Raw genomic sequence first — 114427 nt, 5'->3', positions numbered from 1 at the left:
CAGCTCACAGAGAGAAGGGGAGAGAAGTCCAGCCTTGCCGTCACAAAATTCTCCTCTCGGGGTTAATGTCTCCTCCTCTCCCCCTCAGCTGATTGCCCAGAATTACCATATAGATTGGCAAAGCCAGGCCTGTGATTGCACAAGAGCTTCTGCCAGGCTCCTTCAAACATCCTGAGCCCCTCATCCTGCCTCTCACCTGCAGCCTGCTCTGGCCTCTGCCTGATGAGAGGAGCAGCTGATGTTTGAAAGCAAAGCCAGGCAAGGCAGCAACATACACCAGCATCTTCCTGTTCCTCATCCCTGAACTATCATCCCCTTCTCTGCTAAGTCCATTCCCCCTAAACCTGAAAAATATCACTTGGAGGGCAGCAGCCCCCTGCCCAAGCTATCCACCCAGACAGGCTCCTGCAGCCCCGCTGGGAAAGGAGCAGCAGGCACTGCCACTGCATGGCTCCTGCAGCAACCGCAGCCACCACCTGCACGCTTAATTCCTGCCTGCCCCAGGCCTGCGTAATAAAATGTGCTTGATTTTGTGACTGCACAGAGGACAGTGCCCTTTTCCCAGCCTCAGAGCATCCTTTCTAGTCCAGACAGATACAAGCAGGGCAGCACGATTCCCAGCCTGGTTTTGAGAGGTGAAAGCCAGCCTAGGATGCCGAGCCCTGGACACAGGGTGAGGTTTCCCCTTGCACCTCTCTGGCATTTACCTCCGAGCAGAGATGGACCACAGACCTTTCTCCCAAACACACACTGACCCATCTGCCCTGCCCTTGCCTGAGTTCTCGGAGAAGGCTGCCAGCTGCTGTGCCTTCTCTCTCAGGTGCAGCCTCCAATTTCCATTTAAATTGAGATTTTTACATTCCTTCTCCCTTAGTCCCAATGTGCCAAGGTTTACTGAGTGGCTTTGGACACTTGAATTGCACCTGATGGGACCTGGACACCTCTCCCTGGTTAATGATGTCTTCTTTCACATAACCAGGCACCAAATGAGATAATGTTGGGGCCCTGGTACCTCCACAGCAGCTGCTGCAGCAGCAAATTGGGGCATTCAGAGTACTGAAGTCACCAGTTTGTTACTTTATTCCACAATCCAGCTTGCACTAGACTAGAGCACCTATCTATTCATTTTACTCCTACCTAGACTGTTCAGCAATGACAGCCAAGCTCATCCTGACAGCCCCAAAAACACCCATTTCACAACCTGTCTGCAGGGCGAGCCAGCTCTGCGGCTCTCATCTCACCCATGGCAAAACCGGAGCTCCAAAAACCCAAATGACTTACCTGGGATTACAGGGCAGGACGGGAGCAGTGCTTACAACAGCACGCAGAAGTCCTGACCCCCAGTTCCTGCTCCAGGACCAGCCCCAGGTCGGAATTCATTTCACTCACCTCTGAAATAGAGCCAGGGATGTAGCAGCAGGCTGCACAACCTCAGGATGGAAGGAGGAGGACGCTTCCAGCGAAACTGTGGGGCAAAATTCAGAGAAGCAGAAAGCAATCAGTGGAGAACCAAACAGGTCTGGGCCTTCCAAGGACTGTCGGAGACGCTAAATAAGAAGCACTTCCCACCTCACCTGAAAGGGCTGTGTTCCAGGCCAGCAGATGACGTGACAGCAAGCAAGGTGATGACACACTGGGAATAATTCAGGCTAGTGGTCTGGCTTCCTTCTCTGCGAATGAGCCTTAGCTCACGTTGCCTTCACCCCCTTCTGCCTCGGTGCCTCCCTTCCCCGTGTCACTGGACCGCGGTGCTTTTTCCCTCTTTTTCCCCACGATCTGCAGCATCTCCTCTTTCCTCACTCCTGTCCCTCACAGCACTGCACTTCGCTCCTGGTGCTAGCAAACCTCGGGAGCTGGGAAACAGCACTGCAAGGCACAGCCCTGGCGGTGTGCAGCAATGAAAGGCTGAGTGATTGCAGAGGAAGAAGAGTTTCTGGAACAGGAGATGCCCATTTGCCCTCACCCAGACTACACATTTTGTCAGGTGCGAGGCAGCACCAAAACCTGTGTTATCCCAGCTGACCTGAGACCCTGCACGAGCCGGGTTTCCTAAGGCTGTGGTTGAGGTGTCAGAGGATGAGAAGCATCTGCTCTCTGCCACATCTCCATAGCAGCAAAATAAAGAAACCCCTTCTGAAGCAAAGTTAAACAAGGCATGTTTTGGCCAGACAAACAAAGCCCAAGTCACACACCTTTTTGGAGCTGTTACCCATTTCCCCCACGTGCAGAGGCCTGTTCCGCAGCCTGTAAGCTTTTGGTTTAGCTCAGTGTCACCACCTTGGATCTTCTGCTGCAGAAGCCAGGAAGGAAACAGCCCTGGCACGTAGCAGGTCCAGCCAGAGGGAGCTGGGGCACTGCATCCTTGGTAGGAGAGGGCCCCAGCCGGCTGGAGCAGGGGATTGAGAGGTGGAGAGGAACAAGGGATCCCCTGCAGCACTCCCCAACTCCACACAAGTTAAAAGCAGGCAGTAACCTTACAAAAAAGAAGACCCACCTCTATCAGAGGTACACGTCACCATCTCCGTTGTGTGTCTTCTGCAGGTTTACCCTGCAGCTCATCGTAGATACCAGTGGTATATTGAAATACTAGGTTTTCTCCAGTCTCTTTATATAGAGTCATGGATTAAGGCACCTTGCTACAAGATGAGTATTACTAAATTGTTCCGAAGCAGGGAGACCAGGACAGTACCTTCACTGCCTGGGTATTATATATAGTCCCAAGTAAAGCACAACACACATGCTACAACTCAGCTTTTGGTGGAAAAATCACTGTATGTACCGCAATAACGTCCACATGAAATCATTCACGTTGGGCCTCCTATAAAATGCTAGGCAGCAATCCTCACCTGAGAACAATTCCTTCTGTAAGTTAGGCTGTCCTGTCCTCTCAGAGCTGAAAAGCCCCGAGACTGTCTCAGGTTTAACAACTACCTTCGCTGCTGTGCGGGGAGCCGTCTACAAATGAAGTTGAGGCTCATCAGCACTTCCACAGAAAAATCCAAGCATCGACCTTGGAAGTATGGCAAGCTCTGCTCGCCTCCCATGCCGATTATGCTAAAACTTGACTATAATTGGGCTCTATTTAATAATTACCGTTACTCTATAATTATCACTTGCTGATTTTTCTCTTTGTTAATGTTTGCTGGGGGGGGGGGGGGGGGGGGGGGGAGGCTCTTCTGCTGTGCCAGGGAGCTAAAGATGTCTCGGATTCGAGGCGACACGGATGTGCTGCTCGCTGCCGCAGTGTTTAAGCGAGCACCGATCAAAACACGTTTCTGAAGTCACTCGTGTCACAGTCGACAGTGAAATGCTGGGGCTGTTCGCTTGCCATTTCTACCCCGAGCAAGCCAGACACAAGCTCCAATGTGCACAGGAGAGGCTAATTAAAGAGTACAGGTGAGCAAGGAGTGCTTCTGAAGAAGCCATTATTATTGAAATGAGACAGCGAGGGAGGCAGCGCAGGAGGGATCCTTAATGAAATGGGGGAGGAAGGGAATTAAGAGGGAGAACAAAGTAAAAGGGGAAAGAAGCAGACTGTGAAAAGGAGGGGGGCATGGCTGATGGAAGATGTGGCACAGGCACTGAAACCAAAACTGCAGTGTTCTTGCTCCAAGTTTATCCTCTTGAGGCTGAAGGGCTCAGATACCTTCGTTACCAAAGGCCCCCAGCAAACGGTCCAGTGTCCCAGGGCTAAAACATGCTCCTTGTTCATCCCAGACTGCCCTCAGCTGTGCGTGTCCTAGCTGAGAGAGGCTGGCCCTGCTTCAGGGGCCAGAGCAGACCTTTAGCAGGCAGAATCCTTTGCTAATGAGCAAATGCCCTGCAGTATGCTCCAAACAAGCTGCTGCCAAGCACAGCCCCAGGGCTCCGGGAAAGGTGGCTGCTCGCTTGTCTGGCCTGCAGGATAACCTGCCTGAACAACAGAGAGGCAGTCAGAGGTGAGCCGAATCATCTCCCAGACAAATTTATCCCCGCAAGGCCACTACCACCTTCCTGTGCAGCCCCCCAGAAAAGTGTTTTTCCCGCCTATGCAGCTCAGCACTGTTCCACCAAGCACAAGGCAGCACTATGGAGCGTTGAATTTAGCTTGTGCCCATGGAGCAGCCTTGGGCTGATGGCTTTCTGGACACAGGCAGTGGCAAAACCAGCCCCTCTCCCAAGCACTGCTGCGATTTTAATTCGTGGACTGAGTAGGAGAGGCTCAGCAGACCACATCAGCCTCTGCTTCGTCAGCTGAAGTCACAACAAAAGTGGAATTCAAGCCCTTGCATTTTTGTCTTTTGCAGAAAGCATTTTCCCGTGGGCCAGTTGGAAAGCGCAGCCGCACAGATTTCTCCTGGCCACCTGGGCTGAATCTGAAACGGCGAGTTACAAAAATAAATAAATAAATATATATTTAAATTTATATATATATATATAACATATATATGAACTCCTTAAGCCATCTGGAAAATCACTCTGGCTATTCCCCACTTTTTAATGCAAACTCCTGCCCAGTATCCATGTTATCCTCAAATTCCTCATAAAATAGGCAATAGCTGTTCCACCTGAGACCATGTTTCATCTGAGACCCTGTTCCATCTGAGACCATTGCACCACCCTGCTCCCAACCCGGTCTCAGTCCATTGCTTTGCTGGTGAAAGGTGTAATCTTCTCCAGCGAGACGGCCATTTCATACTCCACGTGTATCACCGCAGGTAAGGCACCCACAGGGCTGTGAGAGGAGACCTGAGAGACCTTGTCGCAGGACACCTCGTTGTTTTCCACCTGCGGGGCAGCATGGGGGAGAAGCTGGGGGTAGCTAAGGGTCGCCGCTTCCCTGTGGTAGGTGGTGTCGTGGTGGTAGGAGACCAGCTCGTTGCTGAAGTTCACCGTCTCCACCGCATTGCTGGGGCAAAGGTAGCCACAGCCCAAGATGGTTGCAAAGGCTCTCCGAAAGTCTGCGTTGAAGGCATAGATGATAGGATTGAGCGAAGAGTTGGCCCAGCCGAACCAGACAAAGATGCTGAAGACGGTCTCGCTGACGCAAGGCAGCTCTCCTGGCTCGTGGAGGTCGAGATCACAAAAGGGCACCATGCAGTTGAGCACAAAAAAAGGCAGCCAGCAGAAGACAAAGACACCCATGATGACGGAGAGGGTCTTGAGGACCTTGGTCTCCTTCTTGAAGGAGTTCTTCAGGGAGGCTTCGTGAGGGCAGTCGCTGCTGCGGCAGCTTTGGGCATGTTCCACCGCTCTCTCCAGCGAGGAGATCCTGCGGATCTGCCGCCGGGCAATGCGGAAGATGCGGGTGTACGTCACAATCATGATGGCAACAGGGATGTAGAAGCTAACGAGAGAAGATGAGATGGCGTAAATCCTGCTGAGGCTGGAATCACAGTTCTCCTCCACGGTGACGTTTAAATCTGGCTCCTGCTGCCTGAGGAGCTCACGGTCCTTGTGCCACTTCAGCTGCACAGGGACGAAGGAAATCAAGAGGGAGAGCAGCCAAGCCACCGCGATCATGATGAAAGCCACGCGCTGCGTCATTCTCCTCTCGTAACGGAAGGGGCTGGAGATGGCCCAGTAGCGGTCCACGCTGATGATGCACAAATGGAGGATGGAGGCTGTGGAGCACATGATATCGAAAGCCACCCAAACATCACAGAAAGCCCCAAAGGGCCAGAACCCCGCCACCTCGGTGGCGGCCTTCCAAGGCATCACCAGGACAGCCACGAAGAGGTCAGACACAGCCAAGGAGATAACAAAGAAGTTGGTGACCTTCGAGCGCAAGTGTCTGAACCTGATGACAGCCACGCACACCAGGGTGTTGCCCAGGAGCGTGGAGAGGATGAGAAGGAAAAGTAAGGCAGCTGTCACCCCACGGAAGGACAACGTGGAGTTGCCTTCCTCTGCCCAGCTCTTCCTACTCCTGGTGTCGTTGATCACAGCCTGCCTTTCCGTGGAGGAATAAAAACCATCCATGGGTTTCCTGTTGTTCCAGTCCTTTGAGGGATTTCACAGCTGTTCAAGTCCCCATCAGCATCCCAAATGCTGTTTCTCCTGCTCCGCTGACGGCTCAGAAGCACCAACTGCAATCCTCCCAGCTCTCACACCCGGCCAGACGACCCAGCACAAGGAAAAGCACTTGAAGCTCTCGCTCTTTTCCAAGTCTCCTGCTGACAGCGCGGCATTTAGTTTTTAATCTTGCCTCCCACCCCTCTTTCCTTCCTTTGCAGCCCACCGTTCACAAAGAGCTGGCACTCACCTCTGGCGTTTGAGCAAGCTGGGAGGGCTTTGCTGCAAAGCCCTTCTCCCTCTCCTCTCTCAGAAGCTCTTCATCTGTTGATGATCTGTTGCCTGCTACAGAATCCCAGTCAATCCCTTCTGTACTGGCCAGGCTGGGACTTGCTGCCAGACACAAGAGGGAGTTGGGCTCTCGCTGCTCTTGCAGACGGATGTTCTCTGCTATAAAACAGGCTGCTCTGCTCTCTGCTCTTCCCTCTCCTGCTGATTGCCTCTGGATTCCACACAGGTGAGATCTGGCTCTGCCCACACAGCGGGTCCCCTGCTCACCAGGTCAGTCCTCTGCAAGCTAAGAACATGGCATTGGGATCCCTCAGCAGGCAGGGTAAGCTGTTCTTTTACCCCTAATCCCCAAGCAAACATTCAAGTGGGATTTGAGGGTCTTCGCTGCAAATCGGGATGGAAATTTATGTGCGAGAATCTCTTGGCATGATCTCTGAATAAAAGACACCTAAATTCACTGCAGAGACACAGTCACAGCTCAGGTGTATGACCCTAAATCAGTTACTCCCCCCTGTCCCAAGCTGCCCAGCTGCAAGTGATGCAAAACTGGCATCTACTTTCCACTGAAAAATTCCTTCAAGTCCTCAGGAGAAAAAGAAAACAACAAATAAAACAGAACAAAACAAAATGCCTGTATAAACCTATTTTTTTTTTCCTTCTGAAAGTAGCAGACAAAGCAGTTTTCAGACAGTCTTCTGGTAGAGGTTCCTTCCAGGATCAAAGAGGGTACTGAACATTGCTTTTTTTACATCCTGAATAAATTAGAAGTTTTGCATCCTGACTAAATGAGAATACTTTCAGAAAAAGTGATATAAGGTAGCTTCTCCTTCAAGTTCAGCATTCTTTCTTTAAATTTAATTCCTAAATAGTCCCATGTTAGCTATCACTTCAACAATCGACTGTCAGCTGAAAACATTAACCTGAAAATCACGATGCCTTTCCAGCACAGCAGCTAACCCTGTCAGCAAATAGTGGTCATCCCCAAGAGGTCTGCTCGCCAGTGTTGAGGGGAGAAATGTCGTGGTATTCCGACCTACTAATAAACAATTTAGTCTTGGAAGCAAGCAGACCCCATCCCTCGCTTTATAACTAAAAGTGCTCTAACCTACAGGGCTCCCCTGATAAAGAAACCTCAGAAAACTCCTTCAGGAGGCAAGTTTCCTCGAGAGCCAGCTATGGAACAGCTGCTTAAATGGGGCCTGCTTTTGAGAAACGCTTTGCTAGTAAGCTGGCCAAGACACAAAAGGGCAGCAAAAGCTTTCCAAATCAAACTGAAAAAAATAAAACAACTTAGGCAGCTCAGCGTTAATTCATTCCTTGCATCGATAGTTGTGGCAGTGTATCACAAGGACCTCTGCCATCGCCCGTCAGATACACCACTTCAGAAGAAAGCAGCAGCCAATCTACGCAGCTTCAGCCCAGCTGCACCGAGATTTAATTAACCTGACCCTGTAACCCAGGCTTTGCCTAATCCCTGGCAGAGCAGGAACTGCCCAAGAACAACTTTGAAACAAGAGCGCAATTATTCTCTGGAAGATGCAGCACCGAGAAGCTTACTCCTAAAGTAAACAGCACGCTTGCTCTGTGACAGGTTAAAGAAACTCGCTGCCTACATGTCACAGCATTTACTTCTGAAAGCTTTGTTTAATTAAGCCTCATTAGTTCCACCGTCTTCCAGCAGGCTCCTGCCAAGTGCCTATGCCAAGAAGAGCAGCTAGATGGCACCAAGAGCCGGCTCGCGGCTCAGCCTCGCTCGGGTCTTTTGTGTCAGGCCAGCTCCCTGCCTCCTGGCCAGAATTTCATCAGAGGAAAAGGAGAGCCATCTAATTGCCCAGCCACCGCAGGGCTCTGGCTTGGTCCCTGTCAGACTTAAGCCACGCATGCAGATGCACCGCCACCTGCGCCCCAAAGGGCATTTATTTTTCTCACATTCCCCACACAGGACACGAAGATTGTGGATACCTAGGCTCCAAGATGCAGACAGCGGGATGCTTTCACTGCTCCCGAAGGCAGTGATGGCAGGGGATCTGTCGTACAGCGTTCAGTCGCAGCAGAGGTTGGACACAGCTCACAGCTCACTTAGGTCACACATGCTAAGCCAGACGGCATTCCAGGAAACTATTCCTTGAGATACAAGGAAGGCTTCCTCCTCCTCTTCCTCCTCCTCCTCAGGAGCTCAAAACCATTTAAAGAAAGTGCAAGTTGTGTGCAAGGGTGAGATTCTGAAACAGGCATTCAAAGCTGAGCTGGCAAGGGGAAGATGGGATGGGAAGGGATCCAAAACATTACCCAATTTCCGCGCATCTCAGAATATACCTACGGGGGAAAGGACTGTTAACTCTTCTGTCAGAGGCAAACAAAACACAGGCAGTTAGTCTTGTTCACGGATCACCTCCTCCCGCCTGCTAGATGCAATCTTCTCTACAAGGAAAACTGTTCTGCTGCTCTATGTTCTTAAACAGCAGCTACATTTCCTCGCATGAGCAGCTGCTTTTTTTTTTTTTTCTGAGAATCGAGTTAAGCACTATTTTATACAGCACTCCAGGGTGATAAGATTCCAGCTCAGCGGCAATTCAGCTTTAGGATTTTATATTTAATTTCCTCACCCAGCAAGAAGTTGCCCTCTATTTCCCTCCCCTGCCGTCTCACCAAAATATATTTCAAATTCTCTATTCAGCCATCTTGATTACATCCCCCACTCTGCATCAAAGGGAGAAAATTACAAGCCACTTCAAATAAAGCAGCAGCTGCTTGGGTGTTAACTCTTCAACGCCTCTTCTCAGAATTACAGGAGGCTGCTTATGCCTCCAGGAGTCTCTGCACTTTCCTTCCCAAGGTACAAGTTTTGATAGGAGAGATCCGAGCCTTCCCAGAGTTGCGCTGTAGGCAGCACGCGATAAGCACAGGAGCAAGAAACTTCCTTCCTGCCTCCCCCTGCAAAAAATACGTGCGGCCCTCCAGGGTCGAGCAAGCCAGCTCAGGGCAGACCTCTTGCCAGAGTAAACAGGCTTGACTGCCTGCGAATTCAAAGTTTATTTCACGTCTTAGTATCAGAGGGAAGTAGGAAAAATTTGTTTTGAGTAGCGCCTGCGTGCCAGGTGACTCCGTTTAGATTCATTGTCTTTAGACAAAAGGAAAAAAATAGCATCGACGTGCTCAACTGTGCTGCTTAATTATGATCTGAACAAGGAGTTGGACAAACAACATCCCCTTCCCACAAAAACAAGGGGGCAACCAGAACTGACTCAGCAGTTTCTTACATGGCCACAGCAAGGCAGCTTATGCAAAGGAATGTGTTCTGCGTGTCCTGAAACCGGTCTCCTTGGTGAGATGCACCATAACGAAGAAGTGGAATGATGAAACAAGCTGGAGCAAAGAAGCAAGCCTTCCCAAAATTACTGTCCTAAGATTGAGGCTGTGTAACCCGAAGCCTGGCATAGGCTATTTGGTAAGAACAAACTCCTTTGTTAGACATTTAACTGTTTTAAAGCATATAAGGGGGGTTCAGGGAAGTCAACGTCTTGTACAGGAATTATTCAGTCTGGGTTTTGACACAGAAACCCAGGAGCCTGTCCCTTTTCTTTCAGCAGACAACCTTTATGGACACAGGACAGCGATCTGTGGCACAGGGAAACAGAAGGAGGCACCACAAGAGACTCTGGTTCCTCCTCTCCCCTTTATTACATATAGGCAGAAAACACAGTGGTTTTTCTCCTGTTTACAAAGGAAAGGAATACAGAGCTTCAAGTCATTTCACATAATTCCATGTGCAGCCGGGGTAAACTGCTAGCTGGCCACAGCACACGATCTCTGGCAGTAGTCTGTACTCCTGAACAGAAGTGACAAAGCGCCCCAGTTGACACCAGTAACTTCTTCTGCGGTGCTCTGGGGCTCAAGCTGGTTTGTCGGTAATAAACAGGGCATGGAAACTCCAGCCCAAGTTTTCTGTTCACCCAAGCTGCCGCACACACGGCTCTATCAGTGGAGTTTGGCACAGGATGAAGCCAAGAGCTGAATGGTGACAGGAATACATTCCGAGGCAGGGAGAGGTGCAGAGAAGACTGGTTACAGATCAACACGTTGCTAGTCGCTTCCATGCCACGCACAGACTCTGCGTGCAGAAAGCCCGTGCCCATTTCCCTTCCTTAAGGAATTCGTTTATTCATGTTAGGTACCAGGCTTTCTGCTTTTTTTTTTTTTTTTTTTAAGTGCATACACATAATAAAAAAGTGACCTGCAAAAGATGACGGTTTCACTTCCACTGGGTAAAGACTACCTCTGAAAACATCTTCAGTTGCTGTCCTTGGTGGCTTTTTGTTTTGTTTTTTGCATTAGAAACACGTACAGGGTTGTGTTTTGGGGCTTTCTGGTCACCCGCAACCTTGTGGAATTGCAACATCAAGACTGAAGGCGAAGATGAGACTGTTACATGAAACCGTCCACTCAGAAGGGGGAAAAAAAAACAGGCATCCCTTCCCCACCCACCCCAAATCACTCAACATGAGAGCTCAAAGCAGATCACCCTGCGGCTGTTTTGCGAACAGGGAAGATACAAAAATAGCAAACAGCTCAAACTCCGAGTAAGCAGAAAATTTTTGATCGTAGTGACTGCAAACCTTTGTCACCGATGGCAGCATAAGGAACTCCTTCATTGAAAATCTTTTGCAGGTCTCCCTTTTAAGGCCTTAGTGTCATTACAGAAAGAGGAATTATTTTTGTCTTGTGCTTGCAATTGCTGCCCCCTAGTGCAGCAACAAAATCTCCTACAATTTAACAGTTACAGTGTCTAGTTGTCCACAACCGTGCAAAATACAGACAGGGAGGGATAGAACTACCAACAGGTGCTTAAGCTCGTTGCAGATAAGTACTGTCCTTGACGTAAGTTATGTGCCAAGTGTTTTAAACAACCACACAAACAGCCAAATGTTGAGCAACTGCAATACCGCTGCAACTCAGATTCTCAACATCAGCCACAGCAAAGAAAAAAAAAAAAGAGCACTGTTATGGACATTGAAGAGTTTATCTTCACTGCGTTCCCAGAAGGGAAGACTTGATGCCACGGGTGACTTGGGATAACAAGTCAAATTGAGACCAGTGCAGATGTTGGCACAGAGATGACAAACACCAGCTGGGGCCAGTTCCAGAGTGGATTGTCATGGCAGGAGATCCTGTTGCTTAGCAAAGTGATATTCACGAAGAAGAGGGGACTACTACCCTTCTGTCCCAAAGTTTTAGTCATTAGTTAAGGAACCTTAAGACAACTTCTCAAACTGCAGCAACAGGATGCTGTTGGGTCTTTAGAGATTCAGTCCCAGAGCTGTTTTGGGTTCAGAGGAAGCAGGAGGAGTCTTTTGTGCCAAATCTATAAAGAAAATCGCAAGAGAAAGACGTCAGTTTTCATCAGTAAGAGGGACTGGATCAGTCAAGTCCACAACTAACAAACCATTTCAGAGGTTCTCAGTACTTCCAGCATTTGACTGCATTCCCTTGGAAACCCAGGATTATATTTCACAGAGGATGCTGAGCTGCCTTCTGCTCTGAAATTTGAGAGTATCAGCTGCCCAAAGAGGAAGAAAACCCTATCGACAGTCCTGTGTAATTGCTCGCTAACAGATTGCTGAAAGGAAAATTAAAGTTTGGTTACCCCCACCCTTCCCTGCCCCGTTAAAGACAGGAGTAGGGAAAACTCCATATATGCCTTAAGTCCATAAATTCTGGTCACTCACTTAGTGAATAAAGACCAGTTTAGAGCTTAGTGTAAGCAAACATCATACCTACAACACAAGACACAGTAAGCATTCCAGATACAAACGCGCAACAATGAGAAGAAAACCCCTAACACTGCACAAGCTTAGTTAAACGAAGCCCAAGGACTAGACTCCCGATAGGGCCTTCACCTTTCCCTGTGACTCATGGCAGAATGTCCAGGTACAATTTCTAGCAACGACGGCGACTCTTTCAAGACTGAACCTAGAAGTCAAAGGCAATGTCACTGAGCTCCTGGCAGGGAAACCAGGAGAGCTTGCTTCCAATTGCATAACTGAAAGTGGGAAAGATTCTGGCTCAGACTTCAGTTCTGCTTTCATTTTGCAAGGCTGTCATCGATCCTCGTAACAGCTAGCTAACATAGCCTGCTGACATCCATACCTCCATCACAGAGAGAGAGCTTTTCCAATTCAGCTTCGAGCTCAGCATCCGAAACGGCCGGATTCAGCACCTTCTGTGGAACAGGAGGCAGGTCCACAGGCTCCCTAGTCGAGTCCTGGAGGAGGCTGTCCAGCTCCTTCTCAAGTTCCTCGGTATCCATCTCTGCCAAGTAAAGAAAATGGTCAGTTGCTAGCAAAAGTACGTGCCATCTTCACAGACAGACTGAAGTCCAAGTTTAACAGAGCTGTTACTGTCCATCCCCCCTTCATTGCTCATAGTAATAATAAGGAACTCCCCGGACTTCTTCCAAAGGTAAAAATTCAGTCTTTATCTCAGAGAAAAGCTATTCCTCTAGAAGCCTTTGTGCTGAGGCCTCTAAGGGTAAGAAAACATTTCAGCAGAGACAAACAAGCTGCAGCACCACACACGCCAGAAGAAAAAGAACACCACTTAGAGAAAAAAAAAAGAAAAAACAAAGCAGCAGCCACTCTAAAAACAATTTTATATCAACACTACACAACTCTGAACTGAAATCCTCCCAGTACTTAAAGTCTGCAGGGATTTGGAGGTGCACAAATGCTGATTCTCCCACAACCCACTGTCAGGGACTATAACTCCTTATCAGTCATCATTCCTTCTGACGACACTGGTAGCAACATCCTTGGTATTTTAGTAACAGCCTGTCCTTCCAGGAAGGAGGACTAGTCCTACCCAGGGAGGGAGCAGAGAAGGGATGGCAGCATATAGTAAGTAGCAAGACCACGAGCAGAGAATGAAAGCCCTCAAACATACCTAGACCATTGATTCCTGCTCCAGCCAGAGTCTGGGCTACTTCATCTTGAGTATCACAAAGCTGAGGGGAAGAAACAACACAGTTTGATATAGAATACGAGCTCATCTTCTGTCTTACCGCGGCCAAAAGCAGCAATAGCAACCAACAAATAAATCAGAAGTTGACCTAAAGGCAGCAGGCACTACGTGACCAGTTGTAAAAACAGTAACATGGAAGATGATTCAGTAAGTGCTACAAGACCAAGTGACATGCCTGAGGAAACAAACTTGAAACAGAAAAAAAGTCCTCCTAATTCTAGCTTGTTCACGTAAGCAACATGCTTACATTGAGGCTTATGCTAGCAACGGAAGGAAGCTATAGATCAACTCCTCAGCTATGAAATGTTTAAGTACATGGAAATGAAGTTGCTAAAGAAGTAACCCTTTTCTGTCTTCTACATCAGCTTACGCAGACAGATTCCTTTCTTCATTTCCATTAACTCAGAAAATTTCCATTTTCCTTACTGAATTGCAGAAGATTACAGGTTAGGCGGTTTAAGACCCTGTTTTATGCACGTAGGTGCATTCCAGCTTCCAAAAGCTGGACTTGTATTTCTTTTTAATACATCTCACTAAACATCTTCTAGGAAAGCTGCGTGCTTGCACAACATTGGTTACCAAAGAGCACATAAAGCGCGCAAGTTTAACGTAAGTTGTGACTATTAGCCAGCAGTAAATGCAATTATGTAAAACCGGACACAGCTGGTTATTTGAATACTTCTGCTCGCTGACCTAAAAAAGATCGACTCTGTCTGCTCTGATGACATACAGAACAGAAAGCAAGCAGCACCAGATGCCTCAGCATTAATATCTGGACAAATCTGCTGTGTACAGCTATGCACCGCTTGCTTATTTCTGTGTGCTCTCATCTCAGTACCTCTTGTATTTGATCCACCAGGTTCTCCGCCTTCTCCACGGTAACATCCTTCATAGACAGTTTCAGAGCTCCCACACCAGCCTGATAGGCATTAAATACCTTGAAGGGAGAAAAAGTAGCATACATTAACTAAAATTAACAGGCAGCGTAAACTCCTCGCAAGGCCCACTATCCAAGCAGGACTCGCAGAGAAACCGTCAGCACACACAGAAAGCAGAGCCGCAGGCAGATTTGTTCCAAGCAATACCCAAATATCAGACTTGCTGTCTCCTGGAGCAGAGAACAGAACCTCATCAGCCCTCAAACACGAGCTCTGAAGAGCAGGTGAAGAACAAATGAGAAGCATGAGGCTACGGTGAGAGGCACAAGACAATAGTAACACTACCATCTGGTCAGTCTGGGAAGCGTATATGCGATCCAAGATCCCTTGCACTGCATCCAGCTTGGAATGAAGCTCTTCAATGCGCCTCTCTGTCCTCCGTTTAGACTTCAGACATCTCAGCGCCTGGAGACATTAGATACACAGACCTGGATCACAAACCAGGCAGCAGTCAAAGGCAGCATACAAGAACAATCCCCACGCAACAAGGCACGTGCACAACAGCTGGTTTTAAGAGCTAGGTGTCCCCGTTTCTCTTCAGCACACCACTCTGGTCAAACATATCCGTACCTTCACCTTAAGGAGACCCTTGGCCTCAGAAAATAAGCACACCTAAGATTAACTAGACAACACCAGACCTGGTCATTACCTGTAGTTACGGACCAGCTCTAAGACACTTAACTTGTAGTTCCTCCCGAGTAGAACACTACTTACCAATTGCTTTTTGCCAGCTCTACAAGCACTCCGGGCATCTTCTTTACACCTGTACAGATGCAACAAGGAAAGGAAGATTATTCCTTTGCAAGCAGTAGTGTTTTTTTACAAACCGGCAGCCACCCTCACTACCTTGCTCTGATGACCGAGTACCACTGCCTTTCATATACAGCCACCCTCAAACCACTTTTGCTTTTCTCAAGCAGCCCTTGAAGGCACGCCAGAACTTTGCAAAGCTTGCAACACCCACTCACTACATGTTGTTTTCCTGGTGTCAGGGAACAAAGACTAGGAAACCCGCCCTAGGGCATTACTGAAAATACCGCGTTTACTAAGTGGGAAAGAATGACTTGCACTTGGAGGCGGCAGCTTCATCCTTAACTACGTCACAGGAGCACAAAGTTTTGTATCATACGGAAGTTCTTCCCGCCACCCGTCCCCAAATTACTTTTCTGCTTCCTGGGAAAGGGACTCCACCTTCTGTGACAGCAGCTGTTCGCTCTGCATCAACTGATACACTCCAATGTCCACGTCATTCATCGGGGAGACTTTGGCATGAAGACCTCGGGCAAACTTCACGATCTAAAGAAAAAAACAATACATGCTCAAGTTGCTTTGTCTCCAGAATTTGTGCCTGCACTAGAAATATTTTCATCCTGCTAGAAAGAAAAGATGCTTTTACATCTGGTTTTGTTCAAGCCTTGCAACAGAGTTAAGGAGACACGCCAGTTATCATTTAATTCAATATTAAACCAGACAGGATCGAGCGATGTCAGCATGGAAACAGAAGGCCTCAGTGGAACACCCTGAAGATTTAAAGCTGTCCTAGTGCTTTGAACAGCGTACGGCAACGTCACACTTGTAAATACTTCAGTACTAAACCATACGGCGCAGAACACTACAGGCAAACATGCCGCCTTAGAGACACTGTGTCTGTGTAGTTACTGACAGACGGGAAAACCCTTGCACAAAGGGAATCCTTGCACCACCGATTCCAGTGGCGTGGAACAAGTTCAGTTGGGTAGCTGGGAAAAGTCAACCCGAGAGTAGAAAACTACAATATCTGCCAAGTTGTTAGCTCTCAGATTACATGGACAATATTACAAACGTTTGACGGCGGAAAGCAAGAACCCATCACACATTTATGATGTTGGAGTACATAGAATTGACTTCTCCAAACAAAGAATGCCCACGTTTAGCCAATGAAGTATTCCTTCCAGCCAGATGAAATGCAAGACAGGGATTATACCACCCAAAAGCAGTCACCTTTACCCTGTACCTTCTCTCCATTCTGTTCCAGGATCGTGACCCTCTTTTCCTTTTGCAGCTGGAGCAGCAACAAGTAGAACGTCCTTTCATCCGGACAAACGCTGGCACAGAGGGAACGCAGCTCTGAGAGGGCAACAACAGGATGAGAAGAAAGCGCAGAGTTCTGGTACAGGCGATAGACTTCCTCTGCCTTCTCCTGAAAGGAAACAACAGGACTATCTGTGAGCCTACGCAGGACTTTTCCTTTTCTCATGGCGACTGCCAAGTCCACACCTGCTTCCGCCCACACACTGAAGTTGAAAAGTTAGACGCATCGCATTTGGGGCCAGACGGACTTTCAGGAGAAGTTGTAAGGAATATTCAAAAGCACTTACAATACTCGAAAAACATCACACTTAGCGGAACACAAAGTAAGAGTTTTCCACCACAACCAAAGCTACATCGTACAAGTCGTCTGCGCGAATACTACAGAACAACCTAACGACCACGCCGGAAGCAAGTCTGCCTCCTCGCTTCTTGAAACTCCCCTCCCACCCAGTTTAAACCCCCAACTAACTTCTTTAATCCACACTGCAACTGTACTCAGCGCCATTTTGCATCATTTGCGGAGGAAAGAGAAAAGCTTTCCCCATTCCGAGTGTGAGTTACAGTTCACAGAAGACTACAGAAACGACTCTTCCCATCAATTCCCAAATTCCACGTCGAGGCCTGTGATTTTCCAGACACCTTTTTAAGTTCTGCTCCTCTCCCACGCACGCACCCTCTGAACAGACCGCGGAGTCCCCACCGCAGAGGGCAGGCACTGTATGCTGCCAGAGTAACTACAAATAAAGGAACACATCTAAGGAGTTCTCACATTTCTTCTAGTCTCTGAAGAGGCCACTTGCATGCAACAGCAGCAAGTCCCGGTGCTAATTTTAACAGGCACCAAGAAGCGCCGAGAAAGGGTCCCGAGGTCTCGACCTGTCAGCACAGCACCGCCCCATTTAGACAGCAACAATGAGTCGCGTGAGTTCACAACGCAACCCACGGGTCTACCACTAACAACGGGCCAAAGAAAAGGGTGTTTGAGGGAACGTAACAGCAGCTCTAATCACGTCTGGAAAGGGAAATTGAAAGGAAATGCTCCGAAGCGAAAGCCGCCTTTAGTACCGCGCACGCGAGTTCAGCAGAGACGCGACGCATCGGACTGACAGCCAGTGCCCTCTGTGTCACCCATCCCTCCCTACGGCAGACGGCACTCAGTCTGCAAGTTTCCCTCACGCGCTACACTTGCACTAACTCCACCCTGAGACGTGCAGCGGTCTCACAGCGCGCTGCTTGGCTTCCTAGACCGCACAGCAAGCCTGCGCTCTCATCGCTTGGAAGCCAGCAAGAAGCCTCCACATTCATTTCAACAAACATCTGTAGACAGAAACTATTTCTTATCCACACGTTATCACAGCCATCTCTCTACGTTTGTACTCCTTAGGTGTATAAAAGCCTGAAGGCAGTCTATTCAATCCTGATCCTTCTTTGCCAGCACATGAAGTTCCTCACGGATTTTTCTAGAGATGCATAATCTCGAGGAAACTCTCAGCAACACTCACCTGAAGTAGCTCCACGTAAATCAGAACTTCCTCTTCCTCGGGTACCTTACTGTCGCCCAGCACGCTCGAGAGAGTCCACTTCAGGGGCTTCAGGATGAAGACTCCCACGCCCCAGGAGATCCAGCTGCTGTCCACGCTGGCCATGAAGTCTGACTCCCTCTGCATCTTGCCGCGCCTAGAGAAAAGCCAGAGGCAGAACTGAGTACGGTCAGCCTTAATCCCTTCTGCTGGCAGCAAGGAAAAGTGTCAGCATGGAGAACTACTAATCAAAGCATCGCTCTCCGTGCTGTACTTCCACAGTTCGAGCAGAGTTTCCTAACAGCTTCTAGCTAAAATGTGACCCATCACTGATGTGTACAAAATGCACAAAGGTTCCCTCTCCTCCCAGGCTTTCTCTGAGCACAAGACAATTTATTCCAGTTTCACAAGCCTCTCTCTGTTTTCTTACTTGAAACTGATGAAGCGTGGAAGGCCACTTGCAAGTTTCAAGACTACTTCATCTGTGCACTAAATCGCAAACAAAGAAGTGAAACCTCTAGACGTGACAGCAGTTACGGCGCACACGTGCAGATTCAGCTAACCCCCGCTGGTCTGGAACGTTTTCAGGCCATCAGTCCCAGGCTATGGTTTCACAAGACAAAACACCTCGCTGCAAGCACCAGCCTACAACACTCCTGCACGCCTGTAGGACAGCACATGCCATTTGCTGCCCGCTCTCCACAACGACCGTTTCAGGGAACGTAACCCAACTTAACACAAAGCTCCTTCCTGCGCCCGCGTCTTCCCAGCATGGCATTTCCCTCGGAGCTCCTGCTCTCCCCTACCTCCTGCGAGCCCCAAGGCACGTCCCTTGTGGGGCACAGCCTCGAGCTTGTGACCCCTGACCCTGCTTTACTTCGCTCGGAGCTCCCTCCTGCCCCCTACACAACACAACCCCACGTTCCCTCGCAGCCTCTCTGCGCTCCCCTCTGCTTTGCAAAGCCGTGGCACGGCACAAAGCTTCTTCGTGCTCACCCCTGCAACCAGTGCTCAGCACTTGTGGGCACAAGCAGCACCAAGCCTCGCTTCACGTCTCCCTGTGCCCCGGCATTTATCTGGCATCTTGCTGCACTCTCCCTGCCGTGGATACAGCGGGCAGCTTTCAAGCTCCTCTCATTCCAACACCAACCTCCTGAAGCAGCCCCAGCCCCCCCGGACATCCCCAGCACCCCTCTTTCTACGCACCCCACCACAGGCTCCCCACCACAGTGCTAAGCACTCCTCCAGGTGTGAGACCCCCTTTCTGTGCGCCCCCATCACGCAGGGCTCCCCCCAAAACTATGCACAGAGACCCCCAGACTGCCCTCTAGCCCCTCACTATTCCCTTGAACCCTAACAGAGACAGGCAGGCTGCCCTACAGCCCCCCACTATTCCCTTAAGTCCGATAACAGGAGAGCAGGCTGCCCTACAGCCCCCCACTACTCCCTTGAGCCCTGTAACGTCGGGGCCAGCTGCCCTACAGCCCCCCACTTGTCCCCTAAGCCCCATAACAGCTGCGTGCATGTCCCAGATCCCCCCCCACCCCTTCACAACCCACCTACGCCCCCTCCCCACGCTCCCCGCCCCCCAACCCCTTCACCCCCACCCCCATCTCCCCCCGCCCCGGACCCCTCTGACCCCCCCCTCCCCCCGCGTTACCTGAGCAGCTCCCTCAGCACCGTGCCGAGACCCAGCGGGACGCTGCCTCGCCTCTCGAAGCCGTGCTGCAGCTCCCTCAGGCAGGTGCGCACCGCACCGCGGCGGCGGCCGCGGGCCAGCACCAGCCCGACCCAGAAGGCCATCTTGCTGTCCCACTCGGTGCTGTTCACCTCGCGGCTCTGCTTGAAGGCCGAGAAGAGGAAAGCCATGCGCTCGTCGTCCGTCTCCCACTCCGGGGGCAGGTCCCCGGCCGGGGCCGGCCCAGGGGGCGCCCTCCCCGGGCTGCACATCTACGCGAGCCCCCGGCTCCGCCGCGGCCTCCGCCCGGCCGGGACCCGCCTGGTTGCTAAGGAAACGCCGGGCGCATGCGCGCTGCCGCTCCGCCCCCCCCGCCGCACGACTACTGTCGTACGGTCGTGCGCGTGCGCGGTGCCGCCTGGTGCCCCCCCCCCCCCCCCCACAGGGCCATGGCGGCCATGTTGGGGGGGGGGGTGATGGAGGGAGGGGGTGAGGGAGCGTAGAATCCTAGAGTCGGAATCATGGAATTATTAAGGTTGGGAAGCTCCAAGATTATCTGGTCTAACCGTCACCCTACTACCACTATCACACACTAAACCATGTTCCTAAAGCACCACATACATTTCCTTGAACGCCCCCAGGGATGGTGATGCCACCGCTTCCCTGTGCATCCTGTTCAATGTCTGACCACTTTTCGGGGGATTCATCTCAGCTCCTCCAAATGGCACCTTTGGGGGACTATCACCCATTAAACCATGTCCCTAAGCACCACATCCAACCTTTCCTTGAACATCCCCAGAGACGGTGACATCACCACCTCCCTGCACAACCCATTCCGATGCCTAACTGCTTTTGGGGGGATTCACCTCAGATCCTCCAAATGGCACCTTTGGGGGGCTATCACCCACTAAACCATGTCCCTAAGCACCACGTCCAACCTTTCCTTGAACACCCCCAGAAACAATTACACCACCACCTCCCTACGCAACCCATTCCAATGCCTGTCCACTCTTCGGGGGATTCGCCTCAGCTCCCCCAAATGGCACCCTTGGGGGACTTGGTGTTGTTTTGGGGCTTGCCAGCATGTCCCAAGCCCTCAGTAACAGCCATAAAGGGTTGTGCTGAGGAAGCTGAGGGTTTGGTGCATGGTGGCTGACCCAGCACCTCACAGCATCACCCCTAAACCAAGCTGGAACCCGCAGGGCGCCGTGTTGTTGTAGGCAGCCAGTTGTGTGGTCACTGCTGGAAAATTGTGCTGTATGCGTGTAAACCCCCAAAACCGTGCCGGGCTGTGTCAGTGATGCAGCATGCTGCTGCGGTGAGCACAGCCGTCCCAGCACCTGGCCCCTCCGAACGCACAGCTGGTGGTTGGTGGTGGTTCCCGTGAGGTTTAAATGTACAAACAGCACACACAAAGTGCTCTGAGCACAGCCCTGGCGGATGCTTGTAGCACACCACAGCTACCCCAGCCTGACCTTGCTGGGGCTGGTGAGATGTTTGGTGGCAGCGCCACTTCGCAGGGACTCGGCTTGCATCTAGCATCAACAGAAGTTAGCTTTCCTGTCCTTTCACATATTATTTTTTTCCTCCCTCCTGCTTCTCATGTATGATTTCCATTTTTCCTGGTTGCCCAAGAGCAATAGCCTCGTATCATGCAAATATCAGGATTCAGGAGAAGGGAGGCATGGCTCTCAGGGATTTCTTCATGCAAAGTCTGACGTTTTCAGAGCAAAGCTCGATGTTACTAAAAGAAGGGGAGGCAAGCGCTGTTGCTTAAGCAGCGCTGCCAAGTTCTGGGTATTTCTATATCTTCAAATTCACCGTATGTGCTATTTCTTGCCCACGGAAGAAGGCGACAGCTCCGTTTTTTGGCAGAAGGCTGCTGCTCCCCTTCCTGTGCTGAGCCCAGGTTTCTCAGGCTACAGAGGTTGCTGCTGTTATGGTGTGTCACATCAGGGACCTGGAGCTCCCTCCTGGTGTCGAGGGGCTGCAGAGGACGGGAGCAAGTGGGCTTTGGTGCCTGCAGAGCAGGGGAAAAACCAAGCAGTGTCTGGGAGCTCAGCACTAGGGTGCCCTGTCCCTTGTGGGTGCTGAGTAGCTGAGGGCATAACCAGCCATTTCACGATGGAGACAAAACCAAAACCACCTCCAGTGTGTGCACTTTACAGACATTCCAGGTGTGTTCGGTGTCCTTGAGCGGCACAGAGGGAAGGATTGTTTTGGTTTGTGTGCATGTAATTCCTTCCTCACCAGCTCTGAGTCAGTGGTGGCATGTATGCCTGCAGTCGTCAGCTTAACCCTGTAGCCACTGGGCTGCAGGAGTCACCCTGTGCCCCCAGGGATTATCCAGAAATCAGAGAGAGGTCAGTGCAGGGCTGCGCTCTGCCCTCAGAGGTGCAGGATATGATGCTTGCTTTTCCTCATGTCGCTGCTGGGAGGCCTCTGGAGCTGTACAAAAGTCGTCCAGGCTCACAACCTCTCCTGGTTTTATTTTTGCTGAGGTTGTTCCAAATTCATTAATGCAGCTTTCATTAACGCTGCCTCACAGTGTCCTGGTGAGCAAAGGGCGCTGATGTCAGTAAATAAAAGCCAGCGACGGCCTTTTTGGAGGGTTCTGTTGGCTTTTTCCCCCTGGCCAGACCTAGATGCTATGCTGCAGGGGCAGCAGCAGGTCCCAGAGCAGCCTTTAAACACACCCTGATCCATGTTTTAAATCAGGAGATGACTCAGCAGAGGCAAGAGCCTATTTTTATCTTCTTTCAAGCTTTCTGTGTCAAGCTGAAATTTCACATTAATCCTTTCAGTGCTGGCCACAAAATAGCATTGCCTTGTAAGTGCGAAGCCATTCATACCCAAGAACCTGCGATCTCTGCAAACCTTGCTGCCAAAACCCAGCCCGGCTGTTCCCTGTGAAGGAGGGCACATTTTGGCCACAAGCAAACACCGTGTCCAGGAAACTATACCACGGGATGTGACCACGAGTCCTCTTCACAGGAACCGCACGGGGCTGTGTTTAAACACCTGGGAAAATCGGCCTTGAACCCGTGGTGCCAGCGACTGTTAGACTGGGGCATCATCACATGTTTGGCTGTAAAAAGAGCCAAGTGATGGTCCTAATCCTGCGGGATCCTGCCAGAAACTCCCTCCTGACCTGCAAATTCATCTGTGAGAAAAACTGATACAAACCAGAAATTATATATATATATAATATATATATATTTACTGGAGAATATTTATATATTTACTGGAGAACGTCTGTGTACTGTGAGATATTTGGGAAAGAGATTCAAGGCATCATCAGCATATAGTTAAAAATTTGCAAAGAGGTGTAACCACAGCAGCTTGGTCCCTTCATGGGGTCTCAGGCTTATGGGGTGAACCTGAGGGATGAGCCCGGCCCCCTGCAGTGGGTGGCCACAGGTTTCTGCGGGGCACAGGCACGGTCTGGGGTCTGTGCCACCCTGCCTCCTCCCCATGGAGGTTTACCCTGGGATGGGACTCACTGGGGCTGAGCTGAAAGCTGGATTTTATGCAGGATGGATCATTTCAAACCCCAGACTACTGAGCTCTATGGCAGTTTTGAAGCAGGCAGATGCCTCGGTTGGGATGAGGAGCCTGAGCTGTTGCTCCTCAGGCTTTGAGCCCGCAACGCTGCAACCACTCTGTCCCTGGCCCCCACCCTGCTGGGGCTTTCCCTCATCCCAAAGCTCCTTTTAAGTCCCGTTTCAAGGAGAGGAAAGGGAGGAGAAATGGGGAGGGCAGGGAAGGGGTAGATCTGAGTTCAGACCACAACTGCTGCATAAAATCTCCCTTTGCTTTCAGCCAAAGCTCGGCCGGGAAGGCAAAGTGTTTAACCCTTTCCCCTGCCCCACAGCTGCATGCTCAGAGGCTGGGAAAGACGACAGGAGAGAGGATGGTGAAATCGCCCTGCTCATCCTGAGCATCTCCAAAACCCAAAAGATAAAGCAGGCAAAGGGAGTGGAAGCTGCTGCCACAGAGGGGAAATGAGGCACTGGGGGTCTCGGTGGCTTGTCCAGGGTTTGAAATGTAAAATTTAATGCTGATGAATATAAAAATATATATAATAAAAGAAATATAATATCTAAAAGAAATATAAATGAAATTATAATAAATGATGAATATATTTAAAAAAAAAAAAGAATACATATATGCATACACCCCAGCACCTCCCCGGGGTTTGCCGTGGATCACAGTTAAAGATGTTTTAAAGATAGACGAGGAGCAAACAGATCCTGCATTAGCCAGCACACGAATATTTCAAGGGTCTGAACCGTCAAGCAGCCAGCTTGTGTGAGGTTAACCACTAACCATGGCCAATAAGACCAGACTTCCCCAGACGGCCGTTTATTACACGACATCCTCTGCGGGCAATTAATTCCTGCTTCGGTCTCGCGCTTCCCCGCTCCCTGGAGGCGAGCCGCAGTCCTTCCCCAAATTCTTGCACTCGTTTTGTTTTCCACTTGCAACAGAGCTGAGGAAGAGCATGTGTGTGTGTGTGTGGGGGGGGAAATTTGGTAACCCAGAACCCTGCGGGGTGCCCCCATCTCGATGCACTTAATTTACACCAGTTGTGGGGCAGCCTCCCTGGCTTCTGGAGGGGTTTGGACGGAGCCGATCAGGCTGGTGGTGATAAGGAGTGGGTGCTCGCCAGGAGGCCTGGCCCTGGGTGATAAATGCACACCCTTTTTGCCCCTGCCCTACAGATCAGCCTTAAATAGAAAAAGTCCATGCGCCTGCTCCGTGCACGGCGGTGGAAATTCTTGCTGTGTGGGTGGGTGACGTGTGTGCCACGGCATCCCGGCTCCGAGAGTGTACAAACCCGCACGCCAGGCATAAAGCCGCCTTTGTTCAGAGCTGTGCAAACATTATTTTATAAAGAGGGAGGCTGAGACGGACGGACATGTGGCCGTGGCTTCCTGACAAGTGGTGGAGGGGGAGGCGTCGGGGTCTCGGTGCTGGGGGCTGCCCCCGCTGTGGGATGGGTCTGGGAGCAAGGGGAAAGTGATGGAGCAAGAGGGGAATTGGCAGCAGCACCTGGTTGTGCTCTGAGTCTACACGAGGCAGTCCCATAAACATCATCAGGATGGATTTTTGATCCTTTCCCATCCCACTGAACATGCAAATATTGCAATATTGTGAACCAGCATTTATTCTGACCTAACAGAAAAAAAATTGCTGTCTGTTAAGGCCCTGAGCGGCTTGAACTGATGTCAGTGGTATCCAGGGCAAAGAACACATGATTTTGGTTAAACAAAAGGCCCTGCATACTTTTGGGACTTGTAATGCAAGTACCCACCCAGGAAACAACCAGGAATTCATTTCCTTTAAATCACACTTCAGCTTAATTACTTTCGGCACGGACAGGTCCCGACTTCTGCTGGAGCAGCCCAGATTTCCATTGCGTAGCGTGGCTGCTCGCTGTGCCGCGAGGGTAACTGCCAAAGGGGGATGCTTCCCGAATACCCACATCCTGAGCGGGTTGCCTCCAGCCCTACTGATCCATCCGGACCTGCTGAGCATCGCTGCCTTCCTCCAGGTCCCATCCGATGCCCCGCTCTCACCCGCTTTTCCCAGTTCCCCGAGCTGCTTCCCCGCCGAGCAGCCTTATTCCCGCCCTGCCATCTTCTTCCAAGCTCTCACCTGCACTTGTTGTGCCTTGGGCAATGCTTAAAAAAGGATCAGCCGCTCAAGAGTTACTCATCCACAGCCTGGGTGAGTCATTTCCTAGGGAGAGAGCCTGCCCCAAGCCCTGAGTCCAGTACGCGCTCACAGTATGGGTAAGCCCAGAGTTCAAGGCTGGCAAAAAATTAACAAGTCACCACGTCGCCATCTCAACTCGCTTTTGTTGGGGCAATTTTTCTGCCACCCCATCCACACAGCTGCAGGAGAACCGATTGTGTAATGGCAGAAAGTCCAAAGGTTTTCCGTATATTTGTTTGTTCCCTCCCCGAGGCGATGCGCTGGGATTTCCATGCTCTAACGGAAGGGCCACAGGATGGGAGCAGGCGCATAGAAAGTTCGTGCAGCCTTTTTCTTTTTTTTTCTTTTTTTTTTTTTTTTTCCCCTCGGGAGACAAAACCTGTGCCTTTGCTCGCTTGAGACAGGCGCTATGTGATGGTGAAAAATGCAAACCGAAGGAGCACCAAGGAGAACAGGCTCAGCGAAGCGTTCCCGGCGGCTCCTGCCTGAGCTGGGAGCTTCGAAACCAGAAGTTTGGGCACGAAAAGAAAAAGAAAAACCATGGTAAAAAAATAAAATGCTGTGAAACGTGAGCCCAGCTCAGCTTTCACACCAGGCTGTTGTCAAACATCGTACTGAAACCTGCTGCAGCGGTGGTGGCACGAGTTTGGAAGTGCCAAGGGCCAGCCCTTGTCCTCCTCCTTCCTCCCTTTCCTTCCTCCTCTTCCTCCCACCATTATATGGCCCCGTTCACTGTGCCCAGAGCTCTTGTCCCATCACCTCCACGACGTGCCCGGGGCCAAACCGTGCTGTGCCCGGGGGCCGAGCCCAGCCCACCCCAGTTATCAGGAAAAGGAGGACCAGAGCAAACATCGCTCTGATATTTTATGAGGATGGGCACCTAACAAACAGGGACATAGACAAAGCAGAGATATTTAATGATTTTTTTGCCTCTGTCTTCAATACCAGAGATGGACCCTGGGACTCCAAATGCCCTAAGATGGAGGACCGAGACTGCAGGAATGATAAACCCCAAATTTGTGCACATTTGCTGCTCCACCTGGATGCATACAAGTCCAGGGGGCCTGATGGGATTCATCCCAGGGTACTCAGAGGGATGTCTAATGTCATTGTGGGACCTCTCCCAATTATTTTTCAATAATCTTGGGAATCCCGAGAGGCCCCAGCTGACTGGAAGCTGGCAAATGCGCTCCCAGTTTCCAAGAAGGGCAGGAAGGAAGATCCTGGCAATTCCAGGCCAGTCAGTCTCACTTTGGTGCCTGGTAAAATTGAGAAAATTGTTCTGGGAGTTATTAAAAACCATCTAAGGGACAACGCAGCGATTGGTAACAGCCAATGTGGGTTCAATAGGGGAAGCTCATGTCTAACAAATTTATTTCTTTTCACAAGATCACCCAGCTAGTTGATCAAAGGAAGCCAGTCGATGTAATCTGTCTGGATTTCAGCAAAGCTTTCAATACTGTCTCTCAGAATATCCTTCTGGACAAAACAACCAGAATACAGTTGGATAAAATTATTATAAGATGGGTGAACAGTTAGCTGATGGGTCAAGCCAACAGGGTTCTTGTAATGGGGTTACACCAGCCTGGCAACCTAACATTAGTGGGGTTCCCCAGGGCTCCATTTCAGGGCCAGTCCTCTCAATGTTTGCAGAAATGACTTGAATGAAGGACTCGATGTTTTTTTGATCACCTTTGACACCTCGCCAGCCGGGGTGCCCCCAAAGTGGCACCCGAGCGGGGCCACAGGAACTGCTACCCCATGCTGGGAGCTCCCCGTGCTGCTGCTTTCACCTGTTCTCACCAAGAGTTCACGCAGGCGCAGGTTTTTTTCTGCGCTGTGATCCTCTCCGTGCTTCTTTCATCTCCATGCCAAAGCAGGGGGCTCAAGCGCACCCTGTAGGGTGCCCCCAAGCCCACCAAACACCTCGGTTATCTATGCACAGATGTGCTGCTTGTCGAGCAGGCAGCACAAGCAGCACCAGGCGTGATTTATATCTCTTTTTACGTTTTATTTTTCTCTCTCTTTTTTGCAAGTCCCCTGGCTTGACGCGGTCCCAGCTGCAAGGTCACTTGAGCGTGTTTGCAGTGCCCCTCGCCAGCCTTCCATCCCCACCCTGTCCTCCTCCTCAACAATATTCTGCTTTTAACATTCCTCCCAGCTGGGCGCCGTGGTATAACGGAGATATAAAACTGCCAGCGCCCGAAGGATGGAGAAGGGGCTGGAGATGGGGGGGACGGGTGGGGGGCGCCTGGGGTCCCTGGGTTTCTTCGTCCAGAAGACGAGGAGGAGGAGGAGGAGGAGGCTGAGGGGAGACCTCCTGGAGGTTTACACCTTCCTCCCGAGGGGAGAGGTGCTGAGCTCCCTGGTAAGCAGCGATAGGACCCGAGGGAAGGGGGTGGGTAGCAGGAAAAGGGCCGGCCCCGAGGGCGGGGGCAGCAGAGCAGCGGCGCCCAGCCGCGGAGCACCAGGAGCGCTCGGGTCCCTCTCTGGGACACATGCTCTGATTTTTTTTTTTTTTATTTTTTTTTTTTGGGGTGGTCCTTTGGGGGCCCCGGGAGTCGGCTTCGAGGATTTTTATTTTTTTTTATACATATATATATATTTTTTTTTGAGGGATGTTTGGCGAAGCTGCCCTCCGATGGTTCCTAACCCGCTCCGCTCCGCGCAGGATGCGCTCGGCGCTGCGCCCCTCGTCCCGCCGGGGCTGCCTCCCCCTGCTGCTGGCGGTGTGTGGGGTCTGGGGGGGTCCCGGGGGGGGGGGGGGGGGCTCGGGGGGATTTAAGGGGATTTGGGGGGTGGTCCTGGGCCCCTCGGATCTGCCTCCGTGGCATGCCCGGGCTTGCCGCGCCGTCGAGGGGCACGATCCTACAGGGCTTGGGAATAGGGGAAAAAAGGGCGGGGGGGGGGGGGGGGGGGGGGGGGGAGAGATGGGAGGCGATTGGGGTCGTTTTGGGGGCTGGGGGAGATTGGTTTGTATAGAGGGGGGGCGGTGTGAATGGGGGTTCCCTCGGGTGTAGGGGCTGGGGGCTCCTCTGGGGGTGGGGGTGATGGGGGAAGAGTAAAGGATCGGGGGTTCCCTTTAGCAGGGGGGGGTCGGGGGGGGGTCAGGGGTAGGGGTTCAGCCGGGGCAGAGGCTGTGGGGGGAGTTGGGGTTACTGGGGGTTTACCCGGTCTGGGGGCTGTGGGGGGGGGAGCAGAGGCTATGGGGGGGTCCGCTGGCCAAGGGGCTATGTGGGGAGCAGGGGCTGTGTGGGGGGGGTCCCACAATCTAGGGGTTATGGGGGCTCACCTGGCCCCCATAGGAGGGGAGCAGGAGGATCTGCCACCTCTGGTTTTGGGGTTTGCGGGGAACGGGGGCACGTGGAGCTGAGGCTATGGGGCACAGAGCTGGGATGGGACATGCCAGGGCTGGGGGGCTGCGGGCTGGCGGGCGACTTGGGGCTGGAGGCTTGTCCCATGGGGGAGGGATCCCGATGGCGAGCGCTGCCCGCGCTGGAGGGGATTTCCACAAGCTTCACTTCCAAGCCCTGTGTGCCGTCGGCGTCGGGATCTCGCGATCGCCGGGGGCGTTCAGTAGCATCGGGGTCCACCAGGGACGCTCGGGGCTGACATGCTCAAAGCGTGTCCGAGCCCTCCTTTAGGACAGGAACGCCCAGCTGCGCACATCATATTTCTTGGTGAATTGGGGTGTTGCTCGAGCTCCGAAATACCTAAGGTCTTGCCTCACGTGGTGGCTGTTCACGTGCCACAGTGATCGGCGCTGCCATAACAGCATCCAGGAGCGTCAGCTTTGCCTACATTCCCTTCTCTAGATCATTTACGGGAATTAGGTGGGGCAGGTGATATTTCCCTGCGTCTCCCAGTGCTCAGACTTGCCTGGTAAAGTCGAGCCTTACCAAACCCAGCACCTACGGGCCAGGTTTTAACAGCTTTTTTTTTTTTTTTTTTTCTATTACTTAAAAATAAGTTAAAAAACAAAAAGAGGAGGGGGGACCGATGGGGACGGTAGCCTCACATGATAATCATACGATCCCGCGGCAACGGTTCCTTCCTCTGGTCACCAATGCCTGTTGCATCATGCCTGGACCTGGGCCACGGGTGCCCGAGGAGGAGCGCTCAGGATTTGCAGGAGCTCAAACTCCGCTTGCGTAAAGCCCGGAGGGGAAAACCCCTGGCCACGGCCGCTGGTGCGCGGGGACTTAGGGCCTCCCTTCCCCAGACCGAGAGCTGGCGCACCTATAAGACCTCTTCGGAGGTCTGCTGAGGGTTGGGAGTACAGCACGGGGTCTGTTTTCTGCCGTGATGGCCCATTCCCTTCCTTGGGATCGCTTTTGGGGAAAAACAGAACCCAAGGAAAAGACAAGGACTGGGGCTTCCCAGCGCTTTGCTCCCGACCTCCCCTTTTAGTGGCTATCGGGATTCCTGCCTGGCAGTTCCTCTGCCCTGGGGCAACTTTGCTTTCCCTGGATGTTTACTGGGGGTGAGAACAACCCCTGAACACGTTGCCTCTGGCCCCAGGGGCTTTGCGGGGCCGATGGGTTAGAGACCTGCCCAGTGCGCTGCAGCAGGGCAGCGCTAGGGGAAGGTGCTGGGGGCTGATAGCCTTATCGTGTGCGCGGGCAAGCTCTGGTTCGTGAAAAGCGATGAAATCCTGCGCCTTAGGGGCCTTTCCCAACGGCAGATAGTGTTATGTTGCAGCCTGGCAGAGTTTGAATGGGGAAAGGAGTTTTTTTTTTCCCTGTGAGGACAAGCAGCGGGCCGGGCTGTGCAGTCCCTATCCCTAAAAACTTCCAAGGCTGGGCTGGGTGAAGCCCTGGGGACTGCAGAGGGTGAATCGCTCATGGCTGGAAGGTAGAAGCAAACTTACATGGGATAGGAAAAGACTTCATAAACTTCCAAACCCTCCCAGCTCGAGCAGGCAGCGGTGGAAGATGCGGACCTGTACATGAAGCGTGCTGGAGCCTGTGCTTGTGCTCCCTATAGGGACATTTATCCCCGGGTGCATTTTGCATTTCTCCAATTTCCCATTTTACCACCGGGATCACGGCGTGCCCAGTCTGGGATCCCAGCCCTGTTACTTTTATTCCCTCTGATATTCTTTTCAACCCTCCTCGAGCAGCCGGGGAGGCGGCAAGTTGAAAAGCTCGAGGGCCGGCTCCTCGAAGCCGGGCAGCGCTCAGCCTTTGGAGCAGCACTTTCGGGGGCACCAGGGCTTGGTTCCTCTGGGCCAGGCACGGAGGTGACATGGGGACCCGTCCTCTTGGCCTAGCTGAGCTGTGTCATCCTGCACTGAGCACAGCCGGGCTCACTTGGTGCTCACACAATGCTCACGCCCTTCCTTGCGCCGAGCGAGGAATGCGAGGAGGAAGAGAAGGGGAGAAGGGGGGGGACCGGCTCCTTCGGAGGCGGCAGTGACTCATCACCGTATTGTTTTAGCCTTTCAAGGCTGCTTCTGACTCCTGGAAGAAATATGTGCTTAACAGGCAGGTTTCCAGCTCCGAGGATACGAGGGGAAGGGCAAGGTGCCTCTGGGGGCTGCCCCGGCCACGCGCGCCCCTGTGCCATGAGGGCGCAAGGTGCACCCCCCTGGGGACCTCAAACCCCTGCTGGGGCGAGCGCTGCCCCTGCCAAACATCGTCCCACGGGGCTCAGCAGGCACAGAAGGAGCTGAGCCAGTGGAAAAGTGGCGGTGAGCAGGCAGAGGTGGGGCTGCCAGCTTCCCGACCCGCCGCACAGTAACGGCACGGTGCGGCAACGGTGGAACCGAGCAGCCCGGGCGCACGGCTGCCTTCCCCCCCGCCTCTGCTCTCCCTCTTCTTCTTCCTCCCCGTGTGGCACTGTGCTTTTTTCTCTCATACCGTTGGCTCACGTGCTGAGAAATTGGGGAAGGAAAGGAGGCGTGATGTGATCCTAAGGAAATAATCTCTTGAAGTACTTGCGCCAGAGGGCTCAGCCGCCGGGTCCAGCAGCTCTGGGCCGTCCCAGTGCCGTGCTCCTGCTTTGCACCATGGCCTTGGGGTGGGTTTTAACCTTTTTAAAATTATTTTTTCCTTTAACAGAAGGCTGTTTTGTCAACGGCTGCCGCAGTGGAGGTTAGGAGGGACAGGGTGGATCTCTTGGAGCTAAGCAGGAAAGGGGAAGACTTTTACCAGGTCCAGGACAGCGGTTGGTTTTGCAGGATGTGCCCCGCAGGTAAGATGGCCTCAAACATCCCAAAAAAACATCACGGCACACGACTCTGGCAGCAGAACCAGCTCTTGCTGCAAGGACATCCCCACCCCGTGCTGTACAACCACTGATAAGCCCTTTCTTCCTCCTCCTCTCCCCCCGTCCACCCCTTTTTGCAGGCACCTACGTGGCGGAGCACTGTAAAGAGCAAAACGGCTCCAGCACGTGTTTGCCGTGCGAAGCAGACGGGTACGTCGAATACCCCAGTCGCTTCAGCAGGTGCCTGCGCTGCTGGACGTGTAGGGAAGGTAGGAGCTGGTGTGCAGGAGGACGATGCAGGTCGACAGCATGGCTTTGGCTGACCGCAGAGCTCTGTGTTTAGAGCACAGACCCATCCGCAGCATCCCCGAGGAGAGGCCTCACACTGCGGGTGCTGCAGGAGCAGGCTGCGCCCCGACCCGGCGTGGAGGCTCGTGCCAGCCCTGCGTCTCCGTTCGGTGCGGCATCCCCTCGGTGCAAAGCTGGGATGCGAGGACCATGAGGATCTGGGCTCACGTAGTGCCCGTAGGCTGCTGGCGGGGCTTTTAAAGCATTGCTTTGGCACGTGGGCACGGTGAGGTGCGGGGTGGGGAAGGGTAAAGCAGCGCCCTGGTCTTCCCCGGGTCTGCGCGTCCTTTGCTGCATTAGGGAGCGGGACAGAGAGCCCCAGCAGCAGGGTCGAGCCCTGTGGCTTCTCTCCACAGACCAGGTGGAGCTGAGTCCTTGCAGTGCCACCAGGAACACGCAGTGCATCTGCAAGAACGGCACCTTCTGCTCCCCCGACCACCCCTGCGAGATGTGCCAGAAGTGCCAGTCCCGGTGAGCTGGGGGTCCTTGGGGGGGGTCTCAAGGTGCTGCGGGGAGCCCCAGCCTCTGAGCCTGCTCCCTCTCCCCTTTTCCAGGTGCCCCAGCGGGCAAGTGAAGATAGCTCCGTGCACGCCGCACAGCGACCTCCTTTGCGGCCCCCCCACGGGCTCCTTCTCCGGCTCCTACAGTAAGTTTGGGGCGGCTGGAGGGACGGGGGCGAGGGCTGGAGGTGTGGGAGCTGCTGCCTCAACGTGCCCTGTGTTACCAGTGATCATCATCGTCATCATCGTGGCGGTGGCCGTGGTCCTGCTGCTGGTCTTGCTGTGGAAGTGCTGCTGCAGGCACCCCGCTGCAGGTGAGGGGGGACCCGGGGTGCTGACCCCAAATGGGGGCTCTGGGTGGGAAGAGGGACGTCCCCTGGGGCTGACGGCTCTGCTTTTCCTTCCAGGGGACAGCAGAGACCTGGGCAGAAAGTCTGGCAACGTGGTGGTGAGTCGTGATGGGGGCTCTGCTCCCTCCTTGCTTTGCTTGCAGCCCCCCCCGGGAAGGCTCGGGGAGCGTGCAGGGGGTTGTGGCCAAGCAGAGCGGGGGTCTCCTGCACCCCCCCCGGGGCTGGTATCACCGCCCCGGTTGGGAGCAGGGGTCTCCAGCTCGGCAGCTTTGTGTTTCTCTCCCCCCAGCACTACCTGGTGCTGCAGCTGACCCGGCGCTGGCGGGGTGGGCTGGGGACGCGGGACAACATCCGCAACGAGCACCTCTCCCGGGACCAGGAGCAGGGGCTGCTCCCTGCCGTGGGGGCTCCCAGCGCCCCAGGGCTGGAGGTAGGGCACCGTGCCCCCGTGCTCCCCCCTGCTCAGCCGAGGTCTGAGCCTTTCCTTTACCTTGACCACGCTCATCAGCTCCAGGGCTTCCAGGGCAGGACCAAGGTGTCCGTCTCATCCTCATTCTGTGTCCGAAATCTCCTGTTTTAACACCCGACTCTAAGCAAACCTTTTCATTCCCTGTCCTGGACCCATGAGCCTGCCCTCCCCTGCTTTGGGCTGCTGCGACCCCAATGCTGTGAGGTGATGGGTGTCCTGGGGGTGTGTGGCCATCTCTTGCCCCAAAAGCCCCCCGAAAAAGGGAGAGGGTCCCCAAACCCCCTGTTAATGGGACCTGGGAACGCTTGCTGGGTGCTGTAGGATGTTCTCTTTTCAGGAGGTGGTAGCAAGGACCTCGGATCCCAGTGTGAAAACCCAAAAGATTCTGGTTCCAGTGCCAGGAGAAGACCCCGTTATCCGTAAGTGCTGGGGCCCAGGGGTGTGCTGAGCGTGTGGGCTCTCTGGGATAATCCCTGCTGGCCCCAGCATCCGTGCTCTTCCACGTCCCCTGAGCTTTTCCCCTTCTGGTTCCAGTTCTGCGTCGCTCTTTTCACGTCTTTGCCCGAGACGTGCCCTTCAAGGACTGGAAGAGATACGGCCGAGCCCTCGACCTGCTGGAGAACGACCTCGCTCTGGCGGAGATGAACGACAAATACTCGCAGGAGCCCTTCTTCCAGATGCTCAACATGTGGCAGAACAAGCAAGGGATGAGCGCCTCCGTGAACACGCTGCTGGAGGCCCTGCACCGCATCGACCTGGGGGGCATAGCAGAGGACATCTCCTCCAAGCTGGTGCAGCAGGGCTCCTTCCAGTACCAAGTGAGCTAAGCAGCACCTTCCCACATGGGAACACGAATACCTTGAAGAACAGTTCCTGTTTTTTACCTTTTTATTGTGGCTTACAGCCCTTGAAGCCCTTGTACAGCTGAGCCTGGAGGAGCTGATCCTCCCGTGAAGTTCAAGCCCCGTGGCCTCCTCTGCCAGACCTAGGCTCTCGGTGCTTCCTCATGAAACCCAAGCTGGTGCCTTCATTTCACTCAATCAATGCAATGAGCCAAAAACTATTGCAAGCTGCCTTTGGGATTGTCTCGCGGGGAAGCACTGGTACTCTATGGACCTCGTGAGGCTTGGTGCCAAGCAGCATCTTTGCACGGTGAAGGCATCCTCTTGTTTTTAACTGGATCATCCTTTCCTGGGCTTTTTTTTTTTTCTCTTGTTTTGGTGGGATTCCTGGCATCTGCAACGACTTCTGCTGGCAGAACATCTCAGAGGTGGCCAGCCTGCTTAATGCTGTATGCTTGGTGGGCCAGCAGCAGTTGAGTTCTTGGGTTATTCCTTAAAAGCTTTTTTACTGTGCTGCATTTTTAGGTAGTAGCAGTTCTGCTTGTTGTTAGAAAATCCAACACTGGACTCAAGGGGAGGGCTGGGAGCCATTTGCTGGCTCTGTGATCGCCAGGGAAAAAAAAAAAAAAAGGGTTGATGGAGGGAGCAGGATGGAAAACAGCAAATTATCAGCTTGAGAAACCCTCCTCTCTCCTCCGTGACCGTGGTCAGGGCGCTTGGTTCCCCTTCCCCTGGCTCTTGGGGGTTTGCTGTCCCCATCCACCTCGAGAGGTGACCGCGCTGAGCATCCTCCATCCCTCCCCAGGGACAAACACGTAGCTCAGGGACAATGTGGCTGGAAACCTGCAGGGTTTGAGCTGGCTTAAACGTGCTGCAGCCCAGCCGCCGGGGACCTGCCCGGGCGCAGGGGCAGCGCCAGCTCCTCTGCACCCCCCCCCACTCCGTCCTCCCCCCACACCAATTTGCCAACAACTTTTTAAAAAAAAAAAAACACAAATCCCACCTCAAAAATACAAGCAGAACATTTGTATTTATGTATTTATTAGTAATTGTAAACGTGTTCATATATTAACTTAAAAGCTAATATAAAAATAGTATTGTTTTTTTTTTTTTTAACTATGCATGGTTGTGTGTTTTTGTACAGAGCTCTGGCCCAGCCAGCACATCACTTCCAGTTTTTTACAGGTGTATTTTATGAAGAAGGAATAAACTTTGTTTAAAAAAAAAAAAAAAAAAATCCTCCTGTTTCCTCATCTCTTTTCTTTGCTGCAATGCTGCTGCTGCTCCATTTCGGGTTTCAGCGGGCACCAAAGGAGCAGAGATGCCCTTTGTGGGACCAGGACATCCCGGGGCTCTGCCACGTGGCATCCTGCTGGGAACAGTCCCCATGTCCCCAGCAGCGATGCTGGTGCCACTGGAAGTCCTCAGCAGCAAACCTGGCCTCTGCTTTTCCACCCTGCCCACCGGCAGGAGCAGGAGGCTGAAATTTGGGTCCCCGGCGCAGGCAGGGGCGGCGCGCTGCCGTAGCTGCGGTGCAAATCCATGCGGTGCTGGGCGAGGAGGTGCTGGGTGAGGAAGGGGCTCTGCTCGCCCCAAAAACCAACCCAGAGCTGCCCGCCAGCCTCCAAGTTCCCCGCAAGGCTTTATCCGTGTGCAGGTGGTTTCTCGAGGCAAGTGGCTGAAAGCAGGAGCTGCCGGGATGGGGAAGGGGGCGGCAGCAGGGCGCTTTGCTCCGGGGGTCCCAGCACGGCAGCTCCAGGCCGGGCACCTCCCGCAGGACCCCACGTGCAGGATTGGTGCTGGACAAGCGAGCACCCGCTTTAAAAAGGGAACAAAACTCATCCTACCTGCTGCAAAGCGCGATAGCGCAGAGCGTGCGCCCGCTGCATCCGCTCCCGTGCTCCTATGCCCGGGGCTGGGGACGAGCATCCAAAAGGAGCAGCTACAAAAAAGCCAGCGGGGACGAGAGCAGCACCCAGGGGTGTCACTTCGTCCTCCCTGCTGTCCCCTGCTGGGATGGGAGCAGAGGCTTGGGTCCACCCAAGGGTGCCACCGGGCATCCGCTGTGCAATTTTGGGCACCTACAGCGACGCAGGTGGAGCAGGCGAGGTCAGTCCAATGCGAAGCCCCTGCTCCTCCTGGTTTTGGGGTGTTTGGGTGGGTTTTTTTTTTTTTGATGTTGGATCCTGCGATGCTCCTCCGCCAGCTGCTTCCTCCCAAACACACAGGGACCACGCCGGGCTTTTAAAATACCATTTATTACAATGGAGCCTCCCAGGCTCCGAGCCCAAGCCGAAGGGCCCGGGGGTGGTTTCTGGGGGTGGGTTTTGGTGTTGTGTTTTTTTTTTTTTGCGGTATTTTTTGCTTTAAATTTTCTTTAAAAAATAAAATAGAAGTCTGCTCTCTGCGCTGCTGCGGGCCAAGGTCCCGTGGGGAGATGCGGGGAGGAGAGGGCTCCTTTTCCCCATAGCTCCCCGCACGGGGACAGCCCCCCCATGGGAATGGGGCGGGGGACACCTTGTGGGATCAGCCCAGATGCAGCCCAGAGCGGTTTGGGGATGCTGTGGGATCAGCCCTGGTGCAGCCCAGAGGGGTTTGGGGTCGGGGTCCCACCTCGCCCCACTGCAAGTCCAAGGGGCGGCGAGGCGGCGTACCCCAAAACCACCCCGACCCCGCAGCTTCTGCTTAAAAACTGAAGTGGAACAGGGACGGGTTTCTTCTTCTTCCTCATGCGGTTGATGTTCAAAAGAAAGAAAAAAAATAAAAGAAAAACCCAAGACAACCCTTGTGCTCCTGTAAACGTGGGTTTCTCCTGCTGCTCCGGGCCAGTCCTGCGGCGCTGGCGCTGCGGCGTGGGGGCGCCCCGCTCCGTCTCCCCGGGGTGCCAGCTGGGGGCACCCGCCTGGCGCTGGGGCAGGTCATCCCACCCTTCATCCCCCTCCTCTTCCTCCTCCCCATCCGTCTCCTGGAGCCAGGGCAAGGACGGGCTTTCAAACCACAGCCGAGGAGGAGGAGGAGGAGGAGGAAGAGGAGGCTGTGGCTGCCGACGACGAAGGAGAGGAGGAAGGGGAGGAGGAGGCGTTCCAGAAGAGCCACCGCCTCTTGGGCTGCCGTTTGAGATGGAGGTAGTCTTCCTTCTCCCGCTCCTTCCTCGCCCGCTGGTAGTGATCCTCCTCCTTCAGGTACCACACCGGCGGCCAGCGGTGCTTCTCGAAGTACTCCTGGTTCTCTGCGGGGACACGGTGGTCAGCCCTGTGCCATGGGGGGGGACGGGACGGGGACCCCACGGACCCCACCAACGCTCACCTCCCGACATGGCCTTCATGTCGCGGGGGAACTTGCGGCAGACGTTGTTGTAGTTGGTGCAGATGTGGTGCAGGCACCAGTCGGCGAGCTGGTAGGCGCAGTGGAACTGGAGATGGAGCACGCGTCACCAAAGCGCACGGATTTACCCCGTTCCCCCCCACCTTGGCATTAAGGATCAGCCCCTCTCTGCCGAAGCGGTGCCACCCCGGAGCTGCCACCCGCACCTCTTCCACCACGAGCTCCCGTCCGTGTCACCCTACCTGTGCCAGCTCCAGGAACACGAGCACGTCCCCATCGATGTCCACCATCATCTGCGCCGCCTCCATCAGGCCGGTGACGGTGTACTGCTCTGTGGGACACACGGCGGGGGTCAGAGCACAGCCGTAAACCCCTGGGATGTCCCCGAGCTCCTGGGGGTGACAGCAACTCACCGGTGAGAGCCACCAAGTGGGGCAGGCAGAGGCGGTTGGCCAGGATGATGAGCTTCATGTCGTCGAGGTCGGGGCTGGAGCTGAACTGCCCGGTGTAGAGGTACTCCAGCACGGCCCGCATGCAGCTCTTGCTGGTGTAAGGAAGCGCCACCTGCGAGCCGCACACCGGCCGTCACCCCACGGCTGTCCCCGAGCCTCCCCACACCAGGGGAAATCCTCGGGGCCTTCCTCACCTCGTTGGTGGAGCTCTCCACGAAGGGGCCGCCGAACATCGCGGCCATCCAGTCGCAGCTGGAGATGAGCAGGGGCTTGTGGGCACTGATAGCACCGTCATCCAGCACGAAGGTGACATCTGCCAACAAGGAGAAGGAAAAGTCCCCGTCACCCCCGGCTTGGTCAGCCCCACGGCAAAACACCTCTACCCAGAGGGAACGGGAGGAAAAATAACGAAATTAATCTTGAGGGCAAGGTACAGGATGTGCCAGACCAGGCTTGTTTGTTTTCCAGCATCCTCCGCCAGCTCGGAGGAACTCAGGAAGGGCTCCGGCAGCCGGAGCACCGCGCACGGCTCTGGCCGGGGGTTTTCCCATGATGCGTTTAAAAGTAAAGGGCAAAAATCCTGGCGTTGAATGCTTTGCTGAACTTCTGCAGATTGAGCTCTTGGGAATGCCAGGAAGGACAATGGGGACAGCTGTCCCCTCCTCTGCTCTCCCCTGGGCAAGGGCTTCTCCCCAAGGATCATACATCCCCTCACCGTGATGACTTGACCACAGCAAGGTCCCTCTGCATGAACCCAGCCCGGCCAGAGGGAGGCTGGGATGGTTGCACCCCCAGGATGTTGTTTGCACCCCCGGGATGTCACCTGGAAGCCACCAATGCCACCCTGCAGCATCACGGCACAGCCCAGTGCCACCATGCTGGGTGGAAAGCCGTGGCTGGGGAGACCCTACCAGGGGCACAGTGCTCCTCGTGAATTCAGTGACATGCCAAAAATCTGGGCCCAGGAGGAAAGGAAATCCCAGAAACACCAAGCCTGAAGGTGATTGTATCCCAAAACCCCGGGGAAGGCGAGCACCTGGTGCTCCACAGCACGGGCGTGGGGCAGAGCCCCCCGCGAGGGCGACGGGGTGCGGACGGAGTCGTACCCGAAAAAGTCCCCTTGGCCAGGCATTCCTTCACCCGGTTGGTCCTCCGGACGTGGAAGGCTTTGGTGATCTCCTGGTTCATGAACGCCTCGTTGTTGAGGATGTTGGCCACCATCATTCGGAGGTCGAACACCTCGAGGAGCTCGGCGATGTGCGCGATGTGCATCAGGTCCCGCTCCTTCTCGTCCAGCTCCCCGGTGTACAGGTACTTCAGCACGGCCCGGAAAGGACCCGGCTGGATGGAAGCGTCCATCTTCACCACCACCATCAGCTTGGACTTGTAGGTCAGCGGGTCTTCCGCCATCTCCTCCTGGATGCTGATGAAGGCCCGGCTCCACGAGGAGAGGTCCCGGCCCCGCTTCAGCCCGCGCTCCCCGTTCTCGTAGCGCTTCCCCCGCAGGATCCCGTCACTGGTGGAGGCTCTAAGGCACGGTTTGCGCTGGCTGGAGCCGGCCTCCTCGGCGCTCTCGCAGATATCGAAGCTGGCGGCCCGGAGGAGGAAATCCCGCCCGTGGTGCCTCTCCTCTTGGTGCAGCATCCGTTCGGCCGCTGCGGTGACGGCGACCCCGAAGCCGTGCCCCGCGGCGCTCTGCTGGTCCTCCTCGCTCAGGTCCATGAGGAACAGGTCGTAGAACTTGGAGGAGGAGGTGGAGAGGTAGATCTTGTGTGCGTAGATTTTGATCTTCTCTTGCAGCACCAGGATGACGTCCGCGCACAGGGGGTCCTCCAGGAGGTGGGCCGGGCGCTCCTCGTTGTTGGACGGGGGGTCCGGCACCACGATGATGGGCGGAGGGGGCTTGGGGGGCAGGAAGGGGGCTTGGAGCAGGGGCCGCTGGACGTTGCGGAGGTGGGACTTCCAGAACTGCAGGTGGCGGCGGGAGATGAGGGCGGCGCGGATGGCGTTGTCGAAGACGTCCTTGATGCCGAACTGGGCCACCACGCTCGTCTCGTAGTAGGGGATCCCCAGCTCCTTGGCGACCTCCCTCCCCTTCTCCGGGGGAAGGATCTCGTTGGGTTTGATGGGCCTGGAAAAAAGGGGAAGATAACCGAGAGATCTCTCCAGTTGCGTGGTCATGGAGAAAGCCCTGGGGGCCACGGGCACCGCTGGGGCTGGTGGTCCCACCTGGCCAAGGGGCGCCGTGCCCGGTTGACGGCCTCCAGGTCGGCGTAGCGCAGGTCGAGCTGGCAGCCCACCAGGATGACGGGGGCGCGGGGACAGAAGTGCTTGATCTCCGGGTACCACATGGTCTTCACGTGGTGCAGGGAGTTGGGGTTCGCGATGGAGAAGCACAAAACCACCACGTCGGACCTGCGAGGAGGAGGAGGAGGAGGAGGAGGAGGAGGAGGAGGAGGAGGAGAGGGTCACGGCGGAGCCAGCCCTGGCGCCTTTCACCCTCCTCGCCACGGCTCTGCCCATGCCCTACCTGCCATAGGCGAAGCGCCTGTCTTTGTGGTGGTCACCGAAGGTGTCCCAGAGCCGCAAGGACACGCTAACATCATCTACCACATCCCGCGAGCGCTCCAGCACCTGCAGGAAGAGAAACACCCTGAGCCCTGCAGCGATGCCAAAGCGCTCCGCCGAGAGGACAGCATCCACAGGGGGAGAAAATCCCACCAAAAAAAAAAAAACGCAACAAAACCAAACCCATCCCAACGGGGTCCCCACGCCCTGGGGCAGCCCTCACCTCCTGGCACACGCGGTACTGGTCGATGGCCCACACCGTGGGCACGTGGGTGGCGAGGAGCTGGTACTGGGTGAGCGTGGCGTTGCAGGCGCGGGCACAGATGAGCCGGGTCTTGCCCACCGCGTTGTCCCCGACCACGACGCACTTGATAGTTTCTACGTTTGGCCTCTCATAATCCATGTCAGAATCCATTAATTGGGACCTGCGGGGGGGAACGGGCTCAGCTAATACAGCTGGGATAACGAAGGGGACGAGGCACCGACGGGGGGATGCCGATGCTTGCGGCTGCCAGCCCCTCGCAGCCCCGTGGGAGCTCGGCGAGCGAGCGGAGCCGTGGCGAGCGCCAGCAGGCAGCTGCCCTCCCCTCCCTGCACACGCTCCTGCCCTTCCCCTTTAAAATTTAATGTTCCCGTGGCAGCGTGCGTTGCTCTGCCGCGCGTCAGACACATGCCCTGCGTTGCGTTCGGCCCCCCCCCTCTCCCTCCTCTCCGTCTCTCCGGCCCTGGCTCATGCTTGTTCATGTGAGATGAGGCTTTTTTTTTTTTTTTTTTCCTCCTCTCCCTTCTTCCCTTTTCTCCCTCTCCGGCGTTCGCAAGCGAAGCTTCCAGATGGGAGCACGCACACCAACACCGCCAGCCTCTCCTGCTGCCTCTCAGCACCGGGCTCTGCCCCCAGCACCATCCTGCCCCCCTTTTTTTTCCCCCCAGCTTGCTCCCAGGGGAGCTCTTTGGTCCTGAGCAGCAAAGCACAAGAGACTCCTGACGTCTGCAGGAGCTGGGCAGGCTCCCAGCATCACCGCCCTCCCAGGACCAGGTGCAACCTGAAACCTCCCCGGAGGGAGCTTGGAGCTCTGGGTGCTGCGAAGGAGATGCAAAGCACCCCTACCCTGCGGGCACGCACGGCCAGGAGCAGCACCCTTTGCCCGCCCCGAGCCCCAGGGCAGGCCAGAGTCTAAATTAACCAGAATTAACTCATCACAGCGTTCAAGCTTGGGATCGAGGAGACTTCCAGGTGGGAGATGGAAGGATGGGGAGAGAAAGTAAAAAAACAACACCTAATTGCTCTGAACTTTGCAAAGCAGCGGCTCTCTTCCCCCTTGTCACCCCCTCCTGGCACGGGCCTCCCGAGCTGCTATAATAAACCACGAGCGCAAAGGCTCAGCGAGCTAAAATACCCGGTAACGATGGCAACCGCACCCCACGCGCGGGGACCACGGACGCAGCTCCCAGGGGAGCAGCGTGGCAAGGACTTTCCAATGTTAGCACCTCCCTTCCGCGCGCAAGCTCGGGAGCACACCTGGCCCCACGAGCCCGCGGGACGCGGCACGCGAGGGGGTGCAGCACCGCGCAGGATCGGGCCCCGAGCCCCGCGGGCGAGCGGAGGCGATGGCAGGGTGGCACCGAGCCACATCGCTTTGGGTGCCAGCCCTTAGCCACCGGCCGGTCCCAAGGCAAAAACTTCTCCAAATGCTCGTTGCCACGAGCCACATCCTTTCCACCCTCTGGGGAATGGTGTTGATTTTCTTGCGGTCTGCATGGCATGGCAAAAAGGAGGCAGGGCAGCTCGCCTCCTGCCCCAAAAAGCCCCAGGAGATGTGTTCCCATCTCCTGCACCACAAATCCCTGGTCCCCAGCTCCTCCCGGGCATCGGTTTTTGCTCCTCTGTAGGTTCAGGAGGTCCCAGGGGGTTGTTGGTGCCCGGAGAGCTTTGCAGTGATTATTTTTAGGGCTCATAATTCAGCCGAGCTCGTTCAAGCGGTGGGGGGGGGGGAAGGCACGTGGGGATGACAACTGCGGTTGGCCTCGGAGCTCCAACATTTTGGATACCTGCCCCGTGCGGTGGGCTCAGCCCAGGGGATTCAGGACCCTGCTTGGAAAGCCCGGTGCCCCCAAGGGAATTCAGGGCTAAATCCTGCCCAGATCAGTGCCTGCAGCGAGGAGAAGGGAGGGAGGGAGACGGGGCCAGCAGCCGGCACGAGATGCGGGCTCCGAATAAAGCAGAAGCACGCTGGGGAACTTGGGCAGCCCTGCGGGGGTGGCTCACAGCCCCCCAACCACATTGCCCCGGGAGGGTGCGGAGCCTTTTTGCAGGACCAATGTCAGCAGCAAGATGCCACCACCTCGGGGGCCCCCCCCCCGGCCCCTGCTCGGCCTCTCCGGACAGCAAGAAGGGAGGCTGGATGCCGACACATCAGGGCTGCCTCTAGCAAAAGCCCTTCCCTATAGGGCAGGGATGCTCCGGCCGGGCCCCCCACCCCAAAACGCATCGCCCCCCCCGGGAGGAGAACCCAAAATTGCTCTTTGCAGCCCGCGGTTGCCACGGCAACTGCACCATCACCCCGGGAGCCGTCGCTTAGCAACTCCCAGGCTAAAAATCCTCCATCCTGGCCTCACCAGGGGAGGAGAGCCCCCGGCACGGGGGGGGGGAAGTGCCCCGGAACAGCGGCAGTGCACGGAAATACCCCGGGACCCCCCCGGGGATGGGGGGCGAGCAGGGCCCAGGGGGCCGCACAGGCCATGGCCGGGAGTGGGGGCATTGGGGGAGGTTCTGGGGTGTTGCAAAGGGGCTGGGGGCGCTCGGAGCACCCGGGATGGGGCTTGGGGGGCATTGCAAAAGGGGTCGGGGGGGGGGGGGGGGGCCCGGAGCAGCAGGATGGGGGTGGGGGGTATTGCAAAAAGGGCTGGGGAGCAGGGGTATTGCAAGGGGGCCGGAGGGCACCGGGGGAGGTTTTGGGGCGTTGTAAAGGGGCCGGGGGCGCTCGGAGCACCCGGGGTGGGGGCGCGGGGGCATCGCAAAGGGGCCGTGCCCTCGCTGTGCCCCCCTGTCCGGGGCGGGGGGGGGGGGGGGGCTCGGTACTTACACCAACACAGACGAAGCGGCGGCTCCCAGGGGCCGGGGCCGGGCTCGCCCCTCCGGACATGGTCAGGGCGCAAGTTGCGCGCTTGGGCTGTGCGCGCCCCCGCGCTGCGCCGCGCGCTTTAGGGCCCATGGCGGCACGGCGGCCGCCCGGCTCTCCGCATCCGCGGCCCCGCTGCGCCGCGCACGAGCCCTTGCGCGCAACCCCCGCGCTGCGCCGCGCACGAGCCCTTGCGCGCAACCCCCGCGCTGCGCGGAGCGCTGCGCGCTGCGGTCGGGGCCGCGCCGCCGTTCATTCACAAAAACAAGCCGCCCCGCCGAGGCCACGCCCCCTGCCCCCCCCCTCCGAAGCCTCCCATTGGCTGAGAGGGAGCCGGGAAGGGGGGGGGGGGGGAGGAGGGGGGCCTCGGAGTGGGGTCCCGTCCTGCTGCTGAGCCCCCGCCAGGCAAAGAGCACGTGGGACCCCCACCTGTCAGCCATCCTGCACCTGCTGGGGTCCCATCCTGACCCTAAACCCCCCCCCCTTGGGGCCCCATCCTGCCCCTAAGACCCCCTGTGGGGTCCATCCTGCCCCTAAGCCCCCTTCCATGGGGCCCCATCCTGCCCCAAACACCTCCATGGGGCCCCATCCTGCCCTTAACCCCTCCATGGGGCCCCATCCTGCCCCAACACCCCTCATGGGGCTCCAACCTGCCCCAAACCTCTCCATGGGACCCCATCCTGCCCCTAAGACCCCCTCCATGGGGTCCCATCCTGCCCTTAACCCCTCCATGGGGCCCCATCCTGCCCCAACACCCCTCATGGGGCTCCAACCTGCCCCAAACCTCTCCATGGGGCCCCATCCTGCCCCTAAGTCCCCTTCCATGGGGTCCCAACCTGCCCATAAGCCCCCCCCCCCCCCCCCCACGGGGTCCCATCCTGCCCCCATCATCTCTTGCACCCTCCCCCTGCATCTCCCCTCCATCCTCCCCCTGCTCCTTGCGCCCCCCCCCCAGCACCTCTCCCTGCCCCCCGGGCACACGAGCACCCCTTTCTCTGATCCCCTTTCCCCCTCCCCTTGTTGCACTGGGATCGGGGCACCAGGATTTGGGGAACACACGGGGTCTGCAGAGGGGAGCCCCTCAGCGGCACTGGGGCAGAAGCGCGGTGCCTTGGCACCCCCTAGAGCCCCCCTAGAAACCCCCTGCTCCCCAATTCCAGGCCTCGTCCCACGCCACTGCCTTCCTAACCCCCCCAACGCTTCACCGCCCCCTCTGCGCCCCCAGCCCCCGGGGTGCCCCCAGCCCCAAATCTGCGGGGCGGAATAAAACCAAAACTCCAGAGTCATCTTTGCAGCGGGGCTGCCGGGAAGGCTGGCGGTGCCCTGACCCCGTATATCCGCATCATGTGATGCCTCGCCATCCTCTCCGGAGCCTTTCGGCTGCCTTTTTCCCCCCCCCCCACCCGCCCCCCCAGCCCCGTTATTCCCCTTGCGTTGGGCCAAGGCCGGCCGGGCACCGAAATCCCTGCGCCCACCTCGCACCTTCGCCGCCGTCCCCCCCCCCCCCCAAAACCCAACGGCGTCGCCTCACCCAACTCGCAGCACGGCGGGGAGCTCCCTCTCCATAGCAGAAAGGAGACGGGGTGGCTTTTTGGGGGAAGGGGGGGCCCTTCGCAGTCTTTTTTTCGGGGCATGGGCGAGCCGAGCTCTTTCTGTTCCCCCCCCCCCCCCAACCCCACCCCGGCACGCCGCTCTTCGCCTCCCTTCTCCCTCGAGTGGCTCACGGGGAAGGCGCCCGGCGAGCTCGTTTGCCGCGCCGCCCGAGTTGGTTTATTTGCTCTGTCGGAGCAGGTGCTTTAATTGTGGCAGGAAAAAAAAATAATAAATACATTCTTGGCTTTATGGGCAGCCCCGTTCCCGAAGGAACCCCCCCCCCCCCTTTTTTTTTTCCCTTTTTTTCCCTCCCTCCTTCCCTTTTATGCGAAACAAAAGCACGATTGTGGCTGCCGGGCGAAACAGCCGGCTGCTCGCACAGCCTCCCAGGTCCTGGCCTCTCTCCTGGCAGGAGGCTGCGCTGGGAGGCACCGGGGAAGGGGATGGGGACGGGGGCTCGGAGCCCCCCCCCTCTCCGCTGCGGACCCCCAAGGAGGGCAGGGAGCAGGACCCCGGGGCTAGGGGATGTTTCCCGTGGTGGCTCGGGGATGTTTCCTGTGGCTAGGGGATGGTTTTTTGTGGCTAGGGGATGTTTCTCCTGGCTCACACCGCTCCCAGGTGGGGTGGAAGGACCCCAGCTCGCTGCTCTCGGCACCCCATCGCTGCCCCCATCTGCTCTCCCCCCTCGCTGCTGCTGCAATTAAAACTTCTCCCATTTAAGCCCCTCGAACCTGCCCCAGAGGGCTCCCACCTGCCTGGCTTCCTTATCACCCCCTGCTCCCAAACAACTCCAAACCCCCAGGCTGGGGCTCCCCGGAGCTCAGCCCCCCAGGACAAGCACCAATTTCCCCATTCCCACCCCAAAGCATCCTCCTCCCTCTTCTTCCCCCACCCCAGCAGGGAAGGGAGAAGCTCTCGGGGTGCCGGAGACACCAGCAGACGTTGCTCCAGCCTGCAAGCTCTCCCTGACCGTGGGGTTCACCAACGGGGCCCGTTCCAGCACCCAGCCCCCCCCTGGTGCTCCTGGAGCTGGGGGGCAGCACCCTGGCTCGCACCTTCGCTCCCTGATCTTTCAGGGACCCCAAACCCTCTGCCCTTTGCTCCTCGGAGCAGCCAGCAGATGCTCTGCAACCTCTGCAGCCTCCCCGTGCCCTTCCCCAGCTCCCCACCGCCAGCACGAGGGACACCCGGAGCCGGGGGGACATCGAGGGGACCCCCAGCCCCCGTCCTGAGCCGTGCTGTGAGTTATCCACCCTCGGTGCCCTGGGGCACGGGGACGTCACGGTGCCAAGGCAGCAAGGAGCAAAGTCCCCGGAGGAAAGGAGCGGGGAGAGCGCGGCGCCCGGCCCCGCTGGAGGCCGCGGGTACTTACAGGCTGCGAGCCACGGCGGTCATCTTCCCGGCGGGGCTGCTTTTCCCCTGGGTGGCCATCTCTTCCTCTTGGCGGCCTCTGAAAGGAAGGGGACAGGCTGTGAGGATGCCCCAAAGGTGCCTTCACCCCCTAAAGCCACCCACGTCCTCCTGCCCGCTGTCACCCCCTACCCCGAGGACAGAAACCTGGTGGTGACCTGGAAAGGAGGAGGACGCCGCAGGGGGACGTGGTCTCATCCAAAGCAGCCGTGCCCCATGTCCCTCCATCCCAGTGCCCTCCCCGTGCTGCCACCTTCACCACGCACCCCACCATGGGGGATATCCTCCCCGGCCCCCCTACCCGGCTCAGCGGTGCCCATGCCCGCCAGGCTGGAGCAGGATGTGGCCGCTGAGCGATGCCGTGCCGGCACCACAGCGCTGGAGGCTGGGGCTGAGCCTCCCGCGGAGGCCGGGCAGAGTCCAGGGCAGAGGCGGGGTGATCCTGAGCTCTGCTCCTGGCAAAGGCAGCGGGCACGCGAGGAGCCGGGAACATTGCTCCGGGGCTCCCCGTGCTGCTGGCTCCTTCCCAGCAAGAGCCCAGGGTGGGCACCCCAAGCATCCACGTGGACCCCCCCCCCAGCACCACCAGCACCCAGCTGAGCCCCTCGCTGGCCAAAGAAAGGTCTAAAACAAGCAAAAGGACAGTTTTGCTCCTTTCCTCCCCTGTCCCACCAGCACAAAGGGGCTCATCTCCAAGCCAGGAGACTGGAGGGGCTTGGAAAGCTCGGGGTTCCCTGGAAATTCCCTGTGCCCACCCGCGTGGATCCCATCTGCCAGCCCCAAAATGCTGCGGGTGGTAGCTCATCCTGCCCCAAACCAGGGCTTTATCGCTCGGTTTATAAATATTTAAACCCAGGAGGAGCCACACGCTCCAGGAAAACACAAAGTGACCTACACAAAAAATATCCCCCCTTGCATCTGGGGCTCTCCAGGCACGTTTTTTTGCGACCAGAAACCAAAACCAGGGCAAAATCCAAGATCCCGTGCGGGATTTTTCCATCCCGCAGCCGGGAGGACGCCCGTCCTGCCTGTCCTGCTGCCTCCCCCCACAAATTTCTGGGCTCTCGGGGCATTTTCGGGCCCGGCTCCTCACGCAGCGTTCGCAGCTTCACCCGGCATTAAGCGCTGCCGACGCCTCGTGCAAAAGCTGTGAAGAGCTTCTATTTGGGGAAAGTTCCCCTTGTAACGGCGCATCCTGTGGCTTCTGCTTCCCTTTCCTCCCGGTGCTCTTGCAAAAATAGGCTGGCGACACTGCCAGCGATGCTGGGCTCTTCCTCGGAACAGGAAAATGATCCCCCCCAGCAAGCAGCCCCCAGGAATTAATTCTCCAGACCCATCCGGGGCTGCTTCTGCAGTTTGGGGGGAAGGGGGACAGCGTAAAGGGCCAAAATGTGACCCCCCTGGTCGCGTCCCTGGCTCTGGCTGCAGCAGCACGTGGTTGTTACGCTGTGCCGGACATCCCAGCTGCACCCCGGGCACAGAGCGTGACTTGGGGGCTGCATATCATGGGGAGGGGGCTGCGTAACCCCGCATTAAAAACCATCACAAAATCAAAGAAGAAGGAGCCTGTTTCTAAGCAACTGTCTCCAGTAGGGATGGCGACCATAGGAAGAGGAAAAAGCAACGGGTAGGAAGCATTGGGAAAAACTTCTGGGGTCCCAGAGACCCCCGGCAGGACTGCAGAGAGTGGTGGTACCTAACCCTAACCCTAACCCTAATCCTAACCCTAACCCTATTCCTACCCCTAACCCTATTCCTAACCCTAACCCCAACCTTAACCCTAACCCCAACCTTAACCCTAAACCTGACCCCAACCTTAACCCTAACCCTGACCCTAACCCTAACCCACCCCCATGTTGCAAACCATCCGCGCTCCCCGCAGCCCCCCCAGCCCTTTGCATCCTCCCCAAGAACGGGGAAAAAACCCTCGGCCTGGCCAAACCCCATTGCTGCTATGGGATCCAGCCCTGGCAAAAGCTTAGCAAAGGCAGGACGGACGGACAGCCGGACAGACAGACGGACAGACGGCGGTTACCTGCGGGCGGGCGGGCGCTGGTGGCTGTGCCCCGGCTCTCCCGGCTGCTAGCTGGCCCGGCGCAGGTAGGGACCATTTTTATACTCTCGCCCATGTGATCCGAACAAATGCCCTAGGGATGAGTTTTTGCACTGACACAACGCGAGGGGCCGGGACTAAAAACCTGTTGAGCCACAATCCCGCTCCGCCGACAGGAATTTTCCACTCGGGGCCGCCGCTCCGGGCGCACCGGCGCACGGCACACGCCAGGACCTGTGCTCACCCAGCTCCCTGAGAGCAAACCAGAAAGAAAAGTGCAAAATTTCCCATTTCCCCCACTATTTCCAGAGAGAAAAATGTGCAAATTTTCCCATTTTCCCAACATTTTCCATAAGCTTTCAGGCTCGTTCCTATATTTCCACGTCAGAGCTGGAGTACGCAGGTGGAGAGGTGCATGGAGGGATGGTAAGACCAATTATTAGACCTAAATTCTGCAAACCACATGTTGTTTCTCCAAAGAAAACCCATCCAGGGGGAGAAAGGTGGGGAAATCCTCCTAAAATCTCCCTGCAGCTTCAGGAATGGCACTGGTGTGCGAGTGCAAGGGGACATTTGGGAGCATTGGGGGCCCCACTGGGATGCTCTCGGAGCACATCGGCGGTGCTGGTGGCACGGTGCTGGCCAGAGGGAAGGTGGATACCGGGCTGGGATGAGGCCGAGGGACCAGGATGGGAATGGAAAGGAGAGGGCGAGCTTCAGAGAAGCGCCCGTGAGTCAATGGGAACCCAGGGGCCAGGGAAACGGCCACGGGCCACGGAAAGGAGAGGCGGCGGAGGGGTGACTCAGTGCGCCCAGGCGGTGAGTCAATGGGAAAGCAGGGAGCTGCTGGGCAGCAGGAGGGCTTCAAAAGGGGCAGGAGGCACCTGGGGGGCTTGGGAGCCATCCAGAAGCACTCAGGCTGATCCCCCCGTGGGATCGGAGCTCCTTGCACGGTGACTGCTGTGTGCGGGTGCCGATTTAGGGGGGGGCACGCTGCTGCTCCTCACGTGCACGGCGGTTTTTTTTTTTTGCTGTGCAGGTGTTGCCTCACCTCCTGCTCGAGATGCTGCTGTGCCCCGGGCGCCTCTGCTGCTGTCACCCGGGGCTGGCTCACGCCAGCGCTATGTTCTCACAGGAGGCTCGCTCTGCCTCGTGTTAGCAGCGGGGATTTCATGCCCGATCTTGTGGCCAAAGCTCCGTGACATTGCCGGGTCACTGAGCCCAAAGCAATGCTGCTGCCTCCGTGCAACTCAGGTGCTCTGCAAGCCGTGGGATTAACCCGTGCCCCAGCTGGGAGGCTTGTCCCAGGGGGGTTTAAAGCTTTGCAGGCTGCCCCTGCTCAGCCCCAGGTGCTGTGGGGCTGGCGGAGCTTTGGGGTCAGCCCTGCCAAGGGGCTGGGCAGCGGGGCTGGGGCTCTGCCAGGCTCTGGCCGCTCCGGGAGTGGGGACACGGCGGCGTGGGCGCGAGGAGGGGTAGGTAGGGCCAAAAATAGGGGGCTTGCTGCATGCTGGGGGTGCTGGGCTGCTTTCCCTCTTGCCTAGCAGCCTGTGGGGGTGTAGCTGTAAGGGCTCTGTATCCCCCTGTTAGCATGGGGGGAGCAGTAAATTGGGGTCACCCGGAGGTACCCTGCAAAATAAGGGTGCTGAGCGCCTGGGTGGGTTAACGGCAGCACCCGTCTGGTCCAGGGTGCCCACGGTGAGCTGTCCCAGCACCGCTGGGCTGGGGGCTGCCTGCTCTGAAAGCTCTGGGAGCGAGCCCCTGGGGATTGGGGAGCTGGGAATGGCCTGGGGGGGTTCCCATCATGTGCACATGTGCCCCCAAACTGGGTTTAGGGAGGCTTGGGGCCATCCTGGAGCTGTGATGGGGGCTCAGGGCTCCCCAGGAAAACTCCGTTAGCTGATTAAATCTGTCCGAGCCCCCAGGGGCAGAGCAGTTAAACTTAGCTGGGGAAGGGTTAAGCCAGTTTAGTGTCACTCGATCGTCTGTTGATGCACAGGTTAATCTGCTCTAAGTGCGTCCACACTGGGGATTTGGACCCATTTAAGTAGTTTGTGTCCCCTGTATGTTTGCACGCCTTAAAATTTAAGGTCTGGCCTGTGTTCCCCTTTGTTTTGGGCTGCGGAGATGGGTGAAAGAGGAGAAAAAACGCGAAGGGGAGAGCCACGTGTGGCTGAATCTGAAACGGGGATATTTATAGATGCCCTGCCCAGCTGGCCTCAATCCCATGCAGGTCCCTGGGCATGGGGGGGGGGGGCAGCTGGGTCCCCCCCAGCCCTGGCTCACTCGTGGGGCTGGGATCAGCCCGCCCTGAGTCAGAGCAGAGCCTTCACCTCCCTCAGCCCAGCTCCTCATTAAGCTGCTGCCCCAGGGCTTTCCCACGAGCATCACCCAGCCAGGAGCTCAGGGCAGGGTTTGTTTTGTCGTTGGCATCCCTAAAGGGCTGTAATCACAATTAGGGCCTCCCGTGAGGCGTGGGGCATCCACGCGCCTTCCTGCGAGGGTGCAGTGCCCAGGGGAAGGAGGGCAGAAAGGGGAGAACACCCGGCTGCTGGTGACACCTCCATGGCCCTGGTTCCCACGCAAAGTCCCCGGGGAGCGTGGGTGGCAGCTCCAGAGGAGGCTACACCTGAGGGTTTCTCAACGCTTTTGCTGCTGCCGGCATTTAAAAAGTGATGCTCGGTGGCATCCCCCAGCTCCGGGAGCTGGGAAGGGTCCTTAACCCGGGGAGCTGAGCCTGAAATTCAAGAAAGGGTCCTTAAAATGGAGCCTGAAATTCGAGGGACGAGCAGCCCCCGGGTGGGTCGCAGCACCCCAAGGATGTGGGTGCGAGGTGGTTGCAGGGGGCTGGGGCTCTGCTGGGTGCTCGTCAGCACCCCTGGGACCCGCAGAGCTGCTGGAGCTGCTGCACGGCTCCGCGCCTGCCTTGTGACTGCCGAGTGCGGGCGCTCAATGTAGGTCAAATGCAAAACTCGGCTCCCAAAATAGCCGAGCTGCTCCGGGGAGGGCTGCGGCTCGGGTGCAGTCACAAGGTGCCCGCTGTGGCCGGCGGGGCTGTGCCAGGTGGGTGTGCGGTGCTGCAAACGCACCCGGCGTGCACGCACGGGGCCGCGCGGCTCCAAGGTCACCCCCCTGCGAGCCGGGCATGCCACAGCCACCCCGCCACCCTCCCCCCAAAATGCCCCAGGTGGGGCTGCTGGAAAGGGGTTTTTGGTGGGGTGGGTGCCCAGGTGCTGGGGATGGGGTGCAGAGGGGGGTGGCCCTGTCCCCAAGCCTCGTGTCTCGCAAAACCCGTGGTGAGGGTGCTGCTGGCTCATGTTCCGGGGAAAACATCAATTTTGGGGGTTGGTGCAGGGATGGGGACGTGGTTCTGCTCTCTGCTGCAGCCCTGCAAGGGGCCATGGGTTGGCCACGCACTGGGAAAACGAGCGGGCAGCCCCTACAAGGGGAGATAAGAGGCACAACAAGGGGAGATAAGAGGCACGGTGTGGTTAGGGCACGGCAGGAGGTGCAGCAGAACGGGGAGAGGATGTGGTTTTGTTTCCTTTTATTCTGCGTGCCACGGAGGGAAATATCTGGAAAACGGGCTTCCTGCACCACCAGGGCTGAGGGAATTCCCCTGGCCACCGAGGGTCTGCCAAACCCTCTGCTTCCTACCCCACTGATGGACAGCAAACATCAGGTTTTGGTCAGGATCTGACTGCAGAAATGCATTTTTTTTTTTTATGCAAATCTCAGGTGCTCGAGGGGTCTTGGTGGGTGTGCAACGAGCCCCTTATTGCACAGAAAGGCCTTTGCCTGTGCAGCGCAAAGATCTTTGCGTGAGCACTAGGGCAAAGCTCTCGGGGCCTTTCTCCAGTGAGAAACGTGGTTAATTAATGAAAAATAAACGTGGTTAATTAATGAAAAGCACTACAGGTAAAGCGAGACCGTGAAATCCCACAGCTCTGCGTGGGGCTGGGTGAAGCAGGCAGGCTGTGGGTGGCACGGGTTAATGTTAAACCAGCACCTCCAGGAAGCCCACAGCCCGCCCGGGGAACTCCAGAGCTTGCAAACAATTCCTGGTTTTAGCAGAATTCATCCTGACCATGGGCACTTGGGGGGAAATCCTGGTTTGGAGATGTTTTTTGTGCTAAAAACCCAAAGTTAGGTGAGCCCCGTTGGGCTGGGGGCTCAGCACCGTCTGTGCTGGGGGCAGAAAATTGCCTTCTTTCCCCCCAAACCCTTCGTTTTGGGCATCCCACGTGTCACTTGGCTCCTGACACAGGGTCTGTGGCTTTCCAAGTGCTTCCCTGCAGTTTTTGCAGCCCTTCTCCCTGCCCCAAGCCAGTTTCCTTTTATTAAAAGCCTTTTCGTCTTTAATATTAAATAGCAGATGATGATTTCCTACCTGTGTCTTAGCTTTGTCAAGCATGAAAGGCTTTGGGAGACGAATGGATTTGGTCTGCTGGAAATATTTGTATTGTAGTTGTCATCTCCCCCCGAGTAACCGAAGTGGCAGCGGGGCTGCAGCAAGTGCAGGCAGCGCTCGGCCTCCTTGGGCTTCCCAGGAAAAAAGAAAAAACAACAACAACCAAACAAAAAAACCAGCCAAAAGTCACTGGTTGGACCTGGTGCCTGCCTTAAATATTGTGTTTTGTTTTTTTTTTTTTTGCTTTTTTTTTTTTTTAACATCATTTCCTGCTGGAAGTCGTTTTGCACGAGGCAGTTCTGCAAAACGAAAGCAGCCGGCGCTGCTGCAAGCCTTTTCTGAACAACCACCGAAGAGGAAACTTCTGCTGCTGCTGGCGGGGTGAGGTTGTGGTCGCTCAGAGGACCAGGAGAGGGTTCTGCTGTGGTTCTTTTAATAAGGGCTCTGCAAGAAAAAAAAGTGAAAAGCCTCTTAAAGCAGAAGGAATGTCTTGTGTGTGCCAACCCCAGGCAGAAAGGCTTGCTGCAGCTGCGAGCTGCAGAGCTGCAGCAGCTGGAAGGACGGGATTCCTGCAGCCCTGCTCTGCTTGGGCAGGAAAGGGGACGTGCAAGCCCTTCGAGGGGACGTGCAAGCCCTTCAGGCTGCAGGGACAGAGCCCTGCTTGGTGCCTGGCCTGGCACTGGTGTGTTTTCCCCGGTGCATGCAGGCTCTGGGCACTCAGGGCTGAGAAAATCGGTGCTGGCGGAAGCAAACCCATCCCCGGTGTGGGTTTAGGGGTGCTGTGCTCCCACCTGGCAGTGGAGTGAGCAGGGGCAGCCTCTCCTGTGTGTGCCTCTAGAAAATCCAGCGGTCCAGGAGCTGTCTGCCCGTGCAGGAGCAGCAGGTGGGAGATGTCAGCTCTGCATCTCCAATTTTCCCCGTGTGTTTTATTCCCCCGGTGCTGTGGGTTTGTTCCACGGGGCTGGGCACGGGCTGCCTGCTCTCTGCAGCTCAGCCACCCGAGCGGGAGAAATGGGATCTCTGCTCTGCAAACAGCTTTTAGAGAGAAAGCCGCGCTCGTTTGATGTGGGATGCTACCAGAGGCTGCTGCTCCCGTGGGGTTTTCTTCCCAGGCGTCCCCGGGGAGCTCTCTGCTCCTCATCTATCAGCAAACCCTCTCGTTCCCATCCCATTTGGTAACGATCCTCTCTCGGGAGGGAGCTGCAAGTGGCTGACACTGCCTCTGTGAAAGGCTTCTCCCTGTCCCCAGGCTAAAAAAAAAAAAAAATACGTGATACCCTTGTTTGGCCTGTGCAGAGCTCATCCCATTGCTGCCCTTTTCTATTATCTGGGTTTCCCAAAGCAACCCCTGCAAAGTGACCAGATTCAGCGGATGGTCGCAGAGCTCTGCTGCTCCCCGTGCCCTGAGAGCTGGGTGCAAGCCTCCTGCCAGCTTCGTGCTTAAATAAAGGGCAAGAATCTGATGGCTTACCAGGGGGAGTTTCCTTCAACCCTGTGCATCCCCTGCCTGTGTCTGCAGCTCTCCAGGTGAGTCCCCTGTGCCCGTCCAGGTCAAAGCTGCCCAGGAAAAAAAAATTCTGCCTCCTTCCTGACAACTTGCGGCTGAGCTGGTGGCTTTCCAAGGGAAGCCCTGCTTTCCTAAGAAATTAATTTTGTGGCAGACTCTTTGTTGGTAATGATTAACAGGCCCCATGCACGCATCGCCAGGCTGCCCCTGGGCGAACCCGTGGTCCTCGGCACCGCTGGGGACGTGCACCTTTGGGTGCTGCCCACCCCGTTTGCTGTGGGTAGGAAACGAGAGAAGCTGCGTGGCGCAAAGATCGGAGCTGGTCGGGCTGGGATCAGGGCTCCGGTGACCCCCCTGGGGCTTTGGGAGCGTGTGTGAGGATGTAAACCCCACTTCTGGCACCCTGACTCATGCAAAGCAGCGCTGCTGGGAGAGGAGCGGCTCACGTGAGCCTGTTTGCAGGCTGCGGGCTGTAATTATGGGGTTTGCCCATCTTGTAGCGTGGGAACGGGGAGCCGTTCGCCCCTAAACCTCCAGACCATTCCCAATATGTTAATGCTTCTAATTAGTTAAGCCCGATGCTTTTTTTTTCCTCTCCGTAATGACAGCGGTGCTGGCGCTTACCCGTGTTTGCTCTGCGTGCTGGTGCTTCATTATATAATGATACAGCGTGGTGTAATACCTATTCCCAGCTGACAGGGGATTTTTATTTTTTTTTGGTGTATGCCTCATCCAGAACTGATTAGGCAACGGAGAAAATCGGCTGCTGCAAGTGCTTGGGTTGCACCCCCTCTGGTCAGCTGGGGAGCTGCCACGGTGCGGGGTCTGGGCCAGGCGAGGACCCAAACCCCTGGGGGACCTGGAGATGGTTTTGGGTTCGGCGGGGTGAAACCCCACTGTCTGCTTCTGTGCTCCTCGGGGAGCGGGATTCCCATTTCTGGGCTGTTTCACCCCGATTCCAGTCCCTGCTTCCCCTCCTCCCATCTCCGTGGCAACCCCAGCCCTGGCTCCGGGCTCTGCGGAGCTGCACCCAGCACCCAAGGGTGGGTGCCTGCCCCTGGCACCCATTGGGGTGCTGCGGCCACTTGGGGAGGGGTGCGGGTGTATAAACCTCATCTCCCTGACCCCAGGGCTTGGTTTGACCGTGGCCAAGCCTTTTTCTGGCTTTTCCTCTTTTCCATCATGTTACAGCACCCGAGGGAGAGCAGCAGGGCTGGTGTTGGGGGGCTTTGTGCTGTGCCATAAACACTGTGGGGGTGGCTTCTGTGCGTGGGGTCCCTCTGAGTTGGGGTCTTGCTGGGGGCTCCGTGCTCCCTGGCACAAGGCAGTAGCAGGAAACTGCGTCAGACATAACCGGGATTAAAAAGGTGGACCTGGTAGAACTGGGAAAAATAACCTGTGAACTGGGCGTGCTTCACCTGCAGCGGGAGGGATGAGCCGGAGCGTGGCGGTGGGGGGTCCTGGGGCGGTGCTGGGCGCCTGTGGGACTGATCCTCTTCATCCCTTGGTCGCCGCAGGGCAGGATGGAGCTGCTGGGTGCTGTGCTGCTGGCCGCCAGCCTGCTGGGCACCGCTGCCCAGGGGGCACAGGCACCGTGGCCGGATGAGCCCTCGCACACGTGCTTCTTCCAGACCCTCAGCAGCCCGGACAGCGAGTTTTGCAGGTGAGCGGTTGTGCCCAAAGTGCCCCAGCCCTGTGCAGCCGGTCACACGTCATCCCCCGGGACAGTTAATTCCAGTATCCCCTTCGCCAGGGCTATAAATACTGGCCGAGTTCCTCTTTTTGCTGGGAAACTGGGCCAGAGCAGAGCGGTGCCTGACGTTTGAGGCAAGCTGAGGTCTCGGTGCCCCCGGTCACCCCTCTGCTCCCTGCGCTGCCGGCAGGGCCTTACACAACTGGGGTGACAAACGGCTTCTGCAGGGAGCTTCAGAGGAACGAGGCCGCTTTTGGGGAGGGAAAGAGCTGGAACAGGACACCCCGCAGACCTCAAAGCCCGGCCTGCAGGGTGTAAAGGCTTGCAGAGGCTGGGTGAGGGAAAAAGAGGCTCTTGCTCCTGGGGTTGGTGCTGCTGCTCCAGCTGGGCTGGTGTGAGCTGAAAAGGCACTGCATGTGCCCCTTTTTGGGTGTTTTCATACCAAATGTCCCTTGGAGGTGCCTGTGGGTTGCAGGAGGCGGTGGCTGGGGGAGCAGCACCGTGCGTGCCCCTTGCTTCAGGGCTTACCAGGGCCTCTTGCGCTACAAACACCCCTCCTGCTGCTTCCCGGGTACCCAAAATGCTCCCAAAATATCACGCAGCTCAGGTAAACTTCCAGATGAATGCAGGTGGCATAAAAGCACCTTAATTTGAACCATCAGCCTCTTGGGCCAGCCCCTGCAGGTGCTTGGCAGCCTTTGGGGGTGCAGGATTTAATGCCCCCTCCTGCCAGGACCTGCTCTGAGCTTGAGGTATGACCTGTTATTGTGAGATTTGTGCCCCAAACCCACTGGAGGCTCTTCCCTGCCCACGTTGTAAGTGGGAGAATGGGCTTGGGGTCCAAATGGCTTGTGCCAGCTGATGGGGGGCTGGGGGGGGGAGCGTTTTGTTTTCCTGATCTCTGTCTTCAGGCCTTGGGTTAAGCCAAATGGGCCATGAATTTAAATACCGGGAACCCCCTGAGCTGTGCTGAGCACCCACAGGTGTTTCAAGTTGTTTTATTGCTGCTTGGGGGGGGGGGGGGGGGGGTTGGGAGGAGAGGCAGATCTCCTGATCAGCACGGGAGGCTTTGTGGTGCACAAAGCACCCAGCACCCTTAGCAGCAGCAGGTTGGATCCAGCACCCCCAGCCTGGCTGGGGAGCGGCGCTAATCCTGCACCCTGCTCCCCTCTCACCTGCTCCCTTCTCCCTTTCTCTCCCCAGGGGCGACTTAGAAGTCATCTACCCGCAGCTGGGGGACGTGGGCTGCTCATACATCCCCCAGTGCCACCAGTACCGCTGGCGCATCAGCAGGGAGTGGGGCAGCCCCCGGGTGCGCTACCCCCGGGCTGACAAGGTGAGTGCTGTGCTGGGGGTCCTGGTGCTGCTCTCCCACCCCCCAGCTGCTACTGGGGCTCGTGTTTTCCTCTCCAAATCCCCCCCCCCAAACTTAGAGGGGACTTTAAGATTTTTTTCCTATGCTTCCCCATTGCTTCAGGGTTCGGGGCTGGGGCTGAGGTGTGGGTGAAATTTAATTCAATTTATTTGTTTTTGCATATTTTTTGCTACAACATTTGTGTGCAATTGCTTTGTGAGCTTTTTCAACACAAACTGGCGTGCTGCGGCTCGGTGTTTCCACTCCCAGCTGCTCTCCACACGTCCGTGTGAGTGCCTGGAGGAGCTCAGCCGGGTTAATTAATTATTATTTATTAATTAACATTATTAATTAATAATCTGGCCGGTGCAGGATTTACCCCGTGTCCGGGCAGGGTTAATGCAATGGTGCTGAGCGCTTCTGGTGCGCTGCTGTGCGTGCGCGGGGCCACGAGATGGCACCATTGAACTTCCCGAGCCCAGCACGGCCGGGACTGGGAGCACTGGGAGCACTGGGGCGGGGGGTGCCGGGCACCCTTGGGTGCTGCACCCCGAGATCCTCCCTGGGCAGGGGCACAGGACCCTCCGGATGAATTCATGCAGGGCTCCGTGTGTTGCGGTGCCACCTGAATCGCTTGGGGACCACGGGCTCGTGGGGGCACACGGTGGCATCGTGCGATGGTTTGGGGCTGGGGGCATCATCCTGCAGGGACCTGTGCCCGAATCCATCCCCGGTGGGGTCCCCCCCCAGCACCTGGACCCCTGCTGCAGCTCCGGCACCCGCAGCGAGATGGGAGGAACTCGGCTCTCAAGCGGCTTGGATTTCCTCGAAGTGTTAAGAATCCGTTTTTCTGGCTGCTTCAGAGCGGGCTGGAAAGCCTCTTCCCCCTGTCGATCACATGGCTCGAAGCAGAACTTTCCCTTAAAGATGTCTGATTATTCAAAATACGGAGGAAAAAAAAAAAAAAAGCCTGGCAGAGGATGCCATACAGAAACCATCCGTCACTCGGGCGCTGCTTCCCAGCAGTTCGGAGCTTCACAGGGATGGAGGCAGCCCTCCTTTTATTTTTATTTATTTATTTATTTTTCCCTGGAGAGCAAACGAGCAACGGGGGCTGGCCGTGGGGCTCGGGCTCCTCATGGGTGCTTATTTTGGGCTGGCCCCAGGTGGTGGGTGGGTGCCCGCTGCAGGGGCTGGCGGCTTGGCTCAGCGGCGGCTTTGGCGCGGGTTCCTTCCGAGACAGCTCGGTGCATCGCGCGTTCAGGTGGCATCTGAGGACACGGGCCCTGCTGCTTCCTTCGGTTTTACGTTTATTTTCCCCTCCCCTGGCCCTAACCCAGCCCCGGCTCCTCACGCCTGGGCTGTGCCTGCTTTCTGCGGTGTGCACACCCCGCGGGGGGTGAGCAGCGTTTTCTGTGAACTATGCTGGAGTGCTTTGGGTTTTCTCTAGGAATATGCGTATATTGAATATACACATCTCTGCCTTACTCCTGAACGTGTGAGGGTGCTTTTTAAAGCTTGAGGTGCTTTGGGGTAATTCCCACTGACCCCCAAATCACCCTGAAGTGAGCAGGAGCAAGACGTGCCTCCCACCAGGGCATGCACAGGCGATGGGGTTGTGATAGGGATCCTGAGGGCAGAAAACTCTTCCCATTCCTGGGTGCGAATGGGAAACCTTTGCTCAAGTGACCGAGGATCCCCTGGGGGAGCTGGTGAGGACTGGGCGAGCACCAAGGGCTGCCTGAGCTCCTTCCGTCAAAGCCGGTGGCAGAAAACTCGGGTTCAGGGTATGAAAACTTGTGTAGGAAGCGTCTGCTTTCTTTAGAACACTTTGTCTCTTTGAGGGGAAAAAAACAACCACAAAAAAAAAAAAAAGCCGAATGCAGAGTGTTTTTCCTCTCTGGAAATACTTGTTTTCCAAACTTGGCGGGGGGGGGGGGGGACGACACAGGACACTTCCCATCCATGTCCTGGGTCTGGTGGGACCACGTCTCGCTGCGCCTGCGCTCAAAGTCTCCGCTCACAGCCAGGGAACCCAGCTGTGCCTTGGTGCTCCCTGGCGGAGGGTGCAAACGTTGAAAATGGGGTGGCACGGGGCACCTGTCCTGCCACCCTGCGCTTGTGCAGGGGCACAGCGACCTGTCGGTCCTTCCCCATGCTGCAGGGGTCTGGGTGCGTGCGAGATGCTGCCCGGCGGTGCCAGGGATGCTCCTGGGGAGCTCCCTGAGCATCAGTCGTGTTGTTCATCCCTTGCAGCCTTTGTCCCCCACTGCGGGGAGACGATGGGGAGCAAATGCTGACCGTGGCTATGAAAGCATCTGTTGGCTGGGGGTGGCATCTTCCCAAAACCCCGGTGGAGGAGCTGCTGTCAGCCCCTTCCCCGGGAGCGCGGAACATCTGGAGAGACGGGAAATGCGCCCTCCTTGTCCTGCCTCAATATTGCTTCGCTCAACCAAAAATAAATTGGAAAAGAAAATTGGACATTGCATCAATTTGGGGGCAAGTTTATAAATTCTGCAGCTAAGCAATCCCAATAGAAAATGATAGATCGCCGGCGAGCATGCAGCCCCTGCCGTGATGTATAGTCGCATTAGCCGAAATGCCGTATTACATGATTCTGTTTTATTACCACTGTTGGTGGCAGACAGAAAAACAGATTATGCTTGAGATCAAATCGATAGGAACTTTATTTACTGGCCTTTTAAAAACATATTTCTGCACTTTATAAAAACATACGGTAGATGCTATTGATAGAAGTTGTCTGCTTGTTAAAAAGCAATTTACCCGCAGCAGTGTTCTCAAGCCGCGGTGTGCGGCGCTACCTTTTACCTGCTCATCCAGATCCGTGCTCATCATGGCATTTGACAACTTCCTTAGGTTTCTTCTGGGGCTAGGTGTGGGGAATTGCAGGGCTTCCTCTCCGGATGAGGGGAGCGAGGGCTCGGCTTGCTCTGGAGGTGGGTGAGCAGTGATGGAGGTGAAGCTTGCACGGAGCTGGGCAGAACTTTGGAGCTTTGAAGCACTCGGTTTGGTTAACTTTTTGCCTTACCCAGCGGTCTGAGGTCAAACAAATCCTTTTTGTGGATTCAGGTTGGGTTGTGAAGCTGGCTCAGCAAGCATCTTGTGGACAGCTTGGAAATAAAGCGCTTTTCTCACCGTTCCTACTCAAACCAGAACTTTTCAAGCTGGAGTTGTTTTCGCAAGAGCCCTCTCCTGTCCGTGCCTACCTGGTCACATCTGCAAGCCAGTTTTCTGCTGGTGAAGCTGCAGCCAAATGATCACCACCTCTTCCTTTTCTCTCTAAAGAACTGTACGCTTTAATGGTATTATAATTCTTTAAAACTATTTCCATGGCAGAAGGAGTTGAAAAAGAAGCAGGAGAAGCTGTGTGAGCCATGGGGTGGTGTGGTGTGCAACTGCAGCTCATGTGCTCTTTGCGCAAACCTACAAGCAGCACCCATGCAGTGCTCTGGGACCGGGGCCACCGTGATGTCCTGCAGCCTGGTGGCACTGGGGATGGTGGTGGTGGTGTTTAGGGTGAGGGGCAGGAAGCACAGAGCCTCTCCCAGGAGCCTGGAGCCCGTGGCAAAGTCCTCTTTCTGCTTATGAGACTCTCCCTCCTTTGTGAACATCTGGTGGCCTGTTGGGGGCCAGTCCTGATTTATAAAGGTTTCTGTGCTCTAGGGTCTGGGGCCCATTATTTGGAGAATTACTGGTACGAGTAAATTCATTAGCCTTTAACAAAAGGAGGAGAACTTCTGCTTAATCTCCTAATTGGGATGTGCTCTAGTTGTGTCAAGCAGTGATTTGCAGCTGGCTGCAAGAGGGGGCTTTTGAGCGGTGCTCAGGTTAAATTCAAGTCTCATTAAAGGAGACGGTTTTAAGCAGAATATTCTTGACAGTTTGTGCATCCTCACTGGCTCGTGGAACCAGCTGGGGTTAAGGAGCCACCAGCGTTTTTTTCCCCTCAGTCCTGTCCGGGCTACTTAAACAATGGGCTAACATTCCTTCCCCATGCTGTCAGCCAGATATTCTGGGGATTAGCCCAAGCCCCTGGTGGCGAACCCCTCCCTGCTGCAGCTGCTTTGGGTTCCCAGGCCCTGGGACGGCTCCTGGCTATACCGGCACCCGACTTCAGAGCTCCGCAGCAGTGGGGCGAAGCCCGCCAGCTACCCGGGTGCCCTTTGAGGGCTGGAGCGCGGGGAGCAAAAGCAGAGGCATTTTTTCCATGCCGCGTGAGCCCCGTCCCCTGCCCACCCAACGAGCAGAGGCTGGCACGCTGCAGAGGCTCCTGCTTCCGTGGGATTTGGTGTAGAAGAGCTGGGTGAGGGTGCAGTCCCCGTTGTGCACCTCTGAGCAAGCTGCTGCTCTGTTTCCGTGCGTTTTAAGGAGCAGGAGCCGTTCCAGCAGAGCATCCCCCGTGGGATGTGTGGGGTGTTATTCCGCGGTGGGCACTGCCCCACCAGAGGGGACCGCTGGGACAGCTGGTGCCACGCAGGATAAGAGCATCGTTGCGTGAGCGATCCTGGCAGAGCTGTCGCTTCGCATCTGGTTCGTTACCCCCACGTTTGCTGGACGTTTAACCACCCCGGACAAATAACGCTGCCCTTCAGGCAGAGGGATGGCTCGGGAGATGGCGAGAACCTACAGGTCATCAAGTCTGCTCTCCTCATTGCTTATGTATTGGCATCCGTGCGTGTCTAGGACAGACACTTGTGCCTGTTTCAGCTGCAAAATGTTTGAAGCAGCTGATGATTTTACTTTGATCCCCGTAAACACTATACAGTAATCAAAGTTTAAGCCGCTTTGGATGAAATAATTGCTTAACAATCATATAAGACAAAGTGATTCAACAAATGACAATTAGGACTTGTGATATACAGAACAGATGCATTCAGTGTACCATATTATAATGTGCTAATACAAGATTGACAGCACAATAATAGGAGAGAACAGCCACTCAGCCTATAATTCGAAACCAAATGTGAGGCTGTCCACAGAGCTCAAATCCTAGCAGGCTGTAAAATTAGAGGTAAGAAGGCACAAGGTTCACAAAGACTCATTAGCAGGTTGGCTGCGAATTTCCGAGGTGGCGGGGGGGGGGGGGGGGGGGGGTTAGAAATATTCCTGCTGGAGCTCACTTTGCGGGCTGCAAGGCGGAGAGGGGGGAAAATGGGGGGGGATGCAACCCGATGGTGCCAAGGGGCTGGGGAGCGGCTCCGGGCTGCGTCCCCGTGTCCCCGGGGAGGGGAGCAGAGGGTCGCATCCCAGGGGCAGGGGACCAGATGATGTTAAGGCACGGTGCCGGCACGTTAACGAGACAACGGTGTTGGGGCCGGGATGAAATGAAGGCTGATATGAGCACGGAGGCCTGCCTGGCGTTCCCCATGGGAGTTGGGCGCATCCCAAGCCCTAAATGATCCTGATGGGTGACGGGGGCACCCTTTGGCCCTGTCCGTGGCAATTAAGGCAGCCGGCTTGCGCTCGCTCTCGGGGTAAATCAAGACAAGGGGACGTGTGTGGCGAGGGGGGGGGGGGGGGGGGGGCTGTCAATCTGCAAGGGGAAGAAATGCCACCCTGCCCAAAGCCCCCGGCTCCTCGCGGAGCTGTAGAGATCAAAGGAGCTCGTATCTTCAGCGCCGGTGACAAAACAGACTTCAGCTCATCTCGTGCTTTTACACACACCGTGCACTTATTCCACTAACATATAATTTTATCATATTTTATTATTAAATAAACATGCCAGAAAATATACTTTTTTTTTTTTTTTTTTTTTTTTTTTTGCGCGTGTGGGGGAGGATGAAAAGGTTTGGTAATTAAAACTTCTATCCATCAACGCTTAACTCCGGGAGATAATTGTGTTGCTCCTGCAGACGTATACTTCGTGTTGAATCACCCGGGTTTGTGTTAGGATCGGAGCCCGTGCACGGAGCCGGGACATGCCAGGGGCTGTGTGGGATCGTCCCAAGCAGCGTCTGATCGTGCACTGGCCAAGGAGTCAGGAATTTGCCTTTTTGTCTCCATGATGCACGGGCAAGTCCCTGCTGTTGCAGGGCACCGCGGGTTTTTAACCCGGTAATCCGAAAGCTGCGGTGATGCACCCGGCGGGTGGGTTTGTCATAAAGAAGTGGAGAGGTTTTGGGGATTGCGAGGCCGGCCTGCATCGTGGAAGCAGATGAATCTAGCTAAAACAACAGTCTTCCCACCCCCCCACCCCCCCCGCCCGGTGTTTGGGATTTTTCCCAGCGTGTGCCGTCCTGCAGCGCGTGGGCAGCGGGGTGACAGGAGCAAAAGGGGCAGCAGAGCTCTTCCCTCCCCTCCTTTCGACTTCCCACCGATTTAATTTTTTTGAGGAGCCCCCTGGGAAGCGCTGCCCCCACAAAACGCGGGGCCGGGTGCCAAAGCCCATCTGGGGCTCCTACAAGCCCGCGCCACCAGCACGGTCGATGGCAGATCAATGAGCCCCGAGGAGCCGTGTCACTTTTATTGAGCCTCCTGCTCCCCCCAAGGACCTGGCTTGACTTTTTCAGAAGAAATTAGCGGTGCTTTGGGTGGGCAGGAGGGTTTATAGCATGAGGCAGGCTCCTGCGGACACTTGTGCGTTGAAAAAGGAGTTGGGGGGGGGGGGTCCTCAAATGATAATTAATCGGGGGCTGATCTCTGCTCTGACCGTGCTGGGGTAGCTCTGGGTGCAGCTGTGCGCACCAGTCCACGTGCTGCGCGTTCCCTCGGTGCGATTTATGGCACCAGAGGTTCTTGGTGCCTTTATGAGGGCTAAGAACCAGCCACCGGCGTGTCCCGTTCCACAGGAAAACCTGCTCCTTGCTGCTCTCCTGCTCCGGCTGCGCCTCCCGAGCGTCATTTCGGGCACGGGATGGCATCCTGGGGAGCTTTCCGTGGAGCTCTGAGCGTGAGCATCTTCCCCGGAGCACCCTCCCCTTCCCCGGAGCATCCTCCCCTGCAGCATCTTCCCCGGTGCCTCCCCACCAGCACAGGAGCCTTCCGCACACGGATGAGTAATTCTTCCCAATTTGGGGGCTCTTCCTGCGCTCCCCCGCCCCGCAGCAGCCCCGAGCCCGCCTGCCTCTTTCCAGCTGCCAATCTGCGGCAGAAAAGTCCCCCCTCGTCCCCCCACGGAGGGAGGGGACGGGGGATCTGGGTTATACAAGCCCGGGCTGGGGAGCTTATTTTGGATCGCTCCTTCCTGCCTCCAAAATTGCAGCTTCGAATGTGACAAGTTACAAAACACTTGAGTCATTTCTCTCTCTCTCTCTCTCTCTCTCTCTCTCCCTCTTGCCGTTCCCCCACAAGGAGAAGCTGTTCGGTTTGGAGGAGAGGGGGGGAAAAAAAAAAAGAAGGGGGGGGGGGAAGAAAAAAAAAAAAAAAAGGGAGGGAGGGGGATGCCGGCTCCCCGCTCCCCCCTCGGTGTGCAGCCCACACGCAGGGTAACTCTGAAGCGCTGTTTATGTAAGCTGCTCATGTTCTGCTGAGCTGCAGCGAGAGCTGTTGTCGATTCAGAGGAAAGCCCACGTCTGCCCACGTAGGATCTCCCGAGCAGGGTTGTGTAACAGCAGCCAGCGCCGCGCCGGGGGCTCGCCGGTGATGCCGGGGGGCTCAGGACCCCTCGTCCTGGGGGCGATGGAGGGGGAGAGCTTTGTGGTGTGATGGAAAGTTGGGATGGTTTCACGTGGAGAGGGGCCGCAGCTTGGACCTGCTGCTGGTCCCGTGTCCTGCTCTGTGCTGCGCCGTGCCCAGGGACCACAGGATGGGCGCCCAAGTGCGCCCCGCTCGCACAAACGGCACATTTTGGGTAATTTTGGGTAGTTTCGAGCATCCCTGCTTCATGTGGTCCTCGAAGCAGAGGGCGCTTTGCTGGGAGGAGAGGCTCATGCTGGGCTCAAGGCAGCGAGATCTGCGCAGGTCAGGAAGGGAAGGCGTTGGCACCATCCTGAGCTGCGAGTTGCAGCGATGCCAGCGTGCACGAATCCTGCTGCTGGTGGCCAGGAAGGGGCTGCTGGGCTCCCATGTCCCAGCTGTGGTCTTCGTGCTCTTCTTGCCCTGCTTCGTGCTCTTCTTGCGTCATTTCATGCTCTTCTTGCCCCACTTTGTGCTCTTCTTGCCCCAAAGTGATCACACTCACACCACCAAGCCAAAGCCATCCCAGGGCGCAGCGTTTTCTCCGGCGCACGTCCCCACGGGCACCCTGCTGCTGTCCCCCGGTGCCACCAAAGCCGGGGCTGCACCGGCGGCGCCGATACCCGAATTTCTTGCAGCCCCCGCTGCAAAAAGGCCCCGAATACTCCTGCACCGGGGGGAGGACGCCGCATTATCATTTCAATGCTTCTTTACATAAATACTGAAGAATAAGAAAAGCCGGTGGCTGGTGTTGCTCCCAGCCTCTGAGGAACGCTATCGCAGTTATCGGATTTTAGTCCTTTGCAGCGTTACATTTTTATACATATTTATTCATGCAGAACAGAGACGCCGAGCGAGTCGCCCTGCCACGGGGCTGATGGATGCACTGCTATACATAAGAATGCACCTTCATTTACATCCTCCCCACTTCCCCACAATTGAACTGTGTGCAACCGGGTTATTTTTATGCCTTATGTGTATTTTTTTTTTAAAGGTGGGGGAAGAAGAGAGGAAAAAACCCTCTAAATTCAGATTTTTTTTTTTTTTAAACTTCTATTAAAATTTCCCTCCTGAATTTTTATAAGCCATAGAAATGAGGCACATCAGCGAGCTCCACTGGAGGGGAGAGAGGATGAGGGGGAGGAATGCGTTTTGGGGCAAAGAGTAAGTTTATAACTATTTTTCTCTTAACCTGAGCAGTTAGCTGTACTGCAAGCCATTCACCTTCTGATTTAATAACTCATTCTCCCGGCGCGGAGATGGGGTATTATATTCCTGGATATTGCTTTTCTTGGTATCAAGTATCAAAGATGAATCCGCGTTTTCTAATAAAATACATTTTCATTGTAATTGAAATAATAATTTTCCGCTCCTTTCCTTTTCCCTCTATTTTGGGTTCTAGAGCCCTCCTTCCTGCAAGTCCCTGTTCCTGACATTTATTTATTTCCCTTCCCAAGCGAAGGATTTGGTGCTGGCAATACAAACTCGTGGGTTTTCTGCCGTCCTGGGGGGGCTCTTGTGAGAAGTGATGCCGTTTCCCCGGGCTGCCTCTTTAAACAAATTATATATCGGGTGTTATATGGATCGTACTTTGCCGGGGTAAATATTATTAAACAAAATTTCTCCCTTTCATGTTCTCCCGTACCTGCCTGTCTCTTAACTAACCATTTGATCTCAGCAGCTCCGCGCGAGGGTTCAGAGCCCGACGGGGAATTAATGGGAAGGAGAAATCGGCAGCGGATCAAAGTGGCCGCGCTGCAGGCGGCGATGCTCGCGCCTCGTGCTGGTGCAGGAGGGCACGTGGGGACACTCGGGGACAGCGCCGGTGCCGACCCCACCGTCAGGCCTGGCTCCCAGCCGTCTCCAGAGGCTTCCCCAGGCTTATGGGGGTGCTGTCGGGAGCCGTGCTCCCTGCAGCCCACGTATGTGTGGCGGGAATCCCCTCGTTGAACAAATATTTGGCGAGCAGGAGGAGGAGGGAAGCGGCTGGCGAGCAGCGGGGAGGGAGGACAGAGCGCAATGAACCCAGCGCTGAGGTTGTGGCAAGCAGCAGGTTTGCAAAAAGCGGGTTTTTCTCTGTGAAAACTTGCATTTCTCACCATCCCCTGCGTGGACCCGGCTGCTTTTTTGGGCTCCCTAGGGGTGGTGGGCACCAGGGCCTTGCCAGCACCGTGGATCAGGGTTTGGGTGCTGCTCATGGCTCTGCTGGGCTCTGTCTCGATGCTCCCAGGAGCCCTCTCTCTGCACAGGACTGAGTCGCATGGAACTGATGGATTTGCAAGGTTTCTCCCAGCCGGAGGGGAAAAACGGGGAATTTGGGTTTAAATCTGGCTGCGGGAAGAAGCAGGGCTGAGGCTTGGCCACGTCGCTGATCGCTCTGTGCTGCCACCCGTGCAATCCATGCGAGGAGCCAGCCTGGGGCTTTTGTCCCCTTTTTGTCCTCCCTCGCTGCAACGTGGCCGCTTGCTGCTTGCAGGGCAGTGGCAGGGACCTGTGGGGACGAGGACCAGAAGCTGCTGGAGCGCATCGGGGGGCATCGTGTGCAGCCCATCCGCCTGCCAAAAACCTCTGCGTGGCTTTAGTTTTCCCAGCAAAGATCCAGTTTTGGGGCAGAGCGGTGCTGGGCAAGCTGCTGGTGCTAAGCCTTCGTGGGATGCACCCAGCTTGCGTGCACCGGGAGGGATCCGTGCAATTAAAACCCCACCGCACGCGCGAAAAGTGGCAGCCTCCAAACGGCGAGCGAAATCGGGATGAAAGGCGAACGCCAGCTCTGGCAGAACCCTAGGAAAGGATCCATCAACAATCCGCATCGTCCTGGGATTTCAAGCCACGCCAATGAAATTTGGCCGCCTCATTTCATTCACTGTCAATCAGCTTCGCTGCTGCTGATGCTTCCTCCTCGTTTTTAGATCCCTCGTTTCTTTTGGCGATGCCCAGAGCTCGCTTGTATCCCAGCCAGGCAGCCCTCATCACCGCGCGATTAAATCATCGTAAAGAAAAAAAGGAGAGACGGAGCTTCTCAGACATAATAGTAAAAAAAAAAAAAAAAAAGGAAAGGGGGTGGTGGTGGGGGACGGCTCTGGGTCTGCTTCTGCTCTGAGCTGTGCCAGCTCCAGCCGTGCGCATTCCCGAGCCGTTCCCAGCTTCGCCTGCCGGGTGCCACCGGGCTTCGTCCCTGCGGAGCCGTCGGGGTTTGGGTCCCTTCCACCCGCTGCCTCCGAGCATCCCCGGCGGTAAAATGTAGTGTTTTAATTACGGAGCTGGCTGCAGAGAGATGGGGAGGTGGACATGATTGCACGGTTGGGGGTTATCGACGTGCGCCCTGCTTGCAGCCCTGGATTTTTCCCTTCCCGGATTAAAAGTGTCCCAGCACCGGTGCCCAGCTCTGCCTTGAGGAGCCCTGGTGGCCAAATTGGGCTCAGATCCCAGCTTTTCTGGCATGGAAACAACTCAGGGTGTGAATGCAAAGCCTACCGTCCCCAAGTGGGGCTGGGGATGGGGCTTGTTTGCCTGGGAAAACGGCATTAAAAAGAAGTCTCTGAGCGCTGGTGCGGCGGCCAAGTGGGGCAGCAAAGGGCTGGGCGAGCGAATGCTTTTTAATTTCAAAAATGTCACTGAGTCACGAATGAGTCATAATTATAATGGGAGACATTTCCAACCCGGTGCATGACTCGGAGACGTCTTCCAGGGATATTAGAGCTGTTTGTAAAAGCCAGGCTTTGCCCTGGCGATGTGTCCCCCCCTCCCCCCCGAGGTGACAGCCCCGTCGCGCGCCCGCGTCCGGCGGGAGCAGGGGGACGCATTAACGTCCCCATCAGGTGGCAGGTGTCTATTAACGTGACTCCCATCCCCGCTGTGCCTGGCCTGCCCTTGTCTCGGGGCCATAATAGGGCCGTTTGGGGCAGCGTTTCCATCGCTGAGCATCGTTGGGGCTGGCGGGATCCGTCCCTTCAACCTTTGTCCGCTGCAGGAGCCCCGAGCATCACCGGGCCCCTCCTTCTCCAAGCGCATTTCTACAGCTTGGGTTAACAGACAGCCCATCGCTATGCCTCCAGCCCCAATTAATTAAGCAGGATTGGCATCAGCTAAATTAAAGACTGGCTTTTGAGCCAGCCCGACCAGTTTGGGGCTTCTACCCATGGGTTCGTGCCAGCCGGGTCCCCGGCACAGCGCTGCAGGCACCGGGGAGCCAGGCACCGGGAGCCAGGCTCCCTCCTCGCGAGAAATCCACCCTCACCAAACAGCATTAAATATTCCTGAGCTACGAACGTCTTGGACTGATTTTATTTTCCATAAATAAACTTGTTGGGAGATATTTGGAGATGGGCCTAAGCTGCAGATCTTGGACCGGCTCCCAAAAACTCGCTGCTGTTTGGGCTCGAGGGGCTGCTTCGGGATTGTTTCTCTCTCGATTTCGGATTGAAGGGTTCGAGCCCAGAGGTCTGCCCTCCGATAAACCCCTCCGGTGCTCCCCCAAGCCCCCAGCCCTCCCATATAAACACAGGGGCAGGCACAGCCCCCCCGCTGGGGCACAGGCTATAGGGTCTTATAGGGGCTGATATAGGGGTGTTTTTGGAAGCAGCCACAGCTATCGGGTATTTCTGAAGCTGATGGTCTTCCAAAGGCACTGAGCACCTCTTGCACGGGCTGGCACCATGGATGTTCGGAGTTTTAGGCAGCTGCTGTGTGTTTGCAAACTCAGAGCGAGCAAAAGTGGAGCGGATCCTTACAGCTGTGGCACGTGCACGGTGCCCCTCGCCGAATTGCTCCAAGCTGGAGACGTCTCTGGTCTGCCCCAAAGCATTTCGCTTTCCAGATCAGGCAAAGGAAGGGGAAAATAAATTAAAATAAAAGCTTTGCTTCTTTCTAAATGGGGACGTGAAGTCAGAGAGCTGCTAGGCTGTGCTTGCAGACCCGCAGCCTGCTCGGCTCCGTGGCGAGGTGAGGCTTTCCTTCCCCTCTCCCACCGGAGGGACCGAGGGCGCCGCGCTCATCCACCGAGCTCCTGATGGGTTGTGACAAGTACAGGATTGCTCTTTTGGTGAGCGCACACGCTCCCGAAAACCCTTGCGGTCCCTCGCCCCGCGCTTCCCCTTTTTCTCTGTCAATTTTCAGCCTCGCGCCGAGCGGAGCCATGGGAGAGGAGTCTAATCTGACCCGTAAACTCTGTCACATCCTCATTAATTTGGCCATGTCTCCCGCTGTAGCCTAAGGGGACCGTCACATTTGTAACACGGCTCCCGGGCGGCCGTCAGGGCGACGGCTTCATTTTGACAGCTGCGGGAAAGGTGCAGCGTCAGGCCGGGCGGAACAAAGGGCTGCACCGATCCTGCACCGATCCTGAACCAAGCTGGCACCGATCCGGCACCGATCTGGCACCGCCACAGCCCCCTGCCCCATTGGCTTCAGGCTTGGTGACCCTGGGGACACCGGGGACCTGAACGCCCTGGGGAGAGCATCGTGTTTTGGCACTGCCGGTGGGCAGTGGTGGATAATTCTGCTCTTTTTAATTTATTTTTTTTCCATTTTTTTTTGCTGAATTTGTGTGTTTTGTAGCTCAAACTCCCAGGGTGGATCTCGCTCCATCCCGGGAGCTCTGCTGTCCTATTCTAATGCAAATGCGCGTGAGCTGATAATCTAATGTTGAGTGGATTATTTCACCCCCAGATGAGCTGCTGTAAGGCAAAATTTTGCTTTCAGTATGTTGAACTAAAAGGGAAAAAAAAATAAAAAAAGCACCACAAAGAAACCCACCTTGGAACGAGGTTTTATCACCAGAAATCTGTGCAGGAAACGCTCTTCTCTCTTTCCCTCAAGTGCCCTAAAAGAAATGAAGAAATTAGACCTAATGACACCCTCCACCAGCTTCAATCCATGTGCACGATAGCTGCATCAGTGAATATTTGTATTGCAATTAAAGCAAGGGAGCAATAAAGCAGGGGAAATTAATTAGAAGAGGGTCCTGGATGTGGGGGGAGCGCTCCCTGTCCCACCCAGCACTGGTGACCCCCCAAAATTGGTGGCTTTAGCATCTTGGGTGCTCATTGAGCCCATCCTGGTGCACAGCATCCCTTTTGTTTCGCTCTCACCTGCAGCACCCAAACCTCCCGTTCCCGTCTGCCCAGCCAAAAAGCAATAAAACCCCCAAACTGCTTCATCCTATCCCCATTTTTCCTACAAATTTCCCCACTGGCTTGCATCATCGCTGCCAGCTTCCCGGCCGTGTCACCCCTGCCCTGTGTCGAAATCCCCATCGTCTGCTGGCTGGGCATCGCCCGGGGTGCTGCCAGGAAAGGGAGCAGCACCGGCACGATGCCAGAATTTGGGGTTGTTTTTGGGGTTTGGGCTGGGCCACGTTGGCCATCAGTGGTTGCTCAAAGGCAGCAGGGTTTGGATGGATCCACGCAGGAAACGTGCATTGTTACTGGAAGCAGGATTTGGCCCTGGAGAGCAAGGGGATGGCCACAAGGTGCCCGCACCCATCCCCGAGCCCTACCCGGGCGCTTGGGGATGAATCCTCACCCCCGTGCCACACGTTTTTAAAAAAAAAAACTAATGCAACCCCACCAAAACAAACCCTTCCTCTGCACGTGCAGCTTCTTTCCCCCGGGAGAGCCTGGAAGAGAGAAGGAGGCGCACGTGACAGGCGTTAATCGCATCGTTTAATGCGCTCCTGCAAGGCGCTGCCATGCGGGGCTGGGCACGGACCCGCGTGGAGCAGAGCAGGCTTTTGTCTCTGGCTGCCAACCCCGGGGTGCAGCCTGGAATTCGGGTGGGTGTGTGAATCACAGCTCCTAAACTGGGGGGGGGGGGGGGTCCTAATGCACGGGGGTGGATGTGCCCCCCAGTTCTTAAAAATGCATTTTATTTAAAAAAAAAAAAAAAAAGGAAACGAGAACAGGGAGAAGCCCCCATTCCTCCTGGAATACAAATGGGGTGAAAAAATCCCCCTCCCCAAAGCGTTTCCATCCAGGACAAGATGGGATAAGGGCGAACTGTTCTGGGGGGATTGCGCCCTATTCAGGCGCGAGCATCGCCGCGCCCTCCGCCGAAATGATGAAAAACCACCAGATATACGTTCAAGGTTCAGAAAAGTGCTATTTGCCGCGTGGGGCCGCAGGTGAGAGGGGATTATTTGTGAGCATCCCGGCCTGCTGATTGCATTCCCCTCGGTGACCCGGGCACGTAACAGTGGGGATCAGGCTCCCCGTCCGTCCCCCCACCCGGGCAGAGCCGAGGCGAGCCGGCTGCAGCCCCCTAAAAGTAGCAAACTTATTGCCTAATAGATTTCTCAGTCATGAAGTCCCCGCGCTCCATATGTACCGAAATCAAAGCAATTACGGATTTAAATGAAGCTGGAATCCGCGGTGCAGAAAATGCTTGTTTTAGCGTAAGATTGGACAGAGGTGAACGACCTGCAGAACCCCTGGTAATGAAAGCTCTTCACAGCTTGCAGTGTTTCACCGGCCGGTAATTGCTGCAGTCTGTGATACGGATCTGGCTGCGTTAATGATGCACTGTTCCTTTTCATAGGATTCATTTAAGCTCCCCATTTTTCAGGGGTTTCAAAGAAACAAGGCAGCGTGGAAATTAACACGTTAACGTGGACGCTTTCCTCGCTTGGCGGATTTAAAATGTTATTTAAAGTTTTTTGGGGGGATTGATCAGGAAAAGTGATCGGGGCTGGGAGAGTGCCTTGTGTCCATGTGCTGGAGAGAAACGTATTGCAGCATGGACTTGCATCGCTCCCAGTTGGGCTGTGGCTATAGGATTTGTATTTTATTTAGCATGACAAGATGGATATATTAGAACAAAACATACATTAGTGAGAAAAAAAAAAAGGTTTTGGATGGGAATAAAAATCCTATTAACTTCCAAATGAAAACCACATCCAAGGGAGACAGTTGGCTTCTCTTCTGAGTTTATTATTAAATATTTTACTAGGGTGGGAAGTTCTGAGCTGAGCATCTTCTCCCTCCTGTTCCTGGCAAGAGCGGTGTGCGTAGCGGGGAGGGTTATTATTTCGCCAAAGCGGTTTCTTGGTTTAGCTCAACAGGTGGTGATGGTGCACCGGGGCGGGAGGAAGGCCCTGGCTGGGTTTTTGGATACATGCAGTCCATTAAAAACGCCCGGGGTGGATTCCCAAAGGCGAACGGATGCGGTGGCACTGGGGCTGGAGGCTCTGCTCCCGCAGCTCCCGAAATGCTTTCATCCTTCATCGGCCGGCGAGCGAGCGGAGCGCATGCAATCTGCCGCCGCTCCCAAGGGGCTCCAGGATTAATTTCCTTCCTTGACCCCGGGGCCGGCGGGGAGGCGAGGTCAGGCAGCAGGGAGCAGAGGGGACGGCAGCAAATGATAAGGAGCTGCGGGCACCTCGGAGCTGGGACGAGTCGGAAATGGCATTTCCAGTTCGCTTAATGGCGAGGCAGGCTCTGGCCGCGTGGAAGAGCCGAGATTCAATTACCGGCCCCCGCAGCCCCCTGGGACCCCCCGGCCTCCCGCACAGCCCTGGGGGCGGCGGGGGTCCCCACGGGCACGCCGGCGGCCGCGGCGAGCGGGGTCAGGATGAGCTGCGAGGGGTCGAGGTGCGTTGGGGAATAATAAGCGAGGAGCCGGCGGAGCGCGGGGCGCTCTATTTTTACGGCGAAAAAAAATTCGATCCGGAAAATAACACGGCACTCATTATTTAATTTCCCCCAGTATTTTGTGCGCTCGTGGGATTTTACTATTAATTATTGTTGAATTTGCGGTTTGTTTTTTTTTTTTTCCCCATTCCTGTGCACTGGTGATGTTATTTTATTGAGAAAGACAGCGGCGCTCGGCCCGCTTTGTATCCTGATCCGCCCCATTAACCTTCTCCATCCTCTCCTCCGGGGTACCCCGTCGACCTCCCCACCCCATCCTCCTCCTCCTCCATCCTTTAGTCAACATTTTTTTTTTTTTATTTTAAATCTCTGGCTCCCAGGCACCGAACCCCGATCTGTTGCATGTGGTTGCATGCATGGGAAGAGCCGAGCAAAGGGCTGGCCGCCTCGGCGCCTCCGAGCCACCGCTCCACGCCGCGGGGATGCTCGCGCCCGTGCCAGCACCCGCGCTTCCCCCAGCCGTGCTCCGGCAGATAATGAGAGCGAGTTTAAAAAACTTAAAGCCTCTTCCTTGCACGCCGGTGACTGACACAAATGGAGTTCATATTTAATCATCTGTTAACTCGTTGTCTATTATAGCTCTTTAATAGCACCATAGATATTCTTAATGAAGCATGATTTAAGGTATTTACAGCTCTAGGACCGACAGACATCACTCACAGTGTGCAGGTAATGAGGCGTAAAACAGCTCTGGAAACCGTAAAAATGGGAGAGAGAGAGGGAGCGATCGAGAGAAAGCAGGCAGGAGTTAGGAGCTGAATTGTTCCAGGGTTTGTTTTAAAATGTTTAGGCATTTAAAGTCGTTTCAGCTTTCCCAGGTGTCTGGTGGCACCAGGTTCAGCAGTTCCCAGCGCCGTAACCCCTGCCTCGCCAGGCAGCCCCACGCTGCTCAGGCTGGGACCGGTGATGCTGTGGCTCCATCCTGGCCTTACACCCCTACAAAAATGCAGGGAAAAGGGAAAAATGGCCTTGTGGGGTCTCCTGGGATGGGGATGGGGATGGTTGCTTTGGCCAACCATTGGCATGAGCTCTTTGCTCGTGCAGGGAGGTGATGGAGCTTCCCTTTGCTCATCTGCAAGAGTCACCCCATGCCACCCCGCTTTTCTTCCCCATCCCCAGCAAAACAATCCACATGCACACACTCATAAAAATTAAAAAAAAAAAAAAGAAAAAAAAAACAACCCAAAAAAACAAACAAACAAACAAAAAAAACCACCGAAACCCAAGCCAAGATTCGGAAAATAATTTGTGACGGAGGTGCCATTTTGCATCAAAATATTTTGCAGCAAATGTCAAATGCCACCAGCCCATGTGTCCCCACGCGTGACGGTAATTGGGCTGGACGGCTGCGCTCCGCCGCCTCCTCCTCGCGCACCGGCCGCGCTTCCCAGTTAAACCCAGCATGGTCCCGGTGCGATGGCCGATGTCCTGGCTCCAACCCGGGGCTGGCAGCGCGATGCTCATTAGCACGGTGCTCATTAGCTCGCCTCCAGAGCTGTCCCCATCTCCAAGAGGAATAAATAGCTATGGGAAAGGCGGGGATGGAGGGATGGAGCACAAGCTCTGGGGCGCGCGGAGGGAATGCGTGGCACAGCCTGCTTTGGTTCTTGGGGGGGATCTTTGCTTTTTTAATTCCCTTTTTGCAGGGAATTAAAATTTCCCTTTTTTTTTATTTATTGCATCCATCTCCTGGATGGAGAATGGGCAGTGGTGGGCTTGCAATGCCCCCTTCCCTGGGTGTTAGCAAGGGGTCCCTGCTTTGGGGTCAACCTCCTGATCCCATGCGGGTGGTGGCAGTGACTTGGGTGGACCTTGGTTTTGGGGAAACCCCTGCAATGGGGTCTCTGAGCAAGAAGGGACAGCCTGCTGCTCCCATCCCACGCCAAGATGTGCCAGGGATGCAGCCTCCTCCATGGGCACGTCCTGCCCGCCCGTATTTACAGCAGTGCACACCCCTTGGGGGGGTCACCCTGCTTTTTGCTTCGTTACACCAAGAGCATAAAACACCTACTGTGGGTCTATTCTGCCCTGTAGGAAAGCAAAATGTTCTCCTTTCGTAGCAAATAACCCCATTTCTTACACCGTCCGAAGGCCTCAGTTTGGGAATAAACCTAACAGATCGACCAGGCTCGCCATAACGATCCGAGATTAATCCATTATTATTCGGACATCAGGCTGCATGAATATTTGGCTGGTCTAGCCCCCGGGGAGCTGGGGGGAGAGCAGCCTGGCTGCAAGGCTTGTTGGGGGGGGGGGGGGCAGCCTGTTAGAAAGTCAATGAAGTTCCCTTGGGCAGTGCAGGGGGGGGACGAGATGCTTGGGTCAAGCGTTCAGATTGTGCCGCTTGTCCCCTTGGGCAACTCCTGCTGAGCAGGGTTAATATTGCTGACCTATTTTGTAGGAGGAGGTGGGGGGGTGGGGGGGTGAAAGCTGCAAGGCTCTGGTTTAAAATAGGAAGGTAAAAACCACCTCGAAAATTGCGGCTCCGTTTCCCGAAGTCACAATAACCGATGTGGTTGCAAACATTTTTTTTTTTTTTTTGCCTGCCTCACCCCTCCCGGTGCCGTTAGCCACAGAAGAAGGAGCTAGAATTTCTCTTTGGCGAAGCCTCAGCAGCAGAATTGCTAACTACGTGCCCGTTATAGAAACTTTTTAGTACTGGGGACGAGCCAAGAAAAAAGCCCAGATTGACTCTGAGATCTCAGCTGGTGCTTGCAGCACTTCCACCTAGCAGGAGGAGCGGCAGCGCCCCGGCTCTTGCGCTGAGCACAGGCGGTCTGCATCCCATGCAGGAGAGCCGGGATGATGCTTGTGGGTACACTGGGCACCCCCGTCCCGCTCCCTGCCCATCTGTGAGCCTCTCTCCTCGGGTGTATTTGCATTTTGTGTCCTGCAGCCGCTTAAAACGAGCTCTCCCCTGCTCATCGTGCCACGGTGTGAGCTCTCAGCCAGGTGCTGCGTGCTCAGGACCGCGTCCCGTGCGCTGGTGGCTGCTCAAAGGCAGCCCCAAATCCTTCCTAGGAGGGTGGCAGCAAGATAACACGGGGCTATTGCAATGCAGGGGAAGTTTTGCTCTGCTATCGCCTTAAGCTGTTGGTGCCGTGGTTTGCGTCTGCAGTGGCAGCTCGGTGCCCGGATGGGTTGGTTGCAGAGGTGAGGGTGCACTGAAATGTCACCTACAGCCTCGTGTGGCTGGATGCTGGAACCCTGCTGTGGGGTGGATGTGGCCCAGGAGTGGCTCTGAGGGATGGAGGAGCTGGGGAGGATGCAGGGAGGGTTTCCAAGCCGATTAGGGGGGTTCCAACACGAGGTGGGGTTTCCAAACTCTTTCCTCGTGCCAAAAAGCGGGCGCTGGGCGAGGAGCAGGGCTGGGGCTTTGCTCGTCTTTGCCTCCTTCCTTTTGGGACTGAATTTCGAAGACGACCTGGGCCAGACGAGCTGGGCACCGCCTGCTTCCCCGTCACAGCGGGGAGAAAGCCCACCTTGTGCCCTCGTCCCGCGTCCCCGTCCCCAAATCCCCACGGCCCCGCTTCGGCTGCCGGGGAGAGGCAGCCGCCCGCCCGGGTCTGCATGTGTGCCGCTTCCATGTGCGCTCGTTTCCAAGGAAACTGCTCGCTCTACATGTGTGTCGCTTAACACCCTGTTTGCTCTCGTTTGGATAAGTCTTTAATTCCCGTGCAGCCCCGGCTCCCCGCGATCTCGGCGCACAAATCCCCTCCGGCCCGCCTGCTTCCCTCTCCCTGCCTCTTGCAGCAGCCCTGCCCGCTCCCAGCAAGTTTCCCAACCTGTGGATAATCAGAACTGCAGCAATAGCCGTGTGCGTTGCTGCTTCTTCCCTCTAGAAGCGGTTAGCAGGGGGAAGATGATGCGTGGAGACATGATTTGGGCTCCTTTTTGGGGTTCGGAGGTGGCCCCGTGCAGCTGAGCTGCACCCAGGGGTGCAAGAGGAAGCCTGGGCTGGGAGGGGAAGGGCAAGCAGGGGGTGAGGGTGCTTTGGGGGAGCTCTGTTCAGGTGTGGGGACCCCAAAAGGCTTTTTCTTTCCTTTGAAAAATAAGAAAAATGCATTTTCCTGCTGCTGGATGAGTGAGGGATTTTCGGACGGGGACCCACTTCCCTCCTCCCCAAAAGTCCCTGGAGCGGGGACGCCGGGCAGCTCCGGTGTCACCTTGGGCCAGCTCCTGCCCGGAGCCCTGGCAGCAGCTAATGCTGTTAGCCCGTGTCGGGGAGGGATTGAGGAATTAAAGCTCAACCCGCCGGCACCCTGCGAGCAGAGGCAAGAAGCAGAGCAAGCAGCGGCCCCGCAGAAACCCCTCCGCGTTTTGGGTGGCACAGCACCACGCACAGTGGGTCCACGGGGGGCTTCGCTGCCTTCATCCTGCAGGTGCTCTGCAGGTGATCCGGTGAGAAAATCCCCCAAATCCTCAGGGTCTCGGCGCACCCGGAGGGAGCCGGGCTCGGGACCGACCCGGTGCCCGTCCCCACGGGGGTCTGCCCCACGCCGCGTGCGCTGCCACCTTTCTAGGCCACAATCTGTACCAAATTGCAAGCCTGCTGTTAACTTCGCTTGCACTCTATTCTCGTGTTTGCTGTTATTTTTTAACACTTTTTTTTTCCTTTTTTTTTTTTTTTTTTTTTTTTTTTGCATAAAAGCACTATCCTCTCCCCAGAGCCTGCCTGTAGCGAAGGCATGGTCTGTACAACTGCAATTATTTCGAAGAACAGATGGAGTGAGGAGCAGAAAGTCTGTTAATAGTAATAGAAATGCTACATGTTAACCTGGACAGCACACGATGACAGTCCCATGACTACACGTTCTGTTCCCACCAGCTGGGCTCCGAAGGAGAAACGAGAGATTCATAAGCGCCGTGCTCAGCGCTGTACCCTCCCTAAAGTTAGAGCTCAAATTCCTTCACACTTGCGGCGCGGGGTTTTTGGGTTGTCGGGCTTCTTCCCCCCCCCCCCCCCCCTCCCTCCCCGTTCCCTCCTCCTTCCCATTTTCGGCACCGGCGATGAAATATTTCCGCTTCTCCGCGATGCTCTGGGCGGTGCAGCTGCAAGAGCACATGCAGGGAGGTGGCGGCCCTGCCACTATGTCCCCAGCTCCGTCCCCCGTAGGGTGGCCCCTTTTTTGGGTGCACATCTGCATGCTCGATGCAAACCCACTGGGAATGAGATGGTTTGAGCCGGGCTGGGAGTAAGGCACGGCGCCGTCGGCACCTCGCTCTCGGGCAGGGCGCTTGCATCAGCCTGGGATTTTCTCTGCAACTGTTGCAAGCTCTTTGCTAAATGGGTTGAAATCCACGGATTTCTGGTAAAACAGTTCTTGGCGCAGAGGTGTTGCTTGGTGTTTGCAGCGGGGGCTGAGCCATGCACGGCTCCGGGGGCTGCAAAGGGGCTTTGGGGGCTCCCCGGGCATGGTGAGACCCATGGCACCAAGACCAGGGCTTGTGAAATGGGGCAACAGCAGTTGTTTCTGGCCCAGCAATCCCGCTGTGAAAATCCCTGCCCGGTTTCACAAGCGACACGGGGATTTAGCCACAGAGCTCCGGTTAATTTGGATGGGAACAGCATGGCTCAATCCCCCAGCGGCTCCTGAAATCTCAGCCCCTGGGCACTCTGGAGCCGAGCGTGGCACCGCTGGCGAGCTGACAGATGCACCTGGAGGTCTCATTAGGATAGAGATCCCTTAATCTGGGTGCTTGCAGGATAATCTGGTGCCTGAGGTCCTGCCAAATCCCCGGGGATCAGCAGGTTTTCCACCCACAGCCTCCAGAGGTCACTTCAAACCCAGCTCCATCCTGCAGGGACCCAAATCCTCTCCCTGTGTCCTCGTGCTGGTGGCACCCTTGGGTGCTGGACACCCTCAGAGAGACCGGGGCACCCATGAGCGGAGCTGGGCAATGGTTTCAGGAAATAGCCTGGCATCCACTCCTGGAGCACTGGGGGGGATCTTCCTTGGTGCCCTTTTGGTGAGACACCGTAAAACTGTTCTTCCTCTACAAGCACCTTGGAGAGATTTAGGCCACGGGGAGGAAAATGTCCGGAGAAGGTCTGCATGCCTTGCATTCCCCTATGGTGCACAGTGCTTATTTCTTGTATTATTCAAGATTTTGCATGAATACAAGTGTGCGTGCATGGGAAAGAGTAAAAACCTATATGATTTTGGGGTTGTTCCATGCTTTATGTGCCACGGCTGCCCCGTGGTCCCACGCGCCGTACCCAAACGCTCTCCCCTCTTGCAGAGCAAGAAGTACGTGCTGGTGCTGGTGGACCCCGACGCGCCCAGCAGAGCCGACCCCAGGAACCGCTTCTGGAGGCACTGGCTGCTCGCCGACGTCCGCGTGAGTGTCCCCGGCCGCTCCTCGGGCGCGTCCCCAAGCGGGAGGTGGCATTCGGTGGCGCTGCCCCAGCGGGCGCGGTTCCCGGCGGGGCGCGCGCCTCCGGGTGAAATCCCAAAGGAGGAGCGTTTGCAAGGGAAATGTAAATCGTGCTCGGCGTGTAGGTAGGGGAGCGCTTCCTGAGACTATATAGAGTGAAGCTGGGCCAAAAATATTGCTGCTGCTTATTTCTTTTTTTTTTTTTTTACCCTTTTCTAAGGAAATGCGGGGAAAAAAAAATCGCCTCGCAAACTCCCCACTGACGGTTCTATCTGCATAGACAGCAAGCTGCTTCAGAGAGCTTGCTATCATTTTTTTAGGGGGATAAAACAACCATTTTGGTGAAAATGTCACGGATTTATCCCTTGGGTTTCACAAACACATGTTGGGAGGAGAGCGCGATGGGTCGGGGACGGGCAGGTCGTGACCGTGAGCTCCCCGAGTGCCGCCGCTGTGCTTCCAGAGAGGTTTTGGAAAATCAGTTCGTTCCTCTCCTGCTTGCTTTTGTCTTTTAAAAGATGAGGTGTTTCAACTCTGAATCAATCTAACTAATAATCTTAGTACTAAAGTCTAATTAAGATATCAATTAATTTGCAGCATGCATTTAACAAGAAATATCTAGTCATTCTCTGCTATTATTCTCTGAAATTACTGCTAAGGGCTTTTTGTACAGATACCTTAATTAGACTTTTTATTGTTAATGGGAATATTGAGCAAATTAAAATTAGATATTAATACTTTCCATGAATTTCATAATTGGCTGAAAAATATAAAGCATTCAGAATAATTGCAGAGATTTGTGTATAGGGCTTTTTTTTTTTTTAATCCTTCACAGAAGCCCTTCTGCATTTCTAACAACAGGGTCCTGAAAGTCTCTCATTAATTTTAATATTTACTAAACGCAAAAAAAGCCCAAGCTCTTGTTTTCCCTTCTGTACACAGATCCTTCCGAGGCGTTTGCTATCGCTAATTATTGTGGTTTTCTTTTCTTTTTTTTTTGGAGCATAAGACCATTTAAGCAAAGATGCGGGATTAAGACCAACACGAATGGAAGGAAGGTGCTTTTTTCCCCAGTGTTTGGGTAATTCAGTAGCGAGGTCAGAAAGCTCCTCGCCAGGCCATAAGGAGGGAGCTCTTCCTGCAGGAGGCTGGAGTTTGGGGAAGAAAGGAGCTTTTGGGGAATGGGAACAGCTCTCCCGTGACCAGGTGTCACATCTTTGCTGGACCCAAGCCCCAGTGTTCGATCATCTTCCTCCTCGTGCCCCAGGTACCGAAGCATCCCTCCACATCCCCTGCGTGGCTGCCCCCCTTGCGCCACGTGGTGCCACCAGGGACCTCGCCACCCACACCGTGTCCCCATAAAGCCACCCCCGAGCGTCCCCACAAAGCCGCCAGCTCCTTTGGTGTTCGGCCACGTGGTGCCTCATGGCAAACTGCAGTGCCTTTGGCAAGAGCGGCTTCAAAGTGCCTCCCTCGCGGGCAGGGCGTGGGGCGCCGAGCCAAAATTGACCCTGAGGAAAATCCCAATTTAATATCATGAGCAAAGGCAAGCAGGAACGTCCCGTGCCGTGCACACTGCCCTACCCGGCCGTGCCACCAAGGGTGGGGACCGGCTTGGGATTTATGTCCCTAAGGTGGATTTAGGGCCGGAGCATCCCATCCCCGTCGGGTACCGCTCGCCGCTCCTTATCAGCGACCGCGGCGCTGCTCCGCCGATTGTCAGCCGCGAGAGATGCTTTCACTCCCATTCAAAATAATTTAAATAAAAATGTTGCTACAAAGTGGAATAATATCTTTTGATGAATGTTTTTAAAGCCCTTTAGGTTTTCATGGTAATTTGCAGTGTAAAATTATTTAGAGATAAGAGCCAAATTAGCTCTTATAGGCGGAGGTCGATATGTCCCGTTATCCATGCAAGCAGTGTTTAAATATAATCAGCCTTTACTCTAATGCAGCATAATTGTTCATTTGAAATAGCTTTTTTTTTTTTTTTTTTACTCCATTCAATGAGTCATTAAAATATTCAAAGGATAATGCAGTGAATTGGAAATGAATTTATCACATTATCCTGTATATACTGTAGAGCATCAGGTAGCTAGGCAGAGTGGGAACCGGCGCACAGAGAAAGCCAGTAAACAAGGCTTTCCATTTTGTCTTCGGTGGCAAAAGCAAGGGAAGGGAGAAATCCCTGCCCTTGGGAAAGGAAGAAAACCCTGCCCTTGGGAAAGGAAGAAATCCCTGCCCTTGGGAAAGGAAAGCTTCCCGGGGCCTTATTCCCCTTCTGTGGGGAGCGCGGAGGGGGAGAGCGAGCAGCAAATTTGTACTCTGGCACAGCCTCGCCGCTTTAACTTTATTTTTATCAAAATATGTTTGTAGCAGAAAGTCGTTATGGAAACCAGCTCTGCCAGCCAGGAGGGATCCTGCGCCAGGCTGGAGCCGAGCGGGACCCGCGGGGAGCCTCCGCCACCCCTCGTGCCCGCGTCCTCCTGGGGAGGTTTTGGGGAAACTGAGGCACGGAGCGGTTCGGAGAGGGCTGTAGGCTCGGAGGGAAGAGGCGTGTGCCAAAGGTTTGAGAGCAAACCGCTCGCAGCCCAACGTCTTGCATCACTTTCCCCCCCGCCACGTGGCCCTGCGGTGGGCAGGATCCGGCCCTAGAGTTGCAAGTGCTTGGATTGGGTTTGCAGAGAGGGAAAAATGGTGCTTGGGTGCGGGTCAGGGGGTCAGGAGCAGGGTCACCGCTGCGTCCTTGGTCCTGGATGTCCCATCATTGTCACCAGCCCTGTGCGGGGCTCGGTGCCTGCTCCTGCGCCTGCGTTTGTCACCGTTCCTCCTTGCTGGCTGATAAACAGGTTCTGGGTTGCAAGTGTCACCATAGAAACAGGTGCTATCTTAAGCAAACAAGGGCTTTATTAACCTTAAAAGTTGAGGGATTTGTGCATGACGAGAGGCTGGGAAGGAGCGGGGGGACGGGCAGGCTGGGCGCCCGCGTCCCAGCAAGGTCCCCAGCCCTGTCCCCAGCCCTGTCCCCAACCCAAAGGGACAGCGATGCAAGAGCTCGGATGCAAACTTTTCTCATCAAGCTGTGTTCATGCGGTGCCTGGCACATGGGGATGAGCTTATTTATCCAAAATATTTGGGGTCTGCCGTGCCACAGAGAGCATTCCCCGGATGGGCCCACCAGGGGACACTTCTGGAGCCGTTAGGGCGCACTGAGCGGCAGAGAGAGAGGAGGCAAATTTAGTAGGGAAAGGTGAAGCTTTCTGCTTGGGTTGTAGCGGGGAAAAAAAAAATTAAAAAAATCAGCTTTTGGGTATGCGAGTCCTGCCTGCAGGCAGTGGTGGGTGTGGGAAACCTGCCCCAGGGAGCTGCCAGCGGGAGGGATGCTCATTTCGGGGGAAGCCAGAGCACCGGCGTGCCTGGGAGCTGCGGGAACGGGGAGAATTAAATCCCCACCTCGACACGTGGAGGGCCTGATCCTGGCTCCTCCGCCGGCCGTGAGCATCCCGGTGCCCATCCCGGAGGCTTGGCAGGCGCCGTTTGCTCGCCGGTCCCCGCTGCGCCGGTGGGAACCGCTGCCGCTTTGTAGCAGCGCCGCAGATGTAATAGTTAGTGACTCGGCATTGTTCCGTCTTGCTGGGGCTCTTTATAGTCTACTTTTTGGTGATTAAACCGAGCGTTTGAAAGGGAAAGAACAGAGAGAAATGTTGTTTTAATTGATGACTTGGCTCCTTGGAATATTCAGTTCCCCCGGTGTGAGTTTCTGTCGCTGCCTTTTAATGAAAGCTTTATTAATAAAAAAAAAAAAAAAAAGAGAGAAAAAAAAAAAGAGAAAAAAAAATAGGAAAAAAAAGAGAGAAAAAAAAAAAAGAAGGGAAAAGAAAACAAGCAAAGGAGCTGGCTGTTAGGGTGTCATTTTCTTTGCACTTCAGGCTTCTGGGGGCTCTGCGGGCATGCACCAAGGGCAAACCCCAGCGAAAGCATTGCAGGCAGAGGGCGGCGATCCCTTGAGCCCCCCCGTGCAAACGCAGAGGGCAGGATCCGTCCCGACGCGGCCCCGTGTCTCGGTGACGAGGTCGGGTGTTTACCAGGCTTCCCGTGTGCGGTACCCGAAGTTGAGTGTCAACTGCTATTATTCATGCTCTGCAAACAGATGGGGTTTAATTGCCGCTACTGTCAGGCTCTCTGCAAATATCACACGAAAAGGGCTTTTTGGCTAATTGTTGTAAAATAAAAGTTCGGGAACTATGTATAGAAATTATAGATCAAACGTATTTTACGGATCAAACTGTTTGCATTACCTTTAAACACAGGCTGTAGGCAACGGCATTAGGATCAGTGAGTGACTGTAAGGCACAATGCCGCCCTAGGGCCCGCGATGCCGGAACAATATGACAGCAGTAACTTAGCGCTGATGGAAAAACACCCCCAAAACGTGATTGGCCTGAAACGCCGAAGAATGGAGCTGCTAATCTTTGTAATTTCTTGGGTACCATTAGGGCAAAGTGCTGCCTTCCCGTCGCTTCGGGGAAAATCACGGCGCAGGGCGCGGGCCAGAGCCCTGCAGGGCTGCCTGCAGAGGAATGCGTGTTTGCACAAGTGCTTGTGTTGGCACCGATACGTCTGTGTTTGCACAGATGTGTGTGTTTGCACAAGTGTGCCTTTGCATAAATGTGCTTGCACAAGCACGATTCTTTGCACAAGCACCTGTTTGCACTAGTGTGAATATTTGCACAAGAGCACGCATTTGCCCAAACACATCTTTGCAGAAACATGTTTCCACAAGTGTGTCTTTGCACAAGCACGTCTCTGCACAAGCATTTATCTTTGCATAAATGTGTTTGCACAAGTGTGCATCTTTGGCATGCAAAAGTATTAAACCCACCTCCTTGCAACCTCCAGGTTTCTCCGCCAAGCGAGCGGCTGCTGGACTCTCCCAGAGCTGCTGCTGGGGCTAATTCTCTCCTGCCTTGTAATTAATGCCCCCAGGTAATTGCACACCCAGCCCCCCTAAAAAGCTGCCACCAAGCTGGGAAGCAGCAGGAGGGGAAGCACAAAGGGGGACACGATGGCTCTACGGCACCTCGGGGAGCTCCAACGCCATCACCCCTCTGCTGCGCCAGGATGGGACGTTTTTAGGGAAACATCTTAATTTGCTGTAACCATTTTGGGGCTGGGGGGGAAGGGGAAAGCAGGGGTACCCCAGAACTTCTGGCTCTCAGCCTGTCCCTGCCCTCACCCTGTCCCCAAGCCCCTGTCGGCGCTGTGCTTTCACTTTGCAACTCGTGGCAAAGCACCAGGGTGATGGGCTCTGTGCAGACGTGCGTTATGTGATTATTCTCGTTATATTGCCAAGGATCCACGAGGGGAGAGGTGACTGTGACGGCGACAGAGAGGTTCTTGTCACCGCCGCTGCAGGCAGCCAGGTGCTTGCAGGGATTCTGATTTTGGCATTTGGGAAGGCTCCTGTCTTCCATGGGCGAAGCAAAAATGGGATGGCGAATAGAGAAAACTTCATGCACACCCGCCAGGGCGCTGAGCCTGATGTGCTTTGGTCTCCGTGGCTTTTTTGCTGCTGCAAAATTGTCCCAAAGAAGAGTTTGGGTGTTATTTGGGGGATATATATGTGCCAGGTGCTCCTGATGGAGGTGCCCTGCCCAGGAGCTGCTCATTGGCCTCCGTTTTCACAGCATGTATCATCTCCTTGCAGGCGGGATTTAAGGATTTCCTGGATGCTTCTATTTCATTTAACATGCAAAGGCTAATAATTTGTCACAATTCAATAAAGCCGAGGTTACAAACACTCATGCTGCTATTTATTTAAACGATGGTTTGTTAATTAGCTCCTCTTAACAAGGAGAGAATAAATCAGATAAAACATACCAAAAAGGCACAGAGATGGTTTGTGGATTGATTTAATTTCCCAACCAAGATGCTCCCTGCATCCAGGCGCGTACCAGCTCACAGCTCCTTCCCAGACCCTTTCGCAGCTGAGGGACAAAATCGTGTCCCTTTGGGACATTTGTGCTTTGCACCGCGATGATTTTCCTCCCAGAGCAGCCTCAGTTGAGCTCAAAGTGCAGATACCTGCGCTGGCCCAGCACTGCCAGGGATCCATGCTCTGCCGTGTTGCAACTTGCTTCCCAAAAAGGACCAAAAAAGGACTTTTCTGCCTCTTTTCCGTTGCTGCTTGTTTTGTCTAAGGCAGTGGGAGGGGAAAAAAAAATCAGGTCAGAAATAAAGCTGTGCCAAGGCTGTCGCAAAGGAAAAGTTCAAGGCACTCGGAGCCAGCCGGGGCCAAGCTCCAGCTTCACCCGCGTGGGAATTCCCGCGGGGCACCGCACATCCTGCCGCCCGCCCGGGGCACGGCGAGCACAGGGTGGGAAGGTGAACGGAGGCACCGCGTGTGGGCTGTGATCGGGGTGTGGGGATACCGTATATAGGCTGTGAATGGGGTATGGAGACACTGGGTATAGGCTGTGAAGGGTGGATGGAGGCTTCCTGTATAGCCCCTGAGATGCACATGGAGGCACTTCCTATTATATCCCATGAGGTGCACATGGAGGAACTTCCCATATAGCCCGTAAGGTGCATATGGAGGCACTTTCTATATAGCTTTTTTGATGTATGTGGAGGCACTTCTTATATAGCCTGAGACGCATATGGAAGCACTTTCTATATAGCCCCTGAGATATACATTGAGGCACTTTGCATGCAGCCTGTGAAGTGGCACTTCCTATATAGCCCCTGAGGTGCACATGGAGGCACTTCCCATATATCCCATGAGATGCACATGGAGAAACTTCCTATATAGCTCATTAGATGTATATGGAGGCATTTCTTATTATATCCCATGAGATGCATATGGAGGCACTTCCTATATAGCTTATTAGATGCATATGGAAGCTTCCTGTATAGCCCACGAGATGCACATGGAGAAATTCCCTATGCAGCTCATTAGATGTATAAGGTAGCACTTCCTCTATATCCTATGAGATGCACGTGGAGAAACTTCCCATATAGCTCATTAGGTGTATGTGGAGACATGTCCTATATATCCCATGAGATGTATATGGAGACACTTCCCATACATCCCATGAGATGCACATGGACGCACTTCCCCTAGATCACATGAGATGTATATGGAGGCACTTCCTATATAGCTCATTAGATGTATATGGAGGCTTCCTATATATCCTGTGAGATGCACTTGGAGGCACTTCCTATATAGCACATGAGATGCACATGAAGAAACTTCCCATATATCCCATTAGACGTATATGGAGGCACTTCCCCTGCATCCCACGAGATGCACATGGAAGCACTTCCCATATATCCCATTAGACGTATATGAAGGCCCTTCCCGTCCATCCCATGAGATGTATGTGGAGGCCCTTCCCATACACCCCACGGGATGTCCCTGGAGATGCACGCTCTCGTCTGCGTCCCCCGAGCAGCCGGGGCGGAGGGGAGGGCCGCATCCTGCCTCTCGCCGGGCGTACCTGGCGGAAGGGGCTGTGATCAGTGATTAATCGGGCATGTGTGGCTGTGTGGGAGCGCGTTGTGTTGGAGGAGGGAACTCCTACAGCACCCCGGTCATGAATCATTTGAAAGGCAAATTTGCGCAGTTACCAAGGGAACGGAAGAAAGGAAGGGACTTCCCTTGCCGAAATGACTCGCGCTCTGATGCGGCTGAGAAAATCGCTCCAAAAGAGAAAAAAAAAAAAAAAAAAAAAGAAAAAAAAAAAAGAGCCGAAGCTGTGACTAAGCAGCAGAAGTTATGTAAAGAGCTCGCTGGGAAGTGCAGGGGAGGGACAGCGCATCCTGCCGCTGCCCACGGCCGGGCCCCCTCCCCACCTCCCCGGGGAGCGGGGGCGAAGCCGCTGCTCTGCGCCTCCCGCCCGCTGCCCCAACGCTTGGGGGGCTCGGGAAGGCCGGATCCGTGCCTGGGGGCTTGTAAAAGAGAGGGGGACATCGTCCCCTGGGTGGCACATCGGGCACCCTTCCGTGCTGCTCTCAGCTGTGGCACCCCTGGGAGAAGGTACAGGCGGTGGTGGCAGCACGGGGGAAATGTCCTCGTTGGGGTGCAGGCTTGTTTTTGGGGAGCTCCGTGGGCATCCAGTGGAGAAAAAGCGCTACCGGGCTCCCAGCGGGGCCAGATCCAGGTCTCCAACATGTCTGGGGCCATGCTGCAGGCCGAGCACAAGATGCTTCCCATGGGAGCTCTGGCATGCTGCAGGGGAGCAGATTTTGGGAGAGGGGCTTGGCACCCACATTCAGTGACACTAGTCCAGATTCAGGGATGCCTGGCCAAGTTTAGGGATGCCTGGCCAAGTTTAGGGATGCCTGGCCAAATTTAGGGATGCCCAGCCAAGTTTAGGGATGCCCGTCCAAGTTTAGGGACACTTGGCCAAATTTAGGGATGCCTGGCCAAGTTTAGGGATGCTCGGCCAAATTTAGGGATGCCCGGCCAAGTTTAGGGATGCTCGGCCAAGTTTAAGGGATGCTCACCCAAATTTAAGGATGCTCACCCAAATTTAAGGATGCTCACCTAAAGGGTGTAAAAGCAAGTCCACGATGGAGACACCAAACACTGCTCCGTGGCAAGGGGACCCCAGCACCACCCAAGGCACCCCGGTGCCAAAAACCATCCCAAAACCTCCCAAATCCTCTTTCTCCCTTAAAAACCAACCGGCCGCGGGAAGAGCTCGCTGCAGCCCCAGCCGCGCCGGGGAGATGCTTGGGCTCGTTCCAGCTTCCGCCTGGAAGCCCCGCAGCCCGGCGGGGAGCCGCACATCTCCCGAAAAGGGAATGCAGAGGCAGCTGCACGGTGGAGGAAAACCCTCTCCCTGCCCTCCCCTGGTGCCACAGACGAGCGGTGTCTGAGCGATTAGTCACCGCGCGAGCGCCGAGGCTTCCCTCCTCCACAGCAAAGCCTGTCCCCCCACACAGGCAAGCCAGCTGAATGCTTAATTGGAGTTCCTCACACCTACAGGGGTATAGCCTTAAACGAAGTGACAGCGCGATCACAGCGCTGGAGTCAGACCCTGGGAGCCGCGGGTTGCTATGGAGTTTCTGGCTTCTGATTTTAAAGGAGAGAAAGGGAGGAAAAAAAAAAAAAAAACACAAAAAAAACACAATATGTATATATAAAATCAATCCCGAACCTGCAGGTGCTGCCAGGGGAGCGGGGCTGTGTTGGCATCTTTGGGTCTGAACCCAAAGGTGGGGATGCTCGAGACGCTTGAGCCCCAAAGAGGTGGTTTCTGCCCCGCAGAGCTTGCAGGGCATCAGCAAAGCCAGGGGAAGTTTGGTACCTAAAAGCATCCCAAAAAGCAGAAGAGGTCACCTTGTGCGCCCCAGCAGAGAGGGGGTGGTGGGCAGGGAGCATCCCCCGGGACCGGGGGCTGAGGCTCTGCTCACGGATTTGTTTTGGGGCTGACACATCAGCAAAGTCCCCGGCCGTCCCTGGAGGTGGCATGGCAGGAGTTGGCAGAAAGGATTAAATTTTTCACCTGGAATTTACAGTGAGGATTTGGAGCTGATTAAAGGCGGTTTCTTGCCAGTGCCCAGCCTCCGACCCCGGCTGGGACATCTGCTCCGAGCGGTGCCCGTCACCCGGGGCAGCCAGAGGCTGCTTTTGCTGGGGACAGTTTTTTATTCCCATTACGATTTTATTCCCATTACGAACAACTTTACTTCCACAAAATACAGGCACTGCGCATGAGGGAAACAGGATATCATTTGTGGTTTCGTGAAAAAGTCAGGTTTTTTTTTAAATTATGGTTGCTTCGGGTTCTATTTAAAATTTGGAACAAAAAAAATATGGAAAGTTATTTCACAACGGCAGAAACGCACCGAGCTCCAAAACCAGTGACGAAACCGGTGGCTCCTCCCGTGCTGGCTTTGTATTTTTGGTTGGAAACATCCCCAAAACCACCCCAGAGGGGTGCTTTGACCAGAAAAGTGCGTGCACCGGAGGGGTTTAGCCCAGGGCGCTTCGCTGCTGTGCCAAGGGAAAGGAGGTGGTGGGGGCACCCAGCCCGTCCCCAAATCACCCCCCGTAGGCCGGCGCTGCCCCGGCACGGGAGATCCTTTAAGCCCCATTGATCCTGTCCCTGAATGCCAAAAGGGCCCTTAATCAATAAAGCTTGAACTTTTTGCCAGCCGGCTTCAAAAGATCATCTGCTTTCGGTGGCAGCCGATTAATTAGCGCACGGCGAGCGGCTGGGGAAGGAGGTGGCCGGTAAATGCGAGCGCAATTAAATCTGTCAGCCTGCTGCCCCCCGACCCCTCTTCCCGTGCATCGATTGCTGCTTGGGAGCCATGGGGCCAGGATTGCGGTCCCAGAAATGTTTTTTTTCCCCCCCGTTTTGGCCTCTTCTCCTGCTTGTTTGGCTGGAAAAACGCAACCCAAAGGGCTCCCCGTGGCCGTTCGCTCTCCCTGCTGCGCCTGAGCGAGAGCCGGAACAAGGTAGGAGAGCGAGGAAAACCCTCCGCTGGCTTCCCTTGATGAACTGAGCTAATTTCTCCCTTAATGGTTAGCTACGGAGCTGAACGCGAGGCTTTCCTCCTGCACAGCAAACCCTCTCCCACACACAGACAAATAGGCTGAATATTTAATTGGAATTCCTCACACCTACAGGGTAAAGCCTTGTCAGTAGAAATAGAGCCCATCGCCAGCTGGCATCCCCGCACGCCACCCACCTTAGCTCTTAAAAAGAAATCCCTCCCCGTCCTTCCCCCCCCCTCCCCGGCCCCTCGCTCCGCACCCACGCCCCCCCCCCCCCCCCCCGCACCTTCCCCACACCCACGGGTGCTGCTGCCCCCACTCCGTGGGCACCCATGGGTGCCACCGAGAAGCCTGCCTGTGCCCAGCACGTGCCAAGGGGAGGTTCCCTGGGGGGTTTGCACGGCTCCAGGGGATGTTTGCTTGTGATGCTCGGGGCTTTCTGAGCTCAAAACTTGATGTTGTCACCCTTGTCACCCCCTCGGTGACCCCTCGGAGATGCCGGTGGCACGGCCAGGGTGGCGGTGGGGACAACAACCTTCGCCAAATCCCATGGGAGCCGCATGGTGGCTCGGATCAGAGCCACCTGTAAAGGTGATGGAGCTTCAGGATGATCCCCGAGGACCCTGCGGTGTCCTGTGGGGTGTCCCCAGGCCGGTGGCAGGGGACAGGAGCAGCAGAGGGCACTGCCGGTACGCCCCGGTGATGAAACGGGCACCACGTGTTGCCCAACGCCCTGCTGCCTGCGCAGAGAGGAGTTTGGGGGTGGGAGCAAACCCCAGAGCCCCCCCGGCCTGGAAACCACTCTCCCACCCTCCCCACGACATCCTGGGTGCTGTGGCACCCATCCCTGGGTGGGGGTGAGACCCTCAAATGTCCCAGCACTACCCCTGCCGGACCCTCTCCTGGTGCCAGGATGGACGCAGGGGACGTGGCCGTGCGCTCCCGGTGGCACCACGAGGTGCCAAACGCTGGTTGGGATTTGGGGCAGCTTGGATGGGCTTGAAACGTGACGGCAAGGCAGGAATACCTGCAGGAAAGGGATGAGGGGTCCTGTTTTGGGACACGGGAGGGGAGCACCCACCTGGGCACCCTCACAAGCCGGGAGCATCACGGGGATGGCCAGGATGGTGTCAGGGAGGGGGGGGGTGGCAGGGGTCGTCTGCTCCCCTGCAGCCCCCTCACCCTGCAAGAGTTTTTTGGGGCACAGAGCTGGCCCCAGAGCATCCCTGCTCCCTGCAGATGTGCAAGAGGAGGAGGAGGAGGAGGAGGAGGAGGAAGGCAGCAGGCCAGGACCATGCAGCGAGGAGCATGCAGGGGCCATGCTCTGCCTCTCGTGGCTTTGCTGCCACCAGCAGCGGTTTGCACGGCCCCGGCTCAGCGCCAGTGAAATGCCACGAAGGCAGGAGCAGGGAGCACCAATCCCAGCACCGTCTCACCCAGCTCCAGCCCCTCAAACCCCCTAATCCCCTTTTATTTCCTGGCACAAACCCACCTCGTCTCAATCCTCCCTTCCTCCCTCTGCCTTTCCCTTTTTTTGCTCCCTTTCCAACCCTGCGTGACTGTCCCCCTGTCATCGCAGGGTTCAAAGCCCCTCTCCATCCCCTGCAGGGCCCTGCAGCTACCTGGGGTTTTCTTTCACTTTCTTGGTTGTTGGGTTTTTTTTATTATTATTTTTTTTAAAGTTTCCCCATGTCTTTGTCTTAACGAGCCAGGTTAAATATTCCGTAATCAGTGTAATAATACACCTGGACTTGTTCGCGAGATATCTGCCTTTTGTACTGCGACAGGACATTAATAGTAATTATTCTGCTTTGTAATTGGAGCTTTAAATACTAATTCAAACAGCCAGAGGAAAACCAATTAGTGCTAATTTATCTCTATGTGTTTTGGAGAGCCTGTGTCTGTCATACTGTGAAGAAATAGGTTGGTAATTAGTACAGTTGGGTGGTAGATAGAAGTAATTATCAGATTCTTTCATGTTCTTTAAAGGAAAAAAAAAATCTAAAGGCTGCCTGACTCTTCCTTTCCAAGGAAGTTTGCACCTCGAAGGAAGGCAGCGCGGGGTCCCAGCTCTCCCCGGTGCGCCTGCCCTGCGCAGGGTGCTGAGCCCAGGGGCTGTAGGGGGTGCTGAGTCCTGTGGGGCCGGGGTGCTGAGCACGTGGAGGGTTGGGATCCTCAACGCACGGTGTGGGTCTGGGACATGTGTCGTGGGTCTGAGCCTTGCGTCGTGGGTCTGAGCCTTGCGTCGTGGGTCTGAGCTTTGTGTCGTGGATCTGAGCCATGCTCCGTGCCCTCAAATCCTACTCTACTTGCTTCATCCATACCCAAAGTGTTTGAGCCCAAACCTACGTACTCTACACATTTAAGGCCTCCTCTATACCTCTGTGTGTTTGAGCCATACTCCGTGCATTTGAGCCAAAACCTACACACCCTGTGCGTTGGAACCATACCCTATTCACCTGAGCCATACCCCATGCACCCTTGAGCCATACCTGCTGTGTTTGGTCCAAAATCTACAGGTTTAAACCATACCCCCTGTGTTTGGGCCAAAACCTATAGGTTTAAGCCATGCCCTCTGTGTTTGAGCCAAAACCTACAGGTTTAAGCCATGCCCCCTGTGTTTGAATTCTTCTCATGCATTTAAGCTATAGGCTCTGCATTTGAGCTGCAACCTATATACTCTGGGCTTGAGCCATACCCTATGCATCTGAGCTGGACCCTATAAATCTGAGTGGGACCCTACAAGTCTGAGTTGGACCCTATAAATCTGAGCTGGACCCTATGCATCTGAGCTGGACCCTGTAAATCTGAGCTGGACCCTATGCATCTGAGCTGGACCCTGTAAATCTGAGCTGGACCCTATGCATCTGAGCTGGACCCTATGCATTTAAGCCATTCTCCATGCTCAAGCATCCTACTCCATCCTATGCGTCTGAGCCAGACCCTATATGTTTGAGCCGTATTCTGCACATATGATCCGTACCTGTGTGTAAATCCCATGCTGTGCCCTGAGGACGGAGGACCTGTCCCCATCCCTGTCCCCATAACCCCCACCCATCCCCTCCTGGTGCTCTGGCTGTGCTGCTCCCGCGCCGGGCCCTGCCGCACGCTGCTCTTTTTTGCTCTTATTGTACGAGGTCTCAGGGTTTTCTATGCAGGGGGGGCTTGGTTTGTGACCCCCACCCCCCTCGCTGTGCTGTTAGGACATAAATAATGCATGGAGCCTGGTTGTTCACCCCGTCAGGATGTCAGGACCAGCTGGACCAGGAGTGCAGCAGGATCTGCAGGAATTCATTAATGGCCCATTCTGTGTTTCCTTCTCTCTTTAAAAACCCAGCGGAGTTACCTTGGTAATAATAAAGTGCACGATTCCAGGAGGGAGAGAACAGATTCCTATTTTGATTAAACGGATTTCTCCTCCTCCCCTCCTTGCCCCTTTTATTCCTGCCAATTTAAAATTTTTGTTTAGGAAAAAAAAAAATTATAAGCAAATGCTAATGATGGAAAAAGCACATTTTTTTCGAGGGAGGGGAGAAAATGCCATTGGAAGTCTTCTATGCGAAGAGATGCCGGGGGGCACAATATATCAAAGAAAATATAATACACCCAGGTTAAAACTAATGATTGCTGTATAATTAGATGTGAACCATTGTGCTATAAATGTGTATTCTTCAGCGTGCTGTGATTTTACAGTAAAAGAGAGAGAGAGAGAGTGAGCGCGAGAGAGAGCGCACAAGAGAAAGAAAGACAGAAAAACACAGAACCCAGCAACATACTATAAAAAGCACTCTGTTGACTTTTCTGCTGTTTAGTATTCCTTGCCCGTACTCCCCCGGGAGTATGTAATTAGTGCTTTATGAAGAGTGCATTTAAAGCAGTTTAATATTCACCTCATTCAGTCTGAAACAATGTGATCAGTGCTTAGACAAATCACTGCTCCTTACTGACATCCTCTGTCAGTACATTACCTCTGAAAAGACCTTTCAAGAGGCTTGGATGTTAATTAGTTGTCTATCATGTATAAACAGAGCAGTGAGCAGAAGGGCTGCACCAGGCCAAAGACACAGAGGGAAATACTGGAAATACTTTTCCTTTTTTTTTTTTTTTTTTTTTTTCTTCTCCCCTCCCCTTTTAATGAAAATTCCTGGCTTTGTCGTCCCCCGCTCCCCGGTTTGCTGGCTCCTCGCGGAGTTTTGCGTGGCCTGGAGGGGAGCCTGGGTGTCCCCACCGCTGGGTGCCCTCCTGGGGATCTGACCCAGCCTGGCCCCGGGCCCTTTGCTGCCCTGGTTCCACAGGAGGGCACTGCCCAAACTCGGCTGGTCCATGTGGGCTGGCACGTGCTGGGCTTGCCCTCTGCCCCACCAGGGTGAGCATCCCATTCCGCATCCCGTCCTGCATCCCTGTGCTGCATCCCAGCCCTACATCCCAGCCGGCTTCCCATCCTGCATCCCAACCCTGCATCCTCGTGCTACATCCCAGCCAGCATCCCATCCTGCATCCCAGCCCTACATCCCAGCCAGCATCCCATGCTGCACCCCATCCTGCATCCCAACCCTGCATCCCCATGCTACATCCCATCCAGCATCCCATCCTGCATCCCAATCCCGCATCCCAACCCAACATCCCATCCATGCATCTCAGCCTTGCACCCCAACCTTACATCCTGACCCTACACCTTAATCCTGCACCCCAGCCCTACATATTAGTGCTACATTCCAACCCCGCATCCTGTCCCTGCATCCCCGTGCTCCACCCCAATCCTCACCCCGACCCTACATCCTGTCCCTGCATCCCAGTGCTACATCCCAGTTCTCATCCCGGCCCTACATCCCCTCTCTGCATCCCTGTGCTACATAATACCCTTGCATCCTGCCCTCGCCTCCCATCCTGCACCCCGGTGCTCCATCCCATCCCCGTGTCCTGGTCCTGCATCCCACAGGTGCCATCCCAAGCAGAAGGGATACGCAGCTGAATTCCCCTTCTCTGCCGAGCCCTCTGGTGTTGATCCCTTTGTAAGCCACCATATTTCATCAAATCCCCCAAAACAGCACCAGGAAATGCCCCTGGCTAAGCACAGCCCCCCGGTCCATCACGGCAGCACCTCGCTACACTTAGGGACGGTGACACCAGGACATGGGCACGGCGATGCTGTGGGGATGGGGCTGGGACCGGGCACCCAGCGGCACTGGGAGGTGCTTCGGCGGCAGCCCTGACACCAGTTCAGTGACTGAGCATGCTGAGCGAGCGCTTCTGCACCTATAAAATGTGGTTACTGACACCCACCCACTTTTCTAGCATGCTTCGGGATGAATGGATGGAAAATACTATAGGAGAACCAAGGGTTGCTATTTACAATGGAGTTTCGCTTGGCACAGCGGCTTCACCCGGTGCAAATACATCTCGGTGGAAGGGATGCCCTGGCCAGCAGAGCCATGCTCTGCAGCACTGAGCTACAGGCTCCCCATTGTGCCCCGTTTAGGGTGCCAAGGGTCACCCCATCAAAGGGATGTGCCGAGGGTCCCCCCGTCAAAGGGACGTGCCGAGGGTCCCCCCAGGACGCCTCCCCAAACCTCCCCAGCCGCCTCGCCGCCAAGTCCACGCCCTCTGGCTCGGGGTTTTTCCCCCTTTCTCTCCCTTTTCCAACAGCTTCCCCGGCTCTCTTAGTCACGAAGGTGAGGCGCTGACGGAGACACAGACATCAAAAACAAGAGGTGATGAAACGCCGGGAATAATTAAGTTGCACTAAATCACCGGGCCCAGGTGGCATGCTGCCAGTGCGCTGGGGAAACTGGAGCACGAACAGCAGAGTTATTATTAATAATCACCAGCGCCGTCGTGAACAACAACCTATTTTGTACATCTCTGTACCAAAGGAGTGGGAAGCACGCAGCCGGGACGGGGGAGGACGGTCACCGGCTGGGGGCAGAGCAGGGGACAGGACCCCCCCATCTCGTTCCTGCTTGGTTCCAGTGGCACCGGGCCTCCTAAAGCTTTGCACGGGGGAAAGGGGCTTGGTTTGGGGCTGGAAGCAGCGCTGGGGCTCCTTGAGGATGCTCCATCCCACAGCAGCATCCTTCTACTGCAGTGAGGTCCCCAAAATCAGATTCGGGGAGGGGATGTGCTTGGCCAGGCTCCCCAACACCTTATCCAGGTGCTTTCTGTTTGATGGGACTTGGCTGCTGCTTTGGGTGAGAGCTGGCCACCAGCTGAGGCTGGACCCATGGGGCCCCAACTCCTCATTGCTTCATTTGGGTCGGCATTGCCTTGGTGTGGCCACATTTTGGGGGAAAAGCCGTTGTTTTCCTCATTTTGTGCACCGGGCGCGGGTGTGAATTCAGCAGAGATCGAGACCATGGGAACCCCGCTGCGGGTGGAGACAGAGGGGCCGGCACCCGGCTCCGTCCTCCATCCATGGAGCAGCCCCCACGGAGCTCCGGGTCCGTCCCTGGGCCACCATCCATCCCCGTGCTGCCGGCAGCCCCGAGCCCGAGCAAGTCGGCTCCCGCCGCGCATCCCCGCGCCTTGCGCAAGGGCGGCTTTATCCGCCTGCCATCGGGGCCCGTCCTCGCTGCAAGAGGAGCTGCCTGTTCCCGCTGCGTGGGTGGGTGAGCCCGCTCGCCCCGGGCCGGGCATTGCACAGCCCCTGCTCCTCCGCCTGGCCCTGCTCGCAGCCTGTTTGCAGGCTGCAATTTCTCGCCGTGCAACGTCCCGATCTTGGCTGATAGCGGGGCAGCGCGCAGCCCTGGGTGTGCAGGGGGTTGGGATGTGTTTTCCGTGCATCCCGCTGGGCTTTCGCCCTTCAAATCTCTTGGGGAAGCGTGTTTTGCTGCTCTGCTGCCTCTGTTCCCCTCTGGGTCTGCGCAGGTTTTGTAAGACCCCCAGCATCACCAGTGCAAGGGATGCTGCATCTCCCAGTACCACTGCGGAAAGAAAAGGGACCTTAGCGCAAAGACCATGCTGAACTGATGGCTGCGTGTTACAAGGCAGGGAAAGACTCAATTTAGGGTCATCTTGTGCTCCTTTTGAGGCTCTTCGTAGGGTTTAGGTTTGGTTGGAAACACGGTGGGACTCAGCTCTCACCGCTGTTCCCACCTGCCCGTGTTTCGTCAGGGCACCCAGCCCCTGGCCAATATCCTCCCTGCCGGGGGGAAACCGGCCCGTGTCGAAATTTCTCTGAGCTGTAAATCTCCAGCGGTTGTAAAACCTCTAAGCCTCCATCTGCAACGCGGCAGGTAAACCTTTAATTCCCTGACAATGCCGAGCTAACTCCCAGTTAAATCCTTAATTCCTGCACACCATAGCCCCACGAATTCGGCGCTCGGCAGCCCGGGAGCGATCAGCTCTTGCCGTGGCCTTGCACACGGGATGCAGCATCCGTGCATTTTGTGGGGCATGGCCACGTGCTGGGGTCCTGAGCTGCGTGACACATGCGTGGGCGAAGCAGAACAAAACCAGGGTCCCAGCAAACCTGGGTCAGACTCGGCTGCTTTTATTCAGGTGCCGAGCAGGCGGCAGCGAGGGGCAGAGAGCGGCCACGGGGCCACCGAGCGAGCCGCCGGGTTTCGGGGCTCAACAGCGCGATGATGACAGAGCTGGAGATTGCTCCACGCGTTGTACAACGCGGGTCCCAGCCGCTGGGAGAACGCTTTCCCAACCTGGCGAAACCTGTATGGAAAGACCACCCTTTCTTGGGCAACTTTCCTGACTCAAGATCCCACCCTGAGTCTCCTGGAGACGGAGCTCTGCTGCCTCTTACAACACATCCCCATCCAAACTGGTTTCCCCACAAATCCCTTTTCCAGGGATTTATTTTTTTTTTTTTTTTTTTTTTGGGTTCTCAGGATGATGTGCACCACCCTGCCTTTCCTTGGCATCACGCAGAGATTAACCAAAAATCATGGGTTTTATAGGACAGACTTTCCCTGAGCGGCTTCTCCAGACTGGGGGACCAGGACGAAGCCCCGCTGAGATGCCGCAGCACCAGGGGATGCTCGGCTTTCCCCTACATCAGCAACCCAAATCCTTTCCAACGGGGCCAGAGCCACGTCCGGGCTGGGCGAAGGGGCCAGCCAGAGCTTTCCCCGTGCCGGCAGCTGTAGGGTTACGGGCGCCTTCCCCGCGGGCTGCAGCCCCATCTGCACGGCTGCTGCGTTTCACAACGCGGGGCTGGGGTTTTACTACGAGTTTCAGACAATGAAGGTGTGTCTGCGCTCGGTGCCTGGCTTGCCCATGGTGTAGGCGTCGGGTTCAGCGCCGTCTTGTCAACACTTGAATATGTTGAGCATCACTCACGGGGCATTCTGTAAGAAAGCTATTAAGTTAATTACCCAGGCTCGCTCGGTGTGTGTGCGTGCGCACCTCGGCTGTAAAAAAATGTGGCTTTCTTCGTTGCAAGACGCTTCTGATGCAAGGCACGGGGTGATGACATCTCGTCTGTGCTGTAACTGATACAGCTGCGAGCGCGGGGCCTCGGAGCCAGCGGCAGGGATCCAACCCAGGCTGCTCACCCCAAACACCCGGACCCGATTAATGCCCCTCGTATGGGCTGGGGGCCAGCCCCCCACCCTCTCCTCTCCCTCGGTCCCTGTTGACAAACAGCCACGGGGAGACTCGCCCCCGATTTCCCCCAGCTCCCCAGTGTGGGTTTTGGGGAGGAGCAGGGGGCTTTGCCCAAACGGCTCCCGGCGCTCGCACGCGCCCCAGGTGGGGCGGCCGGGCCCCCTCCTTCCGCACCCTGCGTGCGCCCCGAGCGCCCCGTGGGATCCGGGATCCGGGATCCGGTGGACTTTTATGGAAAAAAGGGAAGTCCGTGGCACCGGAGCATCTTGGCAGCCTTGCTGCAGCCGGATAACCGCAGCGCGTTTAACCCCTCGTCCTCGGGACGGGGCAGCCCCGATGATGCCAGCGGGGGTCCCACATGCCCAGATCCCAACATCCCGACCCCAGGGACCACAGGATGCTCGGCAGCAGAAATGACTGGAAAATCGTGTGCCTGGCTGGTTCTCATCACCTAAATCAACCCGGAGAGCTCACGGACATCCCAAAGCTCTCCTCCTTCAAGGATCCCCCCTCCCTGCAAAAATACAAAGTAACAGGCAGGGGGGGAAGCGCTCCAATTTGAGACGTTTCCTGTCCAAATTCACCACGTCCCTGGGGGGGGACCGTGCTGGACTCTCCTCCTGCAGGCTGCCAAGTCTCTGCTGTCAGGAAGCGGCTGCGAGGCCGAGCCCGCGGCACCCGGATGCGCCGCCGGGGCCAAAGCCGCTCGCTCCTGGGTTTTCGTCACCAGCTGCGAAGGGGGGGGGGGGGGACTTTTTGACCAGCGGAAGGGGAATGGAAAAAAAAAAAAAAGAAAGAAAGAAAGAAAAAGTAAAACCCCAGCCCCACGCTCCTTCCCCCGCGCTCCCATCAGATTAGGGATGCCGAAATAGCCAAGTTGGCCCAGAGCGGTTGCAGGGCTGGCACGCGCGGGCTTTGATCCGCCCCCGTGCGCGGGAAGGTGCCGGGCTGGGGATCAGACGGCCGGGGCAGGAGGAATTTGCAGGGGAGGTTTTTGGGGCACGCAGGGCCGCGTTCGCCCCCTGCCCCGGGGCAGCATCCCCGGAGAGTCGCACCTCCAAAGGCACCGCCAGGAGTTGTGGTCGTGCCAGCGTCACCCCCAAAATTCGGGTCCTCTTGTGTCAAAAAGGAATTTTTGTGCCTCCCGAGTGCCTGTGCGGGTGGAGGAGCGGGACACACGTGGGACATGGAGGCACACGTGCCCGCAGACGTGCTCAGCGCTGTTTCCTGCTGCTTGGATGGTGGCTGGGAACGTGCTGGCGCTTTGCAAGCCCCAATGCAAATACCTCCCCGTCCCCACAGGCGCATCCTCCAACCATCCCACCCCAGGGCAGAGTGTCAGTGCAGGCTCTGCTCTGCTGCGCTCAGAACCGGGCTCCGGTCCTTTAAATGCCTGAATTAGGCAAAATTTGGTGTTTCTCCAAGAATTCTCCGGAAATCTGCTGCTGGAAAAGCAAGCTAATCTTAAAGCTACACGCATGCAGGGAGCACAAGTTTTCCACTTTTGAGAACAGCAGAGGCTTGGGATGGAAAAGACCTTTCCAGCTCTCCCCAGGCCTTTTTTTTCTGGCCAGTTTGAGCTTGTTCCCTGCTTTGAAATCTTGGGGGCTTTGCTTTTGGCTCTTCTATCTCTCCGTCCTCACCACAGCACGCCTTCCCCTGGAGTTCGGCAGCGCTTTGATGGTGCCCCAGCCCTCCCAAGAGCCCTGTGGAGCATTGCAGGTGTGCAACCCCCAGAAAATGGGTGCTGCAAGCAGAGTGAGGGCAAAACCCACCCAAGTCCCCCCCCTTGGTCACCCGGCACCCTAAGGGACAGCCAGGCCGGTGTGTCGGGGTGCCAGATCCACCAGGAGCTCGCTGGTAATTGCAACACCCAGAGACAAAGCCCGGGCAGATGCGAGCTGGGGTTGCTACCAACATGGTCTTGTTATTGGTGACGGCTTCCATCATTTCTTATCCTGCTTTACACCCAGCTCGTGGCGGTTGCGACAGCGTTCGGGGTCCTTTGGGGTTCCAGGTCCCAGCGTGTGCAGCTGCTGCCCGTGGGGAAAAGCCAGAGCAGGCTGCAATCGGAGCATCGGAGCGCCTTCCTTAAGCTGATTTAAACCACCCTTTTATTCAACTGGGGCAATTTTCTTGCTTAAGCGAACCCTGACACTTATCCGCCAGGGTCCCAGGGGAGAAGGTGCGGCGGGGAGGCTCTCGTGGTGCCGTGGCACGGCAGCAGCCTCCAGTCCCCAGCCCATCGCTCCGTCCCCGCGTCCCGCAGCACCCACCCCGCCTCTGTAACAGCCCGGTGTTTTCGCCCCCCTTCCTTTTTCGACAGAAATGTTTTGGCTGAAGTTTCAAAACCACCCGAGTGTCATCATTGCCTCCGCCCCGCTGGCGTGGACCCCTAACCTAGATAGCTAACGAAAGAGGCAGATAGGCAAATCGCGTGTGCCAGCAACGCCTAAGCCAGGCAGGTGTCGTCGCCGGCTGGAAATCCACCCAGCAGAGCCTCCCTCGCTTGGAACAGGGCGGCCTGGTGCTGGGAATTCTGTCCTGGTGCTGGGAATTCTGTCCTGGTGCTGGGAATTTTGTCCCTTGTCTTCCAGGAGGGAGGCACGCCGAGCCGAGCGGCGCGGGTTGTTCAGTGCAGAGCTTTGTCTCTGCTGCTTTCGTGCTCCTAGATTAAAAAATTTTGCAAAGAGCCAAACACCGAGGTGATTTATGTTTATTTTGCTTACTTAATAACCCTATAGCATGTCCTTCCCTGGGGCATTAGGGTGTAACAGGCGAGCATTAATTTAAATTACAACCATGCCTGATATTTATTTTTCAATATATTTTTATGGTGGCCTTCCCCATTTATAGCGATCGAGAAAAAAATAAAGCAGGGCCACGTCGAGCAGTAATCGCTGCCTAATGATCCCAAAAGCTATTGGGGTAAATTCTTGGGGGTGCTGACCCCACAAAGCTACAGGGATGCTGTCTGGTGACGTGTCCCCTCGAACTGTCCCTCTAAGAAAACGGTGTCGTGGCATGGTTCTGGGGTAAAAACAGATGGTTTTGGGGCTTGTACAGCATCAAGCAGGTGCACATGGTGGTTGTGCAGCACCGAGCTGCCCAGACTTGGGTTTTCCTCGCCATCCTCGCCTTCGTGCGGCGAGGAGCATCAGGTCCATCTCCTGCCCTCTGCACGCACGAAAAGCGAAGCAGGGAGCGGTTAGGAGCCGGGGGCACAGTGGGATTCATGTGAAAGCAACCCAAAATGTGAACGGGACCTGGGATGGGAAACACTTAGGTGTGGGAGTGCCGGGAGCTCGCTGGGCTCTGCTCTTCTCCTTCATGGATGTCCTCGATGGGTGAGGGTTTCTCTTCCATGCTCTCCATTAGAAAGCTCGGAGCAGGATGAGTCCGAGCATTTCTGGGGGCTGGGATGAGAGCGACCCCACCCTGCTTGTGTTGGGGTCAGCAGGGATCGTGCACCAGGAAAAACCCCAAAAGGGGCAGGTTTCCGTGCAGGGACGTGGTGAGACTGATCCACACCAGGCTTCGGTTATCACTGCATTTTCTACCGCTGCTCCCAAGCCTCTGGTCTGCTAGCAGGAGGCTGGATTCGCCACCCGGGTGGCTCTGCCCTTCCCTCGCTGCTCCCCCGTGCTCCCGAGAGCCAATTCATCAATCCCGACCTCATTACGAAGATCACAGGAAGGCAGAACAACAAATCTGGGCTCCTGGCTGTGCCGGCTTTGAAGCCGCCGTGTCCCCCGCAAGTGAGGAGCGCAGGAGGCGCCCTGCTTGTTTGGGGATTAAATTCCCCACTTGGCTAATTGTCGGTTAATGAGAGCAGCACAGCCGGCACCCCCGTGGGACGTGGCCCCCCCGGCACCCAGCTGAGCCCCTCACCCCCGCCCCGGTGTCCCCGAGGTCCCCAAGGTCCCCGGGGTGCGCTCTGGGGCAGCCGGGAGCACCCCAGCCCCGCTGTGCTGCTCAGCCCCAGGTCCCATCCGTCCCATCCCAGCCCCGCTCTGGTGCTCAGCCCCGGGTCCCATCCGTCATCTGTTTGTGCTGGTCCCCTGCCAGCGATTGTGCCGATTCCCACACCCACTTTCCATAACCCTCCGTCCTCGCCCGGGCGAATCGCTGGCGCGCTCGCCACCCAGCCCTTTCCCCTCCTCTCCGATGGGATCAGACACGTTCGGGAGAGGGGGAAGAAAGGGAAGAAAAAAAAAAAAAAAAAAGAGATCAAGAGGAAAACAAAATGTGACTCACTGCCTCCTTAATTTGTATTTATTTATCCCCTCCGCCCTGCGCTTCGGCTGTGCAGCAGGCAGCACCGAGGGCCGGCCCGGGGAGGCTCAGTGCATTGCCTCCAAGGGTGCTGGGAATGGGGGGAAGCATTTTCACCACCCTATTGAGCAAGGAAAAGGGGCCAGAGGGGAGCTGCTGGCACAGAAATTCTGTGGCACCGATTTTTGAGGCTGTCCGTGTGGGGCAGGCTTCCCAGAGCAGCTCGGCACTGCGTGGCACGGACGAGCGGGTGGAAATATCCCTGTCCCTGTCGGGGGGGGGAAAGAGAGAAAGAAAAAGCTCAAATGGTGTCATTAGGAACTGCTAATGCTCTCATAAAAGGGCATTAATAAAGCCGGCAGCTCAGCAGCATCCATTAGCTCGGCTCGTGGCGGGGATCTTCGGCGGGGAGGCTTCGCGCCGACCCCGCCAGCCTCTCCTGCGGCTCAGGGCAGCCCCCTGCCAACGTGCCCCCTTGCCTTTAAAATAGCTGTTTACTGTACATATATATATATATATATATAAAAAAAAAAGGCAGGGTTTACAGTGCTTGTCCCTACTTTCTCCCGCCCGCCCTCTTCCTGTTCTCTCCTCTTAAAAGGAGCTTTATCCTTTGACTCTCCCACCCCCGGGGCTAGCGAGAACCCACTGCGTCTCGGGGCGAGCAGGAACCCACATTAGCAGGCAGGGAAACAGGGAGGAGGCCCGGCCTCTCCCGATAAGCCCTCGGCAAAGCCAGGAATAGCAGCGAGGTCCCCGCACGGGAGCAGCCCTACCCGGCACAGAAAAACCCTCAGCCTTTGCCTTTGAAGAAGAGGGGGGAGCTGGCGACGCGCCCGGCTCGGTTTTGGGGCGCGCTGCTCGGGTTTTGGGGCACTCGCACGTCTGGGAAGGGAGAGCAGCCGGAGGAGCCCCCCGCACGCCCCGGGTGCTTCTCTCCCGGCACCCAAGGGACCCAGCGCTGCCCAAAACCATCGTCAGCGTCGCTGGGATATTTTCGGCTCTGGCTGCCGAGATGCCGAGCGAGGGCCGGGGACCGAGCGCGTTTGGCTTCCAGGTGAACCTTTGCCGTGCCACACGCAGCTCGGCGGCCCCGCAGCAGTGACTCAGTGAAAAGCAGCCGTGGAGAAGGGCAAAGCTTTGATCCCAAAACGCCGGGGAGCCAGCCATGTTCCCCACGTGCACTTTTGCTTGCAGTTATCTGATGCATCTTTTTTTTTTTTATGATTATTATTTATTTTTTTTTTTTTCTTCTGGGTAATAACTCCCAGGGCAGGTTGGGACGGAGGAGCCCTGGCAGCGGCGTGTGTGTGGGCAGGACTGGAATAACGGGTGCAGTCAGACGAGGATTTACGAGCGCTGGCAGCGGCGCTGGGAGGTGGGGGCCAGCTGGGAATGGCAGTGGGTGCAGCAGGTCAGGGGTGAGGCGGCTCAGCAGGGGCAGGATGCGGCCGACGTGGCTCCCTTCCCATTAATCCAGACCCCTCGGCCACCCTGCATCACCCCCTCCCCAAATAACCTTCCCCTCGCACCCCGTCGAGGATGCTCGACAGGAGAGGTTCACTTGCTGATGGGCTTTGTGAGCAAAACGCTTGAAATTTCCCCAAATAAAGCCCTGGGATGAGGCGGGTGCAGCCAGGGGGGCGCAGGAGGGCTTCGTCCCCCCACGTCCTCCTCCTGGGGGGTTGGAAGCACTTCACCTCCCTCCTCGTGTCGTTCCAGGGCACGGACCTGAGGACGGGGGACCTCAAAGGGCGCGTGCTGACGGGTGAGTGGGATGGGGTCTGCTGTCACCTGGGGTGGGCACAGCCAGGGGGACACACCGGTGCCAGCCCCGCTCTCCTGGGGATGGTTTGGATAAGCCGAGGAGCTGCAGGTGCTGGGTACCACTCACCATGGGACTCGGGGCAGCGACGGAGAGCCCCAGAGGATGGAGAGCATCCCAGAGGGCTCACGGTGGTGATGGGGGAGAGCTTCACCTCCTCACCAAGCCACAAGAGGTAGTGGCTTTGCTGGGGGTGCCCAGTGGGGACAGGCACAGCTGGACACAAGGCACAAGCACGAGGGGGCCTGCAGAGCGCAGCCGAGCTGTGGTTAGCTGGGGGCTGGCTGAAACAGGAGCCACCTCTTTAGGGTTTGTTTTTTTTAGCGGCAAAAGTGGTTAAAAAACTCCCCAGCTGCTGGAAGAGCTCCAAACCAGTGAAAAAAATAAAAATTTAAAAAAGGGGGGGGGAGGGGGCGATCAAAAAGAAAAAAACCAGATAAAAGCAGGTGAATCCCAACAACGTCTGTGATGTTGCACGAACAAAGACTTTCGGTTCAACACGGGCCAGATGCAGCAATGCAGCTCACACCCCAACAGGCCATATCCCAGGGGGGTCACAGCACGGGGGTGTGGGGAGAGGGGCCAGGAGGAGCTCAGCCTCTTGTCCACCCTCATCACATCCTCCGTGCGCCCTCAGCCTCCGATCCAATGGAGGGGACAGCGGCTGGTGCCAACGCGCCACCTCCACATCTGGGCAGCTGCGCGCTCTGGCTCCCATTTGGGATGTGTTAGGGGTTGTGAAGGGGACTTGCTCCCATGCAAAGCGAGCAGATAACCCCAGCCTCCCTCACCTCAACCCCAAGAGCATCCTCCTGTAGCCAAAACCTGCTGCAAGAGGACTTCAAGAGCCGGCCCCATCGAGCTGACGTGGGGCTGGCGACCACCCGGGTCCCCCAGCCCCATGGGGCAAATCTGAGCTCTCCCCCCAGCCCCTGATGGGACACGCAGGATGGGTGCTGGTCACATTGGGGTTTGGGGGGGGCTCACAGCCTTGAAGGGGGTGGTGGCCCAGCTCAGCACCAAGCTCATCTGTTTGCTTTCGCATCCCCAGACTACGTGCGCCCCACGCCCCCGCCTCGCAGCGGGTACCACCGCTACCAGCTCCGCCTGTACGAGCAGCCGGCCGGCCAGCACATCGCCCTGGGCCCCGAGGAGCTGCTCTCGCTGGGTAAGGAGCAAATCGTGCCCCCGGGGGCCCTGCTTCAGGTGCTGCCTTCAGGATTTTTGTCCCTAACACCATGTGCTTGGGCGTGCCCGGGGTGCTGGGGTTGCTCGTGTTCGGTGCGCTCTGAGCAGTGGGATGAGACTGGGGTGGGATGTCCTTGTGGGGTGGCAGGAATGCTTGGCAAGGCATCTGGAAATCACCTGGCTAGCGGGATCGGAAGCAGGGGGAGGTCTTGGCAGCTGTGAAATCGGGGCGCATCCTCCCCAGCACATCCCCGAGCTGCTGGAGTTTCGTCACCGCCGGAGCGCACAGATAGGGATCAGAACCGGAGAGGTTTAGCAAGGGATTGCTCAAAGGGCCCTGACACAACGCCTGCCAACTCCCAGCTGCTGCAGAGCAAGGACACGTCCTGAAATGGTGCACGGCAAGGATGGGGACAAGGGGGTAAAAGAGGTGATTCTTGTGCCTTGGGACACGATGGTGCCACGTCCTCTGCTTCACCCTACAGCTCGTGGTGGTCCACGGGATGCCCAACATAGGCACGGAGCCGTGCTGCAAACCACAAACCGGCAGCTCCTTCCCCAAAGTGCGCGACCAGAGCCATCACTCGAGCACGGGGCACTGCGGCTCACAAGGGCCCCACAAGAGAAATGTCAAAACTTTCCCACCCAGGACCACTCGAGCAGTTCCATAGGCAGGGCAGGGTGCACCAGCCTCGTGTACCCCTGTGCTGCCTTAAGCAGGTCCTGGAGGAGACCCCAAAAATCCGCCTGGTGTGGGGCCGTGTCTAGCGGAGGCTGCTGCTGCCTGGGTTTATTTCTGCCCCTCGGTTCATTTTCCTGACTCATTAACTCTGCTCCTTAATGACATGCACTGAAGGCACCCCGTTGCCAGCAGAGCGGTCGGAGGAGCTGGCTCTGCCCCGCTCACCCTGGCCACGCACCCACGTCCCCACCACAGGGTGCTGGGGCTGGGACACCCATGAATACACCGGAGGAGGTTTGTGCTGCAGCTCCTGATGTGTGAGCGTCGCAGTTTGTCAGCCAGCTGTGGCTCTCTGCAGCCGGTTAGCTCAGCAGCTGGCCGAAGGTTATCCTCATCCTCTTCGCTGCTGCGCCACCGGCTTGGCCACTCCGGTGCGCTCAGCTGGACCGACCCCAATACCCTCTGGCAGCCCATCCTAGAGCTTGGGCACACAGAGAGCAGGGCTGGAGTCCAAAAAGAGCCAGCACAGGACTGGGTTTTGGTGTCTCGAGGGTTTTAACTACATCCATCCCCAGGGATGCGGAGGAATGAACACTGATTTAGCCACCTGCGCGGCGGCTCTCGCGCGGCGGCGTGGAGGCAGCACCTTGGGGAGAAGTGCGAGCACCTTTGGGTGCACGTGAAAATAAGGAGGGAGGGCCTGATCCTGGCAGGCTGTGGCCAAGATGCTCAACAAGCTCCTCTGCTGCTCCGCCTTGGTCCTCTCCTTCGGTACCTGTGGTATGGGGTGCCCGGGTCCTCCGGTTGGGAGACGCTGCCGGCACAGCTCGCAGCCTGGCTCTGGGCTTTCCATCTCTCTCTGCCTTAGGGCAGCCCCTCTTGTTGCTTTACTTGGGCCCTGATTCCCCTTTTGTCGCTTTATTTGGGTCCTGAGTCAGGTGGCAGCACCACCTCCAGCGAAGATGGTGGCACCCATGGTCACCACGGCACCACCCCAGGGACGGAGAGGTGTCCAAAACCGGCACACACAGCGGGCGCAGCGAGCAGCGCTGGCCCCTCCACTCTGCAGCCATCCTGCACTGTCTGTCCGTCCCTGTCCCTCCGGAGGTTTGTCCCCGGGTAGAGCCCGCTCAGGGAGAAGGAGAAGCACCACGAGAGCATCTTCCTCGCCACCCACCTGGGGGAAATCTCCCTCCTCCAGCCCCCACCACCGCCAGCATGGTGTGCGTTCGGAGGGGGCACCGGGCGGCGATGGGACGCGCCCTTTGCTGGAGGCAGCAGCCAGGAGGGTGCTGGAGGCGCTCGGCGGAGGCACGGAGAGGCCGGAGCCTCCAGAAGAGGGCACTAAACCCTGACCTCCACGTGCAGCCTCCTGCTCCAGCGCTCTCCCGAGCCGTGGGAAATGAAGAAGCGAGGGGGAATCGGGAGCACTCAAAATAAACCGCTGCTCCTTCAGCCCTCCGGATGGCTTCGAAGGCAAGCGGCTCGCGGGGAGAGTGGGGTGAGGCTCCACAGCCCAAGGGTGCAAAGGGTGTCGGGGCGCACGTGTGGCTGTGCAGACGCCAGGATGGTCGGACAGACGGACGGAATAAAGCAGCTTGTTTCATCGGGAAAAGCACCCTGATCCTTCCCGAGTGTTCCCGATCGATCCCTCTTGCTGTGAAACCCCGGGCAAAGGGCTGAACCCTCCTGGAGCCTCATTTCTGCCCCCCCCCCCCCCCCCAAGAGCCTGATCCATTCCTGGGGAAATCACTTTCCAGCCGTGCAACCACTGGGCACCAGCTCCGGTCCTGCTTGGGGGCACCAAGGGTGGCCCCGGCGCTGTGCCGGCAGCACGAAGATTTTCCTCCCCGCGCAGCAAGGAGCTCGCTCCACTTCCCCCCCCCCCCCCCAAGCCCAAAGGTTTACAGCCGCCTTTGTATTTTCACGAGATGGGAGATAATAGCTTGTGGTCTGCAAAATGTCAGAGCCACTCATCAGATCCAGAGGCGTCGGCGCTCGCTTCGAGCTCGCAATCCGGCAGCTCAGCCCCGGCTGCCCGCTGCACCCCGCCGGGGGAAACTCCCTTCTGCGGGGGGAATTCAGCGTCCAGCGAGACCGAGCGAAGAAAGCCAGCTGCAAAAAGGGGCTCCAGAGCCAGCTTTTGGCCTTTTTCCTGATTTTCCTGCTCCCTCCATCCTTGGCCACCAGCAGGGCACGCGCTGAGCCGCGGGGCGCGTTGCAGGGATCCTTTTCGCCCATGCGCATCCCACGGGAGGATGGAGCCCCCTTCGTTTACCACCCCTTTTCCTTCCCTTCTGGGACACACTTAATTAGAGCGAGATCTCGAGGTTTAATTGCACCTGCTGGCCGGTGCCGTGGCTCCCTCTGCTTCCACCAAGCTCTGCCGAGAGGTGCGCGGGCGGCCGGGCCGTGCGGCTTCCCGCTTCCCTGCCGGGCCGCTGCAGCGTGCCAGCTTTTATTTGGGGTTTCTCGGCATTTCCAGGCCCTGCAGCAGTTCTCAGGCCCTCATTAGCGGCCCGGCGCTGTCATCAGAGAAACACCTGAAGCACCAGAGCCGGCTTTGCCCGGGGCAGAAGCTCCCTTTGCTGGGCGCAGCCGTGCCGTGCCGCGGTGCCAGCTGCCCACCGGTCCCGGTGCGCACGGGGCGAAGCTCCCCAGCACCCCAAAACCTCCTCCTGCCCCGGAAGGGCCTTTGGCAAGGCAGGTGCACCGAAGAGAGGCGTTTGAAAATGAGATGTCACCTCCTCTGTGTCCCTGCTGAATTATTTGGGGACGGGGACCAGGGGGGAGCCCATCTAGCCGCCGCCCCTTGCTTAATTTTGGGGCCACGGTTTCGTTTCGGGGCCACGGCACTGACTCATGAGCCGACCTCGTGCACCTCCGATCCGCCCGGCCGGAAAATCGAGTCGGGCCGGGCGCTGGCGGGGAGAAGGAGCCGTCGGGCACATCCCCGGTGAGGAAAGCAAGAGGCCGCGCCGTGCGCCGGGATGCCGGCACCACGGGGAGCTCGGAAATCACTGGGGCTTGGGGTTGGGGCCGGAAAACGAGGAGGGAGCAACCTGAGGATGAGGATGAGGAGGAGGATGAACGTCTGGCCCCGGCTGAAGTCGCCGGGTGTTGGTTCATGGTGAAGAAGCAGCCAGCAGCCTCCCGCCCACCTCCGCTGGGACATCATTAATCTTTGGCAGCACTAATCTCTGGGGGAGAGCGGCCCTGCTGACGAGGATGAGAAATTACGGCCCCAAAATGCCTGGGGCTGAGCACCCAGCACATTTTGGGGTACGGCTGAGCAGGGGTGCCATAGAACTGCCCCGTGCAGCCATCACCCATGGGGCCAGAGGGTCCCCGTGCCTCAGTTTCCCCACCCCACGCACTGGGGTGTCAGCCCAGCGGGCGCTCCGCACTCCTCCTCCTCCTCCTCCGGCGAGCGCTGCGATAAGGGCAAAGCCCGATGATATAATCCTCCAGGAAATGAGCTTGAAAGTGGACCAAGCCGCGGATGAAATGTCTTATTGTTTGGGCAGGGAGGGGACGGTGGCCCCGCGACCTCGGCCCCGCGCTCGCCCCGCTGACTCACGGCTCCCAGTGCCGCCGAGCCACTGGGACCAGTAGGAGCAGCGGTGCCCTTTGGGACGGGGACATCGCTCCGTGCCCTGTGCATTGGGGTGGGATGGGATGCCTGATTTTGGGATGCCGGGTTTGGGGAGGGGGATGCGGGGCCGGGAGCCACCTGGGGAAGCCCCCAGCACGTCTGCCCCTCGCAGGCTGGCTTCGTTTGGGGATTTCCTTGAGGACACCCCGGGAGGGATGGGCACAACCGGTGCGAGCACAGGTAGGAAAGTAGGTCAGGAAAAACCCTCGTCCCGCGCGCCTCGCCGCCTGCAGCCCTGCAGGAGCTCTGCCTGGTCCCAGCTGCTTTCATCCACACCCCTTGGGGGGGGCTCGTAAGCATTAATTAAAGCCGCCAGCCCCCCTGGGAGGGGGGAGCAACCGTGTCTCGCTCTCGCCCCCGTCCCACGGGGCACCAACCGTGCTCCCACTTGGGCTTTCCGAGGGCTTTGAAATCCCGCAGATGAAAGGCGCCCGCTGGAGGTGGGGGCAGCGGGATCACCGCAGGGACCCCCCGAGAGACCCCTTCCCCTCGCCCCGTGCTCACCGGGACCCCAGAGGAGGTTGGGGGGGGGGGGGGATTCAGGCACCAAAGTGAGAGGTTTCCCTCCTTTGGAAGGGTGCTGTGTGGGGATGGTGCACCCAGGCCTGACGGCTGTGCCGGAGGGCATCTGGGACGCCCACCCTGATGTGTCCCAGCATCTCCTCCTCGCCCGCCTGCCAGGGTGCAGGATCCGGCCCGAGCACCCCGTGACTCCATCCTGGGTGCTGCAGCCACGTCCCCTCGCTGGTCCAGGAGGCTGCAGCACGCAGGGTGGAGTAAAACAGAAAGGCAGAGCCCGGCGGGGGCTGTTTTGGCCGGAGGCTGACTCACGGTGTGGTGGGGGGCACGCGGGGGGAGCCGGGCTCCGCCAGCACCCCGTGGCCCTGAGCCATCGCCACGGATGATGAAGCAGCCAGGGTTTTGCTCAGCACTTTTTCGCAAGAGAGAAGAGGGGGGGACGGTTTGCACCAGCCGGGGCTGCGATGTGAGGGCGGAGAAGCGCGACCAGCCTGCGCCGTGACATTAAAGAGCGGTGCCAGGAAGGGGAGAGGAGAGGAGGGCGGGTTTCGGATAAACAACGGGGCTGTTCTCCTGCCGCAGCACCGCGGCCGTGGCCCTTCAGATGTCCCCAAGTGAGGGGGTCCCCAAGTGAGGGGGCATCACGAGCCGCTCCGGTGCTGCTGTCCACAAGGGCTGAGCACCCCTGGGAGCAGGAATTGAGGACTGAGGGGCTTTGGATTCCTCCCCCCCCCAGGCAGCAAAACTTGGGGTCAGGGTGGGGGAAAAAGAGTTTTCTCTGCTCCCAACCCTTCAGGAGCAGCAGCAGCAGCTCAGCGCATGACAGCGAGGGGCCGGGGGATGTCCTGCTCTCTCCCCCACGAGGGCGGCCGGGGATTTCCAAGCACCCCGGGGTGGGCTTGGAGGAAGCAGTGGGAAGGTCTGCTCCAAAGGTCGGCAGGAAGCCAGCGGGGGCGGAGGGGGGGACAAGAAGCATTTGCAGCCCGCCCCCCCCCCGGGGATGCTCGGGGCTGGGCTCCCCACCGGCTGCAGCACCCAAGGGTGCCCGGCGGGTGGTGGGGAGCAGCAGCCGCAGTTTGCAGGATGTGGTCGGGCCGAGCAGCAGCCGGCGCAGGGCACGCAGCGCACGGCCCCCATCACCACATCTGCAGCCGGGAGCAGGATCCGGCCCTGCTCACCCCTCTCCCTCTCTCCGCCAGGTGCCTGGGCGATGGAGAGCTTCGTGGAGACGTTTCGCCTCGGCTCCCCCGTGGCCTCGACGCAGTTCCTCACCAAGCACCACGAGGATTAGCAGGGGTGGTTTAGCAACCCCTGGCCGGCATCGCCATGCGCTCAGCCCAGGGTGAGACCCTGGAAGCCCTGGGGTTGCTCCCAGCAGCTGCCCGAATTTCCACCGCCCTGCATTCACAAGCAGAAAGCCCAGCTCCCTCCTCCTCCAGAACCTGGGGGGGGGTCTCTTTCCCTCTGCTCCACACCAGTGTGGGGTTTCTGGTGCACCCCGAGCGTGTCCCAGCTCACCCAGCTCTCAGCTTTGCTGCCTGTGGCTCATAAAATAAAAAATACGGATGGAGTGCACTGGGATGCTCCTTGCTGCCATGGGGGGCATGGCACGGCGTGCCTCGGGGGGCCAGGAGCTGGGCAAAACACGTGGCCAAATCCATCCCATGGGGCGCTTCCCACCTCTTCCCGACTGCGGCATCTCCGTGCCCATCGGAGTTTTTGCCCAGCATCTCCCGTGCCTGCTGCTTGGCACAACCCAAGCACCCAGCCCAGGACCCTGCAGCTTTTGGGGGCTGCCAGGACGGCCACATGTGCTTGGTGGCACCGTGGTGGCCCTGGGGAGGCACCTTGGGATCCCCGGCCGGCTCCATCCCTGCCCTGCCCGCGCTCTTGCGCACCGCCTCAGCCAGCTTCTCTTGGAAAGCAAAACCAAAATTAAAGCCGTAAATCCGAGGAGCTCTGCCGACTGGCCACTTAGCCGGACCTCCCCTTTAATTAGCTCTTTAATTAGGCTTTCAGCTAAGACTCGGGGTTTCTCCAAGGCTGGGATCACCCACCTGCACGTCCTCCTCGCAGCGACGAGACTGGGTTTGTGCTGTCGGGGCCGGGGCAGCGAGGCCACCCCGGGGCCAGCTGCAGGAGCACTTTGAGCTCTGCATGACCCCGGGGGGGGCGCACTTTGAAGGTGGGGAAACTGAGGCAGGGAAGTGACTCGCTCATGGCTGTGCAGAGGGGAGGAAGCACCCCCGAGGGCTGGCAGCGCTCGGAGAGGATGGTGATGGATCCCATGCTGGATCTGGCTCGGTCCCGGAGCAAACTGCCCCCATCCCACGCTCCCCGGGGGACACGATGCTGCGAGAGCAGCTTTCACCTTATTTTCAGGAGGGCTCAAACGTGGCCGGGACTTTCCCTGCAGCAGGAAGAGGCTGCTTGCCCCACGGAGGCTGAATCACGCCGCGGTCCCGCACGGGGCCGATAAAGGCTGCGAGGTGCCTGCAGGTGCTGAGCATCTCCCGTTTGCCCCGGTGCCGCCCCATAGCAGGACTCAGGGCCGGTGGCACCAGCTCTGCCCCAGGCACACGCCGCTGGGGGAAGCTGCAGGGCAGGAGAGCAACAAAAAAAGGAAGCCGGGTAACACACCACAGCCCAGGAAAAAAATACAAAAACACGCTGCCCTGCTTGCCATCAGCCAGCTAAAATTAGCAGCAGAGGAAATGACACTTCGAGATGTCATGGAAGTCTGCTAAAGTTGGATTTCTCCTTCTCTTTTTTATATTTACCCGCCGCTGAGGGTGTAATTGGGCCGTTAGGTTAATGCAGAGGGACCGGTGTAAATGAAAGGTCACGCTTTGTTGACATCCTGCAGTCAAACTATAGTCATCCTTCCCTCCCTGCCTTTAATTCCTTGTGGCTGGAGTGTTTATTTTTGGTGGAGCGGGAGAGAAAAGCGATCGGATGTTTATCCTTCTAGGAAATTATCGCCATCATTCTTGGGTTTAATTTGAGCTGGAGATGAGTGCTGGGAGCACGCCTGGGGCGAGCGCCGGGCAGGTGCTCAAAGTCCCCCACGTGTGCCACCAGCTGGGCCTCGGTGGGGATGGGGACGGGAACGGGGGTGGGATGGGGA

At 56.3% G+C, this 114427-nt stretch overlaps 5 protein-coding genes across 17 annotated transcripts; 2 read left to right on the top strand and 3 right to left on the bottom strand.

Moving 5' to 3' along the window:
* Window positions 1-4617: 4617 nt before the first annotated feature.
* On the bottom strand, window positions 4618-6445 carry LOC118256082 (D(1) dopamine receptor-like). The gene has a single exon (XM_035562782.1). The coding sequence runs from the start codon at window positions 5959-5961 to the stop codon at window positions 4618-4620; it is 1344 nt and encodes a 447-aa protein (XP_035418675.1). The 5' UTR covers window positions 5962-6445.
* A 3497-nt stretch (window positions 6446-9942) lies between these two features.
* On the bottom strand, window positions 9943-19858 carry CHMP7 (charged multivesicular body protein 7). Its single transcript, XM_035562797.2, has 10 exons — window positions 19491-19858; window positions 17813-17987; window positions 16234-16419; window positions 15403-15536; window positions 14955-15003; window positions 14526-14645; window positions 14141-14239; window positions 13225-13285; window positions 12433-12594; window positions 9943-11647 (listed from the first exon to the last, which is right to left on the bottom strand). The coding sequence occupies exons 1-10, from the start codon at window positions 19778-19780 to the stop codon at window positions 11583-11585; spliced, it is 1341 nt and encodes a 446-aa protein (XP_035418690.1). The 5' UTR covers window positions 19781-19858; the 3' UTR covers window positions 9943-11582.
* A 7733-nt stretch (window positions 19859-27591) lies between these two features.
* On the top strand, window positions 27592-35185 carry LOC118255990 (tumor necrosis factor receptor superfamily member 10A-like). Of its 3 annotated transcripts, none has more exons than XM_035562643.2 (10): window positions 27592-27958; window positions 31292-31424; window positions 31580-31708; window positions 32144-32258; window positions 32342-32433; window positions 32515-32601; window positions 32695-32735; window positions 32927-33067; window positions 33444-33525; window positions 33641-35185. In XM_035562643.2, exons 1-10 carry the CDS (start codon window positions 27848-27850, stop codon window positions 33931-33933), a joined length of 1224 nt encoding a protein of 407 aa, XP_035418536.1. In that variant the 5' UTR covers window positions 27592-27847; the 3' UTR covers window positions 33934-35185. The 3 variants fall into 3 exon arrangements, with proteins under 3 accessions (XP_035418536.1, XP_035418535.1, XP_035418534.1); XM_035562642.2 differs by having other exon boundaries at window positions 27656-27958; window positions 33447-33525; XM_035562641.2 differs by having other exon boundaries at window positions 27656-27958; window positions 32342-32601.
* Window positions 35186-35298: 113 nt separating this feature from the next.
* On the bottom strand, window positions 35299-53096 carry RHOBTB2 (Rho related BTB domain containing 2). 9 transcript variants are annotated; one of them, XM_050715739.1, is made up of 11 exons: window positions 52855-53017; window positions 46377-46454; window positions 40516-40717; window positions 40255-40358; window positions 39954-40139; window positions 38831-39855; window positions 37919-38037; window positions 37686-37836; window positions 37515-37603; window positions 37255-37360; window positions 35299-37177 (listed from the first exon to the last, which is right to left on the bottom strand). In XM_050715739.1, the coding sequence occupies exons 2-11, from the start codon at window positions 46433-46435 to the stop codon at window positions 36939-36941; spliced, it is 2280 nt and encodes a 759-aa protein (XP_050571696.1). In that variant the 5' UTR covers window positions 46436-46454; window positions 52855-53017; the 3' UTR covers window positions 35299-36938. The 9 variants fall into 9 exon arrangements, with proteins under 9 accessions (XP_050571696.1, XP_050571694.1, XP_050571691.1 ...); XM_050715737.1 differs by lacking the exon at window positions 52855-53017 and adding an exon at window positions 47310-47572; XM_050715734.1 differs by having other exon boundaries at window positions 37686-38037; window positions 52855-53096.
* A 60-nt stretch (window positions 53097-53156) lies between these two features.
* On the top strand, window positions 53157-112888 carry PEBP4 (phosphatidylethanolamine binding protein 4). 3 transcript variants are annotated; one of them, XM_050715733.1, is made up of 7 exons: window positions 53157-53256; window positions 55900-56045; window positions 57279-57411; window positions 79953-80051; window positions 105154-105199; window positions 106308-106424; window positions 112500-112888. In XM_050715733.1, the coding sequence occupies exons 2-7, from the start codon at window positions 55906-55908 to the stop codon at window positions 112589-112591; spliced, it is 627 nt and encodes a 208-aa protein (XP_050571690.1). In that variant the 5' UTR covers window positions 53157-53256; window positions 55900-55905; the 3' UTR covers window positions 112592-112888. The 3 variants fall into 3 exon arrangements, with proteins under 3 accessions (XP_050571690.1, XP_050571689.1, XP_035418530.1); XM_050715732.1 differs by having other exon boundaries at window positions 53222-53261; XM_035562637.2 differs by lacking the exon at window positions 53157-53256 and adding an exon at window positions 54354-54402.
* Window positions 112889-114427: the final 1539 nt, after the last annotated feature.

The sequence above is a fragment of the Cygnus atratus genome, chromosome 27, assembly GCF_013377495.2.
Source record: "Cygnus atratus isolate AKBS03 ecotype Queensland, Australia chromosome 27, CAtr_DNAZoo_HiC_assembly, whole genome shotgun sequence".
NCBI classification, from domain to species: Eukaryota; Metazoa; Chordata; class Aves; order Anseriformes; family Anatidae; genus Cygnus; species Cygnus atratus.
The sequence above is the reverse complement of the archived record's forward strand: the minus strand, read 5'-3'. Positions and strand labels throughout refer to the sequence as shown.

Coding starts and splice junctions, on each gene's coding strand:
- CHMP7 (XM_035562797.2), bottom strand. CDS start 19,780: ATGTGCAGCCCGGGGAGGGCGCCCCCTGGGCCGGCCCCGGCCGGGGAC. Junction 12,595..13,224: donor AGCAGGAATCAATGGTCTAG/GTATGTTTGAGG, acceptor TTTACTTGGCAG/AGATGGATACCGAGGAACTT. Junction 11,648..12,432: donor GCTCTCTCTCTGTGATGGAG/GTATGGATGTCA, acceptor TTTTCTTTATAG/ATTTGGCACAAAAGACTCCT.
- RHOBTB2 (XM_050715734.1), bottom strand. CDS start 46,435: ATGGCCACCCAGGGGAAAAGCAGCCCCGCCGGGAAGATGACCGCCGTG. Junction 37,604..37,685: donor CCACTTGGTGGCTCTCACCG/GTGAGTTGCTGT, acceptor TGTGTCCCACAG/AGCAGTACACCGTCACCGGC. Junction 37,361..37,514: donor TGTTCCTGGAGCTGGCACAG/GTAGGGTGACAC, acceptor CTCCATCTCCAG/TTCCACTGCGCCTACCAGCT.
- LOC118255990 (XM_035562641.2), top strand. CDS start 27,848: ATGTTTGGCGAAGCTGCCCTCCGATGGTTCCTAACCCGCTCCGCTCCG. Junction 31,709..32,143: donor CTGCTGGACGTGTAGGGAAG/GTAGGAGCTGGT, acceptor TTCTCTCCACAG/ACCAGGTGGAGCTGAGTCCT. Junction 32,736..32,926: donor GAAAGTCTGGCAACGTGGTG/GTGAGTCGTGAT, acceptor CTCTCCCCCCAG/CACTACCTGGTGCTGCAGCT.
- LOC118256082 (XM_035562782.1), bottom strand. CDS start 5,961: ATGGATGGTTTTTATTCCTCCACGGAAAGGCAGGCTGTGATCAACGAC.
- PEBP4 (XM_050715733.1), top strand. CDS start 55,906: ATGGAGCTGCTGGGTGCTGTGCTGCTGGCCGCCAGCCTGCTGGGCACC. Junction 80,052..105,153: donor GGCTGCTCGCCGACGTCCGC/GTGAGTGTCCCC, acceptor GTGTCGTTCCAG/GGCACGGACCTGAGGACGGG. Junction 105,200..106,307: donor CAAAGGGCGCGTGCTGACGG/GTGAGTGGGATG, acceptor TCGCATCCCCAG/ACTACGTGCGCCCCACGCCC.